General features: G+C 33.6%; 3 protein-coding genes across 7 annotated transcripts; 2 read left to right on the top strand and 1 right to left on the bottom strand.

Moving 5' to 3' along the window:
- Positions 1-886: 886 nt before the first annotated feature.
- Positions 887-13,078, top strand: LOC126847385 (ankyrin repeat domain-containing protein 31-like). 3 transcript variants are annotated; one of them, XM_050587559.1, is made up of 24 exons: positions 888-1,251; positions 2,012-2,152; positions 2,531-2,670; positions 3,128-3,255; positions 3,631-3,696; positions 3,765-3,872; positions 3,931-4,035; positions 4,097-4,201; positions 4,266-4,367; positions 4,464-4,562; positions 4,624-4,725; positions 4,788-4,889; positions 5,489-5,590; positions 5,990-6,208; positions 7,162-7,437; positions 7,691-7,792; positions 7,976-8,101; positions 8,259-8,363; positions 9,386-9,466; positions 9,546-9,742; positions 10,005-10,184; positions 10,854-10,972; positions 11,537-11,658; positions 12,730-13,078. In XM_050587559.1, exons 1-24 carry the CDS (start codon positions 1,139-1,141, stop codon positions 13,042-13,044), a joined length of 3,255 nt encoding a protein of 1,084 aa, XP_050443516.1. In that variant the 5' UTR covers positions 888-1,138; the 3' UTR covers positions 13,045-13,078. The 3 variants fall into 3 exon arrangements, with proteins under 3 accessions (XP_050443517.1, XP_050443516.1, XP_050443519.1); XM_050587560.1 differs by lacking the exon at positions 5,489-5,590 and having other exon boundaries at positions 887-1,251; XM_050587562.1 differs by lacking the exons at positions 4,266-4,367; positions 4,464-4,562 and having other exon boundaries at positions 889-1,251.
- A 1,590-nt stretch (positions 13,079-14,668) lies between these two features.
- Positions 14,669-21,624, top strand: LOC126847386 (structural maintenance of chromosomes protein 5). Its single transcript, XM_050587563.1, has 20 exons — positions 14,669-15,120; positions 15,190-15,331; positions 15,804-15,959; positions 16,309-16,438; positions 16,519-16,642; positions 17,020-17,137; positions 17,384-17,512; positions 17,585-17,777; positions 18,058-18,183; positions 18,277-18,437; positions 18,523-18,734; positions 18,926-19,089; positions 19,206-19,338; positions 19,600-19,846; positions 19,993-20,169; positions 20,307-20,543; positions 20,606-20,833; positions 20,904-21,089; positions 21,178-21,270; positions 21,397-21,624. Exons 1-20 carry the CDS (start codon positions 15,020-15,022, stop codon positions 21,460-21,462), a joined length of 3,123 nt encoding a protein of 1,040 aa, XP_050443520.1. The 5' UTR covers positions 14,669-15,019; the 3' UTR covers positions 21,463-21,624.
- Positions 21,625-22,127: 503 nt separating this feature from the next.
- On the bottom strand, positions 22,128-73,608 carry LOC126847383 (zinc finger protein castor homolog 1-like). Of its 3 annotated transcripts, none has more exons than XM_050587556.1 (20): positions 72,953-73,608; positions 57,744-58,460; positions 49,876-50,030; positions 42,932-43,115; positions 31,255-31,498; positions 30,733-31,148; positions 30,372-30,649; positions 29,939-30,303; positions 29,733-29,865; positions 29,367-29,639; positions 29,056-29,288; positions 28,859-28,989; positions 28,694-28,786; positions 28,503-28,595; positions 27,936-28,108; positions 24,768-24,909; positions 24,493-24,687; positions 24,061-24,418; positions 23,903-23,991; positions 22,129-23,829 (listed from the first exon to the last, which is right to left on the bottom strand). In XM_050587556.1, exons 2-20 carry the CDS (start codon positions 58,453-58,455, stop codon positions 23,555-23,557), a joined length of 4,542 nt encoding a protein of 1,513 aa, XP_050443513.1. In that variant the 5' UTR covers positions 58,456-58,460; positions 72,953-73,608; the 3' UTR covers positions 22,129-23,554. The 3 variants fall into 3 exon arrangements, with proteins under 3 accessions (XP_050443515.1, XP_050443513.1, XP_050443514.1); XM_050587557.1 differs by having other exon boundaries at positions 42,932-43,112; XM_050587558.1 differs by lacking the exon at positions 28,503-28,595 and having other exon boundaries at positions 22,128-23,829.
- Positions 73,609-109,602: the final 35,994 nt, after the last annotated feature.

Below are 109,602 nucleotides of genomic sequence, written 5' to 3'. Positions count from 1 at the left end.
TGCGTGGAAGGATTGTTATTTGGAACAAATGTTTTGCGGAAGAAAAATTATATGGCATAACTGATAACAGTACTGTGGAACAATCGTTCATGGAAGTTAAACATTTTCGAGAAAAAGATAATTGGCACTAATTATCTTCGGAACTAGAGTAAATAAACGCTGGATTAAGTATTCCAAAAATACAACTTAATATAAACTATATAAATAATAATTATATATGATATTATTTACATACATAACATATTGGTAGGTAATTTATATTATAATTTATGTTGTATGACGTTTTATTAAACCTTTAGTCTACTTAGGTATAATCTGAATAGTACTAAAAGATTCAATGATTTTTATAAAAATATATTTGAAAGTAGTAAAAATTATTCAAATACGTTAGCCAATTAGTTTTGGTTTATATCGCTCTTTTGCACACAAACCCATTTATGATTTCGTAGTTTTATTTATGAAGTCGTTTTACTAAAAATCATTGAATTGGCTGTCGTTTTTTGTTTACTCAATAGCTTTCCATTTTGATTTCATTTATTATGTGGTACTGTTATGTCATATCATTTTTGTTCCTCAAAACATTTGTTCCAAATAAGTAATAACAATTATTCCACACATCTAATGTCCCAATAAACTTTTGTTCTAAAAAACATATGGAACAAATGTTCATTGGAAGAAAAAATGTGTGGAACAAATATTACTCACCCGACCTTGGTTTTTATTTTTCATTGTTAAGTGTTAACGCTCACATTGGCGCGAAAAGTTTATTAAAGATATTATTAAAGAGACATTTTAACTATAATTTTGTGATTTGTGTTATATTATTATTATTAGATATCTATTAATTTATCTAATATATATATAAAGTATAAACTACACTCAGAATTTACCGATTATTACTAAGTTCAAATATTAAACTGACTTTTTTAGTACAATAATCTACAATTAGCAAAGAATGTATATTTGATATAATTTTATATTTTCTTCATCAATAAATTAAGAGAAATACTAAACATACACGTATTAGACGATATTATATTAATTATTGTAAAATTGGATTATCACATTAAAAAAAGTGGATATTACTTACTGATAGATATTTTCAAACAACAGTTTTTTAGTAATATAAACTGTAAATATGAATAAGGATTTAAAAAAGAAAACAACATTGGCAGACATGGCATTTTTAAAGAAATCTTATAAAGAATATATAAGAGACGATTTTATAAATGCATTTAAAAAATTTTATTGGTGAGTTTATATTGTTTATCTTTAATTAATTTGAATAAGTACATTTTACTAAATATAATATTAGTTTGATATTAACATATTATGATGCGAACTTAAAATTTATAATTTGTACCTAGGGTTTGCATGAAGACCGATTAGTTTTACTTTGGTATAAATCTATTTTACCGGACACCCTTTTTTTCTCTATAATATAGTGTCTTTTACACTGATAACGAATCTGAAGTCAGAATTCATTCGGCGGACTCCGTTAGTTCAAAAGTTATAGCTAGTTGGAATTTGCATTTTTCCCTTATGTAACTGTACACTGGTCCTTTTTTTTCTTATGCCAGACACGTGACATGGCTTGTAAAGCTGTTTTAAACCGACTTTACTTTGAACCTGTGATCTCCTCCTAGTCTATAGCCTGCAAATCTAGGATATTTTTAGTTAGCGGAGCGAAGCTACGACGCCGAGCAAGTGCCAAAACACTAGGAGACCTGCCGTCCTTATTAGTTATCGCCTCCTACCGACGGAGTCGCCGCGTACTGTTACATAGGGGAAATATGCAAATTTCAACTAGCTATAACTTTTGAACTTACGGAGTCCGCCTAATTCTGACTTCAGATTTGTAAGCAACGTAAAAAACACTATAATATAGCAAAAAATAAGGTGTCCGGTAAAATAGATTTGTTCCTTTACTATTATCAATAATTGATTTCTCAATTAAACTAAAATTTGCATTGCATTTCTCTTGCATGAAATAATAACTTGATATTTTTAGTGATGGTAACATGAATGTACCAATTTTTGACAATTTAAAATCTGACTGTAATCACTACAAATCTAATAAAACAAAAACAAAAATGGATCACTATGAACTGGTGGTATATGCAAAAAATATTTTATTTTGGCTTGATCCAAAGTAAGTAGTTTATCATAATATTTATTTTTATGCTATCCTAACATACTATAGTCTATTCAGGCTAAGATTATACCGCTCAGCTTACGAAAACTCGTCACCACTGTGCATCCCTCCGCCTCTAGCCTCCCCGCGCCTAGGCCTAGGTCTAGGTGGATTATTATATAAGTTTAATCTTACACTGAATAGACTATAGTATGTTAGCTAGAGTTAGTTTTTATTATGAGAAAAGTCTTATATTTATTTTGTTTTCTAATAATAAATAACGATGTTATAATTCGGATTCTCAAATTATTTTTTATGAATATTTGTTTGTATATTTTTTTATTTAATTTTTAATAAATAAAAATGTTTTTAATTCAATACATTTTTTTTTGGTAGAATGGGTTACGATAACTGTAAGGAAGTTCCAAAACCAACTAAACAAAGATTTTTCAAGACCAGTTATTTTCAAGAAGGAGAACAACTGTCAAGAGTTTGTCTTTACTACAGATTACCGGATTTTAATAATAAGATTATAGGTAAAGTATTATGTATTCCATGTCTGATATACCTATTGGTTCTATTTTTGGAATAGATTTATTTGGTAAGTTTTGTTTTAAACAATTATATCTACTTACATAGTATATCAATTTGTTTTACATTCTACAAAATCACACTTGATTTAAAATGTCTATTAATTTTGTATCATAGTCCAAAGACTATGTTGCCTGCCCTTTACTACTGACTACTATTGTTTAGTGTTTAAAGTTTTTAAAGGGAAAAAACAGGTAATAAATTGATTATGTACCATCCGACATCAATGGGTTTACCTACTATTTACTTAGCTTTATGGTATAATAATATTTCTCATACCATTCCACTTTATCTGTGCTTTCAAAATATCTCTCTTTATTATTAATTTTTTAAATTAGTAGTGAAGGGTTAAAAATTACAATACTGGTATAATAATAACAAATTTAATTAAATCAATTTTAGATAAACAATTGTCTAAAAAAATAGATTTGTCTTGTGATTTTCCTCCGAAAAATGTGAAAGCAGATAATGCAAGCGAAACAATAATTTATTCTCCAGATAAACCGATAAAAAAAAAAACTAAAAACAAAGTATGTATTTCAACTCTATTTATATAAACATTTTTCCGTTTTAACTAATTTTCACCTATTTTAACTGTAGAAATGAGCGATAGAAATTATTAGACTATTCAATTAAATTTGATGAAAATTAAATTACTGAAAATCCACAAAAAAAAAACCCTAAAGTACATGTATAAGTACTTGGCATATTCTTTTAGCGGATGCATGATGTCTTCTTTTTTTAATTTTTTTAGAATTTAGTACTAGATTTTGAATCCTAAACTAATTAATTTTAAATCCAATGATAATATATTTACTACATTTCTCTATTATTATACAATTATTATATTTGTGTAACATTTAAATCTTTAAATTTACTTTGTACTTTGATATTTGATTAAACAGGTAAAATCTAACAATGGATCATGTAATTTAAGTAAAAAAAGCTTATCTACCCCTGAAGTTGATATGGTAAGTGGCCCATTAAGGAAATATGATTATAAAAAAAATAAATAATATTTAAATGTCTACTAAAATAGATAATAGATTCTAAAAAGGAATTGAATAAAAATGTCATCACACCACTTACTTCGAGTGGTTCAAATAAAAAAAGTTTACACAATCCCAAAACAGAAATTCCTAATAAGGTTTGTAATTTACCATGTATAAAATTATGTTTGTTTTAATGCTCAAATATTGTAATAGGTAGAAGATCCTAACTTAGAGTTAAATAAAAAAGTTGGCCTACCAACTACATCAAAAAACTTGAATGATAAACGTCCACACAGTCCTAAAGCAGAAATCAATACGGTTAGTAGTTAATTTTGAAAAATTAATTTAAGATCTTTTAACCAATTTTTTGATAATACAGGTTAATCACATAGAAATTTTGTTAAAAGAGAAAAATTGCCCACCGACTATCTCTAAAGATTTGAATAAGAAACGTCCACATGGATCTGAAGCAGAAATTGATACAGTTAGTAGTTACCTACTTGGGTAATATTAGTTATAGGATTTAAACAATTTTTTTAATAATACAGGTAAATAATAAAGAAATTTTGCTAAAAGAAGAAAACTGCACACCGACTTGCTCAAAAGATCTGAATCAAAACCGTCCTCTTGGAAAAGCTGAAACTGATACGGTTAGTAGTAATGTGTAATGTAATTGTGATTTTATATTCTATATAGCTTGGGTAATATTAATTTGAAGTTGTTTAATAAATATTTTTTTTAAACAGGTAATTATAAAAGAAATTTTGTTAAAAGAAAAAAATAGCACACTGATTTCTTCGAATCAATTAAATAAAAAACGTCCACAAGAAGAAGAAATTGATACAGTTAGTAGTTACTTATATAATAGTAGTTTGAAATAATTTAACCAATTTTTTAATTATACAGGTAAATAACAAAGAAATGTTGGTAAAAGAAAAAAATTGCACACTGACCTTAAATGATCTGAATAAAAAGAGCTTATGTGGTGTTGCAGAAGAAATTGATATGGTAAGTATTATTATCATTATTTTTAAGATAATATTTTTAATGAATTTTTTTTTTTATTTCAGGTAAATGATCCTGGTATTATGGCAAATTCCAGAAAAAGCACTCTAACTAAATCAAAAGATTTGAAGAAAAGTGTGCCCAGCTCTAAATCAAAAATCCATACGGTTAGTAATTTGGTTATTATATAAGTTTTGGTTACTTTTATCAATTTTTAAACAATAATTCTTTTCTGTGAACAAATTGTTTGTGAAAAATCTGTATTAAGAACAAATTCCAAAAGAATTGTTCGTAAAATTAGTTTCTTTTTTGAGGAATGAATGTTAGAAAACGAACTCCAATTATTGTTTCTGGAGTATAAATAGCAATAGAATGATTTGATTAGATTTCTTTGTATATTTTTATTTTGCTTTTATAGTTAACCTTGTACTATGGTATACATAATTTGTTTATAAATTTAAAATATATTATTAAATTATAAAAGCTACATGTGACTGGAAAAATCTGAAAACAAAAATTTACCTAAATAAAGGTTTTGGGCCATAAAATAAATTTGTTTTAAAACTATGATAAACCGTATTATATTTTCATTATTTTTTAGAAGTAGGGTAAAAACGAGTTTATCTTATGTAGGAATGGAGAAAAAAATATGATTTTAGAAACAACACTGCAAAAAATACAATTTTTCCACAGAATACATTGTAACCTACCGGAATTTTTTCCAAATATTGTTCTAAAACAATTACTTACATATTTATTTCAATAGGAAAAAGATTCTGATATCAAATTAAAACAAAAAAGTACACCAAGTACTTCAGGTGTTTTAAATAATAAAAGTTCACGCGATGCCGAAGCAGAAATCGACATGGTTAGTATTTCTTTGAGTATTTTTTTTAAGTACAGTGTGAATTATAATCAAATTTAATAAATCAGGGTTATGGTGTAGTGCAGTAGTCAAATACAATTGCCGGTTAGGTTGGTTATAGGACAGATGAGCTCTTGAGAATTTTAGTGACAAAACCATACCCCACACTATGAGCTTTAAATTGAAAAAAAAAAACAAAATAATTATGTATTATACATAATTGTGTAGTTTTTCTTTTTATTTACAAGTTTTTGACAACATATTGGGTTTTATGTTTTTTATTTATAGAATTTGTAGTGTTCTTTAGCATTATTCATTTAGATTAATATATTGATGTATTGCTGTTTACTGGTATAATAATAATTAAAATAATAATATCATGTAATATTTTTATTAAATTAGATATTTCAAAATTTTGTCTGTTCTCCAACATACAACGATTGTACATTATCAGATGATAGTCCAAAAAATAATTCTAATATACCAACTGAAAAATCCACAAATATTGTATGCACCTCTAAAAAGAGTATAAAAGCAAATATCGGGGTGCAAAACACATCTTCCAAAAACACTATTGAGAGAGTGAAAAAAATATCGGAAGCAAATCAAACTTTTGAAGAAGTAAGTGTCTGTATCATTTATTTATTCTATCTGTTTATCATTACTCCTGGGGGCTTAATGTTTTTTAAACAAAAATGTGTTAATTTAATTATTCCCATACAATGATCCTTCATTTTCTTGTAGCATTTTCTGACATTTTAATATAAAAAAATTATATAATATCAAATGGTAGTTAAATTTTTAATATAGTAAAAAGTTATTTAAAAAAAATGTATTTTTGTTTTGGAATAAAATTAAACCAAAACACATTTTCTTTATCCAAATCGGAATGATTTATATTATTTTATGTTAGTGGATATTTTAGTTAATTAACGTAAACATTGTTAAAAGATTTACAAATATAACATTTATTAAACTAACTATTGGCGTTAGAATTAATACTCTGGTCTAACTATACTATTTACTATTTAGTAAACGATTTTGAAAAAAAAAACTTACTTTAAGTATATCTAAAGAATATCTCAAACAAATTGTTCAATTTATTTTGACACATTACTGTATAATTACAGTATACCTCCTGTGGGTCTGGGGTTAGAATTGGTCCATTAACTCCTGCTTGTCGTAAGACACAATTAAAAGGGGGTAATGGAGGGAATGCTACTGTTACTACCAACCATTGGCGATTTCTGCAGCAGAAATAATGGTAATGGAAGGACATGGTAGAGGCAGCTTAGAAATATTTCAAGTACTGGTTCATCAACTGCGATGCAGCAAGCAAGAGAGAAACTACTGCATTAGAGATCCCTAACTCAAATAGCCAATGATGTGTCTCTCATATAAGACAGACACACAGGGCTAATTTGACAAGGCGTTGCCTTCAGAACATGATGATGACTCTATAATTAATAACTTCAATCCACATGAAATCTATTGTTTTTGTTGCCAAAATTAATTGCTGATATTATATGTATACTTATACTTATTCTGTTAATTTATTGTGTTTTAAATTTTAGAAAGAGTTATCCAAAAGTGTTTTGAAATCGAAAAACAGTGAAATTATACCAAATTGTTTATTTTATAAAACACCATCGACCAAAAATATTACTCTTAGTAACAAAAAAAATAGTAAGCAACCAGTTGAAAGTAATAGCAGGTCAAAAGAGTGTGGTAACATCTCGTTAACTGGAAAAAGATGTAATTCTAATAATGATTTAGATACTATTGTGACAAATAAAAAATTAAAGACTGAATCTAAAGAAATATTATCTCATTCTTCTAACAAAATAAAAGTGAGTATTTCCTTCCTAAAACCTAATTATTTTTAAATGTTTTACTTATACCATAAGGAATTATTGATGAAATTTGTAAATAAAAAATGTTAGCTTTTGTATAAACATTCAATTTATTATTTATTGCTATTAAATATTATTCATGATATTTACATAAAATATTTTCTATGTATCTTTTATTTGTTACTAATATAAAAAACCTAAAAATTTGTGAGATTTTTTCTTGTTCATACTATATTTTATTTATTCAAAGGATATCAACGACATTAAAAATGAAAATCATTATGAAGCAGAAAAAAACTTGCCTGGTAGGCAAAACGATGATGAAATAAAAAAATCTCATAACTCTAAAAAGGTACTATATATTTGATATTCTAGTTTGCTTAAAACTTCACTCAATGTTGCCTAAAGAATAAGTAATTTATTTAATAGGTGTGTCGCCATTGAAAATTCAGTCCCAAATTTTAAAAAATAGCTTACAACTTGATTTTTTAAGAAATTTGTATATACTAAGTATTTGTATCTTTTTTGTTTTTAGACATTGATTACGACTACAAAAAAAAATATGAATGAAATAGCAAAGGCTGTAAAAAATGACAACCAATTTAACTTAGAAAATAGTAGTCCTAAAGATAATACACCAAATAAAAATATTATACAAAAAGTAACAATGACTTATATTTGAATCTACTTGAATTAACACAACATTTTTATAAGTTCTTTTTAGATGCTTAATATGTCTTATTACACGTACATTATTTTTATAGAATATATATTATATTCTTATTTCTAATAGCATTTATTGCTTGTTTTATTTACAGATTGATGTACAGAAGACACAAATAGATTCTACAAAAAAACCTTATAAAAATATGTATACGAGAAATAGTAAAGGTGAAACAATATTGCATACTGCTTGTTCTAAGGTAAAATGAATTAATCAAACTAACAGACATGTTTGTTTTTTTAAATATTTAGGAATTATCATTAATAATAGATAAATAAGTAGAGGGACTCTAATAACATAAAGAAATTGTGCTTTCCCAGCTCGTAGCTCATATTTTATTACCATGGGGGGGGGCTTCTCCCCTCATCTCCCTTTTGGCTCATCTTAAAAAGATGAGGTTCAGAGGTATCTTGACAAGAACATATAACTCTGTTATAGAGTTAAAACTCTGAAAAAACTGTATTGCTTGTTAGGTTTTTGTAATTTAGCATTATTATTGTTAAGTATATTATCTAGATGATGAGGAGTGGCCAAGTGAATAAGGGGGTAGTGTGTTAGCACTCTCTGTCGCTTGTTTGACACTCGGTTATGGGTGTTCTGTTTGCTGGGCGAGCAATCGTCCAGTGGAAAGAAGCCGCTATCCCCCTCTCCGGCAACAGACTGACGACCCGTTTTGGATAATGAATTTGTCAAGAAATCATCTCGTGAAGGCAGCATTGGGCTTTACTGGCCCGTTAAGCTACATGATGAATGAATCTAGATAAATACTGATTTCACCAGCATGTTACCAGTGAAAATATATTTTTTTATTAGATAAGTTTTTTTTTGAATCGGACAATTAATTTATCCACATTTTCCAAAAAACAACAACTTAAGTAGTTTTTTTTTAGTATAATTATTAAAAAAATAAGCGCAACCAAATCTAAAATTACAAAATCAAATTATTTTTTAACTCAACTCATAAATGGGATAGGCCAAACTGAGTTACCGTGACTTGAGCATAACAAGCCATTTCTACGGCTTATGAGGAACATCGAGACCAATGCCATGAGGTCAACCGATTATGTTAAATTATTATAAATTAAGTGAAGAGTATTTTTGTAATTATATTTTATATTTAGTATATGTTTGACTTTTTTGTGGTTTTATTATTATGTTACTAATTATTAGAAAAGAAAACTTTTTATGTAGCTACTAATAACTATAGATTTAATATTTTAGGGTAATCTAGATACAGTAATCTCACTGCTTTCACAAGGGTTCAATCCAAACGTTAAAGACCATGCTGGATGGACTCCTTTGGTTTGTATTTGATAAATAATAATGGATATCCATTTAAAATTTCTAAAACTATTTTATTTTTGTTTCTTTGTTTGCATAGCATGAAACAGTGAAAACTGGTCGCATAGACATTGTAAAAAGTTTGATTAAATATGGGGCGTATTTAAGTGTACCCGGTTTTGAATATGAAACCCCATTACATACAGCTATTAAGTACAATCAATTTGAAATAGCAGAAATACTTTTGGAAAATAGAGCCAATACTAAATGTGTAAACATTTATGGGGAAACACCCAAGTAAGAAAAATACATTTTTTACCAATATGGTAATAAATAAAAAATAAGTTTTGTACATATTTCATTACAAAAGTAAAACTATGTTGTTCCTTTGTAGTCTGTTAAAGTATTATGAATTATTATATGGTTTCTCTAACTGTGTTTCTGATTACACACCGTTAGATATATCCATACAAGGTTACTTGTAATCAAAGAAAAAAAAATGTTAAATTTGGCTTAAGATGATGTACAATTACCAATGATGAATTATATTTTTTTTTAGAACTCTTAACGAAGAAATATGGTCAAAATTAACAATAAAAAAAAATCTATGTACGCCAAAATTTGATCATGTTTATGAGCCAGATCAAGTTACAATAATTGTAAATGGAATCACACTGAACAATGGTACTATTAATAGATTTTGTAAACAGTTTAATATTAAACTCGCCAAGACCAGTTTGTGAGTAAAAAGGAAAAAAAATTGTAAAAATTTGCTGTTTTAATTATCATGATGATGCAAGCTTAAAAAGTCTTAAGGCCACTAGATACCAACCATTTTTATGGAGTTTTGTATAGGCAATATTTAAGAAGAAAGTGGTTTCAATAAATTTAGAAAATGTCAATTAATTAACAGATTAATTTGTATAAGCTTTGTGGCATTATTTTTAATTTAAATAATTTTGTCTATGAGTAAAAGCCATTTTAGTTAATATAATAGTACATGTTTTGTCCATTGCACATGCTGAACCAGTGATCCGATAACAGATTTGAATTTGTCATGAAGTTTACTTGAGATTGGTCAGCGTACTTTTTTGATATCTTATTCCTACTACTCATAAAACACGTTAAAACATTTTATAAAATTTCAAATTTTAAAATAAAATTTGTTAGGGCGCAAAATTAAAAATAAAAAAAAATACTCTGACCGATCTCATGTAAACTCCATGACAAATTCATATCTGTTTTTAGATTGCCTATCAGATCATTGGTTCGACCTATGCGATGGACAAAAAATTATGTATTTGGCTGAAAAAAACGGTCAGTATCCAGGGGCCTTAAAGGCCCAACGCTATCATCATGAGGTGATGATTTTTAATAATAGTTATTAATTAATATTATTATTATTTAGTAATGATAAACATTATGTGACTCATGTCATAGTGCCAGACACGCCAAATAATATTTGTAATGTGAATTTTGAATGTTTGAATGGCATAGCAAATGGATTATTTATCATTAAACAAAAATGTAAGTAAAACCTTTTTTTTATTAATCCTTTTTTTAGTATTTTCCAGAACTATTAAAACTTTTAAAACTTAAATAGTAACCTACATATTTAATAAGCTTTTTAAATTAAGAATAATTTGCTAAAAAACTTGACTGATCGCTACCAGTTTTGCATAATTACTTTTAAAGTTATAATGTAGGTCAGGAAGATAAGTGATAAGTAGTATTATTTTTATTACCTCCTAAAATTGATAAAGCTCAAGAAAAAAAAAATGGATAAAAATTTGAATATTGTCTATTTTAAAAATGTATAATTAATAATCTTATTATATATTATCATTTAAAATTATATCTTAAATTAAAATGTCTCCTAAGAAGGAAAATTACAAAATTGCAATTATTTTTGGAGAAAATAAGTGTCTTATTCTTAATGAATTTCCCCTATATTGTGTTAAATATAATATATTTTGCAGTAATGCTTTCTTAAAAATATATCTCAATTGTATCGCTAGTACCTAATCTTTTATCAAAATACTTAAGATTTATTATTTAAATTTTAATATATAATGTTTTTCTTTTCATTAGGGATCACTAATTCGCTGCTACAAAATAAACTTTTGTCGTGTGAAGATTATGAAGTTAGCGGAACAAAACAATTTGTTGACTGTAATGGTCCGAAATTATCACGAATAAATAAACAAAATTTGGTAAATATTTTTTCAATTTATAGCTTATCTCCATTTAGGTATGATATTTTTTTATCTGTTCAGGATTTTACCTGAATTATGTTAATTTTTGAAACTGCGATGTATTACAAATATGATAACTGTTATTACTATCATTATTATATTATGTCTTGAACACTGGATGATATGCTGTTTCCTAAGGCAATCTGAAAGTGTAGCAGTCCACTGAGCAGCAAACACAATTTTATGTGCTAAGAATCATATAAAATGTAAATATATGGGTTAAATAAAAGGCAAAATTTTGTTTGATGCTTGTGTGACCCTCCCGTAATTTTTGCAATATCAGAGGTTATTTAGATAAATCAATTCACTCTACACATTGATACAGTTTAAAATGAGGCGATTACTTGCCCCCCCCCCCCACCAACCCCTCTATAGAACGATGGCAGGTCATCAAGTGTTTTAGTACTTGCTACACCACTAATCTAAAAAAATCTTAGCCTGTAGTCTGCAAACCTAGGGTATTAAGTTTAGCGGAGCAAAGTGACAGCACTGAACAAGCGAATGCCAAAACACTCGGTGATCGGCTGTCCTACAGATGGGTTTGGGGGGGGGGGGGCAAGTAATCGCCTCATTAGTAACTGTATTAATGTGTAGTGTGAAATATTTTATCTAATTACACTCTGATATTAAAAAAAATAGAGGGGTCCGTATAATACACAATTACCTTTTGTTCTACAATGTAATCAATATAGTGCAACTATGTATCAAGTATGTTTTCAACATTATTTGACCTCCTTTTTGGGATACAATTATTGTAAAACTTAGTAACAAAATAATTTAAAACCAACTTCTTTTAAAAAATTGTTTTAATTATTGCAAATTGATAAATCCTTTTGGGCCATATATGTTTAAAGTATATCTAGAAACATGCCAAGTACCAACTTTTGGTTAATAATTAATTGAAAAATAAAATAGAATATTAAAGAGTATGAGAATGTTGATTAACAAGTTAAGTTGAATTAATATTATTAAAATAGTTGTTTTAGGTTTGATGTTTTCTTTTTTAAAATAAATATTTTTCTCATTTAGAACCCAAAACTGTTTGATGGAATAAATGTACACATTTGTGGAAATTCAGGCTTTAACCAATTAACAGTAGAAGATTTAAAGAAACTGGTATTAGAATTTGGAGCAAAACTGTTGAAACGAATGCCAAATCCCGAAGATTGCTCTACAAATATTATGCCATTTCATTGTCAAAAATATGAACAAATGCAATATCTATCTACAATCATACTATACACCAATGATTCTAATAGATTAATTAAATATAATATGAAACATTTCAAAGCATTTCATATTTCATGGTTTTTAGAAGTCGCTCAAAAGTATTCTATTGTATAAAGTTATTAATAAATACATCCTTATGAGTTATTTATTATTGTTGAATGTTCTTATTTTACATTTATAAATAATCACTCATTTTAACTTGCAAGTTAGTTAGCTAACGTTACAAAGGTATGCAATAAACTAAATATTGATAGCATATATAATCATATTTATGTAATATTTTGAGAAATAAATAAATATTAAGTTATTTTGTTTTCAAGCAATTTTGAAATACTACAGTTTAATTAATCTTTTTTATAGCTTCTAATCAAAGCAGAGAAAGTTTTTGTATCATGTTTATGATAGTGTGGACCAATTGTAACATTTTACATCAAATAAAAGCTAAAATAAAATCTAAACAATAAACTCTTCAACACCAAAATCTAAAACATTACCTTCCCACACATTTTTAAATTTTATAATATGACAATACAAATTCTTAATAATAATTATAAACAATTATGGTTATATTTGAAAAAATACCAAAGTATTTTTACTTTTTTCAAAATAGTATTATGATTCCACCAAATAACTAGTTTCTACAGGACACAGGCTAATTAATTTCATATTTGCAACTTGTATTGTTATTTCTTTTTTTTTCATTGTTGTATAATTTTTATTATTCTGTGACTGTAGTTTACAACTTGCATGACAAAATAATAAATATGCCGAGTTATCTGGCAAATGGCTACGACTGTAACAACTTGTCTCGTAATAACTAATAAACAGTTAACAGACGCAAGAAAACGCAATCATATTGTGGTTGGGCCACGATTTAAGATAATCTTAAATCGTGGGTTGGGCACAGGGCAGTTAGCCAACAAATGATAAGCGATTTTATCACCGACATCATGCACAAGCACCAACGTCACCAAAAAAAATATTCGAATATTTAAAATCCTTATCAATAGATTTAAAATGTATTGCATTTGTATTGCTAATAGACAATAGTGAATGATATACAACTGTAGTCTGTACCTAAATTGTATCATTAATAAATTAATTTATATTTTTAAGTTTTAACTATATTATAGCTATTAGTGTAAATTCCAATAAATTTTCCTTGATAAATGTAACTATATTGTCAGGTCAAACAAAATAACTAGTTCTTATCCAAAGTATTCATCCCTAAGCGCGTATTTAAGATTTTATTTCATGTTAAAAAAAAAAAATATGGGCAGTAAATTCAAGTACTCCACCGCCCTCAACAAAGTTTTAAAGTTTTTTTAATCGACCTTACTTTATTAATGTAATAATAATATTAGTAATAACAATTTGTTATTTTTAAACAATTAGTGTACAAATATTAACTGTGGAAATAAATCAAAAGTATTTAAAGGGTAGTATAAAAAAAAGCATAAGGCGTAAAAAGTATAAGGTCTATGAAAAAAAGTAAAAACACATTAATAAGAAATAATAAAACTATGCAATTATGGATTATGTAAATTAATTATTTATCTACATTCATAAAAGATGAAGATTTCAATTATATGCATTACAATTAAATTGGTGCAGTAATAAATAAATAATAATATATTTATTGTGTTTACAAACAATATTATAATATTTGAAGGTAGCTACCGTATACAACCATGATCGTGGCTTACTATAATCAGCTGCTTTTGGAACAACAACAAATATTGTAACCAAGACGAACAGGTTGAGGTTATGTTATCAAATTCTGTTGGCGGGAAAGATTTTTATCATTTTGAGTTTTGACTTGTGTTTTGTCCTTTTTCCATCGTTGAACGGTTTTAATTTTTTTTTATTCCTACTAATAAAAATAATGAATAATGATTGTATTTTTGTAGATCGATGATAGATGTATGTTTTGATATATTTTGATAGTTATTTTTTATCATGTCGGCATCTTAAATTTGTCTTATTATTATTATTATTATTATTCAAGCAAAATGGTTCACGAGTCTTTTTTCTTAATGAGTGTCTCATTTAAATAATTATAATTCATTTTGGAACTTTTACATGTGAGATGGAGAAAAAAAACAGCATTGATGGCTTGGTAGCAAAAAAACGAAAACTTGACCAAATGGTTGATGGTTCAATCGTAAAAGTATACTTGAAAAATTTTATGTGAGAACTTGGTTTTGCAATTTATTTAAAAAAAAATTTGAAATTATTTAAACTAAAATCTTATTTTAGGACTTTTAATGAAGCAAAATATAAAGCTCACCCCAAGTTGAATTTAATAATTGGTCCAAATGGGTCTGGAAAATCTTCAATTGTTACAGCCCTAATATTAGGGTTTGGTGGATCTCCAAAAGACATCAATAGAGGAGATAAAGTAATAACAATAATCATGAATTTATATAATATTAACCTATATGGCACAATTAATAATGAGTCAAACTTGGTACCTTAGGTCTACCCTATTACACATAGCAGGGTTTGCGACATAAAGTGCTTAAAATAAACATACATTTTCTTATCTAGGTTTCATGTCTAACCAAAAAAAAGTAAGCAAAATGCAAATATTTAATTCCCAAACCCTGTACATAAGCTATGGTAATTGGGGAGAATAGACATTATACATTAACACTTTGAAGATAATTCTCATGGCTATTGCGTGACTCTTCCTTTCTGAAATAAAAATCTCGTCTCTAAAGTGTTGTGTGAGTGTCACGATCAACAAATGTTACTTATGTTTTATGAAATATATTTGCTGCAGCTATTAAGCATCAAATAAAAAATTTGGCTATTTTATACCCTTCCAAAAACTATTAATTTTTTTTATGTCAACTAATTTATTATTTTAGGTCAGTCAGTTTGTTAAACTTGGAAAAAGCGCAGCCGAAATATCTATAGAGCTTTACAAAAAAAGTAACCAGAATGTAAACTTCAAAAGAAAAATTTTTGCTAATGGTGATTCATGCCACTATTACTTAAACAACATTATGATTACCAAAAAAAAAGTAAGAATTGTTCACAAACAAAAGGCAGTATAGTGGGGTCTTTACATAGTGGTAATAAAACAAAAACGCATTACCTATGTAAAAACAATACCTCTTCAGTTACGCATCGAAGCTAAAACATAATTTTATACAAATTATTGACGACTTATTTTCTCATATAACATTTTTTGACTGGGTGTAAGATAAGTTTAAATTCCTTGGGAAGAGGATGGTATTTTCTCTCATTAGACAGTTGTTCAAAGAGAGAGACTGCCAATAACACCGGTTAGCACAAATGCACTACCGCCCTACCCATTCAGTTAATCATCCTCCTTGATTGATTGAATTTAATTATTGTCTGTAATTCTAGTATACTGAAGCAGTAGAAAGTTTCAACATTAATGTGCATAATTTATGTCAATTTTTGCCTCAAGACAGATTGGAAGATTTTTCAAAATTGGACTCTAAGGGACTTTTATTGAATGCTTTACAAAGCATTGGTGAGATTGTAGATATTGAGGAGTCTACTTGATTTCATTCCATTCTAATTAACAATTTAAAAAGAAAACTGTTTTTCCAGAGGATCAAGAATTATTAGAAACATTAAATAAATTAAAAGATTTGTCTTCTCAAATGACAAACTATGAAGGTAATCAAAAAAGCTTAGAGAACACGATTAAACATGAAACCGCTGCTAATCTAAAGTAAATATTTTATTTAAAACTATGATTTTTCAATGTTTTTATCAAGGTTGATTTAGCCATTGATTATGTGTTACGTTCAGGAATTTGTTCACAAATATTTAAAGTCACAAGCATTATGAAATGATACGTTCATTTAACATTTATGTATATGCTGTTTATATGTTTAGGTATTATATATTCATATAATGTTATATATTATTATAACATTTGAAGTTTTTAATTGGCTGTCTTCTTTTACTCTTTTGTATCTATCTTTCATTATCTGATATGGCATACGTAGGCATACTGGTCCTTGGGACATATATTCTGTTTGGATGTATTTGTCTACAACTATTAAATAAAATTAACCTGTTAATAATTTAGCATGCAATTTTTAGACTTGAAACAATTGTAAATTCATTTCAAGAGAAAAAAACTTTGGAATCAGAACTACTAATAATTTTACAAAAAAGATGTTGGACGTTATATACTTTAGCTTATACCCAAATTAGAGATGTAAGTATATAAACTAAATTTATAAATTTGACAGTGTCTAAATTACAAAATTCATTATTAAATTAATTTTAAAATCCTACCTTCATTTATTACTAATACAATTTTGGACACTATCATATTTGTTCTTTAAGCTTATCTACTTAAGAAATAAAATTATATTTTCAATTATTTATTTATAATTTTTTTAATAAACTTAAATATTATAATATTATTTATTTCTAATGTATCATTATTGGTATTTTTAAGGAAAGAAAAAAGTTACCTTATGCAAAAGATGCTAACAATAAGGCTTTAATGCTTATTAATAAACAGCAAGAACTTATAAAAAAGAAAAAATCAAAAGAATTTGATTTGAAGAAAGTTGTATTGCAAAACGTAAATAATTATTTTGTTTGATAATAATTAAATAATTATTTAATGTATTAACAAATGTGATTCGTTGTTTAGGCAAATGTTGTATGCAAAATATTAGAACAAGTCAATAAAAAAGTCGGAGCTACAGAAATTTATGTAGCTGATATGAAAGAATTGAAAAAAACTTGTAAAAAGACCTCAATGAAAATCAGTGACTATAGAGAAATGGTGGCTTCTATGAAACAAAAATTGGAAGATATTAAAAATGAAACACTTAATTTGGAAGGTATTTATGGTGCACATGCTTCCTAACCTGAACTAAAATATTTTTTTAAACTCAAATGAAATTGAACTATTTGAACAATGTTTGTATTAGTAATTGAAGTAAAGGGGAGCAATTTATTCGTTTGTACCCTTTTTCTTACAAGACTACTAATTTAGAAATTTTCTTTATTTGTAAACAACATAAGTTGACATTATGAAAAAAATATAAATAACAATTGTTGGTGTGTTTGATGATATAAATTTAATAATGTAAATATATTTAAGTAATAATATTTTTTTAGAGTGTAAACGCAAATTAATTGAACTTAACAAGAAAATAACTGAAATCGATCACAGTTTAAGTCCTATAAAAAGCAATTATGAAAGTATTAAAAGTAAGCTAAAAAATTTAACTGGAAAAATGTATGGTGAGTACTTTATTATTTTTTTTAATTGTTGTTTGATTATTATAAAACTGTAATGTATAATAATATAAAGGTCGAAATATGTGTTTTTATCAGCTATTGATCAAGAACTAGAACGTGAAAAAAGAAAAGAAGACAGTAAAAATGAGTTGATTCGAAGAAAATTTCCAGAAATGTGGAAAGCTATCACTTGGTTAAGGAACTGTGATAGCAATTCCATTTTTCATGGAAAAGTATTTGAACCTTTGTTTACGCAGGTATAGGTTTACGTACAAATTAAGTGTATTTTAATAGAATAATTTTATTAAACAATTAAAATAATTTTGAATCATTTGTTTGTAGATTGAAGTGATCGATCAGCACAATGCAAAATACATTGAAAATATTGTGAATTATCGTGATATGATTGCATTTGTATTTGAGTATGCAGAAGATTTAACAACATTTAATAAAATTGTTAAACAAGAACGCTGGCAAAAAATAAATTCCATTTCTGCTCCACCGCCAAATTTTCATATCAACGATAAACCGAATCATGATATCAATTATTTAAAGTATTTAACAACTTTTAGTTACATACTTTGAGTTACTTGTATCATATATAATAGTTTTGTTTCTCCATTAATTTAAAACAAATATTTAATAAGTGATTTTTATTGTGTCATGTCCACAGTATTTTTTTTATTCAAGATATGTGCTTACAGTATATATTTTAATCTATGAAATTTGTTTTGTTTTAAAATAGACAATTTGGTTTTCACAAGTATGCATTGGACATGATTAAAGCTCCCCCTGTCATCAGAAGATATTTAATTAAAAACTATGGGCTGCATAATATACCAATTGGAAGCAAAGAAGTAATAAACAACATGCAGCATATACCAAATAATATAGGACTTTTTTTTGCAGGTAAAATAAATGAATGTGTATATATTTTTTTTATGTTATATTCATAACAATAATGAATTACTTACTGTTTAATATGTACTATTGTCTTATTACCATAATATTTTTTTGATCCTTAGGTAATGATCAAATAAGCATCAGAAGTTCTTCATACTCTGGAGAGAAAATCACTAGACAATCCCAAATATCTAACGATGCACAGTTTTTGATATTTTCGGTCAATACCAATTTAATCCAAACGCTAACTCAAAGGTAATACTATTATTTTAATTAAAATCCCAAAAGTAGACAGGCCTACTGTATGAAACTTAATTTTTTTATTGAAACCATAATTAGACTATTATCAGTTTTGAGTTACAACTTCGGTATATTGTCGAGAACTTTAATTTCGTAAAAAAACCATCTATGTGAATGTGGTCTTGGCGATTCTAAGATAAGACTGTAGGCCTATTCTTACCCGGTCTGCCTTTGTCCATTTAGTTTTAATATATGTACATTTGTGAATTCGATTAGAAAAGAAGAAGCGAAACAAGAATGTGATTATGTTGAAAAGGAACAAGTTGAAGTTATAAATAAGTTAAAAGCGACAGAAGACAGTCGAGAACCTATTTATATAAAGAAAAAAGATATCCAAAGGAGTGTAATAAAGTTTCAAGACAGACAAAAAGCTCTTGATAAAATGGCTAAAGATTTAGAGTGTACGCAAAATGAACTTAAAAGAGAAGAAGAAAAATCAACCAAATTCGATGCTCAGAATATGGTATGTTGTTTAATATTTAAAATTGATAATTATTAATAGCTGTTCTCACCAGTTAAGCTTAACAATTACGTCTGGACTTAAATGTTAAGGCAAACTGATGAAAACGGTCATAACTATTATTAAGTTATAATTGTATTCATGTATAGCTCTTAATCAACAAATACTTCAGTGCAATGAAAGACGTAAACAATTTGTTAGACAATTACGCAACATCGTTAAAAACACTTATAGCTTCTGCGTTTATTCTCAACAATTCTGGAACAGATATGAATGCAGAATACAGTGTTTTAAAACAACTTCGGCAGCTTTATTTGTCAAATCAGGTATATAATTATTTATAAATGTTAATCATGAATTTTGTCTTGGAAATGTATTTTTTGTGAGTTTGATAAAACTGAGAATCAGGCCAACGGTTACACATTGCTTTCAAACTATTAATTGTCTGCTTGTTTGTTGATAGAACAATTTTGAAGAGTACATAAAGTACTTACAAAAATTAGATTCAGAGTTTAAAAAAACATCTGAAGTTGCATTGTACTGGAGTCGAGGTGTCTCAATGTACGATAAAGAACTATTTTCTCAAATGACCGACAAGTTTAGCACTATTGAGCAATGCGATTTAGACGATTTGGATGAATTGATTGTGGAAAAAAAAGCTAAATTGAATTGTCTGAATATTGATCCCAATGCTCCTCAGGTACGTTGAATCAAAATTAACCAGTTTACGGACTCTATGGTATAACTCTAATAATTTTACAGTTGATTAAAGAGTACAGGGAACGTAAGACCAAAATTAAAGAGTTGGAAAAACGTTTGAAGAATTTAAATGCCGACGCACAGTCACAAGAACAGCAAATAGAGACGTTGAACACGGTATGGTTCCCAAAGCTACAACAATTTGTTGGTTTGTTAAATTCTACTTTTCAACAATTTCTCGTTACGTTCGGTTGTAACGGTGTGATCGAATTGGATGTTGGTGTTACGAGGGTAAATATTTGGTCGCTTATTTAAGACAATGTAGAGTTGTATTTTTAATGTTACAATTGTATGCATACAGTACGATTTCCAAGCCTACGGACTTTTGATTAAAGTACAATTTCGCAACGATGAGGGTACATCATTGAGGCAATTGGATGCCAAGAGTCAAAGTGGTGGCGAACGAGCCTTGACGACTGCATTGTTTTTGTTATCGCTACAAGAAGTCACCCACTTCCCTTTTAGAATTGTCGATGAAATAAATCAAGTACTTACTGCTCATTTACACGTCTTGATATTATGTCGATCGTTGATTTGCGAGTTGCACAATTAATTACAACCAAATTTGTTTTCAGGGTATGGATAAAGTTTATGAAAGAAAACTAATGGAACTTTTCATGGATCTGTTTGACGATAGAAACAATCAGTACATAGTTGTCACACCAAAGGTTTGTATTTTTGTTTGACAATGTTATTTCACTTAAAAAGTAACACGGAGTGCATTGTTATTTTTGATTTCCTCCCTAGTGTGTGCATTGTGATTATTTGTTAATCATTTCAAATTCATGTTTCAGTTGATCAAAGATTTATCTTTTAAGAATACCACCGTGGACATCATTTTTTGTATAGGAAAAAAATAGATTTTTCTCTTGTACGTTCATGGCGAGTAGACATTAAATTTTTATTATATTCACATTATTTTTTTTAATAAATGTTTTTTTACTTATCTCTATAACTATTCTTGTTAAGAATTTGAATGTTTAGAAATTAAGTTGTTATGCGTTTTTTTTTTTTGTTAATGTTTATATTTTCTTTTTTTCTACTTTATACAATCGTACAGTAATAAATGCAAATTAAATTGTATCAAAAATGTTTGTATTTGTTTATACTACTCACTAGCGTTTTGTAAATCATAACGTAATCAAAATATTTAAACTGCTTTATTTCAAAGGATTATTGTACTTGTTCTTGGGAAGATTTTCAAGTATAGCATTTTGTCTCTAATCAAAACACTATCATTATCGACATAGTTCATTCTCATTGTGTATCGTTCACATTTACTTAAAAAGGAAATAAATTATCACTTTTTGAGATGATTTTCTGTCATGTAATTTGATTTTAAATATTCCATAAACTTTGTAAACTTTTTCTCTATTTATTTAATATAGTGTATGATTGAAGTGGAAAAATGTTAATATTTTAAAACAATTTTTTTAGCTAACTGTTTTCGGCTTAAAACCAATAAAAAAAACAAGACTAAATTTCAATGTTATCATTATTGTTTTAATTCATGAATGTTTATTTTACACCAACTCATAGAAAACATACTTTAAATATTTTATTAATGCATAGGTAATATCTATAAAAACAAAAATTTTACAATTTCCATTTACAATGATAATCTAAATAAAAATGTACAAAAAAAAAAATTTGTTAAGGCACTAATTAACCCATAATAGTACAATTAAAGAAACTATAATTTCTTTATGTAAAATATGTATAATATTATTTTATAATTCTATAAAAATCTAAACAAAATACACTTGAACAAAAAGAAATTCAATGTTTATATGGCAGCCATGACTCATAAATAAACCAAAAAAAAAATCTATCACAATACTCTTCTTTTTTTTTTTTTTAAGTCAGTATTTTTATTTTTTAAACACTCGAATATCTTTGTTTATAATAATAAAATATTACTTAAAATGATTACATCTAATTATGTTCACTATATATAAGGATTTACAAAAAAATATATATATATATTTATATAAGATCAGTTTAAACGAGGAAAACGTGCTTGCCGTATCTCTCTTCTATGATTTTTAAATTGTTTAATATGAAACATTAATGTCTCTGCACGTGTATACACGTTTAAAAGGCACTATGTTTAAGTCTATAATAAAATATTGCTGGTGTTCTCTCAACACTAGCGCAATTATATTTTAAAATTCCACAGGACGTGGTAGAAAAAAAAAATTATGTTTAAGGTCTTGCAGTCAACTACACAACCTATAATAATATAGGTAATAATATTAATAATAATAATAAAATAATATTTACACACTAGGAGAGATGGTGGGGAATGACGAGAGAATAAAAGGAAATAATGAATATGTACAAACAAAAATTGTATATATATCACAAAAGAATAAAAACCGTTAAAATGGGAGTGTGGTTTTGAATAAATTAATAATAGGTAAGTTGTTTAAAAATAATAATAAATACAAAACATTTAAAGATGATCAATTAAACGTAATTTACGATAAAGATAATAATTGATATTGAAGGAAAAAAATAATAATAAGCGAGACTAGTTTAAATAAAACATATTATAATAACATCTATGTACACATACCTACTTAATAAGGCGGGAAAACTAAAGTAGATGAGATTTTTATTTTATTTTTTTTAATGTGTTTATTACCTATACAATATTATTATCGTGCCGTTTTTTAGGTATTACCTATAATAAACAACAATAATAGACTCACGGTAAAATCGCACACCCTGCGTACACACTACAATATATGTAATTACATTAAATCTAATATCAACCTACTAACTTCAACTAAAAAAACAATTTTATAACCTTGTTTTGGGCCCGACAGGCTGTCCGAATGTTTTTTTCATCGATACCTATTTTATTTTTTTAGGAACTGAACGAAATCGTCAAGGGTGGATGGGGGTGCAATTGTTGTCGAGGGGGTGGTTTCCTATTCTTAGCTCAGGTTATTCCATGTGTCTGTACTTGTGGGCGGTCATCTGGGAAAGACCCAGCACGGCGTACTGGCAGCTAAGACAATGGTAGTGCGTCTGCTTGCCGGAGTGAACGCATCCGCCGGGTTGGCTGCACGCCTGCGCCGGGGTGAACTTTTCGAAACCGGCAGCCATGATGGAGTCCAGCTTTTGGTGTTGGCGTCTGTGCGCCACCACTTTGTTGGTGTCGGTGCACACGAATTCGCATTTCAGACAGTGGAAGTGAGACGCCTTGTTTTGGCCCGTACCTGAAGAAAAACAACAGCCGTTAAATAAGTAATTGATATATTATTTTCTTCAAAAGTTCCGTCTTGAACTCACTCATGGCCGAAGCGTAAGCACAGTCGGCGCGGCCGCAAGACACGTTGGCCCGGTATTGTTGGAAGTCGCCTCCCATGAGCGTGTCGAGTCTAAAAATAAAGCGAAAAATCAATTATCCCGTTCAATCATATCTTGGGTAGTGTGTGTCCACGGCTTACCTCTCGTGTCGGGCCGTGTGCTGCACGAAACGGGTCTTGTCGCAAAAACTGTAACCGCAGTCCTGGCGCATACAATGGAAATGCGTCTGGTGTTCCCTGTATCCGCAGTGCGTGTAGTGGCAATCCTCGTTGAACCGGAAACGGAGATAACCTTCGGGGACGGGTTCGTCTTTGAGTATGCGCATAGAGTTCTGCACTCTGGCCTTTCTCATCTCGGGGCTCATGTCCCGCGAAGGCGACATGGGCCGGTTGTCGCTGTTGCCGGTCGAGTCCGAACCGCTGCGGTTCAACATGCCGTTGGTAAGCATCGCCACCGGATGGGGGTGCGAGCCGAAGCCGGGCGGGGCGAACATGAGGTCTGCAAATGAGAGACAATAGAAAAACGGTTAAAAAACTAAGACAAATGTACTTATGTAAGTTAGCTCGACTTACTTGTGGGGGCCGAACTGTACATGGCTTGGATGGCGTGTGGCATGAACGGCAATCCCTGAGAAGTCATGAGCGAGGCAAACTGTTGGTTGGCCATTGCTGCGGCCATGGCGGCGCTGAAGCCGGGCGGGTAAGGCGAGTGCTGCGGTAGACAAGCCGGGTTGCCGCCGTCGCCGGTTATGGGCACCATGGTCAGTGCTGGAAAAACAATAGAAATCAAAATGATTAAGTCACTCCAACGTGCTTACAGCAACATAGTTATTAAAAAAAAAACTTACCAGGAGGTTGTCGGACGTTGTCTTCCGGTTCGTCTTCGTCGTCGTTGTTGTTGTTGTTCTCGGTTTTCTGCATGAACGTCGGCATGGCGCCCGGGGTGTGTTTGATAATGTGCGGTTTTAATTTGTCCATCTCCGAGAAAGCCTGTATAGACAGAGAGAAAAAAACATTATAATTAGCTGAATATATTTACATATTTATAAAATATAAATAATTGATATTTTAAAACGTTTTTTTTTTTTAAAAATATTTTAGGCAATTACGTTTTACAGGAAAAAAAACTACTTAATAAAGACGTATGGTTTTAAACGAAATACAAATCTTGAATATTGATTATGATTTATGAGCTTCACGTTGAACGCAAACCACGAATAATTTATTGCATTGCTAGTACGCGATAAGGTGCCTCGTTTTAAATAGCAGTTTTACTTTTAGAAAAAAAAAATGTGACAAATCCCAAGATTTATACATAATTTTATTATTACAATATGTTAATAAGACAGAATTTTTAAATTATAAATTTTAATCGTGTTACTTTACTACTGTTTTGACTTTACAAAAAAAAAAAATAGCCAGTCAGCACTTAAAACGCACACACTATTATTGGCCATAAATTGTTCTAAATGTATTCTATATCTATATAATGTATCAATTGTATTCTAAATTATTCAACCCTTCCAGAAACTGATTGTTTGACATCATCAGTTAACAACGGTGCTAATAATTATGTCAAACAGAAATAAAGAAATCGTGTTTTACATTTTTTTTTTATTACCGTGTGCTGTTTTTGGGCTTTTGCGGTGCAAAAAAAAACCATTTAGAAACAATAGAACGAGTCGCCAAACGTTATAAATGAATTATTAATAGCGTTCCATACATATGATACAATAGCATTACAATGATATTACACATTGATCTGTAGATAGATATTTTATTTCCAAACGTTTAATACTGCGAATCGTAATGTGAATATATTATGTTTAAACGTGGAAACTTGGGTAAAATTAAAAGTATTTTTCTAATAGGATTGCCGTTTGAAAATAATTAAACGGCGGCCGTTGGATCGGCTCATGGGAAAAACCGACACAGGAAATCATTAACCAAAAAAAAAAAAGGGGAAATAGTCGTTTTTAATCGTTTTTTTTTTAGGTTTGCTAAAAAATGAACACCCGGAAAAATAGAAACCGTGTTAAAAAACACACCTCTCTAACAGTGGCCCTTTTTCGGTTTACCGTCGTCGTCAATCATTTAACTCTTTCGTTACGCACGTCAACCGATTGCATATGTTCAAAATAGCGTTTTTTTTTATACACTTATTACTTACATACCGTTTCCCTACACACAGATACACAACAACAGCAAATAATAATAATAATTATTGCAATACTTGTAATGCACCAAAAGGGGTGAACGCGGAAACCGATGACGTTGATGCTGATCGATTATCGATTTTCCAAAAATTGGGTGGGGGGGGGGGGGCGAGAGGGCTACCGGCTGCCAGTTTTTTTTTACATTCTCTCCTTTTGTCATCGCATCATTAATCATTTTTTCGGAAGCGTTTCCGCCGCCGTCGTCGCCGATCGATTAAAACCACTCGTTTCTTTTTAATAATAATAAAAAATTATTATATTTTATTTTTCTCCCTTCTTTTATTTCCTTAAAAACCCGGCATTTTTATTTTTTTTTGCCAGAAAATAGTTTTTTTTTTTTACTATAAATTCTCACGAGATTATATTGTTGTGTTAACGATCAAGTTGTTGATGCGAAATTCAAGACACGTAACCGGATAACCCTCTTCGCTTTCTTTTCGGTATACAAACATTGAGTGTTTTTTTTTTTAAACATCATCAATTTTAATCAGCGACGGGTGTGCGAGGTATAACACTCGAGTTGATTAGAACTCAAAACCGTTTAATGGGTGTCGCCGGTTATGTGGGTATTATTTTTTTTTTTGCCTGTACAACCATTACATATTTTATACTTGGGCGTTTGTTGCCATACCAGCGATTATGTAGTTGAATTTTTGTAAAATTTCAAAAAAAAAATTACAAGTGTCTTAAGATCGAAAAAGGGCAAGTACAATAAATTTGTGCTTGAAAATGAGCGCGAAAACTTGCTTGCCCGGAAAGATGGACCGGAAAGCTTTGGAGCAAGACAAGACGGACGCCAGTCCGGGACCGGCGGCGTACCGGAACGGCACGACTGTTGGCCGCAAGAACCGCATGGCCAACATACCCGTCGGACCGGCGTACACGCTAAGACCGCGACTGCCGCCCAAGGTGGACACCGAGAGTCCGGGGCCCAAGTACAATCTGGAACGGTTAACGTGCCGCGGCCGAGCGCGCGGCCCCGAGTATTCGATGGCCGCCAAGTTGAGAGACCTGGACGGCGCGGAAAGTCCAGGCCCGGCGGCCTACAGACCCAGCCCCCCCGGACAGATCAAACCCAAAATCCTATTGCCTCTAAGAGAGTTGACAGTAAGACGATAATCGCACATGGTATGGTTAGGTTAGGTTAGGTTAGGCTATTATAAGACAGCGTTCAAAAATAAACGTTGGAAATATCACGGTTAGAGAAATTCATCCATTAAGTCCAAGTCTGAAAGCCAGCCAAAATAATTTCCATTCCCTTTTACACAACAACAAAAAAATAGAAGATCGTTTTTTTACGTTTATAATGAATCAAAGTTATTTGTATTGTCAAAGTTAAACTGGCCCCATAAACGATTGTTGGGTCAAATCAAAATAGTATTAACAATATGCTGGTGTTTTTTTTTTAAGGACGAAAACAGACCGGCGCCCAACGTGTACATGTTACCGTCGACTCTATCGCGTAAACCGATCACGCTGGCCAAGAGACTCGAGGAGCAATCCGCCACTCCGGGGCCGGGTCCAGCTGGTTATGGCGCAGTGCCCGTGCACAAGTTCAAAGGAAACGCGCCCAAGTATACTTTGGCTAAGCAATTCGAAGACCCCGTGATTGCCGACGAAATGAACAGCCCGGCGCCAGGTCCCCAGGCTTACCATCCGCCGCTCAAGTACAAGTACGGAAACGCGCCGAAATTTTCATTCGGCGTGCGAAGACCCGACAAGTTTCCGCCCCTCGTGTTGTGCGAGGACGACGCGAGAAAAAAATAAATTTATTGTTTTTTTAAAGTACAAAAAACTCACCTGATTGCAAGCGTTACAATGATAATGTTCTTTTCGCTTGAGCTTGCAGAAAGCGCGACTGCAAGGCTGCTCGGGCCCGTATTTTTCGTGTCTATCCAAACTCATCCATTCGGGTAGCACTTGAATGGTCACCACCGGTTCGATGCTCAAGCTTGGGTCCGTTTTGGGTTTATCTAAATCGGCAATAAAAAAAAAAAATTGTTTTTATCTTCGTTATAAAAAAAAATTGTGCGATTGTCATTCGACGAGAACACACATTACTATAATTGTATTTAAAAAAAAAACAGTGGCGGTTTTGAGGCGAAAATTTAATGAAATAAAATATCTATGTACAAAAATAGCTGCGACCTTAAACCGTCACTACTGTTGAAAAACAGTAGGCGATCGTTATTAATTTATTTTATTACTCGTGTAAGACTAAGGTATATATATATATATTATGTGTGTCGAACAATAGCTACTACCACCAAAAATAAAGCGTGTTTTATTTATATTATAAAAATAGGTAACAAAAGTATACAATAATGTTGTGTTATTAATCTAATAAACCATATCTGCATGACCCACCTGTAAGGGCTGCAGGGTCTGAGAAATTTGGAGAGGAACTCTTAGCGTTCGATAGGCCGCTCATAGGGTAGAAAGTGCCCGAAGCCTTCACCACTTTGAACAAGACAGAAAAAAACAATCAAGACAATAGTAAAAAAAATATATACTGCGCTAAGAGTAATTTATTTACTGGAACAAAATATTTCACTTACCCGTTGTGGAACGTTGGCTGGTGGCCGAGTCAGACGGCGAAGGAGTGGCTTGGGGTCTAGACGGAGACAAGATTTCTTCTTTAATTTGAGTTTCTGTAGAAAAATAAATAATTTATTTTAAAAAAAACGCCTATCGAACATTAGCGGTTTACACGGTTGTCGTACCTAGTTTGTCGGTGATTTGCACACCGGCCGTGGTTTGATGTTGTAACAAGTGTTGAGCCATCTGAGAGTATCTAGTGAACGAAAAACCACATCCCGCTCTAACGCAATGGAAATGCTTGTTGACTGTGTTACTGTAATAATAACAATAACATTAAATAGAGTTAATTAAAGCAGTATTAGGAGAGCTTGTGACTTACTTGACGCATGTCTCCAGTCGGCAGTCCACCGAACTGTCGAAGAACAAGAAGCCTTCCATGATGGTCACGTTGTCGTGGAAGTGCGTGGAGTGAGCTTGGAGCTGCTCTTCGTTGTCGGTGGCAAAAAAGCATCTGGGCCGGCGACAATGATAATGCAACGCTACGCCTTCGCTGGTGTACTTGCAGAGATTGTCCGGACAACCGTAACGGTATTCTTCGAAACAATGCTGTTCCTGCGGACAAAACATACAATATATTATTGATATAGAGTGACACAGTGGCTACTTGAAAAAATCACAATTAGTTCTTACCAGTGTGGTTTGAGTAGGGACGTCGGGCTCTTCGGAAGGCTGTCCGATTTGCGAGGGCTTGGGCAATTTAAAACTAGTGAATATAGCTTGAGGCGAATCGCCGGTAGATCCTCCGGCGTAATCGTTCCACACTTCAATGACACGGTTCTTGGGGGGCCGACCACGCTTTCTTCTGAAAAGAGCGTCCAGAGAGTTATACTGGCCGTACGGGATGTCGTGGCTCTTGATGTGTTCGCCACGTTCTGACGGCAAAACCGCCTCGTAACATCCTTCCTATAATATATGTTTATCCGACGATTTAGTATGCAACACATACAACAATTCTCTTAAAAATAACAACACCCGAACGGAGCCGAGTGAACCTACCAAAACACAATGATAGTGTTGTTCCTTGGTGCACGTGTCTTGGCAATAGGCCGGGCCTCCCGGGTAGAAGCTCTCGTTAATCCTTTCCTGATTATCGTGATTGCGAGCGTGAGTCTCGGCTGCTTCTTGGTTCCTATAGACGGATACACAATTAATAAAATTCCACGAGCGGTCGTTTAGCCGACGTTGTTAACGTTATTGTTTACCTGACTGGCATTTCGCAGTTGGGCTCTTTGCAGTGGAAATGATCGGCGTCGTACAGTACACAAGTCGAACCGCTGATACAAGTATTCGGCTTGAACCTGGTCAGGTATCTCGGCCAGACTTCGACGTCGTCCGGAGACGATCCGTCCGGAGCGGTGGACGAGTTGTCAGTGAAAAATCCTTGTCCTGCCTTCGAAGTGACCCTGGTCAAAGGCAACGGAGACATTGGACCGCCGTCGCTAGAGCTATTGCTATAGCTAGCAGCGTCGCCCGCTTGGGCGGCCAACGCCGAAAGAGATGCCAAAGAGTTGGCTTGCTGATGGAGAAATTGTAGGGAACTACTCGGCGAAATGGACAGCTCGTTCATCTGCAAAAGGGAAGATGGGTGTGAATACTTGCGCATTGCAAAGTTAAATGGCAACTTCTACCACATACCTGATCCGGGTTGCCTGTCATGTTCAGCACGGCTTGTTGGGCCAGTTTGAATTTCCTGTACGCTATTTCGCTGTCTTTGCGCTCGTGTTTTCGTTTGTGACTTAAAAGTTGACCGCTCGAATGCAGCACGTAGTTGCATCCGTCTCGGACGCAATGGATGTGATTGCAGACTTGAGAGAACCGACAGTTGGAGAAACCGCAAGGGTCCGGCTTCATGAATTTCTTGAATCCGTCCCTGGCCAATTGTTCATCTTTGATATGATATGTTTTGTGTTTTTCTGTAAAGTATTACACGCATTTAACATGACCGATATTCACTAATATGTGTTATTTTATAATATATAGAGTATCGTTTATTTACCCATATCGGCTTTATTTTTAAAGGTAAACTGGCAGTGGTCACGCCTGCAGTGGAAATGCGTGGTCCTCTGACCGTAAAAAGCGCAATAAGGGGTACGGCACTCTTCGGTGGCCCTCAGTCTCTGAAACCCTTCCTGTATGATTGCCGAGTCTTTTCTGTGATAGTTTGCGTGCATCTGCACATCAGACGTGCTAATGTACACCTTATCACACGTGCCCTGAATGCAATGGTAGTGGGTTTGCTTGCGATTGTGACTGCATCCCTGATAACGGTCGGAGCAGTCGTCGCTCGGCGAGTACCTCATGAAACCGTGCTGCAAGCTCTCGTCCCTCTTCTTGTGCCACTTGAAGTGTCTGATCATCTCCTCTTTCTTCACAAACACTCTCGAGTTACAATCAAGACAATGGAAGTGCTCTCTGCGTGGACAAGTACAAAACAAACGAAATTACTACTATTGGTACGTTCTTTATTGTGGTCGGATTTTGACAAGTCACTGCCAGTTGTCTGGGCATATCGCTTTACCTGTAGTTCAAATCCCGGCAACGAGCAGACCCGCATTCCTGACAACTGCTGAACCTCCTCACGTAACGAGAATAGTCACCACTTGTGGCGGACGAGCTGGTTCCTCCTCCGGTAGCTGCTCCTTGCAACACCATGGTGACGTTGCTCAGGGCCGACGCTATCGAAGACGGTGTTTGGCTTTGGGTTTCTGGTCTGCCGGTAGTCAACGCCAACGGGCTCAGAGACCGTTTTGATAATCCGTTATCTGCGGTGGCAAAAACAGAAAAAAAATAGCAATACATTATTATTAATGCGTTCGACTTATGTGCAAGTCGCGTCCCGGGCCGGGTGTCGGATTACATCCAGATTCACCGGCGGCAATGCCATGAGAAAAAGGAACGATTTTTTCCAATGTCAAACAGAATCCGTATTTTGCGAAAACCGAAACAATGTAGCTAAACAATACGAGAAGCCACCGGATAGGGTTAAATCATTGTGTTAGCCCGGGTAACCCGAGATGTCCGCCGTGTCACCTATTTTTTTCTTCTTTTTATCCCCAAAAAAATATATTCCCTTCTTCTTTGTATTCCTACGCGCGTGTGTGTGTGGGTAATAACAGTACATATTATAACGTTGCAGAATAGGTTTCTTTTCTTTTCTTTTTTTTTTTGTAAAAAGAGGTGAAAAAAAATACACGGGTAAGGTGGCAGACGTAACCCGATGCTGAGCGAAAGGGGTGACACAACGCGGTGTGCACACACGCAAGGTGAGACCGTGTCACCGCCGCCGGACTGTTTCCCATAATTACGCGTAGACCCACAGTGGGTCCAGGTGCGATAGTGTGTATACATAGGCGGTACAACTGAAATAATAAATCCTTTGGGAGAAAAAGAAATCGCGAGCGCCAACCCTTTCGCCCTTGCAGAAAAAAATAAAAAAAAGGTCACCGTCTATAAAGAATAAATGGAGGAATAAAAAAGAAGCGGAACACAATGAGACATGTGGTGTTTGTAGAAAGAGAAATTTATCAAAAAAGGGAATCGCTGTACACAGCAGTATATAATATATATTTTTTCATTTGTATTATACCGTTGTCGGTCTAGTGTAAGATTATTTTATTTTTTTATTTATTACACATATTTTTAGTGTTCCCAGGACGTTGAAGATTTTACACACATCCGTAGAGAGGCCGCTGGCGTTTGTGGAGACTTATTCGAATGAAATTTGCATATAATTTTCCCGTTCGAAACAACATCAAGGAGACCCCAATGTGAAACAATACACACTTATACACACACCGATGTCCGAAGAGATCGAGCATACAATAAAAAAATAATAATAAATAGATAAAAAAACCGCGTTATTATGTTTGAAAATGCAAGTCATTCATTATCTCTTGTGCGCTACCGCCCTTGACACGAATCGTTTAAGAGTACAACGGCAATAATGTGTACACTTAAGCTGCTGTTAAAAATCCGCTCGAAAAACTCCGCTTAGCCCATACCGGTCTCGTTATGATGGCCCAAGGATATATTTATTACTATTGTACACACTATATTGTCGAGATTCAACTCTGTCTGTCTGTTTTCCACGGCACGTGTGTTCATAATTAAAAAATCTCTTATAGGAAAAATCATATATAATAATATTATTATGTTCTCATTGTTGTTATCGCGCTCTGTCACGACGTTTCGATAGTACACCCCACCCCCTCTTTTCTATGTACAGTGGTTTGTAATAGTCCCCCCCCCCCGTTGTCGCATATTGTGCGTCAAATTGAAAACTTATCAGATTCCGGTTTAAATAAACAGTCCGGCCGTATCAGAGCCAGCAGAGTTTCTGTAAAACAAATTACAAAAGACGACTAAAAAAAAAAAAGAATTGATTGTTAATGAACCAAAAGTATATATATATATATTGTTCTAAATGAAAACTATTGATCTCCCCCGACCAAAAATATAGGTACACAAGTTTATAACGCTTTTTTTTTTTTATTATTTGTTATTACATTATCGAACTTTAAACTTTTTACCCATTGTTCGTTTGTGACATTGTGTTTGAAGAAGAAAAAAAAATAATAAAAAAAGTTTTAAGAAACGGGGGCTCGTAGACGTTTTTACAAAAAACTCAATCGCCATGGTAACCGATTATTGTTGATATTATTGGAAATTCTTTTTCTTCCTTATTTTTTCACCCCCCCCCCCCCACGACTTCTGAACATTGGCCTCCACCCCCGTCCTCCCTTATCCCGTCGCCATTCACGGCAGCACCACGCCGCCGTCATACTTTAAAATTGATTATCCGCCGTATTCGTCTCTTTCCAACTATAAGCGGATTCAATACAAATCGGTTTAGTAGTTCTCGGCGGCGGTATCTATATACCTACATATAATAATATATTATAATACATGTATACATTTTTTTTCCTCTCGAGACGTGAAAAAAAATACCCGAGCAAAATCAGTTTTTTTAGATTTCACACTGAACTCAGTCTCGATCATAGTATTTAAACATTTTCACACGGTAAATGTAATTAATTAAACCTCTGATAGTATATATTGAATATTCATACTTTGGCTAGGTATAGCTAACCTTACCTAGAATTAGTTTAGTTGTTACTAGTTTTCTGTTTTAGAAACAATACCAATACAGCCACCGCCGCCGCCTTTCGACGGGGCGACTGGATATTTTTTTTTCACTCGGCTCTTTTTTTTTTTATTTACTTTTTTAACTGTTACACCGCTGAATATTTCGCGAAGCATTCATCCCGTGGGTGTGTAGTGAAAATTACCACCGACGCGCAAATCCATTTAGTATCGGTGTCACCTGCGATAAACATACAGCCGGCCATAATTCATCGGATACGCGTTTGAAAGGGACGGTTTTTTGACAAAATACATTAAAAAAAAACTAACACTAATAAATGCACGGGTTTCGCCGCAGCGACTTCGGCTGGAGCGGATTTTACGGGTTCAACACGGTTTTTATTTTCTCAGTTTCTTTTTTTTTTTATACAGAAAATTCAAAAACGATGATGAAAAGAAGACACGCGATAATGGTATTTGAATTATTATTATTACTATTACTATTGTACACCACCGCCAGCGACGACGCCGACGTGTCTTTAAAAAGACACATATGAGGTCATGACGAAGCATAAACCGAAACGCTTAGTACACAGAGGTGTACACACGGGCAATGGGGATTTAGCGGGTAAAAAAAACCCAACGGGCATAGGTATTTTCTTTAACCAGTAGTATTATATTGTTGTTATTATTATTATACACACATAATGTTGCTTACTGCTGCTGCAGTATTGTAACAACCCGTTAAAAAACGATATAGGTAAGACATGACATCCTTGCGCGCGAGTCTACAACAACCCCGCGGTGTAAACCTTTACTACCGGGTTACTTCCAATTGGTTTTCATACTTAGAAAGTATAGATCCAATGAAAAAGATATACATTTACATTTGCCATCTTGGAATGTACGCCGCTATAATATTGTCCACATGATGATTAATGAACACAGCCAGAGTCGGTTGTATTCGAGACACAAAAATCAACAACGACCGGGAAATAAAAATGTACAACAATACTGATGTTTTTTCGGCCATTAACGCGCGTCACATCTTTGGCCGGAAAACGGTGTTTTTTTAGAATTCGGATATTTTCTGTGTGTGTGTGTACCTTCACGCCCGATGTCGGCTTGTGGTTTTATGTCTGTCACGGTCCATAGGCCTCGGCGATTAAGCAAAAATAACGGCTAAAAAAAATAACCACCACCAGAGAAATACCACCGTCTGAATATTATTATGGTTGTGCAATAACCGTGGCGTCGCGTGATCTGAATCCGTGTACCTTTCTTATATAGTTTTACCGCTGCGACATTATTGTGTACAATACAAAATACACAATATATTAACACCGGTATTTCATTTCGCAATTAAATATCGTTGTTTACAATTCATTCGAACCCAAATAGTTGTAAAAAAAAAACAGATTCTGATCCGTTCAACAATACTATAATAACGTACACTGTGATAGTGCAAGATTGGCAAGATTTGTGTGTGTTTACAGTTGATATTTAAAACATGTTTCGAACAAAACAAATAGTAAGGTTTTTGATTAGGATTATTTACAACGTTCAAACATGGCAACAGCAGTAACAATAATTGGATAATATAATATATAAATGAACTTTAGGATAACAATACAATATGTATAATAGATAAACCCTGTGCACGTATCTATATAATATGATTTATTATATTATGTAGTTTACGAACGCGGATACATTAAATATAAGTATAGTGTTTTCACACTACACTGGTAACCGGATTTTGTCATACATGTGTAGGTAGGTACGGTTTGACCCCTTTTGCGGAAATGCTGCACGACTACCCCTAAAGCGCAAAAATTTTAATCCCGTATCCGATTTCTGTTTACGTAACGGGCTGAGTAGGTACACCATTTTGTGCATTGTAACAATTTTTTAATTTCTCTCATCGACAAAACGGTCGCGTCCTTAATCCTTTCCTTGGAAAAATAGGGTTCCCCCGATACACATCCATGGGGAAACGCGGAAAGAGGGACCGGTTTTTATTATTATTATATAGATTTAGTTTTATTTTTTTTTTTTTTGTTCATTTCGACCTTTTTATACAAAACGACCCTCTGCCGTCGATATGGTTAAATAATACAAAAAAAAAAATAAAAATCACTCTTCATAATACTTGTATAACCCTTTTTTTCGTACACATATAGGGAAAGGAACGGCCGTGTGTGCTGGCTGTGAAGGGGCTGTTGTAGAACACCTGGACTCGTTGGACCGCCAGTGAACTTTCCCCCTATAAACATTCTTTGCTGTGTACTCCCACACAGGCGCAGAAATTATTATTACAGTACACATCCGCAACAGTGCTGGAAACTGTTTGAAAATAACCGATTTGAGGTTAAAAAAAACCGTCCGACCGAATCGGTAGGTTTTTTTATTTTTTATAATTGTTCGTTTAGCAATTAAAAAAACAAATATCGAATTATATTTTCTTGTCTTCATAAAAAAAAGGTGTGAAAGGTTACACGTCTCGGTAGAAATGGGCTTGCACATGCTAATATATGTGTGTGTGTGTGTGTGTGTGTGTGTACGCAGTTCGCTTACTAACCGTGACATTTTCTGCGCGAGCGTTGTTATAAATTATTAATAAGCAATAAACGTTCGCAATATAACAGTGTACATATATTATATTATATTATAATTCCACTGAGAAATAATAATAATAATAATAATACAAACGGTATACAGAATAGGAATATTACAGTAGTGCGGTTACACCGGCAGATTGTTAAATCGACACCGAAAGCACATAATATGTAAGTAAGACAGACGGCTAATTATCATAATTTTTTATTTATTTTTATTTGGACGGATATCTTATAAATGGACTTCTTCGAAAATTACATTTAATATTATTATAACTTCGAACCGCACGCGGCCGAGAGAGCGGAAACCAGTCGATAAGTCGACCTCTTACGAATTCATTGGCCGTAGTTCCTTTTTAAAAATACCAATTTATTATTGTTTTATTTTGCTTTATGGCGCGTTGGCAAAATTCGTTTTGCCGATAACGAAAGACAAATTCGGTGTTTTTCGCAGATTTAAAGGTTTGGCGCGGTCGGAAATTCTCAGAATCTCCTAAGTAGCTTCTCTAAATGCGCACTTATACACAACACACGTCTCGTTTTAAGTCGACGGTGAATTTGTCAAAATCGAAAAAAGGTGTGTGTGTGTGTGTGTGTGTGTGTGTAAACAAACATTGTTATTCCGACCGATCCAGATAAGCGAATCGAGGTCGAGGAAAAAAAAAAAATAATGGCACGCTTAAAAAAAAAATAACCAATATTTTTTGCACATTCATACACAATAAGAACGGAATATTATATTTGGTCTGTTATCGCTGTCGACGATTTACTTAATTCAATATTATTATTATTAAAACGTTATACTTAAAAAAAAAATGTTGTTACGGACATGACTTGAGTAGCTCAGTGTGTGCTGTCGAGCGCGGTGGCAGTTCAATATCTTACATTGTGTTTCTATATATTAACACACGATTAAATATTATAATGTTATGTAAATTTTATTTTTATGATACATATAAAAGAAAAGAGGAACAACAAATAACAACCACAGCGGCGCGTTTTATTTTAATAGTTTTTAATTATCAACCGGCTGCGAACGGACCGGCTATTTGTGCTGCCCACGCGCCAAGTCGCCTTAAGGTGTTTCTTGAATTCCTCTCGACACTACACTATAGTGAAAGCCGACCATTAATAGTAAAGTGCATACACCTTAATAGTAAAGTGCACACGCACAGAAGACGCCGTCGTCTATAGAACGGCGTTTTTGCATAATATTAATCTACATTTTTTCTCGAGAAAATTGCAAAAAAAAAAAAATGTCACACTATTTGTTAATAAACGAAAACGAAAGAGGAGCTTTTATATTAAATTATGTGTCACTATAAATTGATTGCTGCAAGAGCGCTTCGCCAAGCGAGCAAGCAAGCTTCGCCTCGAGCTAAACGTTATATTTATTATTAAACAGGAAAAATATAATAATAGAGATATTTTATTTCCACGTTTAGCCAGTGTTATTATCATTTTTTTTCCAGAGTTTTGTTATCGTTAAATTCTATATAATGGCGTGAGCCCCGCAGATAAAAGAAAATAGCGCAAAATTAATTTTCAATCGTGTCTCGACAAATCGCACATGTAATATTATCATAACGCTAGCTTTCAATTATTATGTAATTGTAATTGTTTTTTATTTTTTAATTATGTGTTTGCTTGCCAAAAAATTCTAATGGATTCGTTAAATATTTACACAGACTTATTAGTAGCGTTAGTACACATGAAATTATACAATTTTTTTTTTGTTATATCAATCGTGTAAACGATTAATTATTTTGTTTTTTAATGTACACACGACAGTGTAATTAGTTTTGTACATAATATAATAGCATGTGCACTCCTTTCAATACTAATAAATAGATACAATTTGAGAGAAGAGCAAATTATACAAATATACCTACTCGATAATATTGTCGGGTGGAAATTTGACAAAAGACCATATTATTATTATTAACAACGCATTTAACAACTGAAACGGTATCATAAAATTTATAATAAAAAAAAAAATAATAAATAGGCACCGACGAATTTATAAATACTTAATTACTTTAGGACAATAAAAACCAGACGAACGTTATATTTTCGACATTACCGCATTAAAATACACAATGATGTTAATAATAATTATTATTATTAAATAACATCATCGCCCTAACACTTGTCAGTTTCGAACATAGAAAAAAAACAAAATTAAAGTCTATACCTAATAATAATATACATATTATCTAATTACACGTGATGTGGAAAATATAATTTTTATTGCTCTTTTGTGTGTGTGTGTGCGTTGGCATGCGTCAAAACTGAATACATGTGTTGGGGCTATAATAATATTCTACATTAATTGTACAGGAAATAGTTGGGGGTAGTTACCCCCAGAGTTTTTAAGTATGGACAAATATTTGAGAAAATGTTCACTGTAATTGCCTTTATGATTTCTGAACCGGACCGGGTCGAGGTAATATTAATATATTATTATGTCGGCTGGTGCGAATAGGACATGCTCGGACTCGGTTGTGTATATTATTATGGTAATGTTATCCTCGATTACAATTTATAATAATATCGTCTCCGGTTCTCGGGAAACACACAATGGCGAGGAAAATTTATTCAATCGCGTCTTCCAAATTTGTCTAAACGAATGTCAAATACAATTTTTTTTTTAGTTAGGTATTTATTGCCTTAAGTCCATTGGCTGCAAGTGCTGCTGGAATAGGACGGGCACGCGTCGATGAGAATGTCGGTCGTCGGTATTAAAAAAACACTGTGCGTATACTTGCAATAGATAATTAGTGAATTTATTTGATGACGGCACCTGCCAATGCTTAACCGTTCGAAAAAAAAAACGGTCATTAGTCATTGGTTAGGTGTATATTATCTATTTGTTGTTATTATATAAATATGTATGTGTATAATACTGGCCGGGCGCCTTCTCTGCAGATTCAACGAATAGGTACGTACGTGCGCGCAAATGAAATTTAACGTGACATTTTTATAAAAAAAAAATACCAAAAAGAAGCAACCCGAAGAAGGAGAAGTGAGGGGGAGACGCCTAGCGCGGACGTGACGGCAATGCCTAAACCGAATTCCTAGAATAAAATATAATAAAAAACAATAATAATTAATAAACTTTCGACCGCATCCGAATTGTTGGTGATATATTTTATTTATAGAAACGAATGAATCGGTCGATGAACAAAAAAAATTGCATAGATTTGCCAATTTCTTTGGGAAACAACATTTTGCATAATATTTACTTTAAACACAACATAATAATAGTAGAAAAAAAAATGTAATCTCTCTCAAAGCCAATTTCAACATTCAAAAGTAATACTTAAATTCAAATTTCAATAAGTTTGTGCGGTCGAATGGTTGTTTTTTTTTTGTTGGTCACGAGTATAAAAAAAAATGTGTTTTACATAAAATTCGGCCAACCCTGAATAATGTACACAGCGCGGTGGCCGTGTGTCAACCACGATTATTGTTTTTGCGAGTACAAAAGTAATTTGCAACAGGAAAAAAAAATGTGTGTGTATTGCGTACCGATAACACGATATTATAATATTATTTGCTCTTTGTGCTGACACACCGGTGTACACGGTTAACCCAAACACCACCAAGGATTCAGATAAGTCGCCGGGCATTGTGCGTTCGCCAATGATACAGTTATTCTCTATAAATGGTTTGCCACATAATATTATACCGTGTGTGTGTATAAAATACAAGGTTCTACTAAAAACAATAGACGACGATAAGAGGCGCGTACTCCTCGTCGTTTGTCAGTTTTCACACTGCGTGACATGTATTATATCATGCACCTCACATGCATACGCTTTGCTTGGGGGCCAAGAGGCATATTGCGAATTTACACGTGTTTTTATCACCGCACGAAGCGTGGTGAAAAAAAAAATAAGGGAAATGCACAAATAAAAAAGAACCTCTCTCTCGACCCTGTTGAATGAGTGACAACCGAGAGCTGTATACAGTAGGTACAACGTAAACGATACACATGCGTTTCTGTTTACACTTGCCGATAAATGTTAATTCATGCAAGAGCACGGGGGATGCGACTGCACCCCATCATCATCCCTTAGACGGCGGCTCAACGACTATCCTGTAATAGTGTTATAATTTATAATATAACCCGCCCCACGTGCGATAATCTTGTACGTTTTTTTTAATGAGCACCGTTCGTGTATCTTTTGTTCTGAGAAAAAAGAAGAAAAGAAAAAAACCATTAGCGACACGGTGTTGCAACCCAAAACGTTAATTAGGTCTTTTTGAAATTTTATTGGCACAGACTAACCGTTAAAAAAATAAATGTATACATTTTTTATTCGCGCTGCTTGGCCGCATTATACACACACACACGCGACTTACGTTTAATGTAAACATCTCATAACCTGGCAAGGAAATGCAAATGCAAATGGTCGCCGCCGTATAAAAGCGTGTGGACAGTAATGCTCAATACATTTCAGATTGTTCACGGTGTTTGCGCATGCGATAATAATTTATCAGACATAATAATTATTATTAAAACGTTCGCTTATATTATCTTAGACGGCTGAAAGAGCTAATACGAGTATAACGAATGAATGTTATGCACCATATTATAATACTACACAACGAACCTAATAAAAAAAAAATAAACATGGAAATTTACATGGCCCATATTATGTATATGCGTTTGGGTAATTAGAGAATATTAAGAGAGAAATCCTACGTATGGATTTATGCGTGCCGTTCCCAGCCGAGCGGCGACCGACCGGGTTTTTTTGATTTAAATATAATAACGATTTAACCTCAATCATATTCGAGACGATGGGTGGCAACCTAAGGGCAACCAGTAAATCGTCCGAAAAGCGGTTCATTAAAACCGACCCATTGTACGCTTGATTGCTAAATTGTCAAGTCCCGCATGTACATACATACTCGCGTTAAACTGTTTATTAATATATGTATACATTTTTTTTTTATAACGTCTACGAATTCTTTCTTTCTTTTTTTTTCCCTCACAATTATTATTTTATTACCGTTTTCGTTTTTTATTATTATTATTTTCTCTCTCTCTCTCTCTCTCTCTCTCTTCAGCTGTCGCTTGCTGCTGCTCTACAACCTCTCCGATGGCCCGACCGTTTGTTCCCTATGCGGTGGTCCGAGCACCGCGCGGCCAAACGGGTTAACGCGCAGAGAGGAAACAGACAAACGGTACAATTGGTCTTTATTGCTCTAAACTGGTTCTGTTAATAAATTTAGATTGATACAAATGCCGTATTACTGGCTAATGTATGTATATACGAAACGGGCGTACAAGAAATAATAATTGATAGGTACGAGCAGTTAAACATTTTTTTTTTAAGTAAGTCAAAAAAACAATGTATTTTTTTTTTTGGGGAAAAAAACCGTTGCGCGAATCACGTCTTATGGGAGAATAAACAACGAGAGACAGCGACCGAGGCCAACCATAACCACCCTCCGGGTGTATGCCGGGATAATAAAATACAGAAAGGTTGTTGTAAACGTAGAAAACAATCTGGTCGATTGGGCGCGCGCGCCTTAACAAAGGCATCGGGTTACAAGGATCGTTTTTCGCGCATTTTTGTGGAAACTTAACCGAGCGCGTTTAAGTACGTTACAACGATATGTATGTACACACAAAGGGGTCGCCTTTCCCACGTACGATTATCTCTCCTGTCCAATTGTCCGTACAATTTTCTACACACACACACACATCAATCAGGTAAACGTCAATCATCACCGCGTTAGAGGCTAACAGTTTTAAATATTATCTCATAATAGTATATATTTTAATGAAGATGGTATATTTTGGTCCGGTTAGGTTAGGTTGGGTTAGGTTTGGTAAGGTTTGATTGGGTTTGGTTAGGTTTAGGTTAGGTTTTATGAAAATATGATAATAACATCCGTGTTAGATGACAAAATGAACAAGTGCGTATGCCGCCGTCTTGGTTTAACGCTAGGCCAAAACGGAATACCTGCGAACGATTGAAAAATCCGGCCGTTGGATGCAATTGCCAAGGTTTAAAATTAAAAAAAGAAAAACCGCGGATTCCTCGGGTTCATCGATCCTGGCCGAGGCGGATTTATTTTTGAAAAAGGGCGAAGAAAAGCCGGTATTTGACCTTCGCCGGCGGCCAGCGGTTGCGCATTTCCCGCATTGTTCGCAAAACGCACACGACATTTGCGGGCCAGCCGTTGGCCGATGGCTTGACACAAATACCGTTGGGGCAAAATACCTTATCTACACACCCGAAATAACAACAAAAGGGGAAGGCAGGCAGGCAGGTAGGGGAGGGGCAGCTTCTCGTATCGAGGTTATAGGCCTCGAGAGCGCGTTTCGTCGTTTGCCAAAAAAAAAACACTTATACTCGTACAACCAACCAACCCTATTCGATACTACACACTCTAATTAACGGTACCGTGTAACCGCGATTCGCCGGTTCTTTGTATTTTTTTTTTTTTAAATTATTTCTTTAACTTCAAACTGACCTTGGGCATTGGTGTAGGTCGGTGTCGGCATCGGGAGCGGCGATGCGGTGACTGCTGTGGAACGCGGCGACAGTGTCTGGATGCCCAGTGACGTCGTTGGCGCTGCCGTTCCTGCTCCGGTCGTTGCCACGTCCCTGTGGTGCACGGGATGCGGCAGGGATACGATCACGGACGTCGAGGACTGCTGGAAAAACAAAATCATCAAATAATATTATACACCACGAGCTGCGTTATCATTATGATTTTTATTACAATTGACCGCTCGCCGAGCCAATAATAACGTCGACCGCACACAATAATAATGTAATATGATGAAAAAAATAGAAAAAATATTGCCGCGTGTGTGTGTAGTAGATAAGATAGATACTGTTATTTTATTATCTGGTCATATGCGCTTAAACGTGAAGTAGTGCACCACACGATATTATGCAGATCGACCAGATGCAACATAGTAATACATAATATATATTGTTATAATATGCACTTAAAAATAGTGCCGAATTCATTTGTATTGTGCGTATAACACTTATCAGTTTGTTTATTCATTTTTGTACAAAAAAAATAACTCAATTATACTGATATATTGATGGCTCACATACACACTGGTATAATGTGCTATGGCCAGGATATAAGCGCTAAAAATGAGCTAATATAATAATAATTGGCCGGTGTATGGTATTATGCGAGAGCGGATTACACTAGGGAGGATATTTGGCGCGATTTAACACCTATACTTAAAATATATTATGAGTTAAAATGTTCTCCATTTTTTTTTTGTTGGTAATAATACAAATTGTATAGTTGTGAAAGCCTATTAACAATGGCTGTACACCACCGGTTAAGCGGTATTATAACGAAACACTTTGAACATTTGCATACTTGCCCGTTTCGTAAGGGATGGGGGGGGGGCATAGACTGTCGTAATCGTTAATACCGTTGGCGTAAAAAAAAAAATCTTCACCTTGTTTTCGGGGTGAATAACAATGTACATTATAATATATTTTATATTATTTAGATTTTTTATTCCCCGGGCAAATTTATAACCGCCGTCAAAGCAAAGAAGAAAAACTACTAATAATATTTTTCAAAAATCACTTTTCACCTGCCCGTCGACGTTATTGAGGGTTTTCTAGTTTTTTTTTTCTACCGACTGTGCGAAAAGGGGTAAACGGGCGCGCAGTTGTTTCCATAGACACAAGAAGACACTCGGTCGCGGTGAAATCATTTGAATTTTATCCTCCGGCGTCGAGAAACAATACAATATAGTAGTATAGAAAAAGCATTACAAAAAAAAAAAAAAAGGAATAAGGAAAAAAAATTATAATAATAAATCCGCGGGACGTACAATATAATAAAAAAATAATATGGAGTGGAGTAAGAAAAGAAAATACCGCACTAACGTATGGCCGTTGTGTCTTACAATTCGAATCTCATAATAATAATAATAATTTCAAAACGCGGATGCGTGTACTGTGTTCTTGCGGAATAAATTGCAGATTTTTTATAAAAGATAATCATATACATCAGCAGCCATCGTCGAGAGGTTATTATAGTTTTTTTTCCCGCCCAAAGATAATGTATTACAGGGTGATTCGCCGACTAAGGAACCGGCCAATGACAATTATTAGAATGCAAAATAAAAACAGCTCAAACGGGCGCGATTTGAATTTCCGAACGGATGTTTCTTGCATGCGATAACGACACACTGTGTCTCAGCAGGTTCACGTAACACTGGCGGCATGGGGGGGGGAAGAACCGTACCAAGGATTTTTTGACAATTTTTGCGCACTTACAATGTATTATTATTATTACTATTATTGTAAGTGCGAATTTATTATATTGTGCTAGGCGTCGTCAAACGACCTGCAGACTGAAGGCAAAGGGGTTGGGCGGGCGGACAAATCGATCAGATGAGAGACAATGCGCGTGGCGACGACCACATTCGTAGAACAGCCACATGCCATTGTGCGGATAGCATTATATTATGCACCTATATACCTATATACATATATACTATTCGTATATGTACTTAGAAGGAAAATCAATAATTACTTGGATTATTATAATGACACTTTATATTATAATATTATACACCTTTTGATTGACAACGCGAGTCGCGACACATAGTGTATAACAAACACATTACCAAGAATAATTGTTATTTCGACTAGAAGAGCAAAACAAAAATAGGTATTGTTATCGTTAAAAAAGCGTTTGAAATATACAAAAATTATTCATTTCGATATTACATATTTGGCTAAACGTCTTATCATATACCGTTTGAAGTGATCGTGTTTTTGATCCAACCGTTTATGAGATCAATCTCCCTAAATGGCGTTTTGAAAAAAAAGAAATCGTTTTGCAACAGGCGCTCCTTCACACAATATAATAATATAATTTTGCTGTTTGTGGCACATGAAACAAATTTGGCGCCCAGCCATGAGTGGCCGGTGTACGGTATTATTGCTATTATACGATCAAACCGAACGATTGATATTAATTATTGCGGTACAACTACGTTGTGGAAATTGTAAAGCGTCTGTGGACTGGATATTGTTACATTTTACGGGAACCGTGTGAATTCGTTGCGCATTGGCCACCTGTAACTCGATACACGGCCAAAAGGGTTTACCCGCCAAGTCGTCGTTGTTCCACATAAATTCCATCGGTCTTAGGTTGGACCGCATAAACGTTTCGGGATCTCGCTGACCCGCGCCTTAACGTCATATTGTGAGTAGTTAAACAAAAATTTGACTATATTATACCGGACACACACACACACACACACACACACACAATAATGGTGTTTGGTGAACGTGTGTCCCCCGGGGGCGTCCGTCATCAATTGACCCGTCGATGGTCGGGTTTCTTCTTAGCCGTGTGCCGTTAAGAAAACAGAATAGTTTCACACGTATCCGCGTAAATGCGCATTATCGCTCCTCCTGTTTAGCGGGCCTGATGGATTGAGGCCCAATAACCGGTAGGCAGAGTACATCGAGGAGATGCTGTCGAATGTATATATTACATATATACCGTCTTTTTTACTACTTGGCAATGCGACACCTTAAAAAAAAAAAAATTATATACATCTAACTTATCTCTCGGATAGGCTCACGGACATATATTATTATTATTATTTTATTTAGACGGATACACAACAAATGAAATTATTCGTTGTTTAGAAAGTGACCTCCCGTTGATGGATGTACACTACATCGAATAATAATAATAAAATATAATGATCATAATAAACTACACGATATAATAATATATATTTATGTCTAAACGGCAGACACGGCCGGCCAACCGGCTGGTTGTGCATATTTTTCACTGTTTGCACAGCAGTAGGCGCGGGTCAGCCAAAATATTATGCACAATCCATTTACATGACAATCCGAAAACCCGTCAATCTTCACCAGACTTTCGAAAAAAAGTACATATATTGAACTCGCCGTTCGCTGAACTTGTAATTTATTTTTGTATTACAATAAAATTAACGCTTATGGTTGGACCGACAAACAATACATTATATTATTACCGAAGGGCGATGACGTCATCGGTCCAAAAGATTGGTGTCTGATAAAAAACCAACTCGACAGATTAAAATATTTGTTTTTGTTCGAGTCTATTAATTACTATAAGCCGCATGCGTTTCGGCAACACTGCAAAATTATATTTTTTTTTTTTTAATATATAAAAGCCGTCATAAACGTGTTTGAACTAAGATAAAAACTGTGGTAATATAATTATTATTCCACCAAAACGCCAACGTTCACATTATCCATTATATGCAAAACCGATCCGACTTTTTGGCACTTACGGAAATAGTTGTCTGTTCTGTTCGTCCTAAAACAACGGTCGCTGTAGTATTAAAAAATCCATCCAATGTTTACCAAACACAGTGGTTTGGCGGGCAGCACAATAACAATAATACTTTGATTTTTTTTTTTTCACTGTCGATTAGTGTGCATATTTTATATAACTAGTTTTTTTCCCCGATCAATTAGCATTAATTAATGATACCGAGAGCAATCTTCAAACACCGAATAACCAATTGGAGTTTGCCGTCCGCCTATAAAGTACATATATGAATGGTCGCTGATCAATACTTAAATAATATGATTTCGAAAACGATAATTTTTTTTCTCGCTCGCGTTATGCGAATGACGCGTGAAAACAGGTTTTATTATTGTTTTATGGAAAAAAAAAACAAATTTAAGTAACATTAATCGACTTGAAAATTAATTATTGTCAGCGCACGTCCCATTACGGAAAGACAAACAAAACATTACACGTGTATAAATTAAAAATACATAATATTATACATAATAATTATTGTGTTCTTGAAATAATAATATTTTAATGGTGAGTTTGGATTTGGATTTGGCGGCGACGGCGGGAGGCCGACCCCGACCGGAACTGCTTGCTGCGGTGCATTGTGTATTTACTACTAATATTATGTGCACGTTATACTTATTTATTATATATATATACATATATATATATATATATATATATATATATATATATATATACTTGGGCACATAATCCGTCCATTATGTATACACACGGTAAAGTGCCGACCCGACAATTATCTCGGTGTATTATAATAATAATTAAAATGCGAAAACCGGGCAACGGTATAGGTAGGTACATAATAAAATATGAAAATCGTATATACAGGTAATAAACATATACTCGGTGTATATAAATTAGAATATAAGCGGCGTTCCGGTTTTTGGACAAAAAAAAAAAAATAATAATAAATAACGATAGCCATCTCGAAAGAGTGTTTTGTAGAATATTTGTTGAAACAAAACCATTTTCATTCGGAATCGGTTTGTAATAATAATCTACATACTAATTATACACGTCGTGTTACCATGTTAACTACAAGACCGAGACAATATCATTATTTATATTACAATAGTAGAGAATATTATACGATGAGAATTCTGGAACCAAGTGCAAAATTATATTGTACACACTACCATAGTGTATTATATGCAAAACTGTAGTCGAGTCGACAGTGTTCGTTTGTTGTAAGCTGTTACGTGTATTTTGGCAGCATATATTGTAAAAATAGTATTTTCACTTGTAAACACAGACTGTAAATAAGAAATAATTTGCGTACAATTTTATTTAATTACTTGTATATGTGATATAAAAAAAATACACAATAGTAATATTGGCAATTTTATCGTCATATACTAAAGAAATATAATAGGCTTGTGTATTGGCGACGGAGTATTGTGCAACACACGTGTAAGTGCGCGAAAATCACAAGCAATAATATTGGGATGGAAAAAAAAAATGCCCTTCAAATAAAAATTCGCATTGTACAGATAAAATACGATTGCGGCGGCGATTGTTGTACGTCAATTGTTTCTTTTTTGTTTTTTACATTATTCCGCGACATAATTTTTTACTTACTCCTCCCCCACCCCCGCGGTGCATTTACATTAAGTGTACACATTGTGTGCTCGATGCGAAAAAAATTATTCCGAAATAAATTTACACCAGAGCAGACAATATGACCCTCGTCGGGTTGCACAACATTACAAATAGTGGCTGTATAAGCATTAAACGAAAAAATATTGTCGAAAATTATTATTATTATTATTATTTTTTTTCAAATACATCAATAGCGTAGCGTGTTACACCACAACGACATCTCTGCAATTAATTTGACTAACCGTGACCGCTCAACACCACCATCGTGTTTTGTCATTACTTCAATATGTATACATAAAAATATGTCAATATATTATTATATATTTTATATTATAATTTATACATTTTACGAAAAAATCTACGAGCCGCCATCTTCCTTTGGTTCCGCCGTACCGTATAAATTGCATATGCCTATGGTAAAAAATCAGAAGATGGCCGCCGAGTTATTAGAGTGAACAACCCTTTCTGCGGTTCATCATCCCCGTGGCATCACGGATATTAATCAGATAGATGCCATTTGTTACACGGGTAGATCTCTATTAAAAAAATTGTCGATTCCGCAATGGTCGTGCCCGCGAAGGCTGAGTGTGCGTCGCATTATTATTCACGTAGGTTAAGCTAACCTATAGGTGTACTATATAAACACAATCATGTGATTATTTTTGTTTAAATTTTATTAATTTTTTCCCTCTACGCGCGCATTTATATTCACAAACACATTAAAATGTGTATGTACGAACGACACCACACCCATTTGGTCGTTGGCTTTCTAGAGCCGCGATTTGCACACAATGCCGTCGACGCCGTTTAATGGGCTCTCCGTCTTACTCGCGCGCCTTGTCTAACTAGTCGGGGACCGATCCTTATAGTAAAATAATAATAATAATAATAATATGTATGAAAGTATGCGCATTTTTTTCGGAACACAACATCAAAAATTCCCCGGACGTCTCGTCCAAACGCGCAGTGGGTCGCGCCCGACGGTCTTGTTATAATAATCATAATTGTTATACACACACACACACAAGATAATAATTACACCGGAGTCGTCTCAGTCAGCGTTATTGTCAACTATACACCTATATTACATACAGCGCACGTTTAGTGTCTATAAGGTTGTGTTTGATTTTTATTGAAAAAAAAAAAAATATCCAAGGCGCGGTTGCAATTATAATTAAGTATTTAAAAGTAGTATATGCGCCGAGAAAACGAGCGCAAGCACACAGAGTATATATTCGCCAAACGAATGCAAGTCTTGACGTTCTGTTATGCAAGGCATGATAAGAAATTATTAGTGTCTCACTACGGGGCGGTCTCGGAAGGGTCGATATAGTGTCTGACGGTATATAATATAACAGAAAAATATATTGTTTTTTCGATGCAGACACCGTTTTTTAATCCATTAACCGCGGCGGAGGACCCGGCTCCTTTTGAAGAAAAACACACACTCTGCGGTTTAACAAATTTTGAATATGTAATATATTATTTACCTTTTGGGTAGGCGACGGAGGTGCCGAGTTGGCCGGGCTGGACCTAGGGCTGGGAGAAGCCGTGCTGGCCGGCTTTTGTGCGGCTTGCAACAGCGGTAGACCCAGTGCCGGGTACAGGCCAACTCCTCTGGCGGCCAAAGATTCCAGTATGCGTCCTGAAACAAAAAGTAAAAAAATATTATTATTTTGATGTATAGTAGAGGTATAGATAACGGCTGTTATAAAACAGTAGTGTGGGTATATACGGCATATAGCCGTAGCATTAGTCATTGTGTCACAGTCGAACGTGAATTAAGGTAAACGAAAATGAAAATAAGAAATAAAATCGTGAACGCCGCCTCGCGGTAGCTACACATACATGATATGTAGATAAAGTGAAGACGCCTTTGGGGCAACTGTTGTGTGTACCTGTCAAGCGTGTAGCGGTTGCAGAGATAAGCATTTTCATATAATATTATAATGTAATATTTTGTTCCATCGGTCGATGTCGTACCCGAAAAACGCCACAGGCTCGCGCAATGGTAGGCAATGTACCTATTTATCATACGTTATATGCTATAATGAAAATGTGGTTCTTATTATATTATTATTATTGTTGTTTTTTTATCCGTTTTTATTTATCTTATTTGAATAATAATACAACAAACACACACACACAAGCGTGTATATTCTTAATTCTTTCTTTTGGCAGAAATCGTGAAGTGAATATTTTTCCACCGTCGCCACGAGTCGTGTGCAATCAAGACACACAAAAAAGAAAAAATTAAAATTAAAAAAAAAAGCGGACCGTTTTTTTGACGTATCTAGAACAAACTGCAAAACGTGACTTAACACACACATTGAATTTGACGATAACACGTTGTCGCCGCCAAAAAGCCAAACTGGATGCGATGCTGTTTAAATAATATATATATTAATAATACTGTAATGCCACTACCCAAAGAAAAAGATGTCTATATAAAGTATAGCAAAAAAAAAAAAAGAAACCGCCAAATATGTATAATCGTCCAATGGGTTTTTATTAATTTGATTAGTATTTTTTTATTGGTTACAACTTGATACAGTTTACGCCATAATTTATATCACATTACCGGTATATCACTCTTATAAATAGGACTTTTTTTTTTGTCTTTTTTAACAATATTATAATATATTAGACCTTTTTATTTTTTTTTGCCGCAGACAACTGCGATGAAATTTATAACATGCATTTCGCCGCCTATGTTCGCGTGGACGAGTTCAATCCGTTTTCCATTGTGATCCGAGGACCCGTAAAAGTGGAGCACAATGCGATTGTAATGCGACACTATTGGATAGGAATAATAATAATAATAAAAAAGTAAAAAAAAAATGGAAAATTTCGAGTGTTTCGGTTATTTCGTTCCCGTCATTACCGTCTTAATCCACACACTGTACACATCATATTATAACTATATATAGTTTTTTTATGCCTATATATTACAAACGGGGCGCCTCGTATATAGACCCTCGACCCCCGGTGTCACACACTTGTCCCCCCTAAATATATATATATATTTTTTTTTACCCAAAAAAATTCACCGAACGACCGAGGGATTCCGTAAAATGGGTAAATATTATTTGCGGTGGAAACTGTTAATAACCGTACACACACACGCGGGCATTCCCCTCGGCCCCGGCTTGGCAGTTTGATATCCTCATTATTATATTACACACACACACACACACATATGCGGGGAGATCAATTGAACAGGTTAAAAGCTATATAAACGAGAGGTTTTTTTTTTATCCTGGGACCGGGAGAATTTTTTTTTATGTTTTTTATATCATAAGGGGACTAATGGATGACATCCTATTTTGTTCCCACCGTGGTGTGCGCTGTGCCGGCGTATTGTGCACCGCGTGCTCGCTTTCTTGGCCGTCGCTTAACCCTGCGGAATATATGATTTTGCGAAAAACTACCAAGCGCAGCTGACAAGATACCTATTGTCAGCAACTCGGCTGGATACTTTTGCGTTTAAACGCGATTTGACAATAAAAAACTGTTCAGAATAAGGATACGGCGAAGATGATAGAGTTAGATTGCGTGTGAACGGGGACGATGATTTTTTTATTTTTCTCAAAAGTCCTTCAATCGACAAAAAGATTAACGGCCTGCGCGCGCACACACACTGTTAAAAGTTTCTCCCTTATAAATATAATAATACATTTAAACAACAACCGACGATTTTCCCTCCATATAAGATATATTCTAGCAACTGATTTCGCATTCAAAGACAAAGGTGAACGAACTACTAATATGCCTATATTTCACTAAGGGATTCGGATAATATCATTAAATTTTTAGGCAGGCGTTATAGGCTAAAACGGCATGCATCCGTTTCGCTATTAGTGGAACTCGACGTGTCTAGGAATAACAATCGACTTGAGCTGTTTATATTAATAATAATAAATTCCTGTAGGTGTCTACTACTGCGGGAAAGTGTTAAGTTTTTTCGGTAACGCGACTTACGGTCGAATTGACTTATGTTGTGTGTTCAAAGATAGGCGCCACTGGAATTTCAGTGTGGAAAAACGACCAACGGGCAATGCTGGGTTATATTGATGAATAATAATATTATTATGTTACACTTGTTGTACATAGGTGTAACGTTATTTTATATACTGATTATTAACGCTGCCGACTATGATGCGGTCGAAATGAAACATTTTCCACATGAGCGACTAGCACGCGTAGGAAGTACCAGAGTTTTATTTTATTTTTTTATACTCCTCTAACAATGAACAAACCGTCCAACCGAATACGGCTTTACCCGCGTACTTACATTACACACATTTACTTAGAAAGTACACTAGCGCACCGTTTGGGTAACACAAGTCGCCGTCATCGCCTCGTTCTACTCCACGTCCGAAAAATCACACAAAAAATACACTTTCAATAGCTTCTCATAATAGGTAAGGTTATTTTCAAAATATAAAGGGGTGGGGTGGGTTATATTCGCCAGTCCTAAGTTGTCCTACGCGCGACGGCCGGTCTCTGCTTTCTTTTCGCCTTTTGTGCACAATATTATACATTTGTATTTTTTCGTGGGTCGTTTATTATTTCCCTTATAAGTGTACTATATAAATTTATATTATTATGTTAATATACACATCTGTATATTTTTACATGACGATACGCTCGCGCGTCCTGCACGTGTTCGTGTATTTTCTCAAAAGAGTATTAACAAAAAAAAAAAACCTAAGAAATAAACGTGCCCTCGTTGCGTTGGTATTCTGTAAATAATAATAAAAATAATAAAAAAAACATGGCTCACACTCGTCAGCAAACGCCATATTTGGTAGATCAAAATATATATTAATATAATGCTGTATTGATCCAAGTGACGTAAGCGCTTTTTTTAAGAGAGAAATATAAATCAAAATTCGAACGGTCCCAGTGATTCACTGTGTACACACAACGTGCCAGGTCCAGCCATGATAGATCAGTCGTGATACCATTTGTTTACAAACTTCAAAAACACAATAACGCATATAGAGTAACATAAAACCGTTGCCGGATTGCATTTATCTGCTTCTACGAATTGCACACACACACACACATACACACAGATCTATTGCCTAATTGGTCCTTCCTTTTTTATACCGGTACACATAATATCTTGAGTTTCAAAAAGTACTTAGGTCTTAGTATTAACTTAGTATTAACAAGAAATAGGCAGCCGGACCAGAGTCTAGTCGATTGCTGTGTAAGATTTTCACACTTGTGAGCAGAGAAACAAATATTTTTAAATTAAACGTCTTGCGACCCATTTTTTGGAGGCTATGCTAACCGACGCTGTCTTGTGATAATATGCTCGTTGCCGTTGAACAAAAATCGAAAACAAAAGGGTTTTTTTCCAGTTGGAAATCTGATTACACACACAAACGTCGAGCAGCAGCAGCAGCAGCTGTATGTGCCCGAGTTTTTTAACCCTAAATAACGAATATCCCGGGGAAGGGGTTACGGCGGGTACACGGCGAGTTCCCAGGGAATCGAAAGGATTAAATAATGGGGTGAAAAAATCGTATACGAAAATACGTTTTCAAGTGTTTTCCACTGCTACTGTGCAAAAAAAACGTATTCACCTGGGCCCAGCTGGCAGTATGGCAAGTATAGACTCTTTTGCCTTATACTCGGCGGGGGGTTCTTTTCTACAACATCTGCAGCGGCTCGTCATCAAAAGTATACATAAATATTATGATGTCTGAGATGATCAACATCTCGTATTACAACACGAGACATTTTTCAGCCGAAAGTTTTTTGACTCGCCGACATCATTAAATTGTTATTATACATTTATACAAGCTGCACACGGTGCGAACGCCGGATAGCCACAGTGTATACACACAAACATACACACACAATTATTACTATTATAAACCGCGCGTTACTACACTAATCGCAGCTAACATTAACACACCATGTACGTGTACCGCGTTTGTTTTGTTTGTAAAACCGATGCCAAACGACATAAGCGTTATTTGACGACGGCATGCGCCGGCCAACACATGAATTAGGTGCAACTTTTTGAAAACGCATTATACATGAAAAAAAAAAACCGTGGGAAACCAGCCATATATTTTTACATTAGTATTGCGGAGTCGGATCGGCACGAAAATGGGTTAATAGTTTAACCAAAATCGAACCCCCTCCCCCAAATATAAGCTCGAGCGTGTGATCCATGTACATGCTTGAAATCAAAACTAGTTTTATACGAATCGGTCGAGCGACTTGTAAGTATTAGGTATTATCCAAAACCGCGATCGGCTTATAATATATACATCCTACCTTTACAATAAGATAATATAGATGTAATTACAGATCTAACCGCGTCGATCTAGGCCGGTTTAATAAATAATCTCAACCGGCACGCCACGGACGTGCTTCGATACTTATAACGGACTCGAGACCCGTATTGGGGGAAGGCGAGTATACTTATATGATCAATTTGCCAACCGTTGACGTGGAATTTTCGTGCGACAAAACACAGGAATAATATATAATAAATAGGTATGTGATATGAAAAATGTATAAACGATAGTTGGAGGTCGCACATTGTGATTTATCAGTGTGTGCAAGTGTTCATTAGAGAATCCCGAAGAAAGTCCAACGACCCAGAGGAGACGGAAAACATATTACTATATACAAACTGCGGCCAAAAGATAGGTAGGTAAGTACTACGCGGTGTGTATTGTGTGAGATCATTTTTCATATGGGCTTCCATATCGCGATCCTCTTTGTTCAATTTATCACGGATCAAGTGGCCAACAGAAGAATGTCAAACGGTCGGCCATAATTCCGTACCGGCTTCTCCCTTGTGTACATTTATATACACTTTCTAGCTGTAATGACTAAATGTTGTCGCGTTCTCAGAATTTTACGGGAAAGCCTTACTTAAAGTATCTATCTCTCGGCTTGATTTATCTATTTGCTTTTCGTTTTGAACAACAATAATGTAGCAAATGTCGGTGTTACAGATTATGCGTGATATAGTTATTATAATAGTATAATATACAGATTGTTTATCCGACATCATGATGTTTGAGCCACGTCCGGTCTACCGGTATCGGTTTACTTGAAATACTTAGGCCCAAGTCCAACGGGCAGACTTGTTACGTAAAACCCATTGCACGCTTTTGAAAAAAAGGTTTCACGAGAAACCCTTTAAAAAATAAATAAATTGTGTCCAAAACGACACAAAGGGTTAGGGCAGGCAATTTGCAAGCGAAAAAACCGCATTGACGAAACCTTATAGAAACAGTTCATGTACTATTTGCAATAAATCCTATTACCGTTTGTGCACCGTCGAGGGTGACCGTTGCAGCAAAACTGCAGTATTGTGCGCCGCAAACTCCTCGACAAGGGTCGTTCGTCAATCGTTCAAGTACATAATATAATATATACTGTACCACGGTATACTCTCGAGAATCGAAATCCAAAATTAATGCGCAGAGCAACAACAGAATATCACAAGACAGTATATTATAAAGTTATAAATTCACACTCACACACACACTGGCTGGCTGGCAATGGGCGATAAAACGAAAATAAGTACTAGTGGCTTGTTTCTGTAGTCTGGTGAAAACAAAAGAAGTAGTCTCGTCCGGGTGGTGGTGCACGGTATTTTTTTTTTTTTAGGAACAATTAAAAACCAGCAGAGAAACGGACGCGGCGCAGACGAGGTGGACGTGTAGGAGGGATGGATGGTGGTGGTGAACGCATAAACAAGGGGAAATAGTCAATAAAATGCACCCCGGAATATAATAGAAAAACGCGTCTGTCCGTCTGGGACAGTTAAAGCTATATCGTAAAAGTTTCGCGTATCGCGTCATAAAACCCCGCAAGGCGGGGGCCAATATGGTCTCGTTTTCTTAAGCAAATTTCCCCCACAAACCTAACCCTGGTACCGTGCACAGCTCAGAACAACTCGGTCGGGCGGTCTGTCGGTTAGGTTTTTTTTAGGTCCAACACACAACAACACATTGGCCATAATTTATTGCAGATGTTAGCATATACGCGATTTGTATCGGAGAGAGAGGCCTAAAAAAAGAATATTATGACCATAAAAAATGGCAAAGGGAAAGAAAAAGAAAGAAAGAAGAAGAAAAATGAACGAGACCGCGCCGCCTAAAGACAGACGGTTTTTACAACCCTATACTATATATAGAGAGGTACCACCATTGGCATGTACATGTGTAACGTTGGTTTTTATTTTTCATTAAAATATAAAGTCTCTCTCGGTCTGCGTTTTTTTTTATTTTTTTCAAAAACTCCGTCGCGGTGTTCTGCGAATCTTTAATGACCAATAAAACTATAGCTGTTATATGTGTGTGTACATACGGTGGGCAAAGCAAATGCCCCCCTCCCTTGCCCCCCCTCCAAAAAAAAAAGAACACCGATAACAATCATTATTATTCTTCAGACGTTTTGAAAATTACTTTTTTCTTTCCCGTAAACTCGTCTGAATTTTGATGGCCTCTCTCGTCGCTCACTATATTTAGGTACATAATAATATAAGTATACAAAAACATACGGTGGAAAACGAATATACGCTTTAATTACGAACATTACTATTCTGGAAGAAGTAAAAAAAAAAAAAATCTCCATAAACCGAGTTTCGTGTGTGTACACTTATATGGTATATAAGTTGCACGGGGGAGATTTGATTAATCGTTCCCACGACCGCCGCCGATGAGGAGAAGAACGGGATAATGATTGCCGAGGTGAGTCGACACATTCTTACAAAAATTTACAGGTGCCACGTCTTGTGTGTAAGTTGATGATGTGTGTGTGTATGTGAACGAGTTGGCGGGCGTCAGAAATAAATTACTAGAAAAAAAACACTACTAAAAAATTACTCGGCATAAAGAGTTGTTTTGATTTTTTTGAAAATATGTTATTCGTGCATCGTGTAACCGATATACAAGTTCCTACTGTAGTGTAATTTTTGGCGAAATTCCACACGTTGTACAGCCGAATGATCGCAGGGACGCGGTTGCTAATTATAATTATTGGAGTACTCGTTTTCTATCAAAAACCAATCAATATAACAACGTTTTTTACCGAGCTAGAACGAGTTTTGCGGCGGCCCAGACTGCCGCGGATAATTGAAACCACGGTTGGATATTATGTTTTATATACTATATATATATATATATATATCAGGATTTATGCACATACATCTCCTCGTGTACACGTTTAGTTCGGGGGCAATTTAAGTATACATACATGCTTATGCTTAATATACTTAACGACTCAACCTGGGCGGATTCCATTTTTTTTAGCGGCTAGACGTTTGTGGGAAAACCCACGTTGAAAGGTTGGCGATAATAACAGTTTGGCTTACCGGTGGAAAAGTTGACCATTGGCACGTTGTTGGTGATAGCGTCGGCCACGTCCGTGTTGAGCCCGTAGATCTCCAACAGCTCCCTGACGGTGTTCTGGGCGTACTCTTTGAGCTCGGACTCTTCGTGCGGTTGCGGGTGGCCGGCGGTGGCCAATGAGAAACGCCGCTTGTCCGGCAACGAGGCCATCAGAACCGGCGGCTGCGGCTGCGGCGGCGTGGACACGGCGCACGTGAGATCCATCGGCGCGGAACCGTCGTCGACGCGCGGCCGCTTGGCAAGAGTGGACCCGGCGCACGCGCTCAAGTCGAGCACCGCGGCGGACGCGGTCACGTTGCCGCCACCCGTCACGGCCGTGCCGGGCCGGCGGCCGTTATCCTCTTGGCCGGCGTCCTCTTGCGTGTAGCTGATGTTGCGCGGCTGGAAGTTTTTCCGCTTGTTCCGGGTGCTGTTGTTGTTGTTATTGTTGTTGTTGTTGTTGATGCTATTGTTGTTGTTGTGGTGGTGGTGGTGCATGGCGGCCGACACGACGCTGTCGCTGTTGGCCCGGGCCAGGCACACCGGCTGGTCCTTGACGCGGTGCTCGTCCGGGTCCGAGTCCGTGTCCTCGGCCGCCGACGAGTACACCGAGTCCGGCGGCGTCTGCACCTTGCCCGCGCCGTGTCGGGCTGCCGCCGGTGCGGCCAACAATCCCGTATCAGCCATTGTCACCATTCAACCTGCAGACAAAAGTAAACATACCGTTAAGACAAGTAATTTTAACGTTAACTTAAGTGTTAATATTGTTATCATTTAAACGACCTTAAGGCGGCAATTGTCGCTCGAGCCGAATAGTTATTAGCTGGTTAACCTATTTTTCTCATAATATTTACAAATCTAGTCATAATTGTGCAAATGTTTTTTTCTATCTTTTATAAAACAGCGCATTGGGTCATTTAAACCCGAGGGAAAATAGTTAAATTTGTTCTCGACGGTTATGATAAAACAAAATCCTATCCTATCCTATTTTATCCTGTCCCCGTTTATGCCCGGGGGACCGTCTCTAATTCACCTTGGCTAAACGCACGCGCGTAGATTTACCGCCGTGTAGACCGTTTCGGTCCAACGCACAACGTGTAATGATAATAATAAATAATATATATTATATTATAAAGCGAGCCATCGCGGTGGATAATTCGTCGGAGACGAAGGAGGCGACTGTATTATAAAAAAAGGTGGCTCGTTGTATATAAACAGGGAGACAATGCCCGTCAAAAAACTATATCAAGCGTTATACTGGTGCCCGGCGCCTTATAATATCATAACCCGACCGCGCACCACCGTGCTTAGTACATTATAGACGTTATTATAATATATAGTAATAGCTGCAGTAATAGTAGTAGTAGTAGTAGTAATAAATATTATATAGACAATCCGGTGTTTTTTATTTTATAATATATTAAATACACCTAGAGCAACGTCGCTTCCGGGCATCGGTTCCCGCGTATCCTTTTCACCGACAACACACAATTTATATACATATTGCATATATATATATATATGCATACATAAGCGTTGTCACCGTGACCAGACGTCGTCGGCGGCACATACATAAAAGTAATGTGGACCGTCGCCCAAGTATATGGTCGTGGGAGACATGTATTTTCGCTAATGTTGTGGCTTGTTTGCAAAAAAATAAGAAGCTATATATTGGCCCTCTTAGCCCCGGGGTACGGTGTAATGACCTTTTGTGATTATAACTTATTGGTTATCGGGTTACAATTCGATTTTTGAAAGTTGAAAGACCGGATAATGAAAATAACTGATCATTGCAATTATTTACAATACATACATATGAAGGTACACGGGTGTGTGCACTGGGAGTTGCTCAGAGAGAGCGATTGGGAGTGAAAAAATATATAAAAAAACAGGATAATAATTAATTTTGAGATGGAAAAAACAACACTTGCTATACACACACACTGGAATGAGAATATTAAACTGACTTTGCCAAATAAGACGACTGTGTGTAAAACAGGACTTGATACGCAACAACGGTGGTTTTTTGAGCTACTGCAAGTATATAATATAGTATATATTTTGGTGGTAATTAATATTCTCGGATCGTTTGGCGAATAACGGAAGATTTCTACAAGGAAAAAAACATCAACAACGATGACAATCTGATTTCTAAAGCGCGCGGCCTTAGGTAAACCGACAATTTTTTTGCGGTCTAGACGGTAGCACGGGTGAAAGCTATAATAATAATTATAAACATTTATATTTATTATAGATTTACTTAGATTTCATACACTCTACATCAGCAGAGTCACGGGCAAACGTGTCATACTACCCTTGTCCAGTGCGAAAATATAATAATTATATACAAGATTATGCGCCAAAGCAATCCGCCCATGTGCGGTTAACAATATCATTGTTGGCCGGGTCAGGTGCGCACGAGCTATTTAAAAACGGCATCCCCCAAGTATAGAAAAAAATATTGGAAAAAATATATATTATGCGTGTGCCCCTTTTAGATCAACCAACCGTGTCCGGTCGTACAATAGTGTAACAATAATATCATTCTGGGTCGATTGCCCCTCATAATTTGTAAAACGGAATTGATATATCTGGCGAATGGGGGGAGGGGGGTAATTTTGGCGATCAATAAAAAAAATGTATGCAAATAAAAAAAAAGGTTTGTTCGCTGTAGTACCTCAGCCGGTATTAATTTTACACAATATTATTATTATGTATATTGTACACAACATAGAGTGTAATGTGTAAACTACATACACACACACACGGTTCCGGCCAATAAATTGTTTTATGTTTTAATGAAAAAAAAAAATATATATATATAGTCCGTTGGCGACGACGACGGCGGTGGTCGAACAACACACACATGAATTTAGTAATAATTCGGTTTTGTACGTTTAAATTATTCGAAAAAACAATAGGAGTTGAGTTTCAGGCAGGTAACCTTTTTGCACTCGAATAATAAAACCGAGTAGCCGGAAACAACAAAAAAAAAAAATTACAAGGAAAAATATAACACAAAAAAAAAAAACGCTGACACCTGGCCGCTGCTGCCATAGCTATTGATATATATATGTATTGCATTATATATAATATATATATATATATATATATTGACCAAACGAGCAATAGGTACTTAACAGGAGTGGATATTTCCAAAGCATGTTGTACTACACTGTATACGTTAAATTGAATAATATTTCAGAATTAAAAAACAAAAATACATATACATACATGTACTAATAATATTAATATACCTAACCGGCGAAATCCGAAACGACACCTGATAATATTATACAGCCATCATAATATTTCAAAATCGTAAAACAATTTTTTAAAGAACACCCGACTAGTTTTTTAGCTGACAGGGACAATAAAATGTGTATACAGATAAACGCTGCACGACCGAGTGGGACGAGATATAAGCCCTTAATAATGATAACATGATGATCTACATCACTGCGGTTAGGAGGCAAGTACAAGTGCAGTTAATTCTAGGTTTTTTTTACAGTGCACCACCGCTGCGGTTGGAGCACAGTGTATACAGCGTGGGCGATTGATCTATATGGGATACAGTGTGTGTATTTACATAAAAAAAAGTGCGCTCTCCGGGACGTAAGTACGCGAATACATCTTATATATTATAGTAATAATATAACTTATAAGACGGTATTGATTAATAATTTATCGGAGACGTTAACGACGGTACACGAAGTGAACGTGGCGGCGCGTCGACGTGTAATAATAATAATAAAAAAAAAAAAAAACCAAGAAATGAGTATAATATAATGAGAGCGACGACGACGACGTCGCCGTGTACTGTGTTGTATAGTTTCAATGAACGTCGTCGCCTTATAATATTGTATAAAAAAAATAATATTACCTATATGTACCTATATATTATTATTATTATTATTATTATTGTATATAAGATAGGCGCCAGCGAACCAAACGCGGTCAATTGGTTACGATTGGTTACGGTTACCACACACACACACGGTATACACAATCTTCCGGTTGACGCCGCCGCTTGCTTGCTTCTACATATAATAATAAATAATAATAAAAATATATATATATTATCGTCGTGTGTCTTTTGTATAATATTATTATTTTCGATTTCAGTTGTCCGATTTTTATTATTATTATTTCTTTTTTGAACGTGTCCAACGGTCGCATAACAATTCATTTTAAGTCTTCCACGTGGGCGAAAAACTTATATCCCACCCCCCGACCACTGTAAGTTTATACGGTTTTTTTAAAATTAATTATTGTCGCCTACGTTAAACGCCACAAGACAAAATCATTACTAAGAAATCACACTGGCAAGCTCTTGACAAAGTTAAAAAGACTTGGGCAAAACACACACACTACACAATTGAACGGTAAATTGCCTTTGAGGTATAGTATTGACCACTAAGACTGCTGCTGCTGCCATAGAACAGAACAAATATAATAAATCTTTGTTTTTGGTCAAAAAAACCCGAAAAATAATTAAGATTCCCCCGGCAAGAGAAGTTTAAGAACAAATACTGGCGAAGGAACTCTGTTGTTGTGTCTGCCGGCTATCTCATATACGAAATGATAAATGACCCGAAAAAAAAAACTAACCAGCCAGCCAGTCAGTCCGTCTTAGTAGTAGTAATAATAATAATATCGTCTACTACGGTATTATATACACCAAGCCGATGTTTGTGTTATTATATGTATATATGATTTTTTTTTTTTGTATTTTTACCCGAGTTTATACGCATCGTATATACCTTTTCTCTCCTTCTTAATTGTCTCGGTTTTTTTTTCTTTTTAATTAAAATATGATTAACGAGGCAATAAGAGACCTCAGCTGTGGACGACGATGCACGTCCCGGGCGCAACACTACAACACATATTAACCGTACCGCGGATATTATATTATATATTATAGACCGATGGATAAAAATAAAAATAATAATTATTAAACGGATTGTAATTTACCTCGCCAAGGACCGCCGCATTCATTAGCGGCCTCACAAGATACATTTTTTTAGCGCAATAATAATTATTGTTATTTTTATATACAATTATTTTGATCTGGTAAAAAATAATATGTGACTCACGTGTATGCTCGAAAAATGACACCGGGGGCCCGTATGGACTATTTTTCATTAAAAATAATGACTCATATCGAATATTATAGTATTTATACGCACACGACGATCGTTCCCTCCTTTCTGTTTTATAGAGTAGGGAAGAATTAAAAAAAAAATTCAACTCCTATTCATATGCAAACACACACACACACACAGAAATGAGTACCCCCCTTAGTAACGAGTTCTCAAAGAGTATTAAAAAAAAAAAAAAAATACCCCTTTCTATATTTTATTATATTGCTATTGTGTTTGTTTGTCGGTAACCCTTACGTACTATCGTTTTTTATTTTTATTTTTTTCCCGATAAATGTATGTATGTACACACACACACACACACAGTTCCCATCGCGTTCGTTATTAATATTTGCATAAGTCGACCGGCGGCCACCGCCATTTTGAAATCACTAACCCGTTTTAAGTTTCCTTTTGTTTAATAATACCCACGTCGAATTTTCCCCGGACATAATTTTTTTTTTTCATATTATTATTGATCACCACCACCATACACACATGTTAGTCACTGCAACGGTCAGCTTCCAATGTGCGCAAATCCTTTCTCGTGTCGTCCGGGCCACGTTTGTCTAGAGAAGGCACCCCATTTATTCTAATATATGTATACTGTAATGACCCGTTGCCAGTACACGATGGGAAAACCTACACGTTTTTGTCGGTTTAGTGTGTGTATTATTATTACCGATTGATCAGGTTTTTTGGCAGGGCTGCCGCAGGCGGTTAAGAGAAGCTCTGGGTTTTAGCCGAATTCCAACGATTTTAGAGTAAAATATAAAACCAGTTATGAAAGTATAACGTGCGATAATAATAATATATATATATATACAGAGATACTATTAGTATTATAATGACAGTGATTCAGTTGCGTCAACGGAAACGGCCCAACCGGGTGTCTTAAATAAAAGATTCACGACCATTTCATAATAATAATAAGATCATTATATTGTACATATAATAATATGATAAGACTTAAATCTTTGTAATGAATTTGTTTCGCGGGATCCGTTTTGTGTGTGTGTGTTTAACTATCAAAAGTGAAAGGAAGTAACACGTTTGTTATGGTAATAAGATTTATATTTTAATAATATAACCGACGACGATGTTGTTCGTTCGGTGAATATGTAAATGCACGATTCCTTTGTCGGGTTTTTACAATATTTTCGTGTAATCTGTCATAACGAATGCGGCGCAGCGTCCGACCCTGTTTTTGTGAAAAAAAAAACCTCCCAAAAGAAAATAAAAGCTTATAATGTATATATTATATTATTATCGTGGCATCTTTTGAGAACTCACGGAAACCCGCCGAGCATTGACGGGTGCACGTTTTTTTTACTGGACCGCACAAGCAAAATAATAGTATCATCTTCGAAGGAGAATCGCGATTACGACACGTGGTGTACCGGCCCCGTTTTTTAATCACTCTTACAAGAAAATCAAAATCAAAGAAAATCCCGGTGGGGAGAATAGATTATCACTGACTTGTGTACTCTAGTATAAACGTGATGAGACGCTGATTGATCGGACCGGTGTGTGTGTGTACACCTTAAGTAGTATATTTTAATGATAATATAACATAAAAAACGATTGGCGAATAAAGACGGTACACATATATATAAATATATATATATATTTTGAAATCAACCCAATTCCCCGAGGGAGTCGACGAGCGGCTAAGGTTAAAAATTGAAAAAAGGCGTGTAATGTGATAATAAAAAATAATTGCCCGACGAAACGCACAAAATATACAACGTGCAATATAATTTCTATTACCATGTTAAAGTATATATTATGTGTTTTTATTTTTGGCAAAAAAAATATTGTGTTTACCTCCTCGTCATAGCCGGCGGCCAAGTTATGTTGTATACAGGGTGGTCCATAAGACACGGTGATTTTACCGGAAAATAATTACAATTTGCTAACGTCAATCTGATCACCCTGTACATTATATGTATTTTGTCCACGCCGTCATAGAGGTTTATCGACACACGGTTTTTGTTGATGGCCGGCCAAATTCGATGGCCACAACAACAGCTTATAGAGCTGTGTTAATATTCCTTTGGCGTACCAAAAATATCATTCGAACACGCGCCCTTTCACTCCAGTGTACATATAGATATTACAATATAGTAAATGATCTTACTACACTGGACAAGCCTCCGGTTTACAAATTATAGCTGTTATAATCGTTATTAGAAACACAATATGATATTAATACGTTAGTTTGACGTCCAGATGGCTTATTGGCCACATGCGGTTAACGACCGTGGCGCCTGTGCGTCTACCGGTATACCGGCCGGGTAGATAACACGCGACAGATAAGCGACACTTAAGATGATGCTGTCGGGGTGTCGCGCATTGTTATTATTATCATCATCATTATCATATTATTATACTCGGGCCGTCGCGTGCCGATGGGGCAGCGGAGGACGTGGGACTGCCCCCGGTAGGTGTACCTGTGTTGTAGGGAGAACCGGTTGACGCCGCGGTTCATTCACGGTCCGTGCACGTGGTGTCGACCGCATCCGACAACAAACGACAAGGCGGTAGCCACAAGGCGGTCCTAGTAAGATTTCAACGAATATTGACAGTTTACCAAAAAAAAAAAAACCCCATACATAGCTGACTTTTGTACAAAAAACGTTTGCCAATTAATATTGCCTACCTATCCTGTCGGCCGGATATTAAATTATGGGAAAACCATCAATATTAAAATCTGAGGTCGACGTCAATCAGCCGACAAAAATAACAACCGTAGCTATATATGCACATAGGTACGTCTTAATCTTAAATATTATATATCTCTAGTACCTGTAGTATATAGTAAACACGTTTGTCGAATTAGGGCCACCGAGTGGGAAATACGAAAAGCGTTTTGTATATCCTTGAGAATGACGACTATGTGTCTTAGAAAAGAATTATTAAAAAAATCAAATCACAATAATATATTATTCCAACGTGGCATATAGGTGAATATTACAAAAACAGCCGTCGCCGCAGCGTTAACCTTTTTGGGATCATTATTATATGAAGGGGAAAATAATAATAATAATAATAATAATAGTATATATCCATTAACACGTTTTACAGGCGCGGTCGCTGTTTTCTTATACATATATATGTACACCTAAGACGAAACGATCAGTATTCCTGGCGTTTTTACAATAGACTTGAGATAATAATCACATCACACACAAAACCGTACAATCTTTTTGTTCTGTTCCATGCGACGGCGGCGACGTCGATCAAGTGGTTCTCAGCTGGAAACAATATTAATTATACGTTAATTGCTCTTTTTGTGAACCGCGGCCGACTATACGACACAAAAGGTGAAAATCATGGCGTTTGAAATTTGTATAACACTACAAAAAAAAAAAAAAATCCGAATAAAAACGTTAGAACAAAAAGGAAGGAAAAAAACAGATATCTCTTCGGCGGTTTTTTCTACATCTTCGGGTGTATCATGAACGTTTTTGCGGTCAGACCGGCAACCAGATCACCGAGCACACTATATGTAGGTATGTATAATATACTCTACATAAAGTACGACCGACTGACTGATGAGTGGTTTGCACGGCCGGGAAACCGCAACGTTTGCATAGCACAACAACGGCGACGGTGGGTATAGGTAGGTATAAAGGATATCACGATTATTGTAAAAGTTAAAAAAAATAGGTAATAATAATAAAAAAAAAATCGCCAACGTGTAATTTCGGAGCCCCCGGGCGCGCTTTATATCTCATAAAACGGATGAAAATCTAGAATAGCATATTATGTATGTAAGGTTTATCGCAAAAACTGGTCTAGTTCGAGAGCTGGGCCGGAGGAGGAGGTGTATCCTCGTACATATATGTAAGTATATTATAATAACACAACGCGCCATTACAGGTATGGCGCGCTTTTTTTTAAATAATAATATCTGCCTTAGATGCGAAATCGAAACAAACGGGTTTTCTAATTTAAAATAAAAAAATGCAATAAAATAAAAAAAAATATGTAATTTAAATGTGGGTCAGTTTTTTTTAGAACCGCCACGTTTTTGGCGATAAAAAATTGAGTTTTTTTTAAATATTTACACAAATACTCGGTACAAAATGTCGTAAAAAAGTCTCAGACTTTACGGACGGCGTGTAATGTATTCGTCTGATGTCGAGTAACGAGAATGAGAGAGGGAGAGAGAGAGAAGAAGAAATGTTGCAGTCTTTGTTGTTTTTTTTTTGTGTGTTTAAACTGCTTTTAAGTATTGATCCGAAAAAGTTTTTTCCTCGGAATACACTTTTTTCTTATTATTATTATTTTTTTTTTTTTATGATTTTTATGACCGTGCTTCGACCTCATACCAACAGCGAGCCGGCGACAGGGATTCGCGGAATTAGTATTTTCCCCGCGATACCCTTAAGTACACGTTTTATAATATATATATATATATATATACATATATTATAACGAAATACAGGTTTTTTTAAAAAATATTTTAGCAATAATTGCCCCCCCCCCTTCCGTGTCTCAAAAAAGTACAATGATTTTTTGCATAAAAACAACGTTTTTTACTATAATAAATGTGCAAGAAAAATAGGAAGGAAATGGTTGTACATGCAATCATAATATATTATTATACATATCCTACACGTTGGTGTATTATAAACAGTTTTTAAAGCGCATTAATTCGTATATTATATTGTATAAAATAATACTCATGTGTGTGTGTGTGTATCACTTATGCTAATCCCAACTGCTCCCATTTCAAGAGTGTATATGTAATATGGATAGCCGGTACCTGTACCTATATAAATACCAATGTATAACACGGGTGCTTGCAATTCCTGCGATCGTGTACCGGTTTTTGCAGCGCTCGCCGCCACACTATCTGCACATAACCGGGCATTATATTATTATATTATAAATGCATTTAATATGTATTAAACCCGAGTGCACTTGAAGTGTGTTCTACAACCGACCGCGAGAGAGTTCAACCGCGGACAATGTTATTATTACAATCGCCACCGCCGCTCGCCGCTTTCATCCGCTGCGCTGTTCGGCCCTCAAAGTTCATACCTACATGCAAACTGTCGCCACGGTTTATCATTGTTTCAAATAGACAATACAAAAAACGTACCTAACAAGGTACCTACACACGATTCGGTCGCCCAAGACAAATATATAATATAATATAATAACACATTGACAGTGTTTACAAGCACACAATATTATGTCCCAGAACTGCAGTGTATCGCCCGTGTTAACAAAATGATTTTTAAGTAAAAAGAAATAAGCAAACCCATTGTTAGACGCGTTCACGGACATAACGTGCGTATTCTACATGGCGATTAAAAATGTTACTAATATTTCCTAGTTTCAGTTAATATTTAGAAGCACATAGAAAATCCAAAACACTGCGGCCCGCAAAAACCTCATCTCAGTGTCGCTTAACTCGGTGTGTGTGTGTGTAAATAAAAAAAGATTCATTATAATGTGTATGATCACACGTCAAGCGTATGTGAGTGTGTGTGTTATGTATATTATATACAAGTTAAGATACTCAGTAGAACAGAGAATACCCATTGTAAAGAGCGTACAGCGGAACGTCGGGAGGCGGAGAGGGTTAAGAGGAGCCATATGGTCCGTAGTCGTTTGTGTAATAATAACACAGTCGGCAGAAATCTCTGGCGTGCGCTAGTATATAATAAAATATAAGGGGATAAAAGGAAAAAAATATTAATTAAAAAAACAAAAAATGATAATAATAATTCCCCCATACCCCGAAAACGTGTAAGTGAGTGAGACGTAGTAAAAATAATATTATAAACACACACAAGAAGATATTTTTTTAACCAAAAGAAAAGGTTTATATGGTTTCCATACATAATGTTATTATACAGTAGTGTAAATTATGTCTTTGTTTGTTGTCGGCCGTTTTTTCGATATAAACAGTGCAATTTTTTTTAATATCATATCAATATATATATATTTTTTTTTTACTTTGGCTAACATGTTTTGTACATTATTATCGTTGCGTGCCTTTGGACAGTGTAGAAGATGTGAGCTGAGATTAAACGTTGATCGTCTCGTCCCAGGTTGTCTCGCTAAATAAACACACAATAAGTAATCATAATATTTGTATATCTTAGCGTTTTAACTGCTGATGGATTTTTTATTACAAAAAGTCGACGTCGCCTGTTGTACGCGGGCACTCCCATGGGCACACACTGGGAACAAGTGGGTCAACTGGATTCCGCCAAGTATATACTATTTGTTCCAGACCCAAGTTGGGTGCGATCTAGGGATATTTAATTTCCGCATATTTATAGATATTTGGATCCTAGGGGAAGGCCAGGGTGATCGAAATTCCGTCAACCGACGCGACAAGGAAGAATTCAGAAATGCAAAAAAAATGAATAATAAACTAAAAAAATTAAATAAAAATTCGAGACAACGGGTAATTATTAAAAATTCCATTGTTGACGAAAATTTTATTTTTTGCGCCATTAAAATGCGGCTACAATAAAAAATAAACAACAACACAATTGTTTTATTATATAGAAAAAACAAGTGTAGGAAAATTTAAGAGATTTCGCACATCGTTCATGACAAAAATGTAGGATTTTTTTACACAAAAAAAAAATTCTTTACAATATACTTTCCATGTGTGCGTTATAAAATATTACATTTATTTATAAAATAATCTACGTTGGCTTGTTTAACGGTGGGCGAGGTGGAGGGGGTATGGTTTTTAGCGAGAGAAGCCAATCTCGTAAATAGATATTTTCTTTTTAAACAACCAGAGTGACCCGGAACGACGGCATTAAATGAGTTATTTAAATTAAAATCCATTTGAATTGATTTTATTGATTTCATGGAATATCTGGTAGAAACAGATAATAAAACCAAATGGGGAAAACGATTCTTGGTAGTAAAAATAAAATAAATACACCAACACTTACATAAATTCCCCATCGCGTTATGAATATTATAGTTTATAATTATACGTTCTTATATTATATTAGGTATTATTATTACTGGCTACTGCTATTACAAGTTTATAGGGCAATTAATATTTGGTGACAAAAACACAAACTATTTGAATAAAAAAAAAAAAAAGATAACTCTTGTTTTTCTTTAATATTATATTTCGTGTAATTTGTATAATTGACCGCAAAAACAATAATACATGTTATCAACAGAACGGATTGCAGTGGTCGGAGAAAAAAACGCAATTATTACCATAAAAATCAAAAAATCATAATATTAAAAGAAAAACATGATAATATTATTTATTATTAAATATTGTCTGTGTTTACAAGGCAACGTGTGTGTTGTTTATTTCTATTAAAACGTTATTGGAGAAAAAAAACCTTGAATAAAAATATAATCTTAATAAGATGTTTTTTAGAATATACACACACGACGGTGGCGGCACATAGAAAAACAAACAGTAGCCCGATAAGTGAGAGAGAGAGGACTCTACCCGCACCTATATCCGGTGTACCCTTAAACGTGTAAAAATATAAGTAAACACTGTAAAAAAAAGTTTAGGTGTCTTTACCGCATCTTCCGGGTATGTATACTTAGAAGACTAAGACGCCGCGCCGCCCACACATCTCGTAAGATGATGTTGTATATATTTTTCTTTGTTAAAACACATTACTGCTAATCGGTTGGAGACCACTTTTGTACGATAAACCGTTGAAAAGCATGCCAAAGTCAAGAATGATTGTGATAATGTATTATTTTTTTTTATTGGCCCGGTCTCGTGTGACGGCTATCCCAAACGAGAGTATAAAAATTTGTCATTTTTTAATAACAGCCTCGGACGTGTCTCGTTCAACGAAAACTCATATTTTATTATATGTTATTATAACTTGTTAGCGAAATTTGAGTGATACACGAATATACACGTTTTGTACTTGTAATTTTTTTGATAGTTTTGCAACAACCGCCGCACAGGTAAAATAGCGCCGGCGCGGAATAGCTTATTTATTTATTATTATTAGCCTAAATTATCTTGTTTATACTTGGCCGGTCGTCGGTGCCCGGTTTCCTGTGTACAGGTGCAAAAACGCTATACTTGTTTCCGGAAAGAAAAAAAACAAATTGAAATTCTACGCAAAAAAAACTGCGGCCGTAAGCACCGCGCCGGCCGTTGCAAAATCAAATTGCAAAAAAAAAATTCGAAAAAATTCGACAATAATAAGAGAACAATAAAAAAAAAACACGTTTCCTTTTAGCCCGCATGTCGTGTTCCGTGTTCTATTTCCTCTATGTGTGTATCGGTTAAGTATAAAATATAATTAACCGGCATGGAGACAGAAAAAAAAAAAGGTTGTGCAATATCAGTAATTGATAAAAAATATTTAAAAAAAACCTATTGGACGTTTGTCGAGCCTTCCCCTCCAAAGAAGTGATAAAATAATTGAATAATGTCTGATTAATGTTGAATTTATTTGCCACCGACAATTTGACAAACTGGACAATCTCGTAGAAACGACATTGGTCAAATAAAAATACTATAATTATTGTATATAATATTTTTAATTAGAATTGAAAACAATTTTATAAAGGTTTTCAACAGGATTTTGATATAATACAGAGATAGGATATAAATACCTAGTATTGTAACGATTTTCATGTATTTTCACTATAACCATATACCAGCACTACGAATTCATGTAATGTGTATAATAATATGTATTTGTGTTAAAAATATTGGAAAATAAGTATAAGTATGCAACCGTTTACAATCGTTTTTTTTTTGGTTTATCATAAACTGTACTTAAGTCCATTACCTTTTTTGCCCTGAACGTTGTAGACCGGCGCTGCTCTGCTTATACGGTTAGCAAAGGCTAATAGTAATAATACATATATTATATTGGTGGCAACGCGGTGGCGGCGACGGACCGACAAAATAGAGATGCGATAGATGAAAAACAAAATATGGAATTAAAATATTATTGTAACGATAAAACCGCGGAGAGGGGGTGGGGCGTGAAATATAATTATTATAAAAAAAACACACTAGTGTACATAATAATGTATAATTAATAATAAGCGCGATGATAACAAGAGCCGTTTTACTCGACTACGTGGAAAATGTGTCCTATGCAGTTGGGCAAAAAAATTCAAGAAAGAAACGGATGACGCCAACGAGAAGGAAGGAATATGGGCAACAAATTAGATGAGAAAAAAAATAAATGTACGCACACATATTGTACATGTAAAATAAAAATTATTAAGTTAGATAACGAGGTGTGATAATTGGTTTAGGTCAACTAGTCTGTAAGAGTGATGATTTTTTTTATTCTCCTTCTTTTCTTATTTAGCAGGCTTACGTGAATTTATCGTTTGTAATTTTTTTTTTATTGTTCAATAATAATTCTTGTAGATGAGCTACTACTTCACGACCGCCGAGGCGAGATAAGCGCGAATTTCGCGAAAATAAACCAATTTTTTTGTTAACCAAACATAATGAGATTATAATAATTTGTAGTCGGTCTACTCTCTAGCATTAATGTGCTATTTTAATAAAACAGATTAATTATAACCCACAGTGCTCTATTGGAGCGTATGCAAGGATTGAAAAAAAAACAACATGAAATTTACTGAAACGGAAAGAAAATATGTTTAATGTAAAACGAATTTATTGCAATTTTTATTTTCCACAATAAATAAAAATTCTTGTTTCTATAAAATTATACAAAATAATACTTTTATCGCCGAGACATTTTTTTTAAAGTGAACAATTATATCGGTCGGTTTCTTTTAAAATATCTTGTTATACGCCCATGCTGATTAATTGTAATCAAATATTACAAGTAGGCGTTTGCAAAAAAAAAAAAAAAAATGATTTAAAACGTTGAATACATTAATTTTACCGTTTTACCCTATTTTTTAATTTTATTGTCGTGACGCAGACGTTGAGAATTTTTACACGTCAAGAAAATTATTGCATTTTATTTTGTAACTCTACAGTTTAAATTGCAAGTGTCTGCTACAGCGCCCCTACAGCCTTATCGAGGGGGGTTCGAAAATATAAGCTCATAGTTCTGGTAGGTACTCACAATAGCAACTTGTGGTGTGCGATACACTGCAGTTGCACATGCACGCGATGCACTGGATACTGGTGCGACGATGTCCACGGCTGCTGCAGTTGCACAAACAACGAACGACGAACGTAATATTTATATTTAACGAATGATAAACGATCAACAACAAATCGAACAACGCACGAAAAAAAAAATTGCCCGTCGAAAATGTCAAAAACAGGTGTGGAAAAAATCGGTCAACCGCGTGTATAGCAAGTACAGGTAGGTACACACGAATCCTCGTATGCGACACACGTCGGACGGCCGGTAAAAAAAAAAAAATTAGGCTAAAAAATAGCACGACAAATCACATAATAATATTGAGTATTAAAATTTATGGTTTTTATTTGAGCAAAAAATTAATTATCACAAAAAAAAAAAAACCGAATAAGGTCCAAGATCGTCGGACCACACGCACTCGTACACACACACAGACACGCACCGCTGTTGTTTTTTTTTTTTTATCCGCACTTGATGTGAGTGTGTGTGTGATGTGAATAAAAAAATTATGCGCGATATTTGTAACAATTTTTTTTTTCTTTTCGAATATGCGACTGCGACGGCGGCGACGGCGACGAGTAATCACGCGGTTCGCGTGTGCGTTTGTGTCGGGTGGCGGTGCCGGTGCGGTGGCCAGGTGACACTGAAATGTAAAATTCGAAAAGCAGGAAACCCTTGGTATCCCCACCGAGGCGGCCGCGGCGACGGCACCCGAACGGCCGACCCGAACCGCCCGGCCCGCCCGAGCCGGACCGCCGTCTGGGCGCGGCTCGCGTGCGCGGGCAGGGGAACGGATTTTCGAGTCCAATGGCCACACGTCGCGGCGTTTCCCTCCAAAAAAAAAAAAAAAACAAACCACCGAAAAATCACACCTTTTTTTTCCACCGGATTCCGCTTATTAACGTTTTCCTCACCCCCCCCCCCGGGTCTGTCTGTCCCACCCCCAACCCCCTGGTCTGTCTCCTTCTCTCACTCGCGCGCCCCCGACCAGGCGTGCACGTCGCGCACGTTGAAATTAAAACTCTTTAAATTCTGCTGATCGAGCAAAGTGCAAAATAATAATAATATAGGTAGAAAAAGAGTGGTGAATATACGTTTCTCGCTGAACGTCGCAAATATCAAATACACAGACAACATCTCAATTTAAATTGAACAACCGGACCAGAGCAAAAGAGTATCTTTAAAATGATAAAATTCTTAAAAACAACCGATCTGTACAAAAAATTATGAAAAAAAAAAATATTTAATTTATGTAAATAGTAATTGTTATTAATGTTTATCTAATGACCCATGTTGTCAAGAAGATCAATAAAAAAAAGAAGAGTGAATTTGTCAAATGTTCCAAGTGCCAAGTAGTATAAAAGTTAAATTTAATTTGAATGTTTAGTAAATTTTCCAAGTGAGGAATAGTTATTATTATTATTATTGTTTTTTTTATTTAAGATTCTGCATAATATGTAGGTACAATATATCTCAACAATTACATATAATTAAACAATAAAAAAAAAATGGCTAATAGATATATATATAAAATTAAAACAAAACTTAACCACATACATTAAAATTAGAAAAACCAGCCTCGGTAATAAAGGAAATAATCTGTAGAATGAGAGGTTTGGAATTGGAATTCAGCATATAGAATAGATAGAGAAAGGAATGTTTAAGGATCTAAGGCAGTTAGCTAAAATATCGCGTTTAGGGGACAGGGAGCAAGTGAGGAAGTGAGATATTTATAAAAAAAACCAATCATATTTAACACTTAAAAACATGTTAGTGTGTTAACGGTAATGAATAAAATACAAATCAAATTATAAAGTTCAATTTTCATACTTTGACAAACTCACTCTTTATTATATCATAGTAATAATAGTATTAAAACAACCACTGACCAGTGCCCCAACCCCATTGCGTATACAAGACACATTTTGGCTAGTGAGAAACGTAAAAAAAATGCCCTGTCTTGTTCAATTTAAATGTTCAACAATAAAATTAGGTATATGTCTTTAATAGTGTATTTTTAATGGGGTTTTTATGGAACTGAATACACACAAATATATATATATATATATATATATATATATTATTATACACAAAAAAAAAATACAAAATCGGTTTAACTAAAATTTGGCCAACATTTAGGGACACAATAAATGTCTAGTTGGGCCAACTGAATTTTTAGTTAAAGCAAGCAGCAACTATACATTTAGTTGGGCCAACTATTTATTTATTTAGTTATTACAGCTAGAAATAATGGATTGTGTCCTTATATTTACCATAGTTGTACCAACTATGTATTTTTTCTATGTATTTATATCTATAATATATTATATAAAACAGTTAGTAAATAGATAAAATGAAAACGGCTAATATCAAAAGTGTGATTTCAATATTGTCTTTTGCAAGATTTTTTTATTATTCTGAATCTAAAACATTAACAATTTAATTTTTTCAAAAGTTGACTATTTAGCTGGTCATGAATGCTTTTAAATGACATGAAAAAAAATCAGAAAACCGCTGAAACTGCTTTTTCACACTTAAATTGGCCACTTAACAAGTCGGCGTCAATTTGTTTAAACATAGTATGTTTATCTTTTTTATTTTAAAACTATTGAGATAAAAAGACACAATAACTGTTAACGAATTTTTCAATTTGAATGCATATGACTCATGAGTGTATACTGTATACATATATTTTTGATAATTGCTTATCTACAGGTAAGTAAGTAGTTCTAGCAGATAGTAAAATTTCAAAAATAACTATAAAAATGTAAAAGTTTATGACCATTCATGTTCAACCTGATCAGTGTTCGTCTTGTTTGAACTATGATTATTTTTATGGTTCTTATATATAAATTACGGCAATAGATACCTAACTCGGTTAACTTTATAACAAGAAATAATTGGTAAAATAATAATTCCTTAATTAAAAAAAAATCTAATCTAATAGCGGGACGTCTCCGATGGTTTGTTGCTTTGGTCCACTTTTTGTTTTTTCCTTATTAAATATTATAGTAGACAATAATGTGGATAGACATGTTTTAAGATTTATGAGAGGAAATCACAGCAACTTGTTTTAATGTGTTTAATAAAAATGTGAAAAAATAAAGAATAAGTATAAGTTTTTTTTAATAATTACTTTGATGGATTTGTCGCAGCACTTGAGTTTTTGTCTTCAATGATAGAACATTATATTTAAACTGTTAACGGTAATGAGTAAGACTTATTCACTGGATTAAGATCCAACACGGTAGAACCGCACTTACTATTTCTATATAAAGTATACGACGCCAGGTCAATTGTATGTATAATATCCGTTATTAAATAAAATGACTGTAAAATATGTGTTATTGTTATTCAATTCCGACTGCGAATGGTTATAATTTTTTAAGCTTAATGAATTTTAAGATACTTACAATACGTGTTGTTCAAACGATTACATTTTGTTGAGACAATACTCAAACAAACCTTCGAAAATATTATAAAGAATGACGTTAATATGAAGAAAAAAAACCATTTATACGGAATATAAAATAAAATTTATAGATTTGTACGTTCGTGAAACTCAAAATTATTACATTTATTGTTTTTTTTTTATATGAAAATTGACAGCAGTTATTATTAAAAAAAAACCCATTGTATTTTGACAACTGGTTATTTGTTTCATTAAAATGTGGAAACGGATTTAAAAAAAACGCAATTTTCGAGTAAATATTGGAATTATTAAAAAAAAACAATTGTACAGTAAAGGAAAACAAAACGCGTGTACTATATGTTATTCAAAATATACATTGATGGTACCCAGATAGGTTTGCATTTAATATGTACCCGTGTACTCGTTTTTGGCTAATCGATCTGTTCATTGCCACTAGCGGGTACAGTAGTAATATTATAACGGTAATGGTAACAAGAATAAAAATAAATAATAGGTTTATCTTTATTATTATATATTTACAAATAAAACCCACCTCGTTGCTGCTACGTACATCATTACTTACACACAATAGCTTTTTTTGGCGATCCGGCATTGGGTACTTAAAAAGTAAGACATTGGAATGCGCACAGGACTTGAAAAAAAGGGTCGGTTTGCGAAATCGCTATATGATGTGTGCAGCACAGTAAAATATATTATATATATATTTTTTTTTTTTTACTGGAGGTCATCGATTCCTGATGTACATACAGTCGGTTTGGATGTATCGAAATACCGCGGCGTCTGATTATTTTTTAAGCAACGATAATGGATTATTCTATGCTATATATGTGGCCACGTATATTGCAAGAAAAATGTGTAATGTCTTATTGTTGTTGTATGTATGTATGATTTTTTTTTTCCACAGAGAAATAATATGTAATGCCGGTTTTCGACTCTTATGAGATTAATTAGAACTCGGTTCGCATTATTTTGTTTTTTGTTCTAACCGCGGGCACATATCTGTATTTTAGTTTTGAGAATTAAATTCCTTCGCACAAAACTATGTTTTATTCTTCAGAAAATCAAAAAAACACTTTCGGTTAGATCCTTGATTGATATTTGTAATTATTGTATAATAATTAATGAGCATTAAGGATTCAAAACAATATAATAACCAAGACAATATTTATGTGTAAAACATTTTCAATATAAGTTCAAACTAACTCTTGCTCACATTTTGGACCATTTGTAAATTTCAAGTACATCACTATAACCTCAAGGTTATATAAGTGTATCGATTTTGTATTATTAGTTAAGGTTTAATTGTTTTTAATACCTAAAAAATACAAGCAAGGTTTAGTCGCTTGTTAAGCATGTACAGTTTTGTATTCCTCAAACATATAAAATTACTAATGACTAATATAATGATTCATATCATGGCTGTACTTGATATATTTAAGTATTTAAAAATTATTTGGACTTCGGATGCCACTTGATAATTAATTAAAAATTAGATAATGTATTCAATTAATTTTAAACATTTTTAAAAGAAACACATTTAATTATATTATTTAGTAAAGAGTAGATGGAATAAAAAACTGTACCTAAATGTATTAATTACCAACAATTCTTGGCTGATAATAAATGTAGAAAAGTAGGTATACAGGAACAAAACAATAAAAAAAAGTAACTCAATACTTACATACTCAGAATTTCAGGTAACATAAAATATTGTTGGTCATCCTTTTTACAAACTTTGCAAATATCTTCTTCATCTTACCCAAAATTATGTTACAGTGTCATATAGTGCTCGGTATTAAAAAATTAAAATTTGTATGCAATTCTCAGCTGTTAGTAATTCTTTATAACCGAAAAAATGTGCAATTGCACAACAATATGTTTCTGTACTTACAATAATTATTTTTTAGCGCATTCATACCTATATAACACTTTCTCATGGGCCCGCAACCGTGTTGAATAGATCATCTTAAATCGTCGTTTTATAAAACCGGCACGGTGGTTATAAAAAGGGTAAATTTCGTTTTGTCATGATTTAATTCGATTTGCTCTTTATGTATAAGCATCACACTGTGTATTTCAATAGGAACGGTGTGTTTACGAAATTTAACGGTCGCTTTCGCATCCTTTCTGTAAAAACGGGTCGCACACCTCACAGCCGAGAGAGGGTCAAGTGTGCAGTTTTAAAAAAGAAATTATAATAATAAAATAAAAAAACTAGGTTAGAAATGTGCAAATTTGGTATTGCGAATAAAAAAAATAAAAAACTAGTTTGGAGTGTCTAATTTTCGTTGTTCGGCAACCCTACATATAATAACATTAATATACAACATTGTGTATGTACGGCCCTTCCTATTTCATATTTTACACCCATATGAATATTGTAATGGGATTTCCATTGTCATTCAGATATCGCAATGACTGACGGCGTACGATGGTGGGCAACAATAAAAAATAGTTTATATACAGCCGGAGAACAGTATTATGTACGCGGTTCAAATATATTATAAAAACAGCGCTGTGTAACTTTCGGCCAAGAAAAGACATTTATTACAAAACATTTTTACCGCATAAAATCATAAAAAAAAATAATCCTAATAAATTGATCACAATATTATTATTTGTACGGTTACCATAAAAATATATTCCCAAAAGAAACATACATAGAATAAAACAACTTTTGAGTCGACGATAAGAAAATATATTTAAAAAAATAAAGCGTCAAATAATTAAGTTAAAAATGTAAACATGTTAAAAATATCTTCAACCCGTTCATGTGTAAGCATTTTATGGTGCGGCATTGATGTTTGTGTAAGAGTAAGAAGTCAGTGTAGGTAAACACTGACGGAAGGAATTATCGAAGGCGAACTGGGCCGGGACATATGCTGAGGCACTTAGATTTTCAATACACAACAAATTCTAAACAAGGTATCGTTACAAGGTAGGTTAGGTTAGTTTGACAAATTAAGTCTAACACAATATTAATGAGTAAAAATGTAAAAGAATTTGGTTATTTGTTTTAGCAAATCAAAATAAGTTAATTAAACTATGTAAAAAAAAAAACGATTTAACCATAAAAACAATATATTAACTTATCTACTTGGAAATATGGACTTCAGTAGATTGCTGAACATTCTTCCTGAAAATTTAATGATTTTTGACTTAATACCATTTGACCAAGCACCAGTGTTTTATTTCTATTGGCCGCTGTCGCCTTTAACTTGACCATTGGTTATGACTTGCTACTTGTTCACCCTTGATACATTATGCGGTCAAATAATTTTTTAAACAAAATCTTATCAGACTATCAGAATGGATATTTTGTACATAATGCTACATATCATAAATGATGTGTAACATATCTACACAATACCATGCCCGTACTTCAATTGTAGGGAATTAAATTTAATTGGGAATAAAAACTTATCGTGGCTTTTTGTTTTAAGCTTACCGTTAATACTACAATAAAATGTGTCGCTTTTTTCGCTACCGGTTACCACACCCGGGTCAAAGGTGTATTATAGCTGGTACTACTTTTACATAATATGCATGCATGCCATTATAAAACGACATTATTTATTCGGTTTAGTATCACACGTGTAAAATAAAAAAAAACAACAAGCCAGAAACAGTGCAGACGGTTATTCGATTTTGTTTTGTAGTAAAAAATGATACCGAAATCGTTTCTTGTGTGTGTACAACTTATGTATAATATGTCTAGGTATATTTTTTCATTTGGTAGGTGTATAAAAATTAGTACAATAAGTTCTCGACGTCGACGGGAGGTGCAAGACGCTATACGGTGGACGGACGGGGTTGGGATATAATAATATTATAATTGATTGATATTTGGGCGTAATCGATGGTATCTAGTCGTCGGTATTCTCTTTTTTTACATATATTATAATGTACATTCATTGTTGTTTATAGACGACACGAAAACGATTATGAGCGGCCCAACCGCACGATGACTCCAGAAAAATTGGATATTTTTTCTTTTCTCATTGTGCCTGTGTTATAATACTAAATAATATTATAAGAATTATTTTAGAAATCAAAAAATAAAATAAAACAACTTCGAACCTAACCCGATAAAATACCATTCGTACACGTGTACAGTGTAAAAGTGATTTTTTTAAAAATATCCTAACTAATAGCATACTGGTTTTATTTTTAACAGTAATTATATGTATGCCGTTTACTCCATTGGAATGTTTGTGGTATATAAAATAGGAGAAAAAAAATGCTCTTTTTAAATTACATTTCGATTATAAAGTTTATATAGGTTTTATATCATAATTACATCAGAAGTGAATAATAATTATTAATCGTTGCCGTTTATTGTATCTAAAAAAAAAATCGGTTATCGATCGCGTACACAGCACATAATAATAATATGTATATCAAACGATTAAAGTGTTTAAATATTTTAGATTTCAATTTTTGTGTTGGCAGTTAGTCGCTAATCTCGGACAAAAAAAAATACATCACCATATTCATTTGATTTCTATGAATTACACGATAATGTACTTAGTATAATCTAAATGTAATAATTAAAAAGTTATTGCACAATACATGTATGTGTATACTTGAAAATATTTTTATCAAAAAAAGCAACGTTTTCAGCAAATTTTCATCTTTTGTTTGTTTTTGTCACCTAAATGGATGAATTAACTCTTGTTGAATGAACTTGTTGTTTTTTTATTACTAAGTATAAATTGTTTTCACCGAATCACATTTCCTTATATTTTCCTGGAACTTGTGGCGTTATATTGTTAAGACTTTTTTTTATATCGACTATTTTAATTATGTGTGTGATTTTTTTAGGAGGAAAGAATTAACTAAGTTTTCCATAAAAGAAAAATGCTGATTTTTTATTACAAGTTTTAATTTGCCTAATTATAAATTAAGTTGCTTTTGTTAATATTTGCCTGAAACGCGACCATTTGGAAAAAGATTAAGGTCTTGTTTATTTTAAAAATGAAATGCTAAGGATAACACAATAATAATTGTAAAACTGAAAGATTGTACTAACAAAATTATATTAAAATTTAATAAACCATATTATATTAAGTATTTTATAATTTTTTTTTTATAGCGTGATTTTATATTGATTAAACATTTTTTTTTTAGATAAATGCGATATTACATTACCTTTGTTACTATAACAAAATGTATGATAATATAATTTTTAACAAGTAGGTTGTAACAAGTAAAAAAAAAACTAGTCAATTTCATAAGACTTAACACAAATTATTTGTGCTGATCACTAAAAATTGTACTTATCTAATTATATGCATATATTTTTTTTTTCACTAAAAAGTGTTAATTATTTTAAACACTCACTGTGAACGTTCTGAGAATTGATATGGATTTAATTGAAGTTTCGCATCTTATCAAACGTCAAAATAATTATAATCAAATTTCATATAAAGATTAGGATTTTTTTTTCTTTTAAATATTTCTATTAAATCTGTTTTTTTTTTATCGAATAAAGTAGCAATTTCAAATAGAATATTGTAAATGTATGTGTTGTCTATACGATAACTACAACCGTCGAGTGTTGTCCGAAAAATCATGTTTCCAACGACTTTATTATAATATATAATACTATTTGAAAAACATGTACAAATATTGCAGGCCCGTTTCCTTGGCGGTTATATATGATTACCATTAATAATATGCAACAACCATCAACACACAGTGTGTGTGTGTGTGTGTGTGTGTGTGTGTGTGTGTGTGTGAGAGAGAGACGCAATGAACCAACAATAAACGACAATCGCGTTTAACATCGTTTGTAGATAAAAAGAATAAGGGGAGATACATGTAAATACTGTAATGTGGTCCGAGAAAAAAAAAGGGTTTGGCCTCGATTAATAATATTTTTAAACGGTCGGACAACGTTATGCGCGCTTATGTGTGTACATATTGTTGTAATAATAATAATATAGTATGAAAACGCAGATGCTCTCCCTCGGTCTGATTTATACATTGACATGATGTTTAAAATACCGACATAAATTTCGATTTCCGGACACTTATCATTGCTAGCTTTCGAGTATATGAATAAGCGCTTATACAAATACACACACCAGTTTATTTGCCCAGGACTCTGTGCCAAAATATTCTAATAGAAAACACAAACGGTCAATATAAAACGCCAACGGTACTGAGAAAAAAAGATATGTTAATTCCCTCCCTGGCGTCATCAAAGTATAACAATTTAATAATCTTAAATAATAAGTAAAAATGTAAAACGGCAAAAATGACACAGTCCTTTTACCAGTATCGTTGGCAATTTAAACATGTATTCTTCTGCGCGTCTGCGCGTTGATTTATATTTTACCGATTTCGTTAACCAGTTTTTTTGTATTCTCTTTTCAGTTTAATCGGTCGTGACAGCCCCACGGTCGATCGTTTTGCTTGCATCCCTTGTAGGCACGGTTCTTTATTTTTCATACTGGACCGGCAATAATTATTATCGAGATGGAGTATGAAAACAACAAGAGGAGAATAAAAAAATTATGTATTGTATAATAATAAAACACAAGGGACGCCAGATGGTCGCTGACAGTGTTTTAAATTAGAACTCGGTGCTTGCTCATCTCTTGCCTCCCCAGCCCCATGTTCGTTATCCGTTGTCTCTCTTCAGGTTTTTTGTTTTTTTTTTGAAAAATATTTTATCTACTCCCGTCACACAGTGTACAAGATAATTACTACGGCCCGTCAAATTTGTCGAACCGTCGACAAGTATAATAATAATAATTATTATTATTACAATTATTGTCAAGTCTCGACCGATGTCAGTTTGTGCAATCCGATTTTGATAAAAATACAGTTAATTTTTTACGTCCGATTGTGGCCTTAATTAGTTTTTATAGTTGGGGCAAAAAAAAAATGTACACTTTTTCGAATAATGGACGGACCGTGACAAGATATACACAAGATTATATTGGTACCACGCTATTAAATACCATTTAATGTATTACTATTATGTTTATCGTAAAACGTTTTTTTTTTTTTAATCTTAATTCGACGATACGGATCGATTTCAATTATGCAACAAAACGAATCAAATAATAATCCAATTTCTCAAATAGTTAAATTGATCAACAAGCAATAATATAAATTGTGAATCGATATTATGATCTGATAGTGTACAACATAAATTGTATGCGATAAAGATAAACAGTTTTAGTAAATTGTTGTGGAATTATTGTGTTGTACATAACACAACGCCTGAGATATAGAACTAATATGTGATGTGTATATTGATAATTACAATGTCAAAAAAAAAAAAGAACATCGTTTGTACACGCACACATAATTTAATAAACGATTTTTAGCTATAATTGCTCCAGAAAAAAAAAAACACCAGAAGAAGGATTGTTGTGTTCAAATTAACAAAACAAACGTAAACGATTAGGTATATAATAAAATATTTGAAACTGGTTTGGATCGTGTTTTTTTTTTTTTTTTTGATACTTTCGACCAATCTTAGTTTTTTTCTAATCATCGCGCAAAATTAGGTTAATCATTTACCGTAGACATGCTTAATAAGCTGTTGTAGACATATTAACAACTCTATCAAATATATTCTCACATAATAAAAACAAATTTAATAGGGAGGTCACAAGTCTACAGGAGTTATTGTAACGGAAAACTAACGCTTCAATGCGAACATAGAAATTTAGTACACTCAAAGTGTAATTCTTCAACAAATAAATGTGAACTGCAGATTTTTGAAAAAATTGTCAATATTTTAAAGCTCTATTTTAGATCTTAAGCCCGTAAACCAGCCCTAGAAAAGCGTCTACCCCTTCTGGGCAAATGGGTTTTGATATATTGATGATACTATGTAAAATCAATACCTTTTCAGCATCCGCATCGAAGCTAAAAAAATGCAGTTATTTTTCTTAACCGTTCAACTATATTTAAATAATATTTAATTAGAAAACGCCTGTAATATAATATTATATTAGTAATTAGATAGAACTGGTATTTTAAACGAGTCGGCAATAATTATAAATATTTTACTAATATATTGTGTATTTTATAGAAATCGTTTCTAATTTTAATTAACAATCCAAATATTATTAAAAAAAATGTAAATTTGTTATCTAAATTAATTGACAGAAAACGTTGTATGGATGTAACCTTTTATGTCTAAACGATAACCCGTTGTTCTCAAAATAAACACACACATATAAATATAAATGTACATATATATTTGTATATAATATGAAAGGGTTTACATAAGACATAGTATTAGTTAGCGATTTTACATGGACAAAAAATACTACTCGATACTGCGTTATCCAAAACGCATACGAAATTAGCGATCAAAGTATTAGTAGGTATAGCACAAATAATATTGTTCACAAAATTATTAATTTATACGAGCAAAATAACCAAAAAGTCTTAACACAAGTTTTATCTTCCACGGCAATAACAATATATTGACAAGTGACTCATTTGACATTTCACAATTATGAAAACAAAACAATTTTGTGAATAATTGTAAATATATAAATTATTTTTTCTTTTATCGTGACTCACGCAGTATTGTCAACAGTTTTATTATTTTTTCGTAATAATTATTTTTTTAGTTTATTTATCGTTTTCTTAGGTTTTTGTTGAAATAACTGAGCCACGAAAAAAATAAAATATGATTAAAAGGTATTCTTTATTTATTGTTATCTCTAACCGACTTTGTTGCACATTGTAATATAGTAGTCTACATCGGTCGTCTGCCTTACTATAACGAACGTTGTTGCCGTTTAAAGAGGGACTGTCTGCGTGTGCATATAACACATTAATCATAGTGCATATTATTACAACATGGCGTGGAAAAGGGTTCCGAGTAATATATGCAAATTTTCTATTCTGGACGGCTGGTCTTCTCATTGTGAACTAGTAGAATTTCACCCCGTCATTTTTCCTTCGACGGTAATCCGTTTTTTTAAGTGTCAGACCAAACGCTTTTAATATTAATAATAATAAAATTATACAAATAGAATGATCGAGAGTTTGTAAAAATTTAAAAAAATGATAAATGTGTTATAAATCGCACCTTTATTCAAAAGAAACCTACGAATGGAGAAACCGCCTAGATTTTTTGATTTTTTTGAATCGTTATCATTCGATTTTGCTGACCCGTAACGTTTGTAAGGTTGGCTGCACTTTATTTTATATTTGTTTTGTTAGTTATTGCATAGCGGATTTTATACTGTTTGCATAGTAGAGCTCGGGTTAATTGAAAGTTTACCTACAAACCGTTAAAGTAACATTCCTAGGAGAATCGATCACACTAGCTGTGCTGGTATAGTGATTTTAATGAATTTATACTAATTAGTATTAAAGTACACAGTGCCTACTTACGATAGATATGGTCTATTAAAGGTCATTCGCAAACATATATTTTCAATTCAATCTAAACCGGTGGAATTTTATTGCGTTTTTGCGATTTCTGTGCGTTATTATTCTGAAGGAAACAATAAGAACATTGGATACTTGCAGTTATTTGTTTTCTAGCCATATGGAAATTGCTGAAAATCGCATTTTCGACCGATTAGGTAAACTTGGCTTGCCTTGGCTTTGAATACCTCGCGGATATGTGTATGTACGATATTAACGCGATAGTAGTATCTGTGGGGCGTACCTTGGGCGATGTACCACACGATAAATAAATAATATTATTTGTGAGTCCCAAACGGAAGACACTGTGCCCGAGGCTGTTGAGATTATCATAATTTGAAAAACGGTATTTTTCTGAGAGCTTTATTGTTGTAAGCGCGTCGCATATTTGTTTATTTATGACGTTTACACCAAAAGAGACCCGGATGAGTAATCGAGGTGCCATTTGTCATCTATATATGTACATACAATAATAATATTATAATACACTAATATACGGTATTATTATTAATATAATAAATGCATATCATTTTTTAATATGTAGGTAAACATAATCAGTCCCACCGGGCCGTGTGCTGTCCGAAATTCAACTAATAATTCTAAGAATTCCAAAACGGCGAGTGTGCTGTCCATAATATCCACGTCTATTTAAAAACCGAATTTATTCAAATTTTGGAATGTACAATTTCTTATAGTATTAATAATGTCTATGGGAATATTTTTATCCTTTGACGTGTTAACCAAATAATGCATGAGCACACTGAGAGAGTTCATCAATTAAATTCGGCAAATAGTTTCATGTACATTAATTTGTGTTCATTTTTTTGAGTATATTTCTTGAACTGTTCGTTGAATGTGTCGATATTATCATCACTGACTTGCCATAATGAGAAAAATGGGTGTCTCTTTAGGGAATTTTCTGAACATGACTCATCACGAGTACTATTTATTTTACAATAACGAAAATTAAACCATTTCCGCGTGGCCACGGATTTTGATACACACTTGTACTCGATTTAAAACCTGAATTTATAATTACTATTTTCAAATGACCGAGTCTAGTTTGTTTTGGAAAATTAACACCTATAAAGTTACAGTTTTAGATGCAATACTGTTGTTGGTGGTCGATTAGTTATGACTATGTCGAAAAATGATTTGTTGTTGTCTGACTGATATTATGATGAGGTTTTTAATATGTAAACAAATCCAGGTATTTATTGCGACTGCCCTTCCCAATAGGATAATTAGCACTTTTATAAATAACAACTTAAATTCAAGGTACGCAAAAATAGCCAGTATGATGAGAACGACAAAATATGTAGTTGGACATGACAGTTATAATGGTTTGTTATGTTAGTACTGGCATCGAGCAGATAATTGAAAAATATTTAATTTCCATTTGACTGGATTGGTTTTGTTCTTTATTTTGAAACGATTGCTTACTTAAAAATACTTGGTGTATGACTAACTGCTAACCAATTTTTGTGCCCCTAAACTGCTGTCTTTAATAGATTTTCTGAAATATTAGAACCAGACACTTCGTGCACTCAATTTATCTTTCCCGGTAACAGTACTTATGACATGGCCTATTATAATGGCTTTTTTTAAAATGCATTGTATGTGTGTGTGTGTGTGTGTCCTATTTGACTTAACAGTAAAAATAATGATCGTTGTATTTGTATGACCTCGCCTAAGTACTAAAGCTAAAATTCCAGATGGCAATAATATAAAGACAGGAAGTAAAACAAAACACCAGTTGGAGACAAAATGTTTGTTATTTTATCAAATACATAGCATTGATGGAATATAAATTAATTATAATGTAATATTATTTACATTTAAATTTGTGGAGACCAGAGTTCCCTTTATTGAAGAAACATGTTATTTTATTTTAAAAGGAAAAACTTATAGTTTTAGACTTAGATCTGAGCATCTGCCTGTTTTCGGTCGGTCATGTGTCGAGGGATGATGGAAGACTTGCGCTCATTGTTAAAAGTGATTTACAAGTCTTAAATAGCTATACAACCAACTGTAAAACAAGTGAATATAAAATTTTGAATTAAATTCTCTACAAACAGGGCTAATCGTCGTATTACGGTAATTTATGGGCGTTCTATTACACATAATTATACCGGAAGTAGAAGAATTATAATTCTACCGACACATATATAGTAGGTATAAATATAATAATGTACTAGACGAACGACGGATGGTGAATAATCCATTAATATATAGGGAAGGGCGTGGGTAGGCATACGCTTATTGAGTTTAATAACCTTTTTAGTATTCAAACGTCTCGGAGCGCTTTATTAATTTTCAACAAAGAGCTTTTATAATATATATTAAAGATCAATACAGGCGCTTTTGGAATATTATATACATAGTTAATTTTCACTAAACTAAAATATGAAACAATTGAGGTCAAGGCTAATTTTTATGTTTTTCATTTAAGATGGGATCTGACGAAACATGGAAAACATCCTAAAAACAAGTAATCAAAATTCGGATCGCAGTGCCAAAACATGTAAATAATAATATGTATAATAAAAAAACCGGAATGGACGACTAGACCGCGTTACGACCTCTTTAATGATACGTTTAAATAATTACTAAATTAGTAATTTTCTCCAAAATTAACTGTTTTCTAACGTTTTTTTTTCTGTGCGTCGTTTTACTTTCCAATTTAATTCGGATATTTATAGACAGATCAAGATTACAGTACTTTTTTTTTTAATGTTTTTACATAATTCGAAATCGGTTCACTGGTCGAGAAAACATATCTTTTATTTTTTAGCAAAGCCACAGAAAGAATGTTACCAATATTGGTTTTGATTCCCTAGCGGTACCTATACATGTTATAGCCTAGCATTTGTAAAGGTCTTTAATTTTTTTAAAAGGAATAATAAAATTCTAAAAAATGTTTATATCTTTACCTTTATATGCTTGACGTATAGGACACTTTTTATAAGTTTTAATCAATTAAAAATACATACAAAATTCGCTATAAACTTAGAAATAGAAGTGTATAAATGTCTTAAAAATACTTAATATTTTAAACTAATGCTAAAATATACTGTATAACATTATGTTTAATTAAAATGCATAACACATCAAACATGCTATGATATTTCAATTATTAAGCTAATTATTTTTTATTATCTTTTTACCACAGTTTTAGTTTTATGCGTTATGCATTTCGTACCTGATATACGAGCAGACGTATACAGCTGATAGGCAATTGGAAATTAATTTGTAATTAATAAAAATAATTTAACCAAATGAGCCCAATGTACAGGATGATCTATTTAATGTAATTTATTCATTTTCTCCGAAAATAATTACAATTTGTTAGTTTTTCTTTTAAAAACATTTTCATTTTTACCAATTTTTACCCTTTTTAGTATTTTTTCAGAGCGCCATCGTTTTTTAAAACATAAATACAAATACTTTCAAAAAGAAAAACTACAAAATTGTAATTATTTTGCCAAAAAAATGAGTGTGTCACACATTAAATGGACCACCCGGTATATTGGAATTGACATTAGGTGCAAGTATAATAAAATATTAAAATATGTTAACGCGTATACGAGTAAATTTTATTTAGAAAAAGCGAATGGCGAAAGTGAGTTTTTTAGTAAAATTGTTTTTGCCAGTGCTCGTATAGAAACAATTGGTTTAGGTAAACATAAATGTGTACTTTTGGCATACGTTGGTTTTTGACAAAAAAAACGTTAGACCACACATGTACTGGAAAATAGTCTTTAGATTTTGTAAAAAAAATAATGACAACTTTAGGAGACGGATTGAAAAAAACATATATAAACAGACCTGCGATTACACACGCACAACCAGGCTTACATTTAGGGGGTGCTAAAATGATGTATATCTGACTAAACATAATTCTTATGTTCAAACCATTAAAGATATAAAATAAGTGATAACATATTTGAAAACAAAACTTTGGACAGAGTGTGTACCTACTGGGTTTGAAATTTTTGGGGGTGCAAATTTTGATGGGTCTGGGGGTGCTAAAGTCGGATTGGTCGGCCCTATACCCGAAGGGTAGTGACTGCAAATAACGTTAAGGCCGACGACGGACCGAGGGATGAAAAAACCCAACCAAACCGTCGGAGGGATGATTGCGGGGGTGGTCAACGGCGGTATACGGCCACGGGCTAACGGGGTAGGTCCAGTGGGATTGTCTGTGTGTATGTGTGTGCATGTTCATCTTACGGGGTCAAGGTCGCGTGTGACCTAGACGTGATGACGTCACCGTCTGTGTGCCCAACATATACACGCACACACACCCGCCCGCACGAGCGCCTTCTAGCAACAGGTGGCTGTGCCGACCACCGTATCTCTTTAAGGCGTGTGTGTGTGTGTGTGTGAGAGAGTTGTATCCGGCACGTTATATACCTATAGATATATATAAAAATATAAATACACACACACACATATTATTGTATATTTGTATATAATATAGCTTCTGCTACTATACTACTATATACTACTACTACCGGCTACTAACATACAACGTGCGTGCGCGCAGTAGGGTAGTCCGGAAAAAAGGGTTGCTCCTAACGGCCGTTGATCTTAAACAGTTTGTTGTTGTTCTTAGAGTGGAAGCTTAGGTACAACAATATCTTGAAAACTTAGGCGCGCTCCATAATTGAAATGTGCAAGGTAATTGTGCGAATACCTCGTTTTTCATTATATAGTGTTGATGATAACAGCAAATATGTCAGCGTAAAGGGAGCCAAAATCAAGTATAGGTATATATGTACCTACACGGTAAAATATGTATAGTAATAGTAAAATATGTAGTAAAATTTATATCCCCTGCTCAGTTCTTAATTTTCATGAAACATTCTTTAGATATTACTATTAATGTACATTGACAAGCTGAAAATAATATCGTTAAGGAAACTTTCCCCCTTTTTTAAGCGTAGTTTTGGACCTCGTGGCCTGAAAGCCATATCATAGACATTTCTCAAAAAAACCGTAACCAAGCTTTGTTTTTTATTTAATATAAACAAAAGAAAACGGAAAACGTTACACTGCGGCCGTATTAATCATATTAGACATTTGAAAGGATTTTTGATATTGTGGTTTTTATTTTATGGTCAACAACGGCAATAAGTTATCAAAGACAGACGATCAACCCTAGTCGTATCCGCTATATTACTACAAATACAATATAAAGCTCTAAACTACCATCATTAAAATGATTTTTATCGTATAAAAATGTATATTTATCATCATTCGCAGTTGTAATCATTTCTACAGTCCTTACCGACTACACCGACCTAACTATAGCATAGTGTCTTCAACATTGTTTTTATTGTACCTATTTTTTATTTTAGAACTAACTACAATACACAATAGGAGATATAATATGTAAAATACTGCAAATATAGAAGAAAAAAAAATTTAATGATAACAAACCGAAAAAAATAGAAGTAAATACATTTGTTTTTAATACAACTTATAAATAGCATAGAAATGATAATAAAATATAGTCCACCTTTAATATGTAATCAAGCAATTATCTATTAGTGTCTACGTGGACGGTACATTGTTTGTCCTATTTCAACGCAAAGTACAAATTTTTCAATCAGAAAAAAAAAACGTTATCAATTAATATATTTTTTAAAATTTGACTCATTGACTATTTGTAAGACTTTTAAAAAAAAACTAGAGTATAGCTTAAATATTAATTCTGCGTTTTACTGTTATCTATTAAGTACTATTCGAGTAGACGACTCTTATGGTAAGTCTGCATTGAAAACAAGGGGTCTACAAAATTGAAAAATTGAAATGAATTATTTAAAGTAGATATTGTGTATTTCAATAGAAACATAATTGTGAAATAAAATGAACAAATATCTAAAAAAAAAAAAAAAACGTTGTTTTATATCGTTAGCAATAATTTACACAAACACAAAATTAAAAATGATTAGAAGCCACTTGTGTTCCATGATAAACAAATAAAAAAATGAGTTAAATCCGTAATACTTTAATACTTATGGGTTTTTTTATTTGATAAAAAATAATTCGATTTAAAGAAAATAATATAATAATCATTAAATGTATAAGACGTTTGTAATTTTATAATAATTATTCATTATTAAATTAAAGATTATATTATTGTTTATCTATTCTAGTATAGCCTGAGCAGGCTAACCTAACCTACCCTACCCGTTAAATCAATAATAAACTACTGAATTGATTATAAACTGTATATACAGGAAATACTATTATCAAACACATAATATCTATAACGTTTTATTGGTTTTTACTACAAATGAAGTATTTTCAATAATTATTTTATCATTCTCTACTGTTTGGAAATTACAAAAAAAATTAGGTACTAACAAATAAGTATATAATACATATAACGATTAGTCGTTGTGCATTTAACGTTAATACGTTGCAGGCAACTTTCTAATTTCCAATTTGCAAAATGGAAAACTTAATTTATTTGAAAATTGATTTGGTACCTAACAGCTACCTACTAAAGCATGTATAGACAATAACCAACGCAGCTTGCATATGCCTTTAGACTTTGATGTCCAATGAAACAGCTCGTCTGTTTATTTTTTAATATTTATATTTTTAAAATACTAAACTCATTTATAAAAAACACAATAATATGTATTTGTACTTACTTTCATTAGAAAATATTTCAGACAGCCGCAGTGCAATGTTTCTTTGAAATAGCTGTTATATGAGTTATGATGAAATGATAAAAAACTATTCACCATTTTCGTTAAATACATATATATATATATATTATTTTTAATTTTAAATATTGGCTAAAAGAACAATTAAAAATTCGATTAACAATAATATACCGCAGTATAGTCACGTGCAAGATTTTTATAATTGTTTGACATATTTTTTGTCGAATAATATGAGATTATTTCATTTAAGCTGCGTACAGTAGACGGTTTAATTTATTTATCACATTTACAAGTATATAGAAAATATAATTTGATTGAAAACGTATGTTTTATACACTATATAATACTGGTAGGTTATTATGTACACGAACTGTTAAATGGATGTTTTTTTGTTTTAATTGAAAAGGCTATCTTAAACAGTCCTCGAGTTATCTTGGGAATTAAGATTGACGTTTTAATTTGATTGGCGTGTTATAAACTCGATGATAATACTTAACTTTCGAGAATTTTTTCAAATTAAAAAAAAAAAAAAGAAATCAAGCAATAATAATAATAATTATTATTAATAAAAAAGATATAATATAAATCGATGATACGGACGTTTGAAGTTCGCCTAGTTATGAAGTCCTAAAGCCCAAATACAAGCCGACCAAAACATATTGCATACTATACGAATGTCAGTTTTATACTTATAAAGTTGATAATTTTTTTTTTTTTTTGGGTAAGAGAAAGTCATCACACTACGCAGTGTACCTTTGATTGTATGTTAATTAGTAATGAACGATTGATTGAATAATAATAATAATAAGTGATATTATTGTTATATAAGAGAAAGTAGGATACACATAATACATAATATTATAGGTTTGTATCGTTCGATATATTTATAATGTATTTGCGTTTTAGAAACGAACACTATATGCCCATTTTAAACATTTTAGCATTGAGAAAAAAATACATAGGTACCACTACCGTGACTGGCATCTTCTTTTGGCGTCGTTATATCGGTTTGCTTTCTCCATTTCCCCTAATAAAAAATAAAAAAAAAAGTAAATACAAGCTTGTGAAACAAACGAATTTGATTCAATCACAACGATATTTAATTTGTACATGCAAAAAGAAACCAATAAATGGTTGACGACGATTAACGGCCATCGCAAATAAGCCTTTGATAATTTTTAATTGAAAAAAAAAATGTATTTAAAGTTATACGTGTCTACTTAAAACAAATTAACAACGCTGCATATTATTTATTATTTTATAGTAATTTTTATAAATGTAAGAAAGATCATTTTGAAATTTTCCTTACAATAATAACATAAAAACGGTTTGGAAGTTATGTAACAAAGATTAGGTTGGGAAATTTAAAGTTATTTGTTGGACAATATTAATTGTAATTATGTCTTAATGTTACACTACAAATAACAGACATTCTATCTTTGTTTCTAGCAACACTTTTTTTGTTTTAGTATGATTTTTTATTGGCCGTTGGCCACCTCGGCTACTTAGGTCATGGCGATTTGAACGCGTGTCGTACCTAGTCCGTCTATCGAATACTAATATTTCTTTTGATAATAATATTAAAGTATCTACTATCTTCGGTGAACAAGTGGAAAGGAATTCGGAAACCGAACAATCACACAAATAAGTATAATAATAATATATTATATAAACGTGAAAACGCCCGAAGTGGGCAAGACTGAAACAATACAAGACATGTAAGCTAAGCGTACCATAGTTCAATGTAGGTTGCTGTATGTGTCTATAGAGCCAAATCAGTGGCCGAGATCAACGGTAGGTATTATTGTGTGTGTGTGTTACACAGTAGGAACAATCATATGACTAAGGCTAACTTCATATTTATCCTATAGTATAATATTTTATTTTATACTCGAAAACGGACTTTTATAATGTACGCTTAAAAAATAAATAAATATATACATATATATATATATATACATGATAATAACTCTTAAAACAGCTGTTGTTTTTTGTTATTTTCTTCGGGTAAACACCACCGCGATCAATAATTTTTTATTACTCAAAAAACTATGAAAAACGCCTTCGTACATACATTTCCCATGTCTACCACATGTACACCTTCTCTTCTCGTTATCCGCAAGTCATTAAAATAATAATTTCTATACACAGCGCAGATGTAATAATAATTAAACGCACCCGGGCGAGGCGCAACGGCATAAGATTATTATTAATAACGTTTCGACTGAAATCCGTTTCTTTTGGCGTTTAAAAATTAAGTACCGTTTTAAAAACCGATACCCGTTTTGGTCTTTAAATTGGCAAACAATATTATCTGGCGAATAATTGGAATTTTGTCAATTTTTATGACAGTTCTAGGAAAGAAAAAAACATAGGTAGGTATTTGTAATTAGTCATTCAGAAAGTGATGGACGACCGGTTTTCGAGTCCAGCAAAGGGTATCAAAATTAAAAAAACTACTATAAATTAAAAATTTTTAAACTAATCGCACAACGGCATTTTTGGTTTGCCATCACTTGACAGGCCACGTTAATTATTCTGCAACACAGGTAAAAGTAGATACAAGTTATACTATTGAAATATACCCCCAACAGTTTACATTAAATATTAATTTTTTTTTAATTTAAATAATTAAACATGTCTGAGTGTTTCGTTCAGTACAGAACGTACAAATTCTCCGGTTTGGTTCTATTTTATTCGCTTTAATATTCTGCTACATTCCTTTATTTATTTTGATTAATATAATTTTAAGGTCAGATGTGATAGGTGTAAACAATTTTTTTTTGTACCTAACCTAGTAACGCACAAGGATTCATTAAACGCAGGGCTGGGCAAAAATGATGATGGTTTTTCCTGTTTAAAATTATATTTATAACAAACACAAATTTTACTTCATTTTATAACTGTAAAGTTTTGATAACAGGTTTGAACACAATAATGCAAAACTATCACTAGCCAATCGATCAAAAAAATATAATTCAATTAAATATGTATACAATTTCATATAAATATCTTTCATATACCTCACTGGGTTTAATATTAATAGTTGAGTTTTTATACTATGTGATCTCAATTTTCCACAAATTTTTATGTTTCTGACTTATTATTTTTAAAGCAGCTTTTGAGCAACTTAATTGGAAACGCATAAATTTCATTAACTTTTTAAATTGAGAATAAGCTCCTTTGGTTTTTGAACTAATACAACACCGAAATTGTTTAAAACAGAAAATAAATAATTTTATATTTTCTAACAAAATCAACTTAGCTTAATATACTTAATATAACTTATCTCTTGAAAACATTTAAATGTTTTTGATTGTCATAAATTACCAATAATTACAATATTAAAGCGCGTGACTTTTGGTATACATAAATTATATGGTCCGGTTGTATACAAATTACACAATCTGAAATGATTTTATTTCAAAAGAACCGTACCGTGTCTTATCGGTGGAACCCGATTTTCTCTTCTAATACAATTAATGATAATATAATATAATTATATTACCACAGAAAAGATTAGATTAAACAATTTTGTCGGATCGGTTTGGTCGGCCGTAGAGCAAAACCGACTATAGGAATGTGTGTTCTTCTTGTGTAGAATTATTGAGCATCCAGTATGAATTTCCCAGACCGATAAAAATGTCTAGGAGACTAGCAAGTCGTACTCTATAAAACTACAATGTACAATATGGAGAGAAGGATAGGGAAAAATAAGCGTGTGTCTTTTTGTCTGGAAACTTCCGGTAGTCGTTCCCCTTCCTTGTAACGGGTGAAGACAACATAATAACAACGCCAGAATAATATTGTCACTATAGGGGCGGGTAGGAGGAGGGGGCGAATCTTGCAAGTTTTACGAGATATCCTAATGGCCATTCACGTACATAAATATTGTTTATGATAACTATAATACTTTTGTTTGGACGAAACAAATAATATACGGTCCGGAGACATCTCCGGGATCGCATTTTTAGATGTATATTTTTTCCTTCTACGCTATTATTATTATTATTTTAACAGATGGCTCTCGAATTGATCGTTTTCCAAGTAGTTCTCGCGTGGTCCCAATTTCGAGCGAATCCGTTGGCCGATATTATCTCGCCGATCGATCATCTTCCAGCCATAAGTTCCCACAGAACGCACTCTGCCGCTGTCGGTTGGAATCCCCGAGAAATCTCAATCTTCTGTAATATATAGTATATATACATATTGTGTATGTAATGATGATTATTATATTGAACACCTCCGAGTGGGCAATACACACTCGGTAATAGTGTATAATGCGTTGGCAGAAACCTGTTAACGGTTATTAAGTCCGTCAAGTGAGGACTTTTGACGGATTAAATCGAGTGTACGGCTATAATAATAATAATAATAATAACATAGGTAGTAGAGGTACATCGACGGACGACCGGAAACTAACAGATTAGGTTTTCATTTTTTTTTTTTATTGAAAAAATGAAGAAAAACAATGTATAATATTCCGAATAGTTTTATATTTAAAGGATATATTTAAATAGATAATATTATGTTCAGTTGCGGTACACGGCGGACGGCTGATGGATAGCCGAGTGATGCTGTATGTATTATGTATTATCATCATCATCATCATAAAGACAGCATATAGACACAGGTCGGATCGCATCACAAAAGAGGATCGCTCGAATCCGTGGAAACCGCACCGGGTCAATTATGTAAATTCGTCGTGTAAGATCATCAATCGGCGCGAGCGTTTCCCCTTTCATAAAAAAGAAAGAAAGAAAATAGGTAAAAAAAAAAAAAAAAATACAAACATTTATACCACGATAAACCCTTGGCGGGGGGGCCGGGCGCACCTCCCCGCGGAAGTCCCGCTGAGCCCCTCTCGCTCTACCCCTCGTTGTACCGTTTAACCATTACCGTATCGTCTTGGACCACCTCCACCACTAACAGATAGACCACAACTATAAGACACTCCATCGTCTTATTATTACTATTACTATATAGGCACAATCCACGGGGCCAATATGTCACACACCCAACGGCGGCCGCATTCCGACACCTGACGTCGACCAATCAACGGTCGCGGATAACGCCACATATATACATACAGATAGGTACAATCATATTATTCCGGATAGATACTTATCTCGTCCGAGGCTTGTCAGAATGCCACTCACACACACACACACACACACACATACACAGAGTTCCTATATTATATTGTGTACACGCGCATATTATATATTATACATCAATGTGTGTGTGTACGCCATGATGTGAATTCACTCGTGATTAATGATCGAGACCGTGTGTCGTATTCGTGTGCCCTTTTTAATTTCTATACACACTATGCACTCGGCTAGGGAATCTAATTACGTATAATATTATATTATATTATAGAGAACCATCGATTCGGTGTAATAGCTTTTTATATATTTTTATCCACCGCCCGTCCGGTCGTGAACTCTCTTATATTTAATATCCGAGCGAGACTGTGAAGAGTGGAGCTCTGTCTCTCCGCGCGAAAGGTCTGTGGCCCCTCACAATTACGGCGGTGGATAAAATATTTTTGTCGAAAACAATGAACTCTCTCGGTACATATACTCAGACACACACATACACACACACATAAAATGAAATCCCATTAGCTCTATGCGTAATGTGTATGTGTGTATGTGTATGTGATGTTGGCGATGGTGATTTTCCGGACAATGATGCTGTGTTAAACACAGTTAACGATCGACGGTCGCCGCCGTGTAATCCATCACTTCACTATAGCGGCATAACATACACTCACACATTTTATCAAATGTATATTATAATATACCTAATAACGTTAAACGTGGACATGAAATCAAGCGAAAACCGTTCGAGGAGAGCTGTACGTGTATAATATATTATTATTATCAGTAATAATTATTATTATAATTGCCAGTTGGTGAAAGTGACGATTTTGGACTTTACAGCGGTGCGGCTACCGTCGCTGACATTGTGTGGGTTGTTATTGGCAAATAATACACATGTGCTTTACTTTATAAGCGTAATTTAAGTACAAACGCCACTACCGAAAATTTGAACCAATGAGTATACCAACAATAATGTAAGGGTTTGGCTCTGAATCACCAGGCGTGGATCTAGAAATAATGTAAAATTTTGATAGTCGTCATGACGATGCACTTTTTATTTTTATATAGTTGTACATATCCTATGAGCATATGTATCCTCATCGATGACAAAAATACATATAAAAAATGGTTCCTAATTTTACTATAACCGTCCCGGCAGTTGACTGGATCCATATTTATTCAAAACTTGGCCTACTCTAGTATTATTATAACACAATGGGTACAATTATTAATGTTTCAACACCGTCATAATAATATAATAGTGTTGTCAAACGTTGTAAATCTTTTCCGTCTCCGACGACTTCAGCTCGTTTTTTTTCTCCATAATTATAATACAAAATGTAATATTTGATATATTGCGCGTTTTACACTGAACGACGGTTCTATATTTGGCCAAGGTACGATTTGTGATTTTTTAATTGATCCCAAGGGTCCAATAACATGCCGGGTAACACCCGCATGGCTCCCTCGGTCTTCCGCAGTCTTTTGTTCTGTTTATTGCTTCTTCATCAAGTATAATAATCATGCGAGTATGTACACGGTTTTTACCTATACAATTATATAACATAGTGTATATATTATACTCATGCGATGGGTCTCAATCAAATTATCGGCTTCGCCGATGATGTGTGCACATCACCAGTGTCAGTTTGGGTGGGCCACGGCTGAATACATTATAATAATATTTTGTAGGTTCGCATGTGCGCTTAAACCGTACCCAAAAAACACACATACGACGCCTTCTAAATGGGCGTCATAGTACATGTCAAATATAGCTGTTGTATTATAGGTATACCGCATAACGACGTCGTTGCGGTATTATACCAAACCCGGTAGGCGATCATTACATTTTATACTTACATTTGTTGTCGAAACTTAAATAATACTGAAAATCTTACTTGATCGAGCTCCGAGGACGCACTTGTATTTAGTCCTTCCGTCGTCGTAGTCGCCACGAATAGATCAACGACCTCGGTCGCGCACGTTTCTTTATTATTATTGAGTTTAATTAAGAAAAACGATCGTTTATTGAGAATACATTACCGGAGAGCTCATTAATTCTATTAGAATTTCATAGATCCAATGGAAATAAAAAAAACTACCACGACCACCCTATATATCGTTCGTGCGCCGGACCTCATTACCTTATCAATGTTAGGTCTGTCGTGTATTTAATTAGCGAAACTTTCAGGTCGCCCATAACAGTCGTGTCGATGCCGGCGCGCTATACTTAGATAATAATATACCTACATCCCACTATAAGGACTATTACAACCAAAGGGGGTGGGTGGTAAGTCGATAAAGGATTATCCCGGCGCAGCTTTGATTGTTACAACTTTTAAGCTGGAACAACTAAACGCACAGACTTAGGTCTAACACAACTCCCAAATGGCTTTAGGTATAGATTTACTGTACCGCCTGAATTATGTCTACCATCTAATTGATGTATACATACAATTTTTACAAACCACCAGTATCGTTTACAGGTCTTGTGATTTTACGAGTTGAGGCATTTACTGTTAAAGAGAAAGGATTAAGCCATTAATGGTTAACTTTGCGCATTATTAAAAAAAAAGGATAACATTTATTTTTTATCAATTGATAAAAACGCATTTTAGAAAGCATTTAATTTAGCTTTTGGCTTGACCGAACAATGACACATTTGATATATTGTTTGGACATTTTTATTTGTACTTAAGTACTTATGAAAGTTTTTATATTTTTTTCTGGTTTATAATTTTTTCGGGAAATTAAAATCACAAATACTTATAAAAAATCTTTTATAAAAAATGTTGAACTTTAGTAGAGATAACTAAATTTTTGACGACTATTTAGTTGTTCAAATTTTTTTAAATTAGTTTTAAATACCTAGTCTTCTTCATTGGCGTAACTAGAGAGGGGGGAGGGGGCTGATGAAGTTCAAATTCTTCTGAGCATGTCCAGGCCCTAAAAGAAATTACAGCTACAAATCAGACACAGCCCCCAAGTAAGGTTTATATAATTTTTACTAAAATTCAGAGCTTTTGAAATGTCCGAACATCCTTAGCCCCCCTTTAGTTACGCCAATGCTCTTCTTCTATGTGTTCTTTTAGAGAGTGTGGAATGAGTATTATATGTGTAATGATGATTATTTTTTGGTAATGTTTCAGTAAAATATATTTGCAAAGTCGGAAATCCGTCCAATGCATATTTTCTTTGAACTACACCGTTCATTTTGCTCGTTAAATGAGTTGGTTGTGCAACGGTGCATAGCTGTTATAATATGCCTCAGTGTCTTAACGTTTTTCGCCGTCAGAGCTGGCAAAAATAGTTTACACCTAACACACTTGAATCGTTCATGCGACAAAAAACAGAGATCAAAATTAATCGTCTTTCACCGTGTCTGCATACTTGGAAGTAAGTACACGAATTGCGCGTGTAATACAAATAAGTCGTGTATAGAAGAATTCACGAACAGCGCAAAATTGCAAAGTTCAAAGCAAATATTCTACTAAAACATTATGAAAAATAATTGTCGTTGTACATTTGAAATGGAGCTCAGACAGTGTCTCCCCAGAGTTATAATGCTATGTGCACTTCGACGTTATTAAGACACACACAACACAATCTGGTAGTTTTTCCATTCATACGTTTGATAGTAGCCTTCTCTCACGGTGAACATATAAATATACAACAAAGTATTATTACACGGTACAAGAATGTGTAATATGGAAATTTCATTCATCCGAAAATATATTTGTGTGTATAAAGGTGCGAGTCCTTATGTATAATATTACAGTCAAACTTGGAACAAGATAATAAAATACACTAAACGTTTCGTATGTGTACCCAGGTGACAGGTCGGGACTACCGGACTTGGAGACACATTCTTGGTGGTGGTGGTGGTGGTCAGCTACACATATTATATTATGTTATGCAGCCAACGTCCGTTTCCTATTATCTACACTCCACATCAGCTATGTACTACGTTATTCAAATAAACACAACAACGACATCATATTATTATTATTATAATAATAAAATACACACGGCCAAGAATTGTTTGGTCAAATAATTATCAAACGTCTATTGTGTTCCAGCTCCAGAAGACATTTTCACTAAGATTGTCAGCTAAATTAATGTTCACAGAGATATAAATATGATCATTTGTTAAGGAGTTGGGCATAGGCAATTTGTTTTGCAAAATGTAAAGGTTAAACTGCTTTCGCAGCATCATTGACAGCGATTTAAAAACGTTAACCGAATAATAATCGTACAAAATTTGTTTTTACACATTTAAAATAATGAAAACGTTATCTGGGGGCTCTTTAAGTAGTTGAATAAATAAAATAAATGATATTCGCCACCGCGATAAGGAAATATAATTCTCAATCTTTTTTTTTTTTAAGCTTCGAATTTTTTTTTTTTTCGTAATATTTTATGTAATCTTACAAATTGGTATGTGTGACGTAATTAGTGATACTTTTACAATAAGTGTTTAATTTTTTATTTATCTATATTACTGTATGCAATGGTAGTTTAAAGTGCATTATCTACGTTGTTGCCCAGTGTTTTTGTTGTTAGTGCATTTAACTGGTGTAAAATATTATTTTGATCGGTCGTTTAATCTTATTTAACGGTATACACAGCGTATTCTATGCCGTTTAAATAAATTGTAATTTGTTACAACTTATTGATTACGTGACGTGTAGCAAGGTTAAAACGCATGAGTAGGCATAGTTAATCAAATGGTTACCAAATAAAATCGTTGCCAAAAAAATAACTACTACAATTTTAATGTTAGAGTACTTGTTTATACATACATTTTTCTATTTAATAGTTACTGTAAAATGGTATCTTGGTTGTGATTCGATCGAAAATATGGTTTGGGTACAATTTCGACATATAATTAAGTACCAATGAAAATTCGTTAACGTTATTGACGATAACAGGTGTAAAGTTTGGAGTGACATTAATCCTTGAAATTTTTGACACGAGCATAACATAGGAATATTGATGATGTACGGACTTGGGTGGTTAACGAGATGCACGTCTCTTTGGCCTAAAGTATAAAAAAAAGTACATGTGTATACTATATAAGAAAGCAAATTCAACCGAAAAAACCTTAAGTGGTTTCAAACCTAATATAGTACACCGCGACAGGTACACCTCCTATAAGGAACGCGATGGAAATACTATAATATGAACACAGCGTTGCCCTTGAACTCCTTAACAACGAAGGTCCTTAATGTATCGTGCCTGATAGTAATTATTTAAGTCATTGCGTAGATCTTTTGAACCTAAACAAAGGAACACTTTGATTGTCTTTAAGCGGTAACCCGGAGTGTATATAAAATGGTAGTTTATAGCGAGTTTCAAGTTAAAAATGAAACTAAAAAATTGGCCTGGCAGACCTTATTCTTTTTTAACGTGATTTGAACTCAATTCACTAAACCGAAAACAGTATATTATACTAATAATGGACAGTGATGAGTGTGTTCGGTGGTCGTTTTACAAGTAAGAAAATTATCCAATAAAAAAAAAAACCGGTATTTAGATATACCCAGCTATTTGTTAACTCAGCCGCGGCGTTGGAATCCAGTGGCACTTTTGACTTGACTATTTTTATTAAAATATTATGTGCGCTCTAGGCGTTTTTTTTGGACATAATATATTAATCATCATGTTTCCGGTACAATTCCCATAACGGTCTTAAGGTTATTTCGTGTTTACCCGTAAAATTAACATTGATTCTGCTGCTGCTGCGATAATGACGGACACCAACCGTTACCGATCAAGCTTTAAGTACATACATGATGTTAACACGAGGGCCGTATTCAGCTGGAAAACATATCCTTCAGCGGTAAACATGTTATTTTATTGTATAGTGTAGGTTTACAACACGGTAATAATATGCAAAAACAAAACCAATCAAATTCATTTGGCAATAAAACGTTTCAAGAATACCGCCAAGAACTAGAGAATTTTGTTCAACGTGGATATGTCTTATGGCTGGAGAGGTCATTCTGAAAATAAAGTTAAGAGTATACACACTTCATGCAGATACATTGAGTTGCAGGATATATAAGGGTATACTTAGATTCGCTTGTCGTTGAGTTGCACCCTCTTACTTCCTACGTCTTACAAATTGTTGGATTTTTTTATTCCTGCCAGATGGGTTATTGTTTCAAGACAAATGAGTCAATGAAGGAAGACTGTTGATCACAGCATGACTCGTCTGTTTTCTTCCTGTGTGAACAATGCCCAAATTTACTAAATTAGAACATTCTAAATGGTTGGACAGTGTTGCAGAGTGTTTACCAACTTGGTCGGTATGAGAAACCTGTTTAACGGTGAACAATATTTTTACTAAGAAACTGCTACAGTCTGTACAAAAATAAATTGAAAATCACCAACGTTATAAATTACTTGGCAGAAATATTACCTATAGACCGTGTCAAGTATCGCTCGGGGGCCGTTAGATATATTTTTACCATTCATGTTTATCCATAACATAAATTAGGTATCCAATTTAAACAATTATATCCGTTTAAAAACTCAACACGTTTTCCTAATGAGTTTCTACAAACTAGTGTATTTATATATTTTTCTCTTTACTTCATTTTATACTAAATATTATTATGTGGAGCAAATTAATTTTTCAGAACACCACATAATATTTTAATCTGCGGTATCTATAGTTATTATCAAATTTCAAAAACCCGACAAGGTGAGTGTTTGGTTTTTGAAACTTTTACCACCGGAGGAGGTTTCCTGTAGGTTGAGGTGAAGAAATCATTTTTACTCGGTCGCGTTCAAAACTGTAAATTTTGTACACTGCAGTCGGTGTTGTATAAACACAAGAGGTTATAATATTATTATCATGAACCTTAATCACTGTCATATATCTGCGTAGTATAACAATAGATTTTAAAATAACGATTTTATTTGAAGAGTCCACCATCAGGGCTGTTATAGTCTCGACTGTACCGCTGCCGTGGCTATACTGATTGCCTGGTTCCCTACCGCTATTTATACGTCTCGGTCCTTGAGGCCGTGTTTCTCGACCAATGGGAACCGAGCGTATATTTACCGTATCATAACATGTCATGATGAGTCATGCTGTCATTTACAAAATGTGTTTTTTTTTTGCCATTCAGGCCTCTGCCCATTATTCAACTAAAGAAAAGAAAAGAACAGATTAAACCAACTAATCAAAGCCAAATAAAAGCTGCCGTTTTTTGAAACTAACGAAAATTGCAAGTGCAGAAAAGGCAGGCCTAAATGCAGGGAATTCCAGGAAAACACGTTATGAAAATGACAACATGTTATGATAGGGCAAATACGCTCGGTCCCCATTGGTCGAGAAACACGGCCTCAATGACACGTCTCACACGGTACGTATAAATAGCTGCAGGGAATGAGCAAGGCAAACAGTGTGGCCACGGCAGCGCAGCGGTACAGTCGTGACTACAGCCATGGTGATGGACTCTGCAAACTCAGCCAAATAAAATTCCAATATTGCCTCTATAAGCGGCATGTACACCTGGCAATATATTTTTTACCATGATAATATTTACAAGTGATCTTCTTTTATTTTCACCTCGGTAAGTCAAACCGTCTTGTTGATCGCTAAAAGCAAGGCTCGAATTTTCGAAAAACTCTACTTATCTCAATGACCGTAGTCACTGTGCGTTGATTTATTCGTAAACTTCAAACTACTTAAACCTCTCTAGCGTAGGTAAACGATCTAGTTGGCGAAACGAATTTGTTTACACCGAGAGATTTATTGACCAAGGTTTTTTTGTTTCACTAAAAACAATGCAATGCAATGTGGTGTGTGTTGATCGCGTGCACGGTGTATGTGTCCATAAAGTTTTTACCACACGGAAATCTTGTACCGCAAGATTGAATAGATAAACCTAGTTGCTGGCACTGGAAAATGGCCGTGGTCGGTAAGTATAGGAAAAACGTGCAGCTAACCGAATGTGAGACAGTATAAAAAAAAAAAGTTTTCAAACGCGAATAAACGTTTATCGTCGATTCGGCTTTGTGCCGGCGGCGTATAATATTTATTGGCTTTTCACGAGAATATCCGTTTTTATACTCGGACGTTAAATATGAAATCCCTAAAAAACCCGTAAAAAAAAATATTCGTAAAACCGTAAAAGCCAGACGGAATCGTAAAAAAAAAACAGAAAGAGAGAATATCGCTGAATAATGCTAAAACCGACGAATATAACAGCTATACAATAATAATATTAAAGCGTTAAGTACGTTTTTGTGTTGTACACATTATATTATTATGATATAGGCGCAATATTAATAAATTATTGTATAATATTAAAGACAAAAACGGTATAAAGTGCACTGTGCCGGATGTCCGAGCGCCGATTCATCACCGTATCGTATTTCCGGATATTTGAATTACGGTTGTGTTGTATACCTGTACTGTATGAGAATTATTTTTCATACTAAATGTATAACAGTATTGTACAATATATAAGGTACCGTCCGTAATAATAATATATTCTACATCTTGTGGTTAAAATGTTATTATTTATTACACTACCCGACTGACTACAAATCGATTGATTTCGCTTATGAATTCTCAAGACGTTTGCCGATTTTTTAACGGTATTGTTTTTTTGTAAATGCGATTCCAAAACTATAATCGTATATACCTACCACCGTGGCACGTTGGCATATTATTTAATTTAAATTTAATATTTTACTGCCGTTGTATCGTAGACGAGCACTCGTTTCCAGAAATGACCATTTTTACAATGAAAATTGCTAACAGAATAATATTTTTTTTTAGGTGCTACAGATGTTGTAACTGTTACGTTGTATATTTTGTCGCTACTTGGTTGTACCACATGAATAAAATAAAAAAATTGCCTCCCCCCACCCACCATTAAAGGTAGATTAGACAGGACAGCACAAATTAGGTAACATACTTAAATTCAGAACAACATTATTGAGTAGGAAATCGGATAAAATTGCTATTGGATTGACTTAAGTGTGTTTGTTGTCGTTTACTTGTACCCCAATGATGGATAATTTTTTTTATCTTTATACAACACTTGCGAATACTATCTCAATTATAAATCACGGATTACATTAAAGATAAATTTACTCTTGCAAACCTTCTTATGTAATATGTACATTGTACACCACACGACTAATTATTATGATTACAAGGTGTAGTTTTTGGTATGGACCGACCATGAAACGTCGGTATTATAAATTTATCTTATTGATTGAAGTGAATATTTTTTTTTTCAACGTTTCACACGGTTTTAATATTTAAAACGCACAAAGCAAAAATGAACGGCATAAACTAAAGAAGTGTATAATTACCAATGGTTACCGTTTTTAATTTTCAGATCACTATTCCATAAGTGTTTAAAAAAATAAAAACCATTAAAACTGATAAACGTTACCCACACACACTAAATATCAAATACTTATTGAAGGGTCTACGCGAACCACGTTAAAAAACCAACCGTGGCAACCTTCAATTCTAACTGTTGCTACTTCTTTAGTAATTACTCTTCAAAAAAGGAATATTAGAAATTCCGTTTAACGTTTAAAAGGAGTTCGTTTCAATTATCAAACCAGTTTAACACACACACACACATGATTTGTATGGAACTAAGTCTTAAAAGTGTGTATTATCTGTTTCTGTATGATTCGCAAAATCGTTCTTAGATTTTCAGCTTTATCTTTTGTGAAATCGCCAAGTAAGCATTAATTATACCACTACCGTCACAGTTAAGTGCTTGAGCAGATAAGTAGGTACTTCCCAAGCCCCATATTATTTCTGGTAAAAAAAAATGTGCGGGTTACAAATGTGTTATTGACTTATAAATTTTGTTTTAATGTGATTTTGATTCGGTTATTATATTTTTATTTGAAATTGCACACAGAAGAGGTAAAAAAAAAACAAACTTGAATGTTTCCTGCTATTGGCACAACTTCTAAATCACCTTTTATCAGGTTGCTCTTCATTCAACCACATTTTATGCTACCACCAGATATTTTTCAACTTTTATTTACAACAACAGCGAATACTATGGTTCTCATCTTAGTCTCTAACCCTACAAACTTCCATTACTAAATTCAAGGTTCTCTCTTACACCTATACTTGTGTATTTCAAGTCATTTCACTCCAAAGCTTCCTTCTGTTTCTCCAATTATTTAACTCAATATCAGCCACATTCAATGATAGCAACGTTCTGCACTCATCAAAATTGTTTGAATTCGTCCGTTTCACTATATTTTGTATAATATGTGTATTTTTTCCAATCTATTTCGTCATTTACTATTTTTTTTTTGGCAAATTGACAAGTTACAAATTGTTTGTGTTTTTAACGGACGAATATTTTCAAGCAATGTTGCAGTTATTTTAAAACGTTGCATAACCGCTACACCTATTTTTATAAATCAAACCCATTTTTAAATGTCAATAATATCATCAAGAACGCACTGGGACCGCTTTCGTTGATATTTTGCGTGTTTGTACTTAGCATACATATACATATTATAGGAATAGGTTATGCGGTGCCTTTTGCAAATACATATTATTATTATTATGTGTTCAAGTATGCATATTTTACGAAACGATGAGAATCGAGATTTGTATTTTATTCGGTATTATTAATATTATAGCTGTGTGTAGTAATGCGTCGCATTCCCACGGAATCCAGTAAGTTATTGACGGACGGGTTCGATCCGACCGCCACAGCCGTGGAGGCGATCAATGGGTTTTTGAGTGTAATGATTCTTCGAGTGCTCGCGAGACATTCCAAATTTTTTTTTCCAACCATTACACACACACACACACACACACACAAATAATATTATAAAATAGAAATATGTTATATATGTGTGTGTGTTTGTCTTGTTTTAAATGTTTCTCGTTCTATCCGTCTCGTCTCCGCATCTTTTTTGTACGACTCTCGTGAAAACCTCTTGAACCGACACGATTTACCAGTGAAGCGTGGAGAGAATAAAATTATCCCACACCGAAATCATAAAAAACAATATAAAATAATGGTAAAAACCGAGAAAAACGTGTGTGTGTGTATGGAAGACGAGTTCGAAAATTATATTTATTTTGCTCTTCACCTCATCATCTTACTTCATATAATTTACCACACGTGGCAGTCAAAACGACTCGAGTGCCTGTGTAATGTTCAATCTTAATTTTGTTTTTCATCACTGCAGTAAGTTATGTTTGTCCGCAAATTTGATAATATTATGTTCTATTAAAAGAGACCATTTATGTTTGACAGGTTTCATCATGTAGAGAAAAATAATATAGACAGTAGTGTTAGCTTTCAAGAGTTGTATGATGATACAACTGTGTGTCGTTAGGTTTTAATTATCTACAGTAAAAAAAATCCATTCTAAAATCTTTATATGCATTTTATTGTTAACTTTAAATTGGTTCCAAATTATAATAATATGTATTATATTTTTATATGTAATTTAACTGTACCTAACTAAAATACTGTACACCATGTTTCGGATGAAATATGTGTATGCTGGTTTCTATTATCTTTCTTGGAAGTTTACTTAGTACCTTAGACTTGATCGTAGAATACAAATGTACGTTATGAAGAAATCAAATAACAGTAAAAACCAACAATAACCATGTACCAATATTTGTATAGGACTGACAACATAAATGTGCACTTACTGGCCTACCTAACAGGCCTACCTAACCTAATCAAGTGGTAAATTAAAAGATGAAATTACTATCAATAGGACAATACATGCAAAATATGTGATACAATATGTTGTAATTTAAATATTATTTTTTACAACTTCAGTTTTCAAAATACCAAGGCTTTGATAAATCATAATAATTATTATAAAAAAAATTTAATGTCATCTGACTAAAAAAAAAAAACCTTAACCTGAAGGCTAATTGAATGAGACATGGCGTCATTTTATCATTTATGTAATTATCAGTTATTTTTTTTCTGTAAATAACATAAA

The sequence above is a fragment of the Adelges cooleyi genome, unplaced genomic scaffold (genome assembly GCF_023614345.1).
Source record: "Adelges cooleyi isolate 19-005CV unplaced genomic scaffold, UGA_ACOO_1.1 ACOO_flye_CR_arks_rails_tigmint_CR_PRNA_108, whole genome shotgun sequence".
In the NCBI taxonomy this organism is placed as follows: Eukaryota; Metazoa; Arthropoda; class Insecta; order Hemiptera; family Adelgidae; genus Adelges; species Adelges cooleyi.
The sequence above is the reverse complement of the archived record's forward strand: the minus strand, read 5'-3'. Positions and strand labels throughout refer to the sequence as shown.

Excerpts from the sequence above, each read along its gene's own strand:
- LOC126847385 (XM_050587559.1), top strand. The coding sequence starts at position 1,139 with ATGAATAAGGATTTAAAAAAGAAAACAACATTGGCAGACATGGCATTT. Across the intron at positions 4,726-4,787 it reads TTGCAGAAGAAATTGATATG|GTAAATGATCCTGGTATTAT; the intron begins GTAAGTATTATT and ends TTTTTATTTCAG. Across the intron at positions 11,659-12,729 it reads GAATAAATAAACAAAATTTG|AACCCAAAACTGTTTGATGG; the intron begins GTAAATATTTTT and ends TTTCTCATTTAG.
- LOC126847386 (XM_050587563.1), top strand. The coding sequence starts at position 15,020 with ATGGAGAAAAAAAACAGCATTGATGGCTTGGTAGCAAAAAAACGAAAA. Across the intron at positions 18,184-18,276 it reads TTTAACTGGAAAAATGTATG|CTATTGATCAAGAACTAGAA; the intron begins GTGAGTACTTTA and ends TGTTTTTATCAG. Across the intron at positions 20,544-20,605 it reads TTGATCCCAATGCTCCTCAG|TTGATTAAAGAGTACAGGGA; the intron begins GTACGTTGAATC and ends ATAATTTTACAG.
- LOC126847383 (XM_050587556.1), bottom strand. The coding sequence starts at position 58,455 with ATGGTGACAATGGCTGATACGGGATTGTTGGCCGCACCGGCGGCAGCC. Across the intron at positions 29,866-29,938 it reads AACTGCGAAATGCCAGTCAG|GAACCAAGAAGCAGCCGAGA; the intron begins GTAAACAATAAC and ends ATCCGTCTATAG. Across the intron at positions 24,910-27,935 it reads ATTGTAACGCTTGCAATCAG|GCTTTCTCGGAGATGGACAA; the intron begins GTGAGTTTTTTG and ends CTGTCTATACAG.